Consider the following 144,179-nt stretch of genomic DNA (forward strand, 5'->3'; position numbering starts at 1 on the left):
AGATGTCATTCTGGGCCCTTTTGACAGGACAGGAGAAGGGTCTCACTTAGCATTTGATATTCATTCCCCTACAAATGCACTCAAGCGTGCCACAGTGCCACTTCCTGCAATCACCATTAAACTATTACACCATTTTGTGTAAATGGACGAGATTGAAGATGTTCCTTTAATTCCCTCAGTGAAACAGAACTTCTACAAACAGAAAAGTGAGCAATCAAAATATTTGGAATAAGAGCCACCTATCTGCATTGCCAAAGAAAAATTTTCAACTCCTCCTCTGCACCTTTAGAAGAACCGGAGGACTGACAAAAAACAAGCAGTAACAAAATATCCAAATTCCAGAACACTAGCAACATCTCTCTCAAAACATACTTAAATTACTAAATGGAAATTTCGCTGCCTGAGTGCCACCACCACAAGCAAGAGCATTTTCTGTATGAGGTTCAAATGCCAAATAAATCTGAGTAGAAAAGAAACGTGGACATTGTTTAAAAATACTTGACACTGATCTATAGACATTCTCAGGGATAATTCCTCAGGGAAGAAAAGAAAATATACCGAAAAATAAGACTTAAGTGCAATACTGAGCCAGATAGGGCATTCCTGAAACGTGCCTTCCCTTCTGTATTTTTCCTTGAGAAAAATCAATAGGTTAAGGTTACTTCACTACTGTTACATTGGCTGAGCAATAATGCAGGGAACACTACGGAAGCAGCAATAATAGGTATGGACCAGGTTTGCTTTCTCACACTTCACTTTTGTCACAGCAAATTGTGACATACAAGCAATCAACCAAAAGTCCCTACAGACCCTTCTGAAATCTGCCAAAACAGGTGAAAAAAACACATTCCAAAGCAAGTGTGCATCGAAGCCATGTGAAATTACTATCACCTCATGCCACCTGAATGACAAACGAGATGGGTGGAAGACACTTCTTATTGGTTCGGTGGATGGAAAACACAATTGTAGCAATCAGAGACAGAGCACTAGGAGATGGAAGGTCATTTGGTATGGAGACTTATACTTAAATCTTACACTTTACTTTCCTAAGGGAATGCATGTATCCATCCCAGCATGGAATCTGGATCAGACAGCCTTAGGGCTGCATCAAACCAGACTGAAGTACGCAGAGATTTTGCTTACATTTGTGTGCAACTTGCAAGATGGATGGGCCTGAAGAAGCCTCAGAAAGAGTTCTGTAGACAATGCTTCTTAATTACTGTGTACCTGTGCTTGCAAAAATGACTTCTAAAACGTATTAAGATCATTGTCTCCAACAGGGACCTCAAATCCCATCACTGCACAAACACATATTGCCATGGGACTAACTCCAATGGCAACTCACGGTATCATTAAACCATAAATAGAAATAAAAACCTATGACATTAAGACTGAGGCAAACTGGAAGTCATAGCCAATGTTAGATTTCTTGATTCTTATGAGAAGGCTGGATGAAAGTTTCTGAGAGCACAGATTTTGTATTTCTAGATAATATTGACATTGGATGGGAGCTAATTTTCTTCACAGCAGCTCACATGGTGAGTACCAAAACAGCACTGATAACTCACCAGTGTTCTGGCTATTGCTGAGCAATGGTTATACAGCACCAGGGCCTTTCCTGGTTTCTCATGCTACCGTGCCAGTGAGTAGGCTGGTGGTGCACAAGAATCTGTGAGGAGGCACAGCTGATCTCAGATGACCAAAGGATGTTCCATACCATGTAAACCTATGATCAGCTGTAAAAGCTGATGGAAGAAGGGGGAGGGGACCAACATTCAGAGCCAGGAGATTTATCTTCCCATGCAATCATTACAGGATGAGGCTTCCCTGTGCTGGAAACTGTTAAATATCTGCCCGTGAATGGGAAGTAGTGAATTAATTCCATATCTTGCTTTGCCTGTGTATCTTCACTTTTGCTTTATCTATTAAACTGTCTTTATCTCAACTCCTAAGTTTTCTCACTTTCACCCTTCACATTCTGTCCCCCATCCCATGGGGGCAGGGAGTGACCCAGCAGCTCTCTGGGGCCTGACTGCCTATGCAGGCTGAGTCACAACACAGGTGAGTATGTTTGTATAAGGGTTTAAGATCTACATGCAAGAGGGTTCTTGACATGTAGACAACACTGGTCAGATATAATATAGTCTTGGGAACACAAATGGTAAATTTTATACAGATGTGTAATGTGATATCTGACAACACTTGAATTAAAACAGCTTTCACTTGGAAGTGCTGTCACATGAAAGTGATGGGCACCTTGCTCATCTGCTTCTAGCAGTATTCCCTGTCACACAAAGCTGTAAGTATTTTCTTTTAGCTGTGAAATTTCTGCATTGTTAAATCTTAGTCATAAGCATGCACGTCACATGCTTGGGATTCAATTTTAAAGTGGCTGCTGAGATTTTGAAAGAGCAGTCTAAAAAGTCTAACTGTTCAGATACTTAACATTATTCTACCTTTGTATTTTTAACACCCCATCCTCCCCAGTATTTCTGCAGGTGCCAATCCACCCTCATACGTAAAACTTCCTAATAAAAAATGCACATACAACCTTGTCATTTTCCTTTTATGGCATTCTTTATGATTCTAATTTTTACTGAGCTGTACGGGCCAACTCAGTAAATACCCGCCTACCTGGAAGCCTGCAAGAACCATTGTACACACTAGGCACCCTCACAAAAAATGACGCCTTTCACTGCAGAGTTCAGTACAAGCACAGCAGTATGTCTTTGTGTACCATTATCAAAACATCAATCCTATTTAACAGCATTTGTTGTTGACATGTTCTGTCCTACACCTGCTTTTCCCCTCTACTACTCTCTTTCTCTTCCAAGTGCTCACTTCCTACTGGACTGTCTTCACACCCCACTTCAAGAATCAAAATCCTGTGCCTCAGGCAAAAAAAAAAAAAAGTACATTAACTTGAAGGCAGTAAAAGCATCAGGAACAGTATTTCCTATTAGTCATGCCACAGACCACATGAAGCAGCAAATGTGCAGTCCCACTTCTGGGAGGATAGTCAGGACTGACAGCATGGAAGAGTTTGGAGATCCTGCTTTGAATTCAGTGTTTTGCTTCTCTGAAGGTAGGCTTGACACTGTAGTGCTAGGCTTCACACACTGCAAGTAGGAATGCTGGCTATTTCCTGAGACAAAATTCATCATCAAGAAACTCCATGCTTCTGTTGTTGAAAAGTATTTTAGATGTCATACTTAAAATTGGATCTGTTGCATCTAGAAGAAACATCAGTCTATTCTACAATTATCTATCTTAAACACTGAAGCAACCAGCTAGGATATTTTAACCTCACTGAAGATACTAAATGCCTTCTTTACACAGTCAAAAAAACAATAACCAATTCAATAATTGCAATTAAACTTTAAAAATATTAATATATTTTAAAATAATAATATTTTTATCTTAACAATTTTTAAAATTATATTCTTAATTAGAACTAGTATCTAGCCAGAATTATAGTTTGGTTTATTGAATACACATCTGCTCTTAGTCTGCAATGATTCACCACTACCCCTGACACCAAACTACCAGTTAATCCAACCCAAGCACCTTGAACAGCTCCACATGGTCCTTTATTGTTATATGCAACTTCAAAAACATTGCTTGTTCATATCCCTCTGCACTTTTTTCTTCTGTAAGCCACTGAGAACTCACAGTCATCTGGCAGGACAAGCCATGCTTCTCTATGGAACTGTGAAGGACATCACAGGATTCCACAGAAAAGCCAATTAAACTCTCTCTTTGCTTCCACTCTGCATGACTTGAGCAGGAGCTGTCAGAAATAGATCTCTAATCCACAGAGGATGAAGCTGTAAGCGCATTCCCATGGGCCGTGCTGAACAGCTTGCTGGGCACAGGGGCTTCAAGTGCTACCTTTCTATCAGGAAACTTGCCTGCATTCTATTATGATTAGTAGAGATCAAATACAATTACTGCCTGTGAAGAAGTTCTTGTGGAGAACTATTGAAAACAATATTTAAGCCAGTGGGACCTAGCATTAAAAAGACCTAACATCAATTGGCAGTTGGCATCCGGGAATGAGCCAAGAAAGGATGAAATAGTTCCTGGCTTCAAGTAATTTGCTCTTGAGTTTGTCAAACTGCACTGAAAAAGCAAGATTAGCAATCATGTTCCCTCTTGAGTGAGTAGCAGGGGTGTTACACACCAAGCAGCACACTAGGATGGATTTAGAATTAAAATGAAAGCTATAAGCTTTCTTCTAGCACTAGGAAAGAGTTATTTACTAGAAGAATTAATTTGGCTGCAAGTTTTATTACCCAAACTACTTTTAAAAGTCATATTACCTTCTTGGCTTTGACACCACCTGGAAAAAAAATTTCACAATCTACTCATTTAAAGAGTGGGGGGGGAAAAAAAATCCCTTTATCAGATTTTACATGTACTTTGAGTCTCGAGTTACGGGCATTTCAGTAACCTTGAGCATCTTACTTGTGCTCCTCTAATCCCAGTCTATACTTATAGTAGCTAAATCAGATTTCTGAAAGTCATCCAAATGAGCCTCCACTCTTGACTTAGGTCATCAAAACACTCCGTTGCTTATGCACAGTCATGTCCTTTCCTTTTGGTGTTTTCATAAGCAAGCTACCTACAGGAATGTCCCTTTGGAGACTGAACAGCACAGGAATTTTACGCCTCAGTTACCAGGTGCAGTGTGCCACCGCTAAACTCCAGCTGATACCGTGTCTGTATGAAATCCTCCACAGTTTGCTCTGCTCTGCTTCAGGTAGTTCAGATATAAGTTTTGCTGATTCTTCATTTGCTTTTCCCGGAGCGCTGACCTACACAATGCAGACCAACCTTAGGAACAACTAGCGCCGTGCTGAAAAGCAATCCCCGCATCCTCCCCTGCCGTTCATTTCTTTTTACCTCACTCGTGTCTTTCACACACGGGGTCTTTACTAACTCTTGTTCAAAGATCCTTTAGCTGCCAAAAGAAGTGCGCAAAACCGCACTTTAGAAAGAAAAGCGTCCTTTACGCATGGGCTAAAGCCCAGCGAGCAGGCTGTGTCCGTGTGTGACAGCCAGCGGCAGCCGCGGCTCGGGGCGGGGGCGCGGCCGGGAGACGCTCCAGCCTGGGCTCCAGCGACTTCAGCAGGAAGGCAGCCGCGGGATAACGGGGCAGAGCTGGAGGTTCCGAGGAGTTCCAGGGACGTACTTCCCTGTCAGGGCTCTCCAGGTGCCCGCCCTCCCTCTCCCGGCCCTCGGGGCAGGGGCTCCGCGCCGCGCTGGGTACTCACTGCTTGTAGGGGTCGTGGAAGGGCAGGGCCAGCCAGTCCCCGTGCATGGCGCGCATGTAGCCCACCATCTCCTCGGCGCTGTGGTCGGAGGAGATGAAGACGACCTCGAAGGGGGCGGGGGGCTCCGTCTCCTCCAGCAGCTCCGTGTAAAAGTCGCAGAGGACGGGGGTGAAGTCGCGGCACGGCGAGCACCAGCCGGCGGAGAAATACAAGCCCACGACCTTGTTCTGCAAGGCCTCCTCGGGGTCCACGCTGCGGCCATCCTTGCTGACCAGGAGCCGCCCGCTGAACACATCCACCATGCTGGCACGGCCGGACCCGCGACGGGCACCGCGGCGGCTGCGAGACCGGGCGCGCTCCCCCCGGGCGCGCTCCCCCCCGGGCGCGCTCCCCCCCGGGCGCGCTCCCCCCCGGGCGCGCTCCCCTGCCCCAGCGGCACACCGGCACACCGACACCTCCCACGGGCCCGCCACCGCCCGGGCCCGCCCAGCGCGGCCCCGGAGGCGCGGCCCCTTTCCCCCGCTCCTCTGAGCGCCAAGTCGGGGTTCAGGGGACGTAAGTGCAGCCCGAAGATGTCGAACTTCCAATAAATTTAAGCAGTAATCGCGTGCGCCGGGCCCCGTCAGCTCGCCTTGGAGCTCACCGCCTCCCCCCTGAAGGTCTCATCACAAGGCTTGGTCAGTTTTGGCAATAAAATTTTTATAATCTGACGTCCAGCAGGTTTTTTTGTAGCTCGGGGAATTATCTGAATTCTGGATGTAAAAGGGGCTGTCTATTCTCTGTCCCAGCAGATAAGAGGAATTCTCATTTTATTCCAGTGCACTTATCATATGTTTGGGTTGAATAATACTTTTTTCCTCCAGCTGACATTGAGTTAGAAATTAATAAAAATTGTATTACAAATATGCAGTCTTTTTTCCTGCCTAAAGCAACCTGCAACAACGGAAATGAAAGATGGTTTGGTGGTAGGGGCATTAAATTACAGTTTAATTAAAGGATCACAACAGGGTGGTGATCAAACGTGGTACATTTTCTCCTTTCCATTAACTGCGCAAAACCCAATTAAAAGAGAATTTATCTTAAAAAAAATATCAATATTCCCGCAAAATAAATCTTAGTGTTTATAATGGATACTTCAAGTGTCTAATGAAGCTAGCTGAAGAATATTTCACTTTAAAACTGTGTCTACAAATGCATTCTAGGCTTTTATTCTTCAGTTGTATCCCTGTTTTAATCTTCAGCTTCTCAAAAATCTGTCAGTTTTACTTAGAGAAAAGATAAAAATGTGACAAATATATATTATGATTCAAATGCTGAACACTAGAATGGAATGGATGTTAATTACGATGAGTGCTTGGCTGGGTAAATTGCAACCAAGTTTATAGTGAAATTAAAGTCCATTTTTTACATCTTATCATCTTCTGACCATATAGCATGAACAGCGATGCTTCAAGTCAAGAATTCCCATTTGAGTTTGTATAGGAATAAACTGAGCACAGGTATTCTCCCCCACGTATATTTCTTCTTGAGGTCTTTTTGAAATGTGCTTTTCTTCCATTGACGTGACAAAAAATTTTTGTTTATCTCCGTTCTGTCCTGAGAGAAAAAGAACAAGGTATCATTTTAAATGTTTGAACATATGAGAGAAAGCTTGAAGATGAACCTCAGAAGTAACACATCAGTCTTGGGGATTTTTCAGCAGGCTCATCAAAATTGGGTGTAGGGTCACTTTGGATTGGGAGATGCATTCCTGCTATTTCTCTTACCCCTTTTGCCTTTTATTATGAAGATTTACTGCTAGTTAAAAGACTGCTTATTTCTTGTGCAAAAGTTCACACTTTAAAAGAAAATAGTTCAGTCATCATTATTTTCTAAGAGATTCTTTTACAATAATCTTTACACAGCATGTCTTTTTATTTATTTCCAAGTACATCTGGGCTAGTATGTTACTCCAAATCTGATATTCTACTGGAAAACCAAAAATAATTGCTTAGGTGTTTAAAAAGTGGCTTTTACTCAAATGCTGTATTTCTCCATTTTTCATGGAGAGTTAAGTTGCGTTGGTTTCAAACCCAGGTACTCATCTGTTTCCAATACAGGTCACATTTAAAACAACGCAGTCCTCCCATTTGTCACACCTCCTACCGATCCTTTCTCCAACTTTTGAGTGTTGTTTTGTGCAGTTCCCCACTTCAGAATTCCTCCTGATGTCAAAAGTAGAAGCTGTGAAGGTTGCCTGTTCTTAAAATAGCACAGGTGAGAAACTGGGCTCACCTGAGTCTTCGATTTGCGATGATGTCTGCCTTTGTGAGACCATTGTGAAACGGGATGGAGTCATAGCATTTGGAGCCTGTAGAGTTACCAAAAAATGGAAAAAAGTTTCCATACAAGTCCAGGCTAGCATAGTAGTACATTCTTGATACTCCTACCAATTTCTCCTTCCACCGGTGGTGAAAGTGTAGTTTCTCAGGTATTATGAGTGGAAGCAGTGACCCGAGGAACTTCCAACCTGTACAGGTTAGGAAGCTAGTTGGCCAGAAACAGGGCTGTGCCATGAGAAAAGAATGTACTGAGATTGTCTTTGAGGCCTCTAGGCACGGAGAAAAAAGTTCATAACTACATATACCTCCGTAGGGAGAAGAGTTGGATGTACACAACAGTGATATTAAACTTCTTGAAGCTATTTGAGGAAGAGCTACTAGGCATGAGGAACCAGTTACCTTCCCTCGGGAAGCTTAAGGTGGTCAACTCTGTAAAGATACCAAAGATTCACTGAAAATGCTTTATACCCTGGAAAATGTTGTCTTGCACCTGCCTTTGGTTTGACTACAGAGACATTTTTCCATGACGCTAGCATGGACCAACAAGAAATGTCTCACTTTATAATTCATACCAAAGACTAAGACCTGTTCCAGTTAGAAATGTCTTCTAGGACTGTTCTGTTAGAGCTGTTAACACTACGGTGATTTATTCCATCCCCAAATTTCCACTTGGACGGGAAAATAACGGAGCTTCTTTACACAAATCCTGTGCTCCTGTCTCAAAGTTGTGTGTTAGTTCTGATGTGACACTATCAGAAAAATCTGTACACAATTCTCATCCAGTGGAAGGCTTTGGGGAATTTCAGGACAAAATTAAATAAAAGCTACCACAAAAAATTTAATTTATGATTTTTTTTTCTAGAAAAGAGCTTTTTATAGTTGAATTTACTATACTATTTTAAGGTAACAGTATTTAGTCCTGTATTGAATCTAAGCCCAAGACTTTTAGTTTATTTGTTCTCACATTGCAAAGATTATCCTACTTTCCTTGTGAGTTTTGCTTTAATTAACACTGAAGTTAATTACATATCCAGATTTTGACACACAATTGAGAATTAAAAAAAAAAAAAAAAGAAAAAAAGAAGAGCCTGAATCATAAACTCATGCTTTCAGTGATATAGGGCAGCGTGCTGAGAAAGAGCTGTAGAAGAAATTAACTGGAAGTAAAAAATATTCAGACTTGCTGACTCCTAAATAATCAAAGAAAATATGGTATGTCCTCAAAGTGAAGTAATTCCATATACCTATGGTGGCAGAGCTAATGTCTCTGCAAGCTATACACAAGATAAAGTGTGACAAGGTTCTGAAAGTCTGTCTAAGTCTCTAAGGAACATACCCATTGCCCTCTCTTTCATGTACCTTCTTCATAGCCAGCACTGGTCTGAGTAATAAAGAATTTGATCCAATAAACCTTTGCAATAAAGGGTCTCTTGAAACTTGTGTTGTATACATTATGCTGGATTTTTAAGAGAAAAGGTTTAAAACCACCAAGTTTCAATCTGCTTATAACTCTTAAGCATGCTGTAGGAAATGCATGCCATCATAACACGGTTGATGTTGGCAGGCTGCATATCCATCCAGTGGGAAGCCATAAGGCAAAAGGTGACTAAATTCAATCAAAGGAGAGTGTGACCTGTATGAGGGCTTGTTGGCTCTGTGTTCAGTTCATCATTAGCACATCATCTACTTAATTATACCCTGATGGAAACATGTAAGTGACAAAACTAATCAAGATAAACTCTGGTTAGGCCATACCATATGCAGTGCAATCCCTGAAGAAGTCACATTAGCAACTGGCCTTGGTGAATCCCATTATGTGTGAATACTATCCAGATGGAAAATCAGACCCCAAAGGAGACATACAGAATACAGAATAAAGGAAACACATCAGTGAATTGAAGAGTTAAATTTGTAGCAATCATTGATAAAATTTTATAAAATTTCTTTTTTATTTTAAAATTCACTTTCATAATACATAAAAATGTGTTTTACAGGAGAGAGTTATAGTCTGAGTTATTGGTGAGAAAGCAGGCAAAGTTAGTTACCATAGTGTATACAGTGGAAAAAAGGAATAGCAAGTTTCTTGGTATCAACCCCACACATTAACCAATGAGCTGGGGAAGAAAGCCAGTTCACAAAGAATTACTGAGCCAAAAAAAAAAAATTTTACCATACACAACCTGCCAACTAAAGTAGTTATTCCATATTCATAGAATTCCTTAAAGCTGACACATTTGGAACACCTTTTCCTCAGCTGGGTTCAGGGTCAATATGACATGGTCAGCAGTGATACAGACATTTTGTGAATGTTCCATTGTGATTGTTCTTGGAGCTGCTTCCCCTACATAACCTCCAAACATGAAAGAAATAACAATATCTCTTCTCAAGCAGGACAATAAACCAAATAAGTAGCACACTTTTTTTTTAATTACTATTTTATTAATTTTCTTTAAACCTATTAGTGCCTATTGGAGTAGATATAAAGGGGATCTTACTTTTCCTCCAGAAGAGATACTGAAACGAAGCTTAGCATTCTTACCACAAAGACATCTACCATCATCAGGACTGAATGAGAGCTGTAGCAGCTACCAACCAAAATATTTTAGTACAGAAGATACTGTAAGGTATATCTCCTCTACTTTTTCTTTTTTTTTTCTTATTTTTTCTTTTTCTTTTCTTTTTAGAAGCAACAGATTGCTACCAATAAGAGGCAGTAATTATCAGAGAACACTGTGCTGGGTCCTGTGTGCAGTTTTGGATGCCACAATATAAAGAAGACATTAAGCTGTTAGAGAGCATCCAGAGGAGGGTAACAAGGATAATGAAGGGCCTTGAGGGGAAGCCGTATGGGGATCAACTGAGGCCACTTGGTCTGTTCAACCTGGAGAGACTGAGGGGAGACCACACTGCAGGAATGGTGTGAAGTTGTGTCAGGGAAGATTTAGGCTGGACGTTAAAAAAAGTTCCTTATCCCAGAGGGTGGTTGGATACTGGAACAGGCTCCCAGGGAAGCGGTCACAGCACCAGCCTGATGGAGTTCATGAAGCATTTGGACAATGCTCTCAGGCACAGGACAGGGTGTCCTGTGCAGGGCCAGGAAATAGACTCAATGATCCAAATCAGAATATTCTGCGGTTCTGCAATAAAAATTTTTAAGTAAATATTTGCAATATTAGCTCTGGGTCCCAGTTTAATAAGCATTATTGGTGTAAATAAATAGCACATATGGAAAGGGTGAAAGAATGCTCTTAAAAATATTTTAAGAATTTTTAAAAATGGATTTGAGAGTTTGCAAAGAATGTTTCTTCTTTTAACCAGGAAATGCTGCAACCTATTAACAGATTCCTACTGTGCATAAAGTCTGTTATAGAAATACAGGAACTATGGGTACATTCTTTCAATTTTATAGATTTTGAAATTAGCAAAGGTGTATGAACTTCTCCTTGCAGTACAAAATGCCTGATCTTTTGCATCTAACTTTATCCTGAGTAGTGTATCTCAAATTACCAAATGCTAGATAGCCTAAATATCATTGTTGCAACATTTCTGACTCCCAAACAGGTAAGCCAGGGAAGTAATGCAGTGTCATCTAATACAGCAGCAGCTGCATGGCAACAAGGAACAACTTTTACACCTGCAGAAATGGAAAAATACTGTGGTAAAATTCTGCTCTAGTTCACTGGAGTTCAGACACACTTCACTCTAGCCTTTTGGCAGTTTAGTGTAACAAAGCGGACATTTAGGGTTTTGGGGTGGGTTTTATTTGCCTGAAGAGACCTCTGACTAGATGCATTCCTTTCATGGTCACAGCCATCCAACACTAGATCCCTCATTTATGTGCCTTATGAGATGTGTAAAACTGCTTTTGAGTCTTCCTGCAGAATCTAGCTCAGTCCTCCTCAGTTGTTAGCTGCAGCCACCTAATTCTACTTTTTTTGTCAGACCTTTTGGTTGAAGAAAAACATCAGATTGACACAAGCACTCTGCTACAAGGAGGGACACCAGAATTTTAATAGCAGTTTCAGTTACATTAAGTAATTTGATAGCTGCATACAAAAGTAATTGGCATCTGCACAACCTCTTTATGGCAAAACTTGAATAAAGTCTTCAGTCCTGTAAGGGACAGCCTGCATCTACTCCTGCCCACCCTGTTAGCAGTCTCTCTTCTAGCTAGATTGACTGAATGATTTCATTAAACCATTTATTTCAGATGAGCATTTATTAGCACAAAAAAAGGACCAGGTCCTAAGGAAGCCAATGTAAGTTTTACAGTGCTGAAACTGCCATTAACCAAGCTGCCAATGCAGCTGTGCTGCAGCTGCTAGCAGGAGCTTCTAATAAGAGTTTTGGCAGAGTACATGGACCTCATTGCAGTCACTTTTCTCATGGGTTTGCGGAGAGCCTCCTAAGAATTTTCTGTCTAGCATGCTCCTTTCCATAAGAAATCCCTAGTTTTGCAGTTTGAATTAAGGAAATGTTATTTTAAAACTGTGATTCACTGTCATTTATTTATATTGTACATGTTTTATTTAGCCACTGTAAAATCCCAAAGACCTTTCCATTGCATAGACATATCCAGAATATATAACATTCTCTGGCCTGTAGTAGCATGTGCTCTGATTTTAAAATCCTTAGAAGCACAGAAATAATTGAGAAAGCAATGTCACTAAGTAGGCTGAAAACTCCACTACAAAACCCCCCAGAAAGTAGCCTAAGGAGGTAAGACCTGTTCCTTTGGTTGACCATGGGTTAAAAAAAACAGTGACTGTATTTTAGAGTTCTGAAATGACAGTTAACTTCAGAGAATGACAAATGTCAAAGACCTGTGTTTCACATGCTAGCTTCTCTGCCTCATGAACATTGACTTTCATGCAATTTTCATGGGCATCCCTGCCTATGGTGGGGGTTTGGAACTAGATGAACTTACAATCTCTTCCAGTCCAAGGCATTTTATGAGTCTATCATTTTCAGTTACATAGAAAACTATCCTGGGCAAGGAAAAGAGAAATCATACACAAGGTTGTTGAGTAGAATAAATCCTTATGCTATTGTGGTAGGTTAACCCTGCATGACTGTCAGAAGCCTACTCAGTTGCTCTCTTGGTCCCCCTCCTCAAGAGAACTGGTGGAGAAAAATGTTGAGAAAGCCCACCAGTTGAGATGAAGACACAAAGATTGTTTACTAAGTATCATTGAAGGTAGGACAGAATTAACCAAGGGAAAATGATTTTTTTTTTTCGGATTAAAAATAGGAGTAGGATGGTAATAAAGAAAGACCAAGCCAAAAATAACTTGCTCCCACCCCTCTTTTTCCTAAGCTCAACTTGGCTCCTGAATTTTCTACCTCCTCCTCCTCCTGCCCAGCTGGTGCAGGAAACTGGAAAGTAGGGTTTGTGATCTGTTCATCTCCAGATGAACAACTCCATCTCTGCTGCTCCTTCATGTAATCACAAAACTGAGCTGGAAGGGACCTCTGGAAATGATCCAGTCCAGACTGCAAAGGCCAGTCATCTAGAGCAGGTGAGACAGGAATGCATCCATGTGGGTTCAAAACTTCTCCAGAGAGGGACACTCCATGACATTCCTAGGCAACCTGTGGCAATGCTCTGCCATCTTCAACATAAACTTCCTCATGTTGAACTGGAAATTATAGAGTTTTAGTTGATGGCCATTGCTTCTTGTTCCTCCTCACACCTTCTCCACCTTTCACCTTCTCCAGTGTGGGTCAATTCCATGGGCTGCAGTTCTTCAGGAACAGATTGCACGAGTATTGGGTTCCTACTGGGCTGCAGAAAAACTGCTGCAGTGTGGGCTCCTTTCCACAGTGCCAGGGGCACTGCCTTGAGTTAGCTTCAGGACAGACTTTCCACAGACTGCAGCTTCCTTCAGGGCATGTCCATCTGCTGCAGCACAAGGTGACTACAAGTGTGGATCTCTGCTCTTCAGTGGTTCTCCACTGGCTGTGGGGGCACAGCTGCCTCAACATGGACTGGGCCACAGGCTTGTCAGAAATGGAAATATTATAGTTTGTGACATAAATATCTTCATGAATATATTTATATATTATTTATATATATATATAAAATATGTATTATATTTAAAAATTATTTATATATTACAGCACAACTGTATTACAAAGGCTGCAGAGAAGACCACAACACCCTGAGTGGGCCCTGAAGGAGGCCTCATGCTGCTCGCTGATGAAGGTAAGATAAAGCAACAATTCAGGGCTGGGGGAGAGGAATAAATCCACAGAGCAGAAGTTTAACAGCTTCAGAGCAGAGAGCACAGCCCCAGGGCTCTCAGCTGCCAGGCCCACACAGACCCTCACACCAAAGGCTGAGGGCAGAGAGGCTTTGGGTGCGTGGGGAAAAGGCTCTGGAGAGAGGCAGCGAGCGCCCATCCTCCGCTGCGCGGAGCAGCTCAGCTGCGGGGCCCTTCCCCCGGGAGAAGCCGCATCCACATCAGGGACACAGGGGTGCCACGGGTGCCAAAGGTTCCCAAAGGGGTCCCCAGACCCTGCAGCAGAGCACCGCAGAGCCATGCAGCAGATCACAGTGTTGAAAGGGACAGTGTCAAACTGGTCCCTGCAAGGGAGGCTCCTGGGCTCTCCCACCTGGCCCAAAGGTATATTCATCCATCAGATTCTAGAGTTTTTGGAGTGGTGTGGCAGTGCATGGTGTGGTGTGGCATTGGCAGCATGGCAGCTGTAGGGGACCCTCAAGAAGACCAGATGGAAAGGAGCAACAAGGTTATTGGGATCCCTGCAAGGGTGATATGTTTCTGCCTAACCCCCATCACTGTGTCCCGGTCCTCCCATGCACTCCCTTCCCTTCCCTTCCCTTCCCTTCCCTTCCCTTCCCTTCCCTTCCCTTCCCTTCCCTTCCCTTCCCTTCCCTTCCCTTCCCTTCCCTTCCCTTCCCTTCCCTTCCCTTCCCTTCCCTTCCCTTCCCTTCCCTTCCCTTCCCTTCCCTTCCCTTCCCTTCCCGCACCTTCCCGCACCTTCCCGCACCTTCCCGCACCTTCCCGCACCTTCCCGCACCTTCCCTTCCCTTCCCTTCCCGCACCTTCCCGCACCTTCCCGCACCTTCCCGCACCTTCCCTTCCCGCACCTTCCCTTCCCGCACCTTCCCTTCCCTTCCCGCACCTTCCCGCACCTTCCCTTCCCGCACCTTCCCTTCCCTTCCCTTCCCTTCCCTTCCCTTCCCTTCCCTTCCCTTCCCTTCCCTTCCCTTCCCTTCCCTTCCCTTCCCTTCCCTTCCCTTCCCTTCCCTTCCCTTCCCTTCCCGCACCTTCCCTTCCCGCACCTTCCCTTCCCTTCCCTTCCCGCACCTTCCCTTCCCTTCCCGCACCTTCCCTTCCCTTCCCGCACCTTCCCTTCCCTTCCCTTCCCTTCCCTTCCCTTCCCTTCCCTTCCCTTCCCTTCCCTTCCCTTCCCTTCCCTTCCCTTCCCTTCCCGCACCTTCCCGCACCTTCCCGCACCTTCCCGCACCTTCCCTTCCCTTCCCTTCCCTTCCCTTCCCGCACCTTCCCTTCCCTTCCCTTCCCTTCCCTTCCCTTCCCTTCCCGCACCTTCCCTTCCCTTCCCTTCCCTTCCCTTCCCTTCCCTTCCCTTCCCTTCCCTTCCCTTCCCTTCCCTTCCCTTCCCTTCCCTTCCCTTCCCTTCCCTTCCCTTCCCTTCCCTTCCCTTCCCTTCCCTTCCCTTCCCTTCCCTTCCCTTCCCTTCCCTTCCCTTCCCTTCCCGCACCTTCCCTTCCCGCACCTTCCCGCACCTTCCCGCACCTTCCCGCACCTTCCCTTCCCTTCCCTTCCCTTCCCTTCCCTTCCCTTCCCTTCCCTTCCCTTCCCTTCCCTTCCCTTCCCTTCCCTTCCCTTCCCTTCCCTTCCCTTCCCTTCCCTTCCCTTCCCTTCCCTTCCCTTCCCTTCCCTTCCCTTCCCTTCCCTTCCCTTCCCTTCCCGCACCTTCCCGCACCTTCCCTTCCCTTCCCTTCCCTTCCCTTCCCGCACCTTCCCGCACCTTCCCGCACCTTCCCGCACCTTCCCTTCCCGCACCTTCCCTTCCCTTCCCGCACCTTCCCTTCCCTTCCCTTCCCTTCCCTTCCCTTCCCTTCCCTTCCCTTCCCTTCCCTTCCCTTCCCTTCCCTTCCCTTCCCTTCCCTTCCCTTCCCTTCCCTTCCCTTCCCTTCCCTTCCCGCACCTTCCCGCACCTTCCCGCACCTTCCCTTCCCGCACCTTCCCTTCCCTTCCCTTCCCTTCCCTTCCCTTCCCGCACCTTCCCTTCCCGCACCTTCCCTTCCCTTCCCTTCCCTTCCCTTCCCTTCCCTTCCCTTCCCTTCCCTTCCCTTCCCTTCCCTTCCCTTCCCTTCCCTTCCCTTCCCTTCCCTTCCCTTCCCTTCCCTTCCCTTCCCTTCCCTTCCCTTCCCTTCCCTTCCCTTCCCTTCCCGCACCTTCCCTTCCCTTCCCTTCCCTTCCCTTCCCTTCCCTTCCCTTCCCTTCCCTTCCCTTCCCTTCCCTTCCCTTCCCTTCCCTTCCCTTCCCTTCCCTTCCCTTCCCTTCCCTTCCCTTCCCTTCCCTTCCCTTCCCTTCCCTTCCCTTCCCTTCCCTTCCCTTCCCGCACCTTCCCTTCCCTTCCCTTCCCTTCCCTTCCCTTCCCTTCCCTTCCCTTCCCTTCCCTTCCCTTCCCTTCCCTTCCCTTCCCTTCCCTTCCCTTCCCTTCCCGCACCTTCCCGCACCTTCCCGCACCTTCCCGCACCTTCCCGCACCTTCCCGCACCTTCCCGCACCTTCCCTTCCCGCACCTTCCCTTCCCTTCCCGCACCTTCCCTTCCCTTCCCGCACCTTCCCTTCCCTTCCCGCACCTTCCCTTCCCTTCCCTTCCCTTCCCTTCCCTTCCCTTCCCTTCCCTTCCCTTCCCTTCCCTTCCCTTCCCGCAACTTCCCGCACCTTCCCGCACCTTCCCGCACCTTCCCGCACCTTCCCGCACCTTCCCGCACCTTCCCTTCCCTTCCCTTCCCGCACCTTCCCGCACCTTCCCGCACCTTCCCGCACCTTCCCGCACCTTCCCTTCCCGCACCTTCCCTTCCCGCACCTTCCCTTCCCTTCCCGCACCTTCCCGCACCTTCCCTTCCCGCACCTTCCCTTCCCTTCCCTTCCCTTCCCTTCCCTTCCCTTCCCTTCCCTTCCCTTCCCTTCCCTTCCCTTCCCTTCCCTTCCCTTCCCTTCCCTTCCCTTCCCTTCCCTTCCCTTCCCTTCCCTTCCCTTCCCTTCCCTTCCCTTCCCTTCCCTTCCCTTCCCGCACCTTCCCTTCCCGCACCTTCCCTTCCCGCACCTTCCCTTCCCGCACCTTCCCTTCCCTTCCCGCACCTTCCCTTCCCGCACCTTCCCTTCCCGCACCTTCCCTTCCCTTCCCTTCCCGCACCTTCCCTTCCCTTCCCGCACCTTCCCTTCCCTTCCCTTCCCTTCCCTTCCCTTCCCTTCCCTTCCCTTCCCTTCCCTTCCCTTCCCGCACCTTCCCGCACCTTCCCGCACCTTCCCGCACCTTCCCTTCCCTTCCCTTCCCTTCCCGCACCTTCCCTTCCCTTCCCTTCCCTTCCCTTCCCTTCCCTTCCCTTCCCTTCCCTTCCCTTCCCTTCCCTTCCCTTCCCTTCCCTTCCCTTCCCTTCCCTTCCCTTCCCTTCCCTTCCCTTCCCTTCCCTTCCCTTCCCTTCCCTTCCCTTCCCTTCCCGCACCTTCCCGCACCTTCCCGCACCTTCCCTTCCCTTCCCTTCCCTTCCCTTCCCTTCCCTTCCCTTCCCTTCCCTTCCCTTCCCTTCCCTTCCCTTCCCGCACCTTCCCTTCCCGCACCTTCCCTTCCCTTCCCTTCCCTTCCCTTCCCTTCCCTTCCCTTCCCTTCCCTTCCCTTCCCTTCCCTTCCCTTCCCTTCCCTTCCCTTCCCTTCCCTTCCCGCACCTTCCCTTCCCGCACCTTCCCTTCCCGCACCTTCCCTTCCCGCACCTTCCCGCACCTTCCCTTCCCTTCCCTTCCCTTCCCTTCCCTTCCCTTCCCTTCCCTTCCCTTCCCTTCCCTTCCCTTCCCTTCCCTTCCCTTCCCTTCCCTTCCCTTCCCTTCCCGCACCTTCCCGCACCTTCCCGCACCTTCCCGCACCTTCCCGCACCTTCCCGCACCTTCCCTTCCCGCACCTTCCCTTCCCTTCCCTTCCCTTCCCTTCCCTTCCCTTCCCTTCCCTTCCCTTCCCTTCCCTTCCCTTCCCTTCCCTTCCCTTCCCTTCCCTTCCCTTCCCTTCCCTTCCCTTCCCTTCCCTTCCCTTCCCTTCCCTTCCCTTCCCTTCCCTTCCCTTCCCTTCCCGCACCTTCCCGCACCTTCCCTTCCCTTCCCGCACCTTCCCTTCCCTTCCCGCACCTTCCCTTCCCTTCCCGCACCTTCCCTTCCCGCACCTTCCCTTCCCGCACCTTCCCTTCCCGCACCTTCCCTTCCCGCACCTTCCCTTCCCTTCCCTTCCCTTCCCTTCCCTTCCCTTCCCTTCCCTTCCCTTCCCTTCCCTTCCCTTCCCTTCCCTTCCCTTCCCTTCCCTTCCCTTCCCTTCCCTTCCCTTCCCTTCCCTTCCCTTCCCTTCCCTTCCCGCACCTTCCCGCACCTTCCCTTCCCTTCCCGCACCTTCCCGCACCTTCCCTTCCCTTCCCTTCCCTTCCCGCACCTTCCCGCACCTTCCCGCACCTTCCCTTCCCTTCCCTTCCCGCACCTTCCCGCACCTTCCCTTCCCTTCCCGCACCTTCCCGCACCTTCCCGCACCTTCCCGCACCTTCCTGCACCTTCCCTGCCCTGGATCTTGAATAGAAGTAACAGACTTGGAGTCAGACAGGACTCCCCCAGTACCAGAGCATCAAGACAGAACTTTCCTTATGTTGTTAATCCTATTGGAAAGAGAGCATGAGAGCATGGGTCAGGACCAGCCTTAATCTGGTCCAGTCAGTAAAGGATTACTGCTTCAGAACTAAGTATTTATACCCTTACAGCTCTAGTCCAAAGGCCAGTAAAAAGCAGGTTCAGTGCAGGAACTTCCTACCTCAGTGTCATCCCAAAAGGCAGTTCAGGATTTCAGTCAGTTGGCCAGGTCACTTTCTCACTCCTTAGCATGCTTTTCTCTGGTGCTTACTCTGCACCTTTACTCTGCTATTCAAGAGTACTGACTAATCCCAGTAAAAAAATCCAAAACAAACTTTGAAATTGCATTTGTTATTTCCAAAATATTTTTAGTGATATAATCAGGTAGTTTACAGAAAAGGAGATGTCTGAAGAATTCAAATTTTTGCCTCTGGCAGCACAGTGCATACTTTGTTTTTCTATTAATTGACTCAAAAGGACACAGGTATCAGCATCACTTATCTTTGCAATCTTGAACCTACATTGAGTAGAAAAAAATGTTTATACTCCACAGAAGAGCATGAAAACAAAGCATGAAATGTATCACAGGCTTTCTGCAGTAAGGTTTTTAGCACTCTTCAGATATTTTCTTCCTTCCACACTCAAGTGTATTATTTAAAAATCTGAAGCAATTCAGATTTCCATTTCATGCTTTTGTATTATCTGGAGGAATGTAATTAGACAGTAACAATTAGTAGTAATTTTAGGTAGTTGTAGTTTTGTAATCTGCTAGAGTAGTATCCATTGAACTAAAAATTCAGAATTTGGAGAACATAGGTGTTACTTTGGGCCATTAACCTGCATAATTTGGTTATATTTTAAATATGACAGTTTTCATGTTTTAAACTAACTCTGTGGAAGCCAAAATGCTAAGAATCTTCTCCTACGTACTTGTGCTCATCTTGTAATATCAAGTTAAAGGCCAGGATAATGTCTGGATTTACAGCATTAGAAAGCACTATTTATTGTAATTTTCTTTTCTCCTCAGTAAAACTAAATAAATTGCAATTCTCATATATTAGGAGCATTCTCCTGTTTAATCTTCCTTACAGTTTTTTTGGAATGAAATCTTATTCTCAGTTCCCAGACAGTAGATGATCTTTATATTATTTATATATTATTTATATTATTTAGATTTTTTTTCCCTCCTACCATCAGAAGTTCTGAATCAGAGTAGTTAGCTTTTCTGCCTCGCTTTTTAAGAAAATTGCACTGTAATGCCCTTTTTTGTTTTTTGTCTACAAGCTACTGAGTAGACAGTATATTGAGCTGCACTACGAGAATTTTTCATCCGGCAGAATGACATCATTTTAAGGCATAAACCTGAATGAAATGAAAAATGCTGGAGAATATTGAGGATTCCCATCAAGATAGAGTTTCAAATCTCCATCATGAAATGTGTGGCATCATATCAAAAAGTTTATTGTATAAATTGCTACTGCCATTCTTCCAACACTTTAAGCATAACCTTTGAATCACTGTATCTTCTCTAGTGCTTCTGCTGTTAGTGCAGGTTTTCTTTGTTCTTACAGCTTAAAAAGTTAATGTTTTGTAATTCATTAAATTAAAGAAAATTTAAGTTAGACACCTGCCTCTGTAGGCTAAAATTAGCTAGGAATTAGCGAACAGTATTGCAAAATCAAATAAATTAGTGACAGCTTTTATCAAGTGGTAAAGGTCTTTATGAAGATAATTTAATCAGTCATTCCCCAGTCCATTTCAAAGCTGAATATATCGTATGTAGCTAGTTAGTGCCACAGGACTAAAATGCATGAGCCCAAAACTCAGATGAGTGCTGCTCTGACACTGAGCAATCTCCTATAAAAGAAAGAGAAAAATAGACCACTCTCTCCTAAGTGGCTGTTTACAGGGATTCACTTTGATCAACAAGAAAGTGTGTTTAAACTAGTATAAAGCTGTGTTGATTTTTGTTTTAATTAAAAAAAAAAAAAAAAAAAAAAGCACCTCTCATCTGTCAGATCTGGTTGGAACGTCCTTAGGAAGTAACAAGATTATGTAAAATAAAGAAAGTGTTAAGATGTCCGTGATCATTACTAAAGTCAGCTTTGAACAGATCAGTCTATACACCTGAGGAACAATAGCATCGAAACATTCAAAAAGGGCCTGTAAAAGTCAGACTCCATTGAATATAAACAAATTTAAGGATTAATTGCATTGCACCACATTAATTGTGGTGGGTGCAACCAGTGTCAAAACAGAGGTTTCTAAATTGTGAGGCTGTAAAACCATTCACACAAGTTGTGTACAAGTGAAGTCACACAAACCATAACTGATTTCAGATGAAAAATGTGCACGGATCTGTATGAACATCTATGTAGAATAGGGAAGTGTTGACACCACCTCACAGTGCTGAGACCTCAGCTGCTTTCTGTTGTACATAAGCAGGTGTACACTGTACATATACAGCTCTGCACCCTGTTTGGAAATCAGGAAACTCACAAGGCAGTGGGAAGAGCAGAGCTTGAAAAAATGCCTAGTAGCTTGGTAACTTCCCCAGGCTGCAAATCCTGATAGGAATTAAAATGCTAAGGTACTGATATTGGCAAAGAGGTTAAGTGATGTAACATGCAAAGACAGGAACTTAGAAAGAAAAACTAGTTAGACTGAAAAAAAAAAAAAAAAGCTTTAAAGTGTGCAAAATAGTAAAAATCTTTTATTATCCAGCACTTGACGATGAAAGAACATACCTATAATTTCCTTGATGTTTTCTTACTTCTCATTTTAGAGCCTAATGATCTTAAATTGCAGCAGCCCAACCTCCTCCCAGATATCCTTACTGAACTTCACCCTTTCCAGAAAATAAGAGAGTCCCCTGAAGTCATTAATGGCTCCACTGCTTACAGCATGAATATAAAGGTAAAAATTATGTCAAAGTAAGTAACCCACTGAGCAAAGAGCAGGTTTGGGGTTTTTTTCTCCCTAAAAAAAATGTCCACATGGACAAAGAGGAACCTGACATGTGAAAATACTGTACAGTAGCATTGAAGCAATAGCTCTGAGTAGAACCCCTACAACCATCTGAAATCTGAGGGACATTTACTGTCTACAAAGCACTGACATTTAAGCTACTTGAAAGTAACCAGCTCTCAGGGGCAAGTTCATTACTACAGTGATAGACAACTAAAGTATCTTGGCTTCTGTAAGGCTTTTTCTTGTCTCTATAAAGAGGAAGATGCCACCAAACTGAGGCTGGGTTTATTAGTGGTAATACAGAACAGATTCGGCATTAGTCACACTGTGTTACTGTATCTATTTTTAAATACAATTTAATAGCCTGGTCACAGAGATAAACATCTGCTTTTTGCAGGTGATAATGCTTGCTACAGCAATGTCTTAAGACTCTTTCTAATCACAGATGTACACAATATAAATCTTCACTGGGAGCAGTACCAGGGACAATAGGATACAATAAACTGGATGCCAATTACAGGAAGAGGCTTGGGTATGCATGCTGGCATACTCCATGTTCTTCAGTATACGACTAAATGAGCTTGGCGCCAAAAAGCGTGTTTTAGAATCACAGATTCATTTAGGTTGGAAGACGTACTTCAGATCACTGAGACCAACTGTTAACCTAACACTACAAAGTCCACCACTATACCACATCCTTTAAGTGCCATGCACCCTTTATTATCAGAAAAAAGGCAGTAATAAAGAAAATCTGTTCAACATGGAAAGCCTGCCTTAATAATTTAACCACATAAAGTCTTCACAACAACTTACAGGACTTTAGAAAATCCACAACATGGTGATGTTATCTTCTCTGCTCATCACCTCCAATTTGCATCAACTTTGTTTTTTATTACCAGTAAAATACACTTCATTAAATTTTAAACTGTTTTAATTCAAAGCAAATTAATGTATCACCAAAACACTGCCAAATGCTTCCCCACTGCCAAGATATTTTGTGTACTCTGGAAATAGAGACTGCTTAACAGACCCACACAGCCCCTGGAGGGGAGAGTTTTCTGTGTTTAGTTAAATACAATTTAACAGTATGCTTTTCCTTAGGCAAGTTCCATCTTACCAGCATTTATACTTATTTGAAAAAAAAGAATAAAATTTGGCTTTGCAAGCAAACGTATTTCATAGGGCAAGTATTACACCAGCATACATGGCTCAACATTAAAATAATAAATTGATACTGCTTCTTCATAACCTGAAATCACATTGCTATGTTTTGCTTGTGAGAACAAAGTTTACAGGCATAAGTTGCACATAAAGGGTTTATTTTAAATGTTTTAAGGATAGAGTTACATCATAATTATAAAAATTACTTACAGAATTAAGTAACAATTTAAAGTGTTTATACTTCTAAATGCAGAGAACAGGGAACTGTCTACATTGTTCAAAATAAAATAAAAATAAAGAAACCAAGCTCTAAAGATGAAGTCATTACCTAATTTAAAAATGCGAACACGAAGACCTCTGAACTATACACATACCAAGAACCATCCAAATTGCACTAATGATGTAAAATACAAAAAGCACAGCATTTTCAAGGAACCAGAAACTGTTTTTACCATAATTCTTTTCCTGACACAACTAGTAAATTCTATCTGAAGATAAAGCTCCTATGTTTAAACAATCCATTTAAAGAATGTTTCTACCTATTCCAACAAAAAGGGTTTTCCCCATCTTTACTCCAGCATAGTTTAGGGTTTGGCACTCAAAAGAAAGAAGAAGAATGGAGCGTTCTGCTATTCAACTGAAATTTTATTTTTTTCTTTAACAGAATACATGGTCCCTTCAAATGCTGTATGACATATACAACTGGAAAATTACCTTCCGTTGGCACTATGCTCGTCTCACCGGTGCATTTAATCCTACTAACAACCATTAAAACAGCACAATAAGCAAATTCACAAAAAACTGAACACAAAATAAAAACAGAACAAAACAAAAACCTAAACATTTTAACATGCAACTTTAGTTTGTTACATTGAATGTTCTAACCCTCTAAGCATGCAAAAAAGGATGGTCTGCATTTAAGTTGGTTTTTTTTGTTTTTTTTTCCCTTTTAAGTTTTACATGGCAGCCTGACATCACACACACGCACACACACAATATACAACAATACTACAGCAGGTAAATGTGAAAGGTGAATAACTTTTATACAAAGATCCATGGCTTGTGCCATCACAAGCCCTATGTGATTTTGGAAAGTAATGTTGAACCCCTATAACAAGGAACCAACATTTAGTTACCAGGGTAACGCAAGCACTGCATGCAGATCTGAAACATGAGCCTAAAACAAAGCCCAAAGCAGATGGGCAGGGAGTGGAATTAGTCTCAAGCCTCAAAACTGTGGTTTAAGCTATCCAAAAAAAAAGGAAAGAAAAAAAAAAAAAAAAAAAAAAAAAAAAAAGTGAATATACCCACACAACAGACAACAGGGACATTGAAAAACAACTGTGAAATTTACAGTTTGTAGATTATACCCTAATTGTCAGAATACATAGTGTATTCAATAGGCTTGCAGAAAACCCACAAATGCAAGCCTAATGCTAAAAGTGTTCCAGTAGACCTAAACCTCAGATTATTTCAAAACAAACCTCCTATTCCTTAGATATATAGCCTCAAGTTCAGTGTACTAGGTTATTCATGTATCTCGTGTGTAATTAATATACTCACTCATTCCTGTGCCACAAATATCGACTTGGGCTCATGGAGCCAGGCTCAGCTTTGAGATTTACATGCAGGACTCTTAAGAGTCAATAGAAAACACAACAGATCTGCAGGATGAAAACACTGTGTTGCAAATCTGCTCACTTTGTTCAAACACAAGAAACATTTACGACTCAGGTACTTACTGCATAAGGACTGCATCAAGAAGCTATTCACTGAAAGACAATAGCCTGCCTTTGGTTGCCCATGATGAAATACTGGACATAATGCAATATAGTAGCAATGGACAAAGAATTAAGGTATCATATTTATACGGAGAGTATTTATTACCATTCAACAGCATAATGAGGCACAAGCCTTAAGGCTAAAATATGAAATCAGGCAAAAAAATGGACAGAAAGGGGCTTAAACCACTGAGTCTTCAATATCAAGAATACCCACAACAGAGGTCATCTGCACCTCTGCCCTCTGATTAACAGCACCTCTCCTGCATTCTTCCACTAATGGCACACAGTTGGATATCAGGGTATTTGTTCCTTCCATCAACAGTGTTAACTGTCTTCACATTCTGTACTTCTGTGAAGCAGTTTTTTGAAACTTGCAGAGCTCTGCCTTATTGTAACATGACAACCTTGTTGCTGTGCTGGATTGTTGTTCCAATTCCATTATTTTTAAAAGCTGCCACACTTAAGAAACCCTAATTTTCATTTACAACTATCTTGCAAGATTATAACCATGAAAAAATTTTGCAGTTGTGGGCTGCTATTTACATCCACAATCTAATGCAGATGACTGAACCACTGAGACTGCCTATAGCTTCCATTAGATAGTACACCACTGGCATGCAGAACTCTAGTGTTCATAGAATGAAATTCATGTTAACAGCATACCTCAAAGCAAGTACAATGTACACCACAAAAGGCAACAACAGGTTTAAACTGTAGATTTGTCCAGACACTCCTTATGTGGAAAAGCCAGAAAACGAATAAACTGGGAAGATGCCTTCTCGAACCGAAATGATTAAAAGCAAACCAACACAAAGGAATGCAACAGACTGAGCAGAAGGCAACAAATGCTTCTCCTTCTCTACAGTTACATCTTCACTGTAAAAGGACACCCCCTCCCACTCCCCTGGTGTGAGATTGTATTTACCATGTAAAATATTAACTACTGTTAGGCTTCTAAGTCCACACACAAACATTCAGGTTGCTAGGTTTTGATATTAAATGAGAGACTACTGATGCCAATGCGTAGTCTAAAGTCTTCTGAAGTAGCATATATACTGTTAAAGTTGTGGCACCAAGCACTTGGGTTTTGCTAAGAAGTGTGTATAACAAAGAAAGAAGTACAACACTTAGGATTGAAGGCAGCCTTGTTGCACGTATTTTACTGGTTCCTACAACTTGTAAATGTGGGCCATTAACCTGCATATTCTAATTAAGTGGTTATACAGATTAAATGAAATTTTATAGTTTAAAGCCTTTTCACTGAAAGGTGCGTAATCCAAACACTTGGTATCCTACTGCCCTGTGACTAGTAAAAAATGCACAAGCATTTCCACGCACTGCAAGTTCTTAAAAAGCTAAATTTGAAATAAAGTGTAGAAACACAGCAGAATGATGATGTTACTTGGGTTAGGCACTCCTTGATACTGCACAAACTGTTTAAACCTTTCAGGAAAGTCACCGCTGTCCCAACCCTGAAAACAAGGACTGCCAGTATCCAAGAAATTAAATTTAATGTTACAAAAAAAGGCGTATCAAAATATCAAACTACACTTGCATGTGGCAGTTGAACAAGTGAGTGCAAGATTGAAGAAAAAGTCAAAATCTATGAAAAAATTTAGATTAATGATTACAATACTAGATCAACTTTACACAGCTTGAATTTGCAGCTGTTCTTTGCTTTTAACTCCCTCCTGCCCAAACATACTGACTTCCTTCAAGAAAAGGAGTTCTCCTACACAAAATGTGTCATGTTTGTATTACTCAGAACAAAACAGTTTTGCTGGCAGAGATTGTGGGTTCGCAGGGACATTTAAGCTTTCGTTAAACTGGAAAGCAGTCAAGTCTTTGTGTCTACAAATTTTACATTTAATAGTTCCACAAATTTGGCAAAAGTTCATGATGACGTCTAGGATGTCTTCACCAAATCGTAGACATAAATATGGAAATCATCATCAAACTTGATGAAATAGACAGATGGTTTGGCTTCAACTTGATGAATGACCATGCCAGTCCTTTTCGAGCCATCTTCTTTGGCATATTCCACTTGTTTGCCTACCAGGCTGTCCACAACTTCACCTGGTTCCCGTTCTGCAGGAGGTGAATCATCTGCAACATAAACCCAATATGCTTTAGTAGACATTAATAAAATCTTGCACAACAGAAGACAAGTGCAGAATCTTCTTTAAAACAGAAGTTGTAAACAGATTAATTAATTTCTTTCAGACAAGCACCTAACAATTGCCATGCTTGTAGAAAGTAGCTGAAGAAAAGATTTTCAAGTAATAATGTCTTTCATTTTATTAAGACAAAAATAGCACTTTGGTTGGTAAGAGAAGTAAATTTTTGAAAGGAAGGTGTATACACAAGTTGTAGAAAATGGCTGTAGGTAACTGAATTTAAGTCATGAGCAGAAAGAGGCATTGGACCTCCTTAGCAGAAAAGTAGCCTAACTTAACTTCCCTCTTCCCACACACATTATTCGAAGGTTCAATGTGTGCATTCAACTGCAACAAAAGCATCTTTTCTGAAACGGTAGTAGGTGTAAACTCCTTACTAAACGGGGCTTTTGATTCTGTATTTGAAGAGTGTTTTTGGTATGGTCTGATTGTATTATTCTCCTCTCTGCCACAACCTCACCAGCCAATACCTCTGCTAAATCTGGAAAATGAGAGGTGTGATTTGTAACATGCCAAGTGATTGTCTACAAGCCAATCACAGAACAAATATAGTAAAGGATGGAGATGTATGAAGAACTGGAAGCTAGCTCCATCTTCTTTCTCAGCTCCTCTTTGATTCCTAGTTCAGATAAACTTGTATTCCACTGAAAAATTTTCTGAAGCAATTATATCTGCTGTGGCTTTTATTCTGTAAATCGTAAGCTTTTAAATGAATAACTTGTTTAAAAGTTTGCATTAGAAATTCCTTACAGATTCTACCCATTTTATTTTTAGTTTTGAGAGCTGTGAAAGAACTCTCAGAAGAGGAAAAAAAAACCACAACAGGGAATGAATAGATTAGCTTTCATTTACATTTAAAAATTCTTCTGCAAACAGAAGTTTCTTTCTTGTGCTCCAGTTCCTCTATAAACGCATTGTCACACATAGTTATTATCCTCTTAATATGAGTTTTAGATGAAGAATCTTTATTGGCAAAGATGCAAGTTTCTACATTTTCACTTTCAAGTGTAGAGAAATCAAAAGATCCATCAATACATTTTCCCTTTACAAAAAGAAAAAAGGTTAAAACAAATTATCTATTATTTGGTCTCCTCACATGTACAGAACCTGTATTTGAAAAGGGACAGTACCTTAGAAATTTTATTTATGATATTATGGTAAGTTCTACCAAATTTACAGAAATATTTGCAAACATTCTAAAATCTGATATGAAAAATACTATTCCAAAATACTAACATCTAATTGTTGACTCAAAAACATGATTCAAAATATCTGGAAAGCATTCACATTCAGGGAAGGAAGTAAATACTGCAATGTGTTTAGAAAATCTGTAAGCAATAATCTCTTGGTGAGCACAGAGGGTAAAGTGCACTAAAAGCAAGTAAGATTTAAATGGAAAGAAAGCATATAAGCCTTTCCTACTCTCAAGGTGAAAGAAAGTAAAGCAAACTTAAAATACATTCCTAGTCCATTTTGGTGGTTAATACAAAGAACCAGCTATTTTAACATTCAAGTCTTAAGGACTTTGTTTCTTTAAGAAGAGGAAGGTCACTTTTTTTCCATTAACATCTGTGGTTCATTCTTTAAAAGCATCAGAGATACTGCTTTTTGCTAGGGGTGGAGGAGAGGACAACCTAAACAGAGATCATTAACACAAAGGGTATGCAAGTAAGAGCCACTTTTTTATTCTGCCAGTAGATCATTACCACTGGTGCATTTGAAAGAAGATGATCTCAAACTCCACAAATTACTAATTGGATAACTGTAGTGGTTGACTACATAGTACTTTGCATATGTATTAGTTACAATTAATTTTCTTTAAGTCTCAGATGGCTTCTGTCAGAAAGGGTTTTGTTTCACAGGAGAAGTAAATCCAAAGTATTCTTTAAAATCTCTTTTTTTGTACTGACTATCTAAATCTCTAGAACAATACTGATTCTGTGAAAATCCTAAATTAATAGAAGTCCTGAAGAAGAAGACAACTTCCCATGCAAAGTAAGAGGAAATAAGAGGATATCTTTTTCTTACTAGTGTGTTACAAAATGTGAGAGAAAATCAATTTTCAAAAAATAAGTACTTCTTTCCCACAAGCAAGTGGGAAAACAAGAAGTTTTTTCACAACAAAGACACACAGGTCTGTGAAATTCTTCTTATAATATTAGTTTTAGCCAAAATATTCATTCCCACAAGAACTGCTTCAGAGACACAAATCAAGAGCCAACTCCATAAGACATGATACTTCTGTAAGAAAACAGCAGTGGAAGACTTCTGGTTTGTCAAGTTTCCACTAAAAAACAGAAATAAACTCTTCCACAGTGGTATACCCATATTTTCAGCAGAATTATGAATAATTATGAAAAAGTATTACCCAGCATATGTCACTGCTAAGAAAACATAAATATTTTGGTAGTTAACACAGATGTTCTTTGTTACACTACCATATTTGTTAGCGGTGATACTTAAAAAAAAAAAAATTGGAATAGCAAATATGATGCTGGTTTATCAACTTTCTTGTTCATAAATAAACCACAGATAAATGTTTAACACAAAAAGCAGCCAGAAGAAAACAGTAATTGGCCTACTTACTTGAATCAGGCATAATGCGAAGGTCACCTTCTTTATAATCATCTAAGAGCTGGTACATGTACAAGACGGGATCTTTCTCATAGGTAATATAAAACCATGTGTTCATAATAGGAGCTCGAGCCAAAACCATCCCCCTCCATTCATCTTTCGAGCCATCCTCTGTCTCAAACATATGTTCCACAGCTTTACCAATCATTGTGTCTGCCAGGTGGGCATCACTAATTCGAGACGAAGCTGAAACGACAGCATTTCACAAATTCATTGAAAAGCATAGATATGTATCCTTGTAAAAAAACAATCTTTATGCTGATTAATACACAAATCTGATTGGCAGTTAGTAAATTCATACACAAAACAGTGTCTATCCCAGAGTTTTGTGCTGTAGAACTAAGAACTTCATAATGTTGTTAAAATAACCATGAATTGAAGCAATCATAATGCAAGCTAACGAGAGATCAGTTGAGCAGCAAAGACTCTGAACTTTAACTAGACACTGGACAGAGAGAGGTAGAAACAAAAGGCCTATCTCAGAGCAGTTATATAATGTTATTAATTTAGCTTTGAGGTTTGATTCCTCCTAACACCACCCTATAGACTCCTACCAATTTCTTCGTATTTAGGAGAAGAAACAGCCTTTTCTATTTACCAACTAGTGTTTACTTGAGTAGGTATCAAACTTGGTGGATTGAAAAACCTGCAGTTTAACAATCCAATTCTAATTCTGAAAAACAAAAAAACATTATTACTAATCTGGTTAATTCACTAAGACCATATCTTCCTGCCATAAATTCCTGTTGGTAGCACAACAAAAAATGTAACCTTATTACTGTTAGACACACAAGAGAGACAACATAGTCTAGATGGCTTAGAGTTGGAATTTTAACAGAAATATCAATATTAATCTAAGAGCTACACAATGTACTACATACTACTTAAAGACAGAAGACAGCAACTGCAGTCACTAGCATCGTCAAAATTTTGTGGAATAGAAAAAAATTTAAAGGATTTAGATTACCTGCCATGAGAGAAAAAACTAAATTGACCAGTAACATTTAAGTGGTCACAGGCTGTCTTGGGGGGAAGTATGGAGGGATTAGTGAAAAACATTTAGTGATAAATGTCAGTCAATACATATATTTGTTTAGCAGAAGAACCCAAAACACTTACCAACTCTGTCTGGAAGAACTTCAAGTGCTGAAACTCTTTCATCTTTGTGAAGTTCTAGTCCATACACACAATCAAATCCATCATACTTTATGAGATAGAGCGAGGGATTTACAGGAACTTGATCAAGAACTGTGCCCTTCCATTGTGTTACAGGTCCACTCCCTTCTTTCCATCCGTGCTGTATCCTGCAGCCTACAATATTTCTTCGTGGCTGAGATATAGGTTTGCTTGGTCCCACATTGTTTCTATGTTTTCTGTACACAGATACAAACATTAATATTAAACAAGTACATACATATTCAAAATTCTACTTTAAAAATAGCTATATGTTTTTACATGGCAATGTATTTTATAGCTTAGCACACCTTTTTCAAATTAGAGCATAAAGCTTATCACGCTTTATTGGAAAAAAGAAAAACACACTTAAAAGTAGTGACACATTTTTGACATGCTGTATAAAGTCAGTTTCCTAGCAGTAAATTCTAGTTTGCTTGAGCCAAAATAACCATTCTATTCCTTGCTACACTGAATGTCAAAAGTGAAACTCACCTCATCAAGTCTCAAAGCACACGGTTAGCTGGCAGTATTGCAACTTTACTACCTTGCTGCTCTCTACAGAACAGTAAACAACTCCTTCCCAGGAGGAAGACGTCAGTACAAGCACATTATATGGCTGACTGAAACTCTTTCAAAATGTTAATTTTCCCTAAAACAAACTTGTTTTCACCTAAAGAAAATTTAGGCTACTTCATTTACAGATAATTTTGACTCCAAGTAGTTTTAAAAGACACATGACAGCAACAACACTTCTGTATTTAATAAGGAAAATGAAAATTTGCATTTAATGTAAATGGCCATAGAAGGAATACTCCTTTATGCAGAAAACAGATCAAGTAATTTTTATGTCCTTCTGATATTTTCATGGAATATGGAATTGGCACAGAAATTCTTTCTGGTAAGTAACAGTTGCTATTTTGATGAACTGTAATGTAAGCTATTTGACAATTCCAAACCACCCAAAAGTGTTACACAAGTTGTTTTATCCAGCTATTAAAAACACAAATTGACAATTTTGAACACAAATGGAAGAAACTAACAGAGAATTATGACAATATACAAAACTCTTCTGGATATCGACTAGTTGTAAAATAAATTTTTGGGCTACTATTTGTAGTACACATCATTTCAATGGCAGTAGTATATGTACACAACTAGCTTAAAAGTAACATCTAAAAGACGATCAGTTGCAGAAGGCAATATTCTTCCTTAGATTAGAGATAGTGATCAAAGATAAAGGTCTCCGGGTATGATGAATGCTCTCATGGAAGTCTCTATATGATCAAAAAAATACAGATAATAATCATACCACTGAAATCTTGGAAGCAGTATTTCAGAATAATAGACTTGCAATATGATATTGGAATGTTCAATGCTGTATCATAACTGTAATCATAACTATTAAGAACAAAATACACAATTAACTTCAATACTTGTCCCAGCTCCAGATTTTAAATAACCATGAAGATCTTAGCAAGAGTGTTTTCAAATTTCACTTATGTTATCATTTGAGGTTTTCAAAGATCATACTGCAGTTTTGCATTCCTAACCTTGATAGCACAGATAAGTGGAACAGGCTGGAATTCCTGTAAAGAGAGACTCTCCCACTAAGCTGTTTGTAATTTTATGCAAAAAACTAGAATGCATTTTCAAAATCTAGTTCTGCACAAGAATATATATATGTTTCTAATTGTAGTAAGTGTCAGTAATAGCTCACTTTACAAAATAAGATCAGAGATCTGGTTCTCAGCACATAAAATTGAGTTTGTTTCCTATTCAATTTATTTAATTAGTGCTAATGGAACACTGCTTCATTCTGAAGGGAATAAAACCAAATAGAAATAAAAGAAGTTTAAACTGATGTTGCTTTGTCTAGTGTAAGCAGTATATGTTGCTCATAATTTCATCTTTGAAAAGGATTGCAAAGCTATTGATATTCAACCTCATTGTCAACTTTACTTTTTGCCTATAAAGCATAATGCACTTTAATTTGGAACAATTAGGCAAAAAGCTTTACATTCATTCTATGGAAGAAGACAACATAACTAAGTTCAAACAGGTAACTACATTTAAAATGCCTCATAGAGCAAAGAGCATTAGGAATTTAATTACAAGTCAAGTACCCGCTAAGTGTACTTGCAGTTCAAATTTTTGCTTTAAGGTTGCACTATTGAACAGCTGCTCACTTCTCATTTGAAGTGATTCATGCTGTAAGAAATTAGATCCTCAAACTAGTACATTATCAAGGAAAACCTACTTCTTGCATCTGAACATGGTAAGAAAACAAGCAAAAGATTTTAACTATTAAAAAGTAATTTATGATTGTACTTCCATGTAAGACAACCAAGTAACCAACTCTCCTTTCCTCAACATTGTGGCATTTTTGTAATAAAACAAGTTACACAAATAACCTTCTATGATACTCTGTGCAGAAGATCCAACACCATTTTTCTTTTTCATTAATTAACACAGTCTTTAAAATTTCCACAGACATTTGCTCTTGAATATTTGAAAACAATTAGACGTGTAAGACATGAAGCCAGGAAAACCAGAAAATATCAAGTCCTGCAAATAGTTCTTGACCCATCAGACACATCCTCACTGTAAACAGCCCTTCAATTCCCAAAAGTTTCTGATCCTCTTCTTTATCTTGCAGGCTGTAAGCTGTTAAGTAAAACCTAGTGCGAAAAAGTTTCATTATCTGAACCAGATACTTTGGAAGCATTCTAAATACTACACAGCCAGAAGGAAATCTGCCCAGATGTTAAAGCTGTGTTTATATGGTCCTTGCACAAACTTTAATTTGGCAACTGCTACCGGGGAAGCCAACATATTGCAGAACTGCAGTGGGTAGCAGAAAAATCAGCCATTACCAGAGGGTTGTGCTTAAAACACAAACCAGCTTTTGGAAAAACAGGAATGGCAATGCCCAGTAATCCATAAAGTTACCCATTTAGGTTTGGTTGTTGATTGATTTTATCCTGATCATGGCATCTCAGAAAAACACCACAAGGAAAAAAAAAAAAAAAAAAATAAATCCCAGAAGGATGAAAGAAAACCCTGTCTCTCAGATATGCAAAACAAGCACAACTGTGAAAAACTATAATGAAAACTATAAAACATTATAGAAGCAGTACAGCAGCAGCAGTCAACATGTTTTCAATCTTTCACAGTACAAAACAGAAAAGCTATTGAAAGTAGGATAGAACTCTTAATACAACTGTGATCTTATTAATGTCTATGATTAATAACAGAATGGCAATCAGAGAATTGCTATGAACTACTTTTCAAAATATTCAGATTGTGAGGCACATTAATTAAGACAGAAGTTTTAAAGTACATTCTGTACTCCCTCAAAAGTAAAAAAAATAATTCAGTTGTGAATTTCAGCTCTAGATGCTGAAGAAGCCGAGAGTATGTTACCTTAAAGTGGTATCAAAATTTCATAGTGTCTAAACTCATAGTTAAATTGCAATTATAACCTACACCTTGAAATCTCTGAATTGCAAACTACAAGAAATCTGGAGAGCCTATAAGAAAGGACTGTTTCATATGTGTGCCAGATCTTGCACTATCCTTATACACTAAGGGTGGAAAGAATGACATATGTGAGTTTACTGATTGATCTGATACCAGTGAGGTCAGCTTCATACTGGCAGAGACCACCACTACCCATTGACAGAGTACTTGGAAGAACTGTCCTATAACAACGGGAACCATCTCCAAAAGGCTCAACAGTTAACTAACATTTAAAGAGTTCAGAAGGCTCATCCATGCTCCTCATTCTATCACAACCTCAGTTACTGAGTCATGCCTTGTTCCTTCCTCTGCCACAAACCATCTGAAACAAACCTTTAAAATCACAATGGTCTTTGAGTGCCAGTAGGCTTCCTTTTCTTTAAATGGGGATGTAACTAAATAAATAGCTAAATATGTGACAAAGTATACAGTACTAACTCATGGTCTATCATATTGGCTCAGAGTAGTATCAGCATATAATATTTATGGCAAACTATAAATACAAACAATATTCTACTACTCTACCTCATTCTCAGACAAGTCAGTAAGCAGCACACAAGAAGTCATCTTAGCTTGGTACAAAAAAAACCCTAACTAAAGAATAAACAATTGAACTAGGCTAAATTAACATCAAACCAAGCTGGATACTTAAGTACCTCAAAATCATGTCACTCAGGATCAAAACTTCTTATGTCCCACAAAAGCCTTTATGCTAACAAATTTACAGCCTATTTAGTTATTTAAATAAGTGTATATTAACACAACAATAAAGACAAATCTAGCCACCCTCAAGTACAAAAGGCAACCCACCTCTGATAGTCTTCCCATCATACACTCCTTTCTCTGAGCGGTTGAAAGAGAACAAGAGAAATTAAATTTTAACCAACTCTACCTGCCCCTAGACAAATAAATGTTTCTCTTTGCCTTCTATGAAGGTAGACAAGAATGGATAATGATGAGCTGGTGGAAGGCATCAGAGTAGTTAAACATCAGGTGTTGTCTCTGGGAAACAGTTAACACTGTTAACAGTGATTAACTAGATTGTGGAAAATACACCTGCCAAACAAATTGCTTGTGACTGATACACACTGTATGACTTTACACTTACAAACAACTAGTAACAGTTTAAGTTTCCCACTTACCCTTTGATTTCTCTCACCAGATATGGTATCTTGCTGCATGACACTAACACCAATTATATCCAGAAGGTTACCTTTACTTTCACACAGCTACTCACCACCACTGTTCAGCTGCTACTATTTAAAATGTTGAAGATGGAAAAATACATGCCATGAAAATATAGCAAAAGCAGGTATCCTTCCTTCACATACTAATAGCAGCTTCCTTACAGAAGTATTTCAGTACATTCTTTATTTTTAAAAAATGAAAAATCTTTTCCAACACTACAGTTAGAGTGCATACATAATTACAAATATCTGAGATTCCTTCCCAACTAGGTTGTTAGTAAGCATGATTTGCAGTTTTTTGACCTGGTAACTGCTTGAACTCTGTGCCAGAGAACAGACATCCTACAGTAGACATGGCTAAATTCAGGCTTGAAAATCCTTCACTACAGATTGCAGAAAGAATTTCAAAATTATTTTCAAGAAAACTATAGCGTTAACAGTCAGAACAATGTTTAAAACTTTATCTGTGGGACTTTACTTCCTACTACCTTCTAGAAAGAATTTAAAGTCTGACTACACACATATACAGACTGAATATTATTCCACAATTTTCAAGAAGTGAGTGGAACAATACAGATATATTTCTAGAACAGTACTTCCAGTTACTGAGAGCTATTCTTTAGTAAATATATTAACAACTTACTTGTGGGATGTTCTTTTCTTCATCATGCTGGCAGACACTCCCGCATGACCTACAATATAAAATATGTTGGAATTACTGAAAAAAAAATTAAAAACTTAATTAAAAGCCTTCATATTAAATATCAAAATGTAAAGAATCCAAACAATTCATGCTATGACTGATAGCGACCTGCTAAAATGGGAAAAGGCTCTAGAGAGCTAGACATTTGCTACATGCACATGAAGCTGTGGTGGGCTGACCTTGGCTGGATGCCAGGTGCCTACCAAAGTTGCTCCCTCTCGTCTCTCATCCAGACAAGGGAGAGAAAATACAACACCAAAGGTTCCCGGGTCTAGAGAGGGACAGAGAGGCACCACCAATTACCATCACAGGCAAACCAGGCTTGACTCAGGGAATACTAGTTTATTACCAAGCAAGTGAGAGTTAAGATAACAAGAAATAAAGCCAAATCTTAAAAATACCTTCCTCCTAGCTCTCCCTTCTTCCTGGGCCTAACTTCACTCCCAGTTTTTTTCCACCTCCTCTCTCCCAGGTAGCACAAGGGGACAGGGAATGAAGGCGCAATCAGTTAATCACATGTTGTCTCTGCTGCTTCTTCCTCAAGGTTAGAATTAGTTCTCCCTCCTCAGGAGAAGGACTCCTCTCACTCTTTCCTCATTGCAGTGTGGGGTCCCTCCTACAGGAAACAGTCCTCCAAACTTCTCCAATGTGAACCTGTCTCAGGGGCTACAGTTCTTCACAAACAATTCCAGCATGGATCTCTTCCATAGTGTATCATCCTTCTGCAACAGGCTGCTACTGCAGTAGACCCCCACAGGGTCACAAGTCCTGCCAGCAGACATGCTCTAGCTTGAGCTCCTCTCTAACGGGGCCACAGGTTCTGCTAGGAAACCTGTTCCAGTGCGGACTTCCTGCAGGCTCACAGACTCCTTCAGTCACATCCACACACCCCAGTGTAGGGTCCTCCATGCACTGCAGCAGCACAGCTGCTTTACCATGACCCTCACCACAGGCTGCATGGAGACGCTCTGCTCCAGTGCCTGGAGGACCTCCTCCCTCTCCTTTTGCACTGACCTTGCTGTAGCTCATAGTAGTACATAGTTTCACTCTTTAGCAATTGCTGTGGTGCAGAATCTTTCTCCTGTTCTTAAATACAATGTCCCAATGGCACCATTACAGACAGGCTCAGCTTTGACCCGTGGCAGGTCCATCTTGGAGCCAGCTGTCACTGGCTTTCTTGGACACAGGAGAAGCTTCTAGCAGCCTCTCACAGAACTGCACCCTCCTGGTACATTGCCATGCAAACACAACACAAGAAGCTCAATGATGAATGTAAGCAGTGACCGACAGCAACTATTAAAATGAAAATTGAACTAAACACAACACAGGCGATAGTTGCAATGGTCAATCAACAACAACAGTGAATCAACAAGCTGTTTTAAGCTTTCATCCTTTGTGGGAAATGGAAAAATAGAAACTTCCACAGAGGCTGAAGGGTTCAATCTGCAGCCTTAGAAAGAGCTTGGGTTAATGTAATGATAAATGTACACAGACATTAGGTAGAAAAATCATAAATTTATGATCCTATAGTTGTAAGAAAGAATATGCCTTGAGTAAGTAAGAAATTAGGTAAAATAGTGAGAGGTTTACACTGTAATAATGTGACTTATAGGGCAGGCTGAGGATCTAGAAGCCACAACAGAGGTGTGTCTGGGGATGTGACCTATCCGTTTATTGGCTAAAAGACGGATGCAGTGCAGCAGAATTAAGCAAAGGTGCTAGGTCATTAAGTAGAAACAAGTTTTGTGCTAACTGTCTTTTGGACCAATATGTCCAATATTGCGGTGTGAGGAAGAAACCTTTGACTACCTTGAGCTATAGCTGACTTGTTGCTTCTCTCCAAAAATCACACCTTTGAGACTGATATCTTTTCTGGCTTACTTGAACAATAAATCATCTTAAATAGCATGGTGGTCCCATCCCTTGTTTTTCATCTCAACAATCCTCGAGTTAATAAAAAGAGATGCCAATACACATCATCCTGAGTTAGCCAGATAACACTACCTGTGCCTAACAGAGCACATTGAAAACTAAAAATAAACAAAGTTTAAATACAAGCAAAGATAGAACACTGCACTCAACCCAGTGATAATTTGGAATGAAAATGAAAACTTTAATAAGATTAAATGCGGAAAGGGGAAATCAGGCTTCTACTGGTTGTTAAAAAGCTAGTTATGAGCTTTTTAAGAATTTTTAAAGAATTTTTAAAGAATTCAGCAGAGGAAATACGCAAGAACAAAATGACAGAAAAACACTTTCAAAAGAACACTGTATGTAAAAGGTGATGTGCACAGGTAGAAAAATCAAAACTAGTTCTTAGAATGAAAACTGCAGCCTCAGATTACAGCCAGTGGCCACCTGCACAGGGATTACTAGGGCTGACTGAAATAGCCCCTGTTAAAGCAATGGCTGATGGTGACTATGAGACCAGAAGACACCTGGCTTGATCCCGATTCCCCCTGTCTTCCTCACTATACTGCTTTTGAATGGTATGGACTTAAAATTTCTTCATATTAGCTTGTTTTGGGCTGTTTTGGATTTTTTTGCTTCTTGTCTGCTCTATCTAAAACAATGGGATGAACCATGTGTAACTAACACCTCGTGTTTATGTACAAACATACCTAGAATTTTAACTAGGAATGCTTGAATTAACATTTACAGAGAAAAGATTTAATTTCTATATAGGCCCAAACAAACCAATTATTTTAAATTTACACTATGTGCATGTTCCAAGCATATCTGGAACTATACATTTTGAAGAGAATCACACAGGAGTCAAGCACTGACAGTACCAATAATCTTTAAAGTCTTCATAAATAATTCACTATTTTCAGTTTTGTATGAAAAATTTAAGAGGGCATACACAAAGTTACAGAAACATCAGAATTAATATAATTAATTAATAATTAAAATAATCTTATGTTTAGTGTATTCAAGCTTGCATCAGATCATCAGGAATCAGCATTTCCAACAGTAATGATATCTGAAATAGTCCTAATTTTTAAAACCTAGGCCTTGTCTGTCAATTAATGCAGTAAAGATTCTAGTTGCAATTTTTGACTGTTACAAAACAAAATAATTAAAGCTGAGTATTTTAAGAACTTAGCTGGAAAAACAAAAACCGCATTACAAAAAGTTTGATTAGAAACCCATGAGACTTTAGGACTTTATTACAACTTGTAAAAAAAGCTTCCTAAGCATAATTTCAGTTATGTCTCTGTAACTTGTGGCTGTGTGGTGTATTCTACTGTGGTGGTTGTGGCTGTGTTCTACCAATATATAATATAACACATTTTATTAAAAATATAGTTGTGTTTTATTAAAAAAAAAAAAGTAATTTCTTAAAATTCAAGAACTGCCCTTAGAAAATAAAGAAACTTCACCAGAAGTTCACCAGAAGATGAAACATATACTTTACATTTTATGTTTTCAGCTAATGAGAGAAAAGTAAGATTTTGGCTAAAGTAGCTCAAATAAAAACACAACAAGATAATAGAACGGTGCAGCCCAAGAATTTGATTTATGTTCACCTCTCAAGGACTCTGAAACCTGTGAGTAAGAAGGGAGGTATGGAGCATTTATCTTCTAAAGTCAAGAACAGAAACACTAGACTGACAGAAGGAAGATTAACTACAGCATTTGCAATAAATACAGAGGAAAAATTAGGTTGACCTCTGGGAATGGGATTTTGCAGTTTGCTAATTTCTCATTTTGGGATCTTCAAATTTTTGGTACGATTCAACTTTTGCACTGATGTAATGAGCTCTATACCAAATACAACACAAACAGTAAGTACTACTCATCATCTTAAGTCAGGCAGTATCTTAAGAGAGGTCCCAGTCTAACACATGAAGTAATGACATTAGGATGTTTAATAAAATATCAATAGCAAGTATTTGAAGATCCTAGGTTAAACACACCCTTATACCAACCAGATGCCGATTTGTCACAATTTGCCCTCCTAATCTGCGCCATTTGAATTTAGATAGATCTCAAGGAGATGTAAAATCCTTTTAAGGATGCATGAGGTTACACTATTCAATTCCTTGGCACCACAACTGTAGAAACAACAGAGTTGTGTAGTTTCTGTCCTCTACAGCAGCTCTGGACATGGGGACAGAATAGCATAGAATACTGATGTTTAATATATTTTCATAAGAAGGTCAAAATCAGAATTATCTGCCTCCTGAATCTTTCTTGGTCCCTAAGAATGGAGCAAGCTGGACATGACTCAGCCATGGGCACTCCCAGCACAGAGAGCCAAATGTGTCCTGAGCTGCATCCAAAGCAGCATGGGCGGCAGGAGAGGGAGGGGATTCTGTCCCTCTGCTCTGCTCAGACCCCACCTGGAACACCCTGCATCCAGCTCTGGGATCCTAGCACTGAACAGACTTGCTGGAATGAGGTCACAGAAAGGCCATGAAGATGACCTGATGGCAAGAGCACCTCCTGCATGAAGAAAGGTGAGAGTTGGGATTGTTTGGCCTGGAGAAGAGAAAGCTCTGAGGAGACCTTATTGCAGTCTTCCAGTATGTGAAAGGGGCTTATAAGAAAGATGGGGACAGACTTTTTAGCAGGACCTGTTACAACAGGACACAGGGTAACAATTTTAAAATGGAGAAGATTACAAGTAAGAAATAAGTTATTTTATATTGAGTGTGGTGAAATACTAGCACAGGTTGTCCAGAGGTGGTGGTTGCCCCATCCCTGGAAGTGTCTAAATCTAGGCTGTATGGGGCACAAAGCAACCTGATCTAGTTGAAGATGTCCCCACTAACTGCAGGAATTGGACAAGATGACCTTTAAAAGGTCCCTTTCACATCAAACTATTTTATTTTTTTATGACTAAGAGCACAGAAACATATTTTTTGTAATAGAAAGTGACCACAACCTCCAGCTTCCAGACGAGCAACAGAATAAAGTATTCAACTGTCATATGGTGTTTTGTCATACTTGTCATACTTGTGTTTTCTGAGGCTCATTAATTCTGCTCCTTACAGTAAACCCTTAAAATTCAACAGCAAAACTAGAAACAATTTCTGCTTATTTCTACTTTGCTCCAGAGAAAGATAAAGGGTGTCACAAGACTAAAAAAAATAATTGTTCGGGATGTTGGCTTCAAGGGAAATACACGTGTCATTTCAGCTGGGGCTACAGGAGAATACGAAGAAGGATGGGAGAAAGCTACTGGCAATGTTTTGCTATTGTGAATTGAATTGGTACCCTCCATGCAATCCACGAAAATCAGAAAGGCTCTTCAGAAAACAGCAACCATATTTTACTTCTCCAGATACCTCCTATGTTTACAATAAGCAGCAAAACCTAGATGTCTTTAATTTGTATTCTAAAATCATCTGTGGGAACAGCAGTAATTCCACTCTGTATCCGGAAACTATTTCAGAATTTCAGGGATTTAAGAAACCATTCAGTGTGCTGATTCACACCTAGTATTGCTCAACCTCAAGAGTTTGAAGAAGGGCCATCTTTTATGTGAAGTAGGTCAGAATAAAGACATAAACAAAATCCTAGCTCTGCAGAGAAGATCCCACCACAATTCTAAGCAATTCACATCCATAATCTCTTTTCTTAGTGCATAAAGACAACATTAAAACAATTTACAGTTGTCTTTACACAAGAAAAACTACAAATTCTCATATATGCGTTTAAAGTTTTCTTTACTAAGAGAAATTACTTCTGTGTTTTCAAAGCACCCAGCAAAGGCTTTACAATTGCTCCTGACCATCATGCAGTTTGGTAGGATTCTGTATCTCTGGGAGAACACTACCAAGAAAGACTCCTGAGGACAATGCCTTTTCACTTATACAGCAAGTGTAAGTGCCTTTCACTATAATGTGATCATTAGATTTAAAAGGGCCAATTGTGTTAATGCAGGGTAAGCACATCTTATTTTACAATCAATTATACTGGATATTAATTTTTTTTTTTAAAGGCTGTGTTTCTTCTGGATTTAGGATGGCAATACACTAATGAGAGAACAGGCAGGTGCACTGCCAAGAGCACCTGTCTGATTCATGGAAACTGTATCACAGAAAGGAACTCTGTATTTTGACAAACTCCTAGAGTCTGTAGCCATGTACTCTACTGTTGTGTAAAAATTAAAACATCCGCTTTTCCTTCTTTTCTCCACCTTCAATCCTACCCTTTGTTTCTCAAAAAGGAACTATGTACAAAGTACATTTCCCAGAGAGAGAAATTTCAAATGCATAGATATTGTAAATCACATGTACATCTTCCTTTACACCTACTTTACAACACATTAAAGCGCTTCCTTCCTAAGCAGGCAGACAAGATAACTGAAAATTGGCTTTTTCAAAGATGCTACCAACCTGTAGCACTGATCGATAAGTCTCTACAACAGGACAAAATCAGTCAGGTGAAAAATGTTTTGTTAATGCATTGAATTTTGCCCTGTATGAATACCTGACAGTAACATTAGTGTATCTCTACCTCCAGACTGTTTTTCAGTAACCCATTAATGATCCAAAAGTCTCCTAGAACCCAGCAGTTTTATTATTTTGCATTATTAATATATCAAATATAAAATACATAGACTATTTCTTTCACTGTATCTTTTTCTTTTATTATTTTTTCTTGATGATTAAGACTATATTACTGCTTTATTATCCAATCCCAAATGACAACAATTTCATAGGCAAGAGTTAAAATCCTAATTTCTATTTAAGAGTAGAAACTAACTTAGCTAACTGGAACTTAGCTATTCTGGAACATTATGTGCTGTTTGTAAATTTTCTTGGGAAGTGGCAATCACCATTAAAATTGGAAAACAATAAATAAGATATTTGTACCCATAAGGTTATAAAGCTCAGCAAATCTGATTTACAAGTTACCTCTTTAAGTACAACTTTTTTCTTTTTTACAGCTATTCTAGGTAACAGATTATTACCATCTTAAGGTAATAAGGTCCTTAAGAAGGTCCTTAAGAGGTAATAACCTTAAGAAGGTCCACCAGGTTCAGCCCTATGATAGGGGAATGGATTTTTCATTAGATCAAGTTGCTTAATATTCCTCTGAACATTAACCTTAAACATTTCCAATGAGGAGTCACTCACATTTGGGTAACCTATTTCTGTATTTCACCATAGTCATCATAAAAATATTTTCTGTATCGTAACTGTACTCTGTTTAAAACAACTACCCCATGTACTGTCACTGAATGCTTTGGCAAATAGCTTTCCTCTGTCTTTCTTGTAAGTCCCACTTAAAAACAAAAAGGTTGCACTCTCTGAAGCCTCCTCTTCTCCAGGCTTGTCTTGGTTTGGAAAGACAGTTGTCTGCTAAGGAAGGCAGGAACCTCCCTTAAAATGGAAAAATTTAAACCTCTCCCCCTCTGAATTATTATAATCTTGAAATTAAGGGCCTCTCAGGCAAAGATATGCGAATAGGAGTTACAGTTCTTTACTAGGAATATTAGAATAAAAATGCAATAGTACAAAAAAAAAACAAAAACCCTATCCACTGACAGAGTCAGAATACAACCTGACACCCTGTTGGGCACGGTGTTTGTAGCAGTCTAACTAAATGGTGGCTGCAGTCCTCCTGCAGTGACAATGTGGTTCTGTTGAAGCAATGATCCTGTAGAAGGGTGTAGTCTTCCTCTGAAGGCCTGGTGGTGGTGTAGATGGGTCCAGTCTTCCTCTGGGAATCCAGTGGAGAAAGGCTGACTGTGGTGTTGCAAATCTCAAATTATATCCAGGTAGGAATGCTTGGCTCCTTCCCCTGGCTGAAGCATCTCCCAATGGGATGATGTCATTTTATCAGTCCTGCAGTGAGACTCAATGGCCCATTAAGAGGAGATACCCCACTGGAGGGAGGATGGCTCATGGAAGAGATAAAGAACAATGCCACACCTGCTTTTAACAGATGGTAATAGAATAAATACTTTTGGTTACATCTTGCATTGCAACCCGAGACAAGGCTGAACAACCACAACTCTCAGCCTTTTCTCATAAGAGGCACTCCAGCCCTTTGGTCACTCATAGCCATCCTCTGGACCTACTCTCTTTCAGTTTGAAGCCATTTCCCCTTGTTCTGTCATTACATGAGTTTGTAAATAGCTCCTCTTCAACTTTTTTTTAAGTCCCCTTCTGGTACCACCAGGCCATAATTAGCTCATCCTGAAGCCTTCTCTCTCCAAGCTGAACAGCCACAGCTCCTGAAACCTGTCCTTGTGGGAGAGGTGCTCCAAGCCTCAGATTATCTTCACGGCTCTCCTCTGGACTCATTCCAACTGGTTGACATCATTCTTATATTAGGGGCCCCAGAGCTGGATTCAGTACCCAAGGCGGTGTCTCACTGGAGCGGACCAGAGAGGCAATAACACCTCACTCAACCTGCTGGTCATGCTGCCTTTGATGCAGCTCCAGACATGAGAGGCCATTGAAGCTTTGAGTATACCCTGATGGGTCGTCTTGAGCATCTCATTTTGAGCATCTCATTTGCCAACGCCCTCAAGTCCTTTTTATTAAGGCTGCTCTCAGACCATTCTCATCCAGGATGTATTTGTGCTTGGAATTGGCTCAACACAGATGCAAATGCCTGGCACTTGGCTTTGTTGAATGCCACAAGGCATGCAGAAACCCACCTCTCAGTCCTGTCCAGTTCCTCTGGATAGTATCCCTCCCCTCCAGCATGCTGACTTGCTGACTGCAACACACAGCTTGGTGTCATCAGCAAACCTGCTGAGAGTGCACCCAATCCTACCATCCCTACCACTGAATAAGATGTTGAACAATGCTGCCCTCAATACTGACACCTGTGGAGTTCTGCCCATCGCTATCTCCATTTCCTCACTGAACCAAGCATTCAAGACTTCCCACTGGATCTCTCCTTTGAAACCTGTAGCTGTAACTTGAAAGGTTACTGTATTACCTTTGGAATCAGTACACTGTTCAAGTAAGTCACAGCAAATCATAACACAGCCTCAGAATACAAGTTTGATAGTTTCCAAAGGGTTACTGAGAAATCCTCCAGTATGAGTTTCAGTTTTCAATGAATCAAACGTGTATTTGGAAGCATCCAAATGATCTATTGCTTAGAAATTTTGTAAGTTAACTGAGACTTCCCAATTACACTTCTCAGTTGGTTTTTTGGGAATTTCATAAAAGCTACAATTCAGAATGGCTGGTGATAAAAAATATGTTGCTTTCCCCACACAGGTCACAAATTAATAATTTTTGGCACAACACAAAATAGGAAGGTCAGATCTGTACTGCTAAATTTATGTTTGTCTTTTCAAGCCATGATCTAGAATAAAAGTAAATTTTCTTATAAAACAGGTATGACGGCATCTAAAATCATTAACATCTGCAGAAAATCATAAACATATTTTAAAAATCAATAAAGTAAGAACACTTTTATCCACTAAAAGCAAAGAAAACCATCCAGCAAGAACACCTCACCTGCATCAGCTCTGGACCGCTGACCTGGTGATTTTCCAAATGGGGTCTTCATTCATCTGTGTTTAAGTGAGCAGCAAAGCTGCTGGACTAGGGTGAAAATCCAGTTCTTTCGAACTTCCAGGATATCTTCTTTTTAGCCTCAGGATGAGACAATCACTTACTAATCCACCATTCAATCAAGAACTTGTCTTTCCTCAAATGTAGAAGATGCACTTTCAATTACAGTACTCTGAAAAACATAACAGGTGAAGTGTAAGCAGTTTGATTTTGAAACAAAAATATTCTATCTTAACCAAGTCTCATTTTAATGCTTGTTTTCACATTCAATAAGGATATTCCTTCATGTTCTGTTCTGAAAACTTTCAGCAACACAAGACATATACAGCCAAACAAGTACAAGGGCTACTACTTCTATCTCCTAATCACATTAAAGTCCCACACCACTGTGTGAATTACACAGAGAAAGGAAAGCTTCTTAAAAAACATTGAGCTTAACACAGGGAAGGAAGTATGACTACTAACTTAGAAGTGACTGTACTACCTTTACTGGGTTAAAGCACCAATCAGCTCTTTCCATTGGTAAGAAATAACATGTTCCCACTCACAGAGCAGAATAATTTTGCTTCAAAGAAATTTTAAAAAGTCTGTTGAAAAAAACGCAATACAAAAGGTTTTAAAAACACTGATTTCACTGCAATGGCTGCTTATGGCAGCAATTTGCTGAGTAGGTTGATAGCTCATATCAGATCTGATGATTCACTGATCTGTTTAAGTTTCTGGCAATTCTCTCCACCTAAGATCATCAAATTCCTGAAGCATTTAGTCATCACATTCCTCTAGATAAGGGAGGTAACTGAGGACAGCTTTTTAACACCTTTTTCAGGATTTAATTATAGACATTTTTGACCATGTGAAAAAAATCAAAGCATTACAGGTGAACTTATTTCAGAGTAACATTTTTGGGTCAGAAACATTTATGCATAAGAATTCACAACTTCAGTGTTGCCACAAATGAGATCAGGTCATTTCCTTAAGAAATGCCACTGCTAATGTGTGAGAGACAGGGCCCACAAAACTAAAAGACAATCTCTCCAAAACATACACCAAATCACCATCACCACCTCCACAAATTCACAAAATGTGAAATTCTTCAGATTTAGAAAATAATACACCCTTTTACAGTAAGCTGTTGAACTGTTATTCAAGGGAGTTATTTTGTAAATCTGTTATGCACTTCCCCCTCACAAGATTTCCAATTCATAGTAAAAATATGAAGTACTAAATATTTTGATTGCACTGCTTATGCAGTTACTTGTAGAAAAATAACTAGAACACCACAAAAGACATGGCTCTCTACCAGTTAAGTTTTTTTTGTAATACAATATCCCAAATCATTACTGTGCCCCAAATCTGAAATAATGCTTCAGAGACAAAAAAATCATTCACAATCCTTTTAAAGCCACAATTTATTTGCTAGCATTTAATAAAGTGCTTCACTATGCTCCCTGAACCCATGGATGGACACAAGGCTACTGAAGCTAAATTAAAATCCAGGTGTTTAAACTAATTTTCTAGAAACTAACCCAGTAACTGTTACCAAAGCCTGGTAGATGAAGGTGAAATTTGTGCTTTCCTAACACCAGGATTCTGAATTCAATTTATAATTCAGTTACATAGTGACAGTTCCGAAGATAAAAACAAGGAGGCATAACACCTGCTTTTCTGAAAACAAATTGATGAAATTTAAGAACACTTTGAAATTTTTAAGAATATGTAAGTCTTACTTATTTGATTAAAACTACATTAAACCCTGTAAAACTTGCAGTTCTTAAATGTGATAAATGACAAAATATCAGACTTCAGGTCAACATGCAAATATCTTTATCTCATAATATGGAAAATCATCGAGAAAAGAAAATTAACTTGTGAGAAATCAGGCAGTGATTCATGACAATTGAATAGCACCCACCTATGTATATGTGTCTGCAGGTAATGCAGACAGAGACCATGGGATTATTATAAAGAAAACTTTTAAGAATCAGACTATATAACAGTAAACTTCTAGCTAACAGTTTAACAATAAAATGTAATTACTTGCAAGTTGTTAAGATAAGCTTTAAACTACCTTGTAGTATAAATTTCAAACTATCCTTTGTAAAAGCTGTAACTTGTTTTTTTTTTTTTTGGATCAATTAAAAAGGGGAAGTAGGACTAACATGAACTGAGAGGCTCTACAAAGGTATTTTGAAACATGCTGACTCTGAGTTTTGTAAAAACTGAGGAAGAGGCCCTATGAAGACATTTTTTAGACATGCTAGCTGTAGGTTGTGAAATGACTGAAAGAAGGCTTGCAAAATGTATGCTATCAGAATATATATGCTTACTTAAAGAAACTGTATAACCCGAACTAATGGTAAGAAAAAATATATTTAAAAAGAATGGGAAGCTGGAGAGACATTGGAAGACCATTTCAGACCACCTCCCCAATAGATATTCAAAAACCACGACTGCTGATCATGAAGACAAGCAAGTAAAAAATAACTACAAATTTGAAGAAATGAAGTGCCTAGAACGGTATAAGAGACTACCATTCAAGACCTGAATTTGTGCATTGGTTGGGGCGGAGACCCCCACGCATCCAGTGCTGTCACTGCTCACCCTTCTATTGAACAAACGAATAACCTGGCTATATTGCTTGATGTATTAGCAAGTCTAGCTTTTAATTTATAATCTCATTTCATAAAATGAAAACTCTTTTACTGCAAGTCTTAAGAAATGCCATGTTAGGAAACACAAAGCCAAAACACACTTTGATGCACTCAGTTGCAACAAGCTGCTCTGTTAAAAATGAGCAGATAACCCCTTGGCTGGCTGTAAGTAAGATGACCTGTGAAACAAACAACTTTTTAGAGTCATTCTGTCTATAGTGGCAGTAAATCCAACACAAGTAGGTTTTTTTTGGATACAAACTGATATATCCAAAGTGAGTTATACTAGAATTTACAGAGTGCCAGTAACTTTCAGAAGCGAAATGCCACTGCCTACTTGTCAGACACCCATTTCCCCAACACCCAACAGCACAGGCCATGTTCAGTGAAGCTGCAGGTTTCACTTAAAAGACAGACATTGTTTTGACTAACGAGCTGCTACTAACCAGCCCAGGTGTCTTGCTCATCTCATTTCACAAGCCTTTCCATACAAAAGCATACTTTAGGAAAATACGTGGAAATTAGATGACTACTTTGTCTGATAGTAGTCTAATTATTGAGGAGTGCTTCAAAGACTATTAAGTGCTAGATTAAAAACACTAGCATTACAAAGTGTCAATCATACCAGTTCTATTTAAGAATACTGGAATAATACTATCAAAATAGACAGAAAGACATGACATAAGACAGAAAAAATGAAGTAATGAAGAATAGTTTTTGCAGTATAAAGAGAAATAACGGAAAAACCAACATCCACAGACTTCAGTTTTCACTATGAAATATTTTAACCTTCTCTATAAACTTGTTTACAAACACTAAAATGCTCATATGAGCTTTTAACTCCATGAAAATAAGTGTAACCACCTAAAATAATTCCCTAGTTTTAGTTAACATTCATGTCTGTATTTCCATAAAATTGCATACATTTCACTGCAACACATGACACAATGTTGTTTACAGCATTTTAGTTAAAGTTTCATGGCTCTGCTATCCACTGAAGAGGGATGTTAGTAGCACAAAATCAGTAGTGCTGACACCAAGCCCAAAATTTTAAGTACCTCACTCCTAACCAGCATAAAATTTTGCCATTATGAACACAGATGGAAGTATTTGCTGGGGAAATGCATTTGGAGTAGAGAAGTTTGAAAGGAGAGGAAGGGTAATAGCATGCATTGCTTGTATTAGGTTGATACAATTTCTGACGAAAGCGTCAGGCTTCCACCTTCTCAGGTCTGTTCCGGCTGTCAGAGCTACCAGTGATCAGGCCTTCTGGCACCACCTGGTGGGCTTCAACATTTTTACTTCACTATCTAAAACAGTTCTCGCTGAGAACTTCCACAGCATAGATGCTCAGGGGAGAACAATACTTCACAAAATGCTCTGGGGAAGGAGTTATTCCAAACCAAAATGGATCAACTAAATTCCTCGGTAAGTAATTGTGATGATTTCCATAAAGCACCTCAGAGCTACTGGTATATGTTTCAGATGACACAGTATAGTTTATTCCAGCACTAACAAGTTGTATGAAGAATGATATTGAGCATGTTAGTCTGTTATTCAGACTCCCTAATCCTTACTATATTTGCAGAAAGGATCATTCTATGCAAGTCTTCTGCACCTGACTCAACACCTAATGAGTGATATAGTGAATATCTCCTAAATAATGGGGGGAATAAAAATATGTCAGTTTTAGCTTCTTACTGTTGTGGGTTTTTTTTTTTTCATTCCCTAACAAAAAAATCCCAAACATTTTCCTGTGGTATAAGAATTCAGCAACTCAAATTCCAAATTTTTGAAATATCCTACTGGCTTAAGCAGCATATTAGTTATTAGGAACTTCTGTTATTCTATACTAGGATTTCGTGTAGGTAATAAGATTTGATGTCTGAGAAGAAAGTACAGTTACAGTACATGAAGTCTGAAGATAAAAGTGATTTGCAGCTGACAACCATGGAAACAACACATTTCAGAAACATGTTTATGAACTGGAAGACCCCGAATCAAGTACAACTAACTCTCCACTACGATGGCCTCTGCCATCATAGTTACCTCTACACAGAGAGGTGTTGTCTACAACTGTACAGAAACAAGCAGCACTGGTGTGAACTACACATAGGTTCCTGTATGGGGTTTTGACCAGGTCTAGGGAAAGACGACCCTGCCTGCCAGTGGCAGGGCCATTAGACTAGATGTTCTTTAAAGGCCCCTTCCAACACAAACCACTCTCATCACAGATATAAACTCACAAAATTGAAATTTAACTCCACATTGCAATGCCATAGTGACAAAGCTGCAGATTATTCAGCAGAAGATTAAAAGAATCTGAAATTCAAGCACACTGTCTTTGGTTGACAAGGTGTCTTTATAATTCAAGCACACTGCAATTTCTCAATATTTACTAAAATATTTTAGCATAAACAAATAGGCAGACTATTTACCTATATACTAATATTTACTATAATGAAAAACAACATAAAAAGGTCTGCTAGTAAGTTCTTGTGGTTGTAGGGAGAGGGTGGAACTCAGAACTGCATGGGCATGGCTTATATTGCTATTCTATAGCATCTATAACAGCACTGCAGAGCACAGCCTTGGGGGAAAGAAAAGGTGAGTACCCTGCAGAAATTACATCACTTTGTTTACCTCTTCCTCAGAGAGGTTGCTGGAATCAGCTGAGTGGACCCTGCCCCCTCTTGCCACTATCCTCTCCTGTCCCTCAGGAGAGTGTGGCTCTGGGTGGTGAACACAGCTGAGCCCAGCAGAGTGGTTAAAAGCCATGGTGCTACTGGGAACCAACCCTAGCAGAATGAAAAGGGCAAAAGTAGCAGCACTGGGGTGGGAAACAGCCATAGGAAACAAAGTAGTGGCATGGCACAATATGAATGACCTTGTCTGTCATTCTTTTCCATTGTCTCAGGCCTGCAGGACAGGGAGAGCCAACTATGGGGAGTGACTGCCATCTTGTCTTTGTCCCAGCTGCCACAGAGCACTACATGGAGATGGTGAACACCCATTTTTGTGTATAATGCACCTTCCCTTCTTGTATGCTTTTGTTATTAACATTGCTATTACTGTGCATTTTTTATTCTGTTCACTTTCACTAAACTGTGATCTCAAGCCATAGTCTCTGTCAGGAAGAAGGGAAGAGGCTTATTTGGAGTTTAATTTGTGGCTGGTGTCAAACCACTACATTCATTGGTACCCACTATGAGCCACAAAGGGATAGAGATAACTTTATCTAAGAATCTGTGTATTAGGTACAGAACTCCCTAGTTACAGATGCTCTATTTGTTCACAGAGGTGTGATATTTAACCCTGTATAGATTCCCTCCCATACATGCTCCTCCATGATGCTATTTTTTCAGAGTAGGGAGAACGACCAGGATTGCCTTGTTGCAGCATTGTGTGGTATCAGTTTATGACTTGGTAACATCAACAGCAATGAAAGTCATTTGGGATGTGTGTTCAGCGCTGTTCGCCAGTTCTGACCTTGGCTGGTACCTCGGAGTTCATTGATAATAGTACCCAGCCTATAGCAGGGCCAGAGGACAATGGTTTTTCCCAGTCTTTCACCCCTTTTTCCTCCTTTGGGCCTGCTACAACAGTTTTTGAGAATCTTGAATACCATTTGAATGTCAAAGAATGCATATTCTAATTGCTATGTCGGCCAAATTTCTTCAGTGCAGTCTAGAGTAAGTGAAGTCTACACAATGTTTTGAGTCAGGATAGAGAGACATCAGGGAAGTTGTTCAGAAAACTTCCCTGGAACCAAACAGTCATGAGTAGCATGGGATGGTGGAGAAAATGAGCCAGATTTTTAAGGAGTAAGCTGCTCCAGCGGTCTAGAAGCTCTCCCCTAAAAAATACAGGACCTAGATAAAGTGGCAAAATATTTGAAATATTTGAAACATTTTGAAAGAAAAATGCTGTGACAGCTCCAGAGAGGTGCAAAGTTATGCAACTTTCTAGACAGTGGCTACTACTTATTAGACACTGCTTGTTACTATACAGCACCCTCAGGGAGAGGAGAGTGAAGCAGAGCAACAGACAGCAAGGGCACTCAAACTGAACCACAGGAACAACCCATGCCAGTAGCAGCTGCCCCTGTTTAGAAGAAAAAATTCAAGAACTAATCAATTTGCACGGTGAGGGATGAAGAAGAAACAGGACCCTCAAAACCAGAGGAAGAGATAGGGCCAGACATAATCCTGATCTCTATCCATGGGTGAGCTCTGAGACACACAAAATGATTACAGCTGACAGCCTAGTGAGCCCTACTGATCTTGCTGCTTTGTGCTGGGATATCACAGTGAATGGTGCAACACTAGATGGCAATGAAGACAAGCAATTAGGATCCCTGTCCTGGAATGCAGGCATTGATCAAGGAATTTAAAACAGACCAGAAACTCTCAGCCTCTGGAAGTAACTTCTGTCAAGTCTGATGGAGAGGTATCTTTTCATGAATGAATCTTTAGTGCACCAACACAAATGGAGCACCATGGAGGCAAGGTATCCAGTATCTGATAGAATTAGCTGTGCTGGAGGTAATCTGTAAGAATTCAAATAATGAGCAGTCCCCTATAAATACAGATGACATCCAATATACACAAAACATGTGGTGAAGTTCCCACAGAGTGCACCAGTGTCACATGCCAACTCACTGGCAGTGAAGTCATAGAAGGAAGGAAAAAAAAAAGTGAACTGCTTGGCTACCAACTCCAGATATATGAGGAAACTATCTCCATCCCAATACAGGACTGCATATCCTCTGTAAAATGACTGTCCAAGTACTACCAAGAGTTTAAGAAGGAAGTGTCCTATGCCCTACCAGTACAAATTGAAGTTTCTGCTATTAGGCAGCACGTGCTCCCCAGCTAGAGAGAGAGGATACACACCACAATCTGTGATTCCACCTGCATGACCAAGAATACGTGAGGAAGTGGGATGGAAAACCCACCTCTGCTCTAGCACTACCTGTTTTAGAGGAAGGATAAGCACTACATGAAACTCTTTAATAATAAATGCTGCTCCAGTTTTCCTTGGGCAAGTTTTCAGAGAGATTAAAAAAGATCGTATTTCTGATCCTCCTGAAGGAACCTCCAGGTCCTATTTACAAGAAGTAACAAGTACCATGACCAGACCGAGACATGGCCTGCCTCTGAACAGGAGGGGGAAAGGAATATTCAGGTTTACTAGAATGTGGATCTGATGGCCAGGCACATTAGACCCATAAGAATATAAGGCTTTTTGGCACCAATACACCATGTACCCTGATGCCATCAAGCTGAAAACTGAAGTGAGCACAAGTGGAAATGAATGGCAAAAACAGTCCATCAGGAGACTGTGGCTCTTAATCCCTCAGGAGACTAAGCACAGTGGAGCCCAGAGGAGCTGAGTGGAGATGTCAAAAATAGTGTCACTGGTTCAAGAAGCAGCCATCAGGAATGGTGCAGTCTGACAAGGATGGTCTTGTTTTTGGGGGTTTGTCTGTCACTGTTTTCTGTTATCTTGGGCTTGCAGATAGGGAGAGAGAGCCAGCTGTGAGGAACACCTGCCACATTGTCTTCGTCTGGGGAAACCACATGGCACCGAGTGCAGGAACAGCCGCCATCTTGTCTTTATTACGGTGGCCAGGGCAAAGCTAAGTCATGGTGGTGAACACCTGTTTTTCTGAGTAAAGCCTTCTCATTTTCTATACATTTGTTATCAACATCACTGCTGTTACTGTTTTTTTTATTCCACTTCCATTTGCTTTCAGTAATTGTTATCTCAACCAATAGTGTCTGCCTTTGTCCCTCCTCTCTTACCAGAAGGGCAGGGCGAAGAAACAAGGCTCACTTGGAATATGATTTCCAGCTGGTGTTAAACCACCGCAGTTATGAAGACAAGAGTGATATCAGGAAAGCTGACATATATGGATGCTGAAAGCAGGCAGGGAGCACTGTATGAAACTAGGTCACACAAGGTTCTCACTCTGGCCTGAGTAAGCATAAGGAGGAATCTAAACAGTCCTTAGAGAAGGACAACAACCTTTGCATGTGTTGTTTAGATCCCTGTTGCAAGAAACAGTCAAGGGGTATTCCCCAATTGTCCAGTGATGGTAACGTGTTAGTGTAATGACCAATGAGAGTTTCACCTCTCGGACCTGTCTATAAAAGAAGATCTGGAATAACAAAACTTGCTCTCTTGTGCAACCCAGCTAAGAGAGTCAGCGTCATGCTTCGCCGTTCCTAATATAATGTGACAGACATAACTTAGGAATCCTAAAAAAAATTTAGTAACACTACAGTAGAACAGTAACTATTGACAGTAATTATGTTAAAGAATTATCCCAAAGGTTCAGAATTAGACGGGTAGCTTTAAAAAGGATACTACTCTTTCAGAAAGCTGCTATCTCAGGCCACAGTATGAGCCAGTTTCATTAAACATGTCATCTTTTAGCACACATCCTTATCATAGCTCTCTTAAAGTTAGAAACAGTGATCAAGGTGAAAGGTGGATTTATTTTATTTTAGTTTAATTTCATTAACTTTAAACATTAGTGCAGTCTTAAAAGATCACATGTAGATGGCAACCTGTGGATACTGCATTCAAAAGTTCTTACACGCATGAAAAAAAAAAAGATGAATGGAAAGAACAGTCAGAGAAAAATCCTGAAAGTGTAATTTCCATTATTTCCTATCAAGGCTTGTTTTTTACTTTCTGAGTTAGCAAAATGTACCAGTTAGAGAACCCAGTACAGTGCTGAACCCAAAAAGAACCCAGTGAGAACCCAGAAAGTGCTTTACTTGTATTACATTTCCTTCATGTCATATCATTAAAGCAGCCTGTCTCACACTAAATGCAATTCAGCATTTAAGATTTACCGTGGGTATAATTTGAAATAAACTCTGTAATTTGAAATAAACACTGACAGTTTCTATTTGAGCAACTTTGTAATGCAGCAGTAAAAGCTTCATTAGAGCTGGTACTATGAAGCAATACTTTAAACAAACTTACTTATCTTTTTTAATTTCAGAGACTTAATTAACACCTTTATAGGATCAGAGTATTACCTTGCAAGACTAATTTTCAGAGCTCCCTCACTGCAGTTCTAAACTGCAAAAAAGCACCTGTGAAGAGGTCAGGAGGGCACAGGATTCTCAGTCCCCATGTTAGAATGCAGCTAGTTCTGATTTAAAAAAAAAAAAAAGTGTTATAGGCAAAATGATAAAATGATGTTGCTTTCTCCAGGATTATAAATAATTTTTAGTGTCCACATGACCCTTACGTTTACATATATTTGCATGCACGTGTATTTTCAATACCTCCCATCATTGTGGGCGATTCAAGATACTAAAAATTAGTGTCTTCTTGTCTGCATTAGAGCACCATCCATCAATAGCATGAAAACCCAAAAAACCCAAGGAAACAGGACCTTTCACTGTCTGCTGAGAAACACCAAACATCCAAAACAAAACACAGAGTAATCACGTCAGACCTGTCATGCAGGACAACTGCTTAAAATTACAGGAAGAATCATTATATCAAATGTGATGGCAGGAGTGGATGTTCCTTGAAAAGCCCTGGATTCCTGGGAGAAGAATCAGAATTCTAAGCAAATTTCTATGCAAAGAAGGATAGGGTCTTTGTCTTAAAATAGTCACATGTAAATATGTATTTTAGTTTAAAATTACTAAAATCCATAGGTGAAAAAGTGAAAAAGTTCATGAAATGTGAGACTTTCCAAAAGTCCTCCAGCCCAAGATAAGAGTCAATAGACCTAACTAGTGCCGCACCACTGAAACTCATTATTCACATTCAGATTTAGGAGTCAAGGTCCTTCCAGATAGCAAGAAGTACTTTCCTAAAAGTTTAGGTATCTAGAATCCAATGCCTATCCTTCTGAAATATAGCAAGGAGTCACTTTCTAAAGTGTGTCTAAATCCTACTGCATACAAAAAAATTATTTCAGACTTTCTAGGCAATTATAAATTAGGATTTTGTCAACTTGATTCTCATCTGACTGGTTTGATATTTTATGCCACCCCTTTGGATATAGTAGGAATTTGGATATAGTAGGAATCCAACATGAATATGGAATTCTGCATCAAAAATACTACTGTTTTCACCTGCCTTTTGGGTACTCCTGAGAAAGAACATCTGGCTTGCTTCCTTTGTGGATGCTTTTGTGCGGAAGTTAACATTTTCAACATACTTGAACACAATTCAAAATAATAAGTACGTATGATTATGTAAAAGAACTACTTTTTAGCTTCAGAGTTACAAAGGCCCTTGCTGTACCAGCCTAGGGGTTTTTATTGTTGTTTTTTTATAATGGGGCAGGGTGGGAAAAAGGCCCTTACTACAAATTGCCTAAAGCATACTAGCAAACAAACCAGCAGTCAAAGCCTGATCCATTAGAGACCTGGAATTACCAGTTCCATGCACACAGGTAAGAATCTCAACATAACCTGTAAAAAGCTCCGTTATTAACTTGCCATTATCTGTCCATGTACTTGAAGAAATCACTATGTAGGAAGCTTTAATATGCAGTTATTGTAAGGAAACCCTACTCCAGAAGTTCACAGAAATTCTCATGAAAAGATTTCTTTATAAGGGCTCTTATGCAGCTCAAACCCATCTGGAAATTAAGCTCCTATTTGCCACTTCCTTTGCCCCAACTGATCCATTGAGAAAGGGACAAAAAGGCAGAGATTACGGATTGAGACAACAATTCACTAGAAAAACAGCAATGAGCTAAGGAACACCAACAGTAGTAGCAACAATACTAATAACAGCAGTGTATAAAAGAGGATTATCACATGCAAAAAATGCTTGTAGAAGTCCAACTGACACAGTGTTAGTGTGCCCAGACACACATAGATTCCTGAAACAAAGGAGAATATTGCAGACATTACCATAGCCACCATCTTCTTCCCTGAGACCGAAACAATGAAAAACAACGGCAGACAAATTTTCTTGGGCCCCCTAGTTTAGGAAGGATGCTGAGACACTTGAACACAACATTCTATTGCCCAGATGAGGGCAACAAGGCTGGTCAAGAGCTTGGAACACAAGGCCTATGAAGAATGGCTGAGGGAGCTGGGGGTGTTTAGCCTGGAGAAAAGGTAGCTCAGGGGTGACCTTATCACTCTTGACAACTTCCTGAAAGGTGGTTGTAGTTAGGTAGAGGTTGGTCTCCTCTCCCAGGCAATAACTGACAGAACAAGAGGACACAGTCTTAAGCTGTGCCAAGGGAAGTTTAGGTTAGACGTTAGAAAAAAATTATTCACAGAAAGAGTAATTAGGCACTGGAATTGTCTGCCAGGGAAGTGGTGGAGTTACCATCCCTGGGCATGCTTAAAAAAAGACTGGACACGTGGCACTCTGTGCCATGGTTTAGTTGATGAGGAGGTGTTAGGTCATAGGTTGGACTTCATTATCTTAAAAGGTCTTTTCCAACACAGTTCATTCTGTGATTCTACCTGAATCCATGCTCCTTACCCAGGCCTGAGACAAAAACAACAATGTACATATCCTCCAGCTGGACTGCCCACACACTACTCGGTTGGCTGCCTTGCTCTCCCGCAAAAACAGAACAAAATAATGGCCATTCTGCATCATGCTCCCTTTTTCTCCAATTTAAAGCCATGCCCTCTAGTGATGATGTGGGTAGTATAAAATAACCTTGCCCTGCCCACACAGCTGCAGGCTCCATCTCCATCCTGGCAACTGTGAAATTAACTCTGTCCAAGCCAAAAATCAGGACAAGTGTAAAATTAAGATCATTAAGGATGAAGAACTAAAGATCAAAAGTTTAAATGTGCCTTAACTGTTAACAAGGGAGGGAGTGAGGAAGAATACAGAGGAGTATTTCCCTGATTTGGGGTGATCATTCTTTGACTGGTGATATGTATGCGAGCAGCTGCTTCCCATACCCTTTGCTACAGTGGTAGTTTTTGTCCCGATGCCTTTACCAGGATGTACTAACCAGATCTCACCTCTGCCGGGCCTAGAATTACCACCTTCCTGTCAGCACTTCCTCCCTTCTGTCCCACACCTCAAGTTTCCACTGTGATGCCTTATCTTAAAGGCAAGTACTTTCTGTGATGAAGGTACTTGACAGTTTGAGACAGGAAACTATGCTCTTTAAGTCCTTGCACCACCCCATGGCTCTAATATTGTCCTTCAGGGACTTTGTTCCTCAGCTCATAGGTTAGCCACAAGGGTGAGGTACGAAACAATAGGAGAAAAGACAGAAGCAGTAACTTGAGCAACCAGACACTGTACAATAGCTATCCCAATCATTAAAAATGAAAATCCAATGGCAATCATCAAAAAAGGTCTCATTAGCCACTTCTCCTACCATCTGAGTCCCAAGGATTAAAGTTCTGACATATCCAGGAATTGGGGCTAACTCCTAGAGGACTGTCTTAGGCTTGGAGACAATTTCAGTGACTGGTAGCAATTTCTTTATTTCTGCCTTGGGTTTCTTCAATTGATGCCACTACATTGTGAACAGTGACACAACATGCAGTTTTATTAAGATTTAATATTCCACGTACCCCTTGTTCATTTAATAATAACAAATCTAAAGCCCTTTTTGACACTTTTTGGACTTGTAAGTTAAGGTCTCTGAACACATACCCGATTCAGTTACTGCAGGTATGTACCTTCACCATAAAAAGTTCTCATGCAAAACTCAAAAAACCTCTCATACAAAGGGTTCTCATGCAAACACATCCATCCATTGGGCCCATACACTATTGCTCCAGGGGACAGAGGAAGATGAAGAGAGGGTGTCCCATGTGTCCTTATTCACCCTGGGCTTGGTGGCAGGCATCCACAAGTCATTCTTCCAGGGCTACCACCTATACGTAAGTCCATGCTGCCACGTATCTATGGCAGCACAACCCCTTAACTTGGAGAGATCTGTGTTTGACCGGTGATAACTGTATGAGCAGTTGCTTCCTTTCATACACTTTGCTGCACTAGGAATCTTTGTCTGGATGCATTAATCAGGATGCACTAACCAGATTTTCCCTCCTCCAGGCCTAGAATTAGCATCTTTCCAGCTGCAACTTTTTGGCTATCTAAAGTTACTGCTGTGCAAGCTTATCTTATAGCAAGTTCATTCTGAACCTGGACAGGCAACTGTGCTCTTTAAGTCCTTCATCTGGCGTCAGAATCACTTTGTACGTTAAAAATTATCTAATGTTATGACTTTGGATTCTTTTAAGAAAGCATGGGTTGTTTGTTAAATGGAAGTAGAAACCCAATAGCATGTTTTTGATCAAGTAACACATAAAGAACCTTGCTTCACAACATGTATGTTAAAACTAAGAGCCAGTTTCTCCCTGATCTTATTTCAGCACACTCTGTGCTAAGAACACTGTAAATAAAACACAGCCCACAATCATAAATCAGATCTGAAAAAGGAACTGCTGTTGCCCAAGCTGTTGAAACTCCAAGATAGCAATGTTTTGATTTTAGATTTCTTATTTCAGAGCAATCAAAAAAAAAACTGATTCAAGCAGCAGTGTACAATACAGTGCATCCTGAAAACATACTAAAATACCTGAATCTGCTCTAAAGACTACATTTGAGGAAAATACAATTCAGAGATCAAATCCCTATAAAATCTCAAGCTTTTCCTGACAGACTCTGCTTGATAAATTAAAGCAGGCTTCTAAACTAATTTAACATTTTGAAGATTTGTTCTAGAGAACTCAAGGAAATTTTTCTGTTTCTCTAAATCGTGTAAATTATTAGCATTATTATTAGCAATTATGAAAGTATTAGCAACTTTCCTAGTAGGAACTTTTAAACTTGCCGTGATGCATTGCTATTTAATAAGAGTTCAACAACTACTAAAGGCAAAGTTGAGCAACTCTTAACACTTGCTTCATTCTAATTGCATACCTTTTTTATAAAAGCACAATACATTAATTCCACGTTCATTAGAGCTCTGCTCTCCTCACATTTCACAACATTTTGATTACAAGCATAATGACCATTTAAGAGAAGAGGTAAGCCTTAACAGGCACACAACAGCAATGGCTAGTGAGACCACATATGCACATTCAAATGCTTCTATCGAGGGTACCAGGTTAACAAGACTGTGCCATGGGCAGCACCTAGGCTTGGCCTGGCTGCCCACATTTACCATACAATGGGTTACCCTTCCAGACTGGCAGGGTCTCTTTAGCTCTCAAAACCACTTGTCACTCTATAGTTTCTAAAGCTATCTTCCAGTCTGTGGCAGATATACTGAAATACTTAGAATTTCAGTATATTTCAGAAATACTGAACTAAGTAAGCCAAGAATTCTCTCACTTCTTTTAAAATACCTTACTTCTCAAGCAGTGCCTTACACTCTTTCTGGTTTATCCCTCTCTCCTTTGATCTTTCTTGCTTTTAAATAATTCTACCATTGCTTCACAGAAAAAGTCCTTCAGTCATTTGACCATGACGAGTTCAATCAGTTGCTCAACTTTTTTTATGTAGTTCCTCATACCAACAATCTTGGGATCACTGCAGCATTTTTTTCTGTCCTAGATTGTTTGCAAAACCAACCAAAACTAACAGTACACACTTCTCCATGGTTTCCCTTTTCTCACTGTGGGCTACTTGTCACATATAAAACTACCACCTCTGAAAAACTTTATTTCAGCCAACATCAGAACCATTAAAAAACATAAAGCACATTGACAAACACAACCAATAAAGTCTCCGCGCTTGTCTTCAACAGCGCAACAAGTAACGCTATGAATTACAGTTGCAATCCTATCCAGGCCACACAATGCTGGATAGAAAACAAGAGGATTTATAAAGCTCTGTTGCAGTGGGTCTTTGATTAAGTATGCATGAACAAGAACTGTTAAATGTTTATTTCTTTTGAGTTGAAGAGGTCCATTAGCAGTTCACTGGGTTTTTTTTCCACATAAAACTATGTCCTTAACAAAGATATACTCTTCATACAAATCAGTTTCACATCTTTGATACAAAGTTTGACATGCTTAACCAAGAATAATAGTTTCTTTCTGCAGAAAAAAAAATCAGTTTTTCATAACTGTATTATAATAAAGAAACTTCAGAAATTTTGACTGAAGTTTTTTTATAAATTTTCTTTAAAGAATTTAAAGCACACATCCAGAGTAAGAGGTACTAATGGCAACCACAAGCAGTCTAAAGGAACTGCAAATAAGCAGTACTACAAAATTCTTAAATACCTTCTTAGAAACACTCCCCAAATACACTAATCTTACAAATTCAAAATGCAATAAAAGGAAGCCATTTCAATCCCTCAGTTTACACCATGTTTTGACCAGCTACACACCGCTCTTTTCACCATGTTGTTAGAAGACTGATGTTTAATTACATTTGAACCAATGGTCCCTTTCTGCCTTTCATCCAAATATGTCTGATATAAAATTAATTATGCCATCCAAATTAATAAAAGGGGTATAGCAAATATTCAGTTCATCAGCTAATAATGAAAAATCCCCACAGAATCATTATGGTCAGAAAAGACCCCCAAAATTAACTGTCCTTTGACAGAACACCATCCTGTTTGTCAACTAGACTCCAGCACTAAGTGCTACATCCAGTCATTTCTTTCACACTTCCCTGGGCAGCATGCGACTGTACTTTCAAAAATATAACTCAAACACTTAAACACAAAAATATAACACTCATCATAGTGAAGTACTGAATCAAACATATTTGTAAGAAAATTGATATCTGACAAGTCATGTCATACATCATTTTCAGTTATGTATTCAGAAATTTTAGCCAGTCAACAGCAACATGCAGGGTACGCATAGGTGCATACACTACAATTTCCTAAAGCCTAAAAGAAAAAATGTCTTTTAGGTATTATTTGAAGTATTACTTAAGCTGTTCTGCTTTTGTACTTTATATGAAAACAGTATTTTCCATTGCAGTACATGGAATGGAAAATACTCAGCTCAACAAAATAAAGCTCAACAGATTATATGCTTGATGTTATATTACTAGTCACAACTTTAAGAAAAGGACCTAGATGAATTTTTCAAATTTCCTTGCCATTTAAAGTAAATAATTTTACCAAAATCTGGAAATCAACTGAAATTATTAATATTGTTAAGAGACAAAATCCTACTGAACACTTCAGCATGTCTAACTTCACCAGCCTTTCTTTTGATGAGTTAACATGCATCGAAAAACAGTTGCGATTTTCATAACTATTCATCACCTTTCAGGAATACAGCTAATTAAAACTAATACTGAATTAGAATGCAATGCAAGCACATGTATCCGTGCAGTGTACAGCAGGAGGAAGAAATGCACACTGGTTAATTCAAGTGATCTCTTCGCCTGATGGCTTTAAAAAGTAGAAGTTTTTCTAAGCCTGGCAAAACTCATCAATTATAGCTGACCCCAAAATGCAATTATCGCATGTGAAAAATTACACACTTTGCATACATTAAGCAAGAGGCAGTCTGAAGATACACATAATTAGTAAGACAAACAATACTTCTAGAGAAAGAGCACAAAGTTATTTTGCTGTTAAAGCCAGCAGAATATTTAAAGATGATTATGAGCTTCAGATCTACAGGAAATCCATTCCCTTCCTATGTACACAGGGGATAGTTTCCCTTCTACAGGAAGCAATCATAAAAAATTCCTCTTTCTGACTTGCTTACTACTCATTGTTTTATTGAAATTTAGTTACATATCTATACTACGACTAACTACACAGGATTTTCTTTGCTGGTTTTTTGAAGCTAAAGAAGTTTCAGAGCAGAAACAATTGTCATTCTCATCGTTTTTTATTACCAAAAGTATCTTTTATCACAGTTAAACCAAAACCAAGACTTCTTCTACTCTGTAGAGCATGTAATCTGTGACAATACAATCTACTGATATTAGAAATGCTTCAGACATTTTCAGTATCATTTCAGAGGCCAAATATTCCAGCTCTGAATAATGCACTACAGGTTTGGCCAAATTTTCCAGCAACTCAGCATTTTCCTGATGGTTTTCTGTATTGTTAAGATCTGAAGATTTAGCAAATGTCCCTGCTCCAAAAGAAAGATGTGGTTGAAAAGAAACCTGACTTCTCTTTCTCTAATTTCCCAGAACACTGGCTATGAAATCACAACTTTCCTGACAAGTTGATGAATTTTATTTCCTCTATTACACCCTGTGCTAGGTTTGGCTAGGATAGTTAAAATTTTCTTCACAGTGGCTGGTATGGGGCTGTATTTTGGATTTCTGCTGAACACAGGGTTGATAATACAGCAATGGTTTCGTTATTGTTGAGCAAGCTTACACACAGCCAAGGCCTTTTATACTTTTTGTACTGCCATAATGTTGAGGAGACTAGGGGTATATGGGAGGCTGGGGTGGGACACAGCCAGGACACCTGACCCCAACTGACCAAAAGGATATTCCATACCCTGTGACATCATGCAAATGTATGATGTAAAGGTGGGAGGAAGAAGCAAGGCTTGGGGGACACTAGGAGTGATGTAATTTGTTTTCCCAAATAACCATCATGTGTGATGGGGCCCTGCTCCCCTGGGGAAGGCTGAACATCTACCTGTTTTATCAGAAACAGTAATAAATTCCTTGTTTTGCTTTTTTTGTTTGCATGGCATTTGCTTTCCCTATAAAACTGCCTTTCTCTCAACCCATGAGTTTTCTGGCTTTTACCTTTCCAGTTCTCTCCTTGACCCTGCTGGTGTGGGAGTGAGCAAGTGGCTGCATGGGAATTGGCTGCCAGCTGGGTTTAACCATACCACATGCTTTAACACTTAGTTCTACTAATGTGTAGGTAGTTCAGTGACCCAATACAGGAAAATAATCCTGGCCCTCAAAGCAAGATGAATTTATCACACCATAATAAATTTATCACTTCATAAGGTCCAGTTCTCTTCAACATCTTCATTGATGGCTTAAGAAAAATATTATACTGGCTTTTCTGGATAACAGTAGAGGGTAATTTTCACTTCAAGACCAGACAATAACCAAAAATAATCGCTGACAAATCTAATGGCCTTCTACAGTGTTGGTGGATGAAGGAAGAGTGACTAATGTCATCCACCTGGACTTCTGCAAAGTATTAGACACTATCCTGTACAACACCCTTGTCTCTAAAGTCATGAAAAGAGACATGATTTGACAGATCAGACAATTTAATGAGTAAGAAATTGGTTGGAAGGTTGCACTCACAAAAGTTGTGATCAACAGCTCAATATCCAAGTAGAGAGCAGTGACGAGTGGTGTCCTCAGGGGTCAATACTGGGACCTGAATTGCTAATCATCTTTGTCAGCAACACAGCTAGTGGGATCAAGTACACCCTCATCAAGTTTGCTGAAGATACCAAGCTGCGTGGTGCAGTCCACACAGTGAACGGAAGCGCTGCCATCCAGAGGGACCTAGACAGGCTTAAGAGGTGGGTCTGTGGGAAACTTACAAAGTTCAAGAGGACCAAGTGCAAGGTGCTCTACTAGGGTTGAGGGAATCTAAAGCACAAAAACAGACATTGGGGCAGACAATCCCAGAAAAGTAGCCACAGAAGAGAAAGACTTGGGGATGTTGGTGGATGAGAAGCAGATCAACATGACTCAGTAATGTGTGCAGTCCAGAAAACCAATTACATCCTGGGCTGCATGATGCAGTAGCATGACCAGCAAGTCCAGGAAGGTGGTACTGCCTCCCTAGTTCACTCTCAAGAGACCACACTGGAATAGTGCATCCAGATCTCTGGCCCCGAGCAGAGACAACAAGACAGACATGACCTGTTGGAACAAGTCCAGAGGAGGGCCACTAAGCTGCAGGGTCAGGTTGAGAGAGTTGGGTCGTCCCACCTGGAAAAGAGAAGCTTTGGGGCAACTTTACTGCAGCCTGCCAGTCGCTGAAGAGGACCTACAGGAAGGCTGGAGAAAGACTTATCAAGACAAGTACCAACAGGACAAGAGGGAGTGGCTTCAAAGTGAGACAGAATAAGTTTAGATCAGGAAGAAATCTTTACTCTGCAAGTGGTGAGGCACTGGAACAAGCTGCCCAGAAAAGTTGTGGATTCTCTGTCTTTGAAAGTGTTCAAGGCCAGGCTGTATGATGCTTTGAGCACCCTGGTCTAGTGAAATGTGTCTCTGCCCATGGCAGAGGGGTTGGAACAAAATGATCTTTAAGATCCCTTCAAATTCTGTGATTTTTAAGATCCATATAGCCTTATACCATAAAAAAACCTGCTATGCCAAAAATACCCTAATCAAACCCCCTCTAAACTAAACAAACTGAATTCAAGGTTTTATCCTCAGTCCAGTTCTCTTCAACATCTTCATTGAAGGCTTGGATGCATGACAAATGGATATTAAATAAGTTTGAGAAGGACACTAAATTAGGAGGAGATGTTGATTCCCTCAAGGACTGAGAGACAGTCAATATTTGTCAGTATCTTGACAAATTGGAGGAGGGTAATCACCAACCCTTATGAAGTTTAACAAGGGCAAGTGCTGACTTCTGCACCTGGGGCAACCCCGGACATGTGTACAGACTGAGGAACAGGAGACTGGACAGCAGCACTATGGAAAGGGACCTGGGGGCCCTGGTCAAAACAAAACTGAATGTAAGCCAGCAGTCTCTTGGCAGCCAGGAGGGCCAACCCTGTCCTGGTGTGTGTCAGGCACAGTATCGACAACCAGAAAAGGAAGAGGACTGTCCCACTCTGCTCTGCACTGCTCTGGTTCAGCCTCACCTGAAGCACTGTGTGTAGTTTTGGGTGCCGCAATATTAAAAAAAAGACATTAGGCTAATAGAGAACATCCAAAAGGAGCAACAAGGATGGTGAAGGGTTTGGAGGGGAAGCTTTATGACAAGTGGCTGAGGTCACTAGGTCTGCTCAGCTTGGAGGAGACTGAGACTCATTGCAGTCTATAATTTCCTCATGAGGCGAAGTGGAGGAGAATGTACCAACCTCTTCACTCTCATGACCAGTGACAGACCTTGAGCAAACGGTACGAAGCTCAGTCAGGGGAGGCTTAGGATGGATACCAGGTTTTTTACCCAGAGGGTGGCTGGGCACTGGAACAGACTCCCTAGAGAAGGGATCACAGCACCAAGTCTGTCTAGTTCAGTAAGCATTTGGACAACTCTCTCTCTGGGGCACACACGCTGTGTGATTCTTAGGGATGGTCCTATGGAGGATCAGGAGTTGGATGTGATGATTCTGATGGATCCCTTCCAGCTCAGCATATTCTAGAGTTCTGTGATTTAGTTTTATCAGCATTTTCTTTTGTTTAAAAAACAAGTTACCAACTTAAACCAAAACAACAGTTTTCCTAAATTATTTCTACCTTATTAATCTAGAGCTTTTCCAACTACTCTTGTGTTACTCTGTACAGTGAAAGTTTCAAAGACACATAGTAAGGCCTTTTCCCCCTTCCTGCAACATGCATAATAAGATATAACCTTAGAGAATTAGGCCTTGAAAGTCATCAAAATTATCATCTCTTTCTGTTGTTTACTTGATGGTAGGTTAAATTTAATATAGCTAGAGGAAATTTCCAATTCTTGTATTTTCTATTTACCATTTATCTAGATTTTCTATTTTTATTTTTAAAATACACTGCCTAAAATTATTCTCTGTAAGCATGCTTTAATTTAATATTTCATATTATTAATGGAACTTTCATGAACGCTAACCCAAGGACATACTAAGAGTAGTTTTTTAGAACTCAGGAGATCATGCAAAAAGTCATTAGGTATAAGCACCTTCTACAGCTCAAGAAACTCATCTTCCTAACAAAAACTACCTCTGAGCACACACCTGCAATTTATTACTTATATTTACAGCTCCCATAGTATAGGTTAAATTAAGACATGTTTTCATCTGAAGAAATTCAGCTGACCGGTGAAAACAATGTTTTTTCTGAAAAAACACTCTCACAATACTTCACTATTATTTAAATCTGCTAAGATATTAAGGGTTTTGTCTACAGTTACAGATCCTTATGGAGCAAAAATAATTTTTTTTTTAAAGCACAATGAATAAATGATGAAGTAACAACAAATTTCCAGACAGACAATCTGGTATACACAAGCACCTATAAACTCACTACATTTTACAAGTATATCTCATTACTCATCATCAACACAGAAAAATTACCTCAATGACGTTCAACAACAATGATTTCTCCATTTTGCCTTCACAAATTTTAATAGCAGTGATAGAGTGGACACCTCTCAACCCTGAGGCAATCAGCAGTAAAATGTGCCTTGTCACTTCTAATAAGCAAAACAATCCAAGATGGGGGATAATTCACTATAGTTTTTAAAATCCATTTCCTGAAGTGCAGTAAAAGGATAACCAGTTCTACTAAACTTACATTAGCATCAAATAAAGTGAGAAATCCCCTATAAATAATTAGAGACTAATTTTCATCATTCTAACCCATTAGTGGCAGATATTTCTGCTTGGAAAATCACCCTTTAGCAGAAAATTCTGTAAATAATCAGACATACTATTTAATTGTCCACAGCTCCACAACTTTTTGACCTGCACCCTTATTTAACTATTAGGAATAGAAGTCACTAGACTGAAAGCAACATAAAAATCATATTTATACTTGGTTTCATGTAGTACAAAACCAGCAAATTTTTACCAGTTCTCTGAACTCAGGAACTTGCTTAGCATCTCTAACACCTGTATGTACATGATACACTGAGTGATTTTTGCAACAGCACTGAAAGTGCAGATGTACATAATCATGTTATCATCCCCCTCTCCTAGCAAATAAACAAACCAAAGACCAGTTGGTCTTTCCACTTGTGGATTTTAGAAAACGTACACAGAAGGACAAAGGGAATGACTTCACTTTCATGAGAATAAAGGTGTACTTTAGTCATGCTTTATCTATTTTTTGTTCTATTTTTTCCATAAAAAAGGCACTAGTGAAACTATTGGAACATCCAGCCCAGTATTGTTGTGTGGGAATTAGTCCACCTCTGTCCAGAGGTTTTAAAAATTCTCAGTCTTCCTGTAAAGAAGGCAGTTGCAACTGCAAGGGATAATCATTTTGGCCCATCTCAATAGTTCACAGATCAAGGTTTCTTCCATTATCTGGGGCTTTGACTCAACTGGAAAGAGATTGGGAACTTCTGATCAAAATGTCTAAATTTTATTTATGTGCTGCTCTATATGGTCCTGAAATTCTTCAAAGAAAGAAAAAGGGACAGAAAACATCTACGCAATGACATTACTAAAGGCATCATACATCAGTGGTTGTTTACATCCAAAAAGCACTAATTTTTAAATGCCAAACCTCAAGTCATATAGCTTGATTACAAGTAAGAAGTGGCATTAACACTTCATATGAAGTCACTAAGCCAGACATCAGCTGTTGATTGCAATTAAAAATAGGCACAGAGTTTTACCTGAAAAGGAACTGCTAGTTATCAACATGCACAGCTGAAATTAAAAAAAACAACAAAAAAACAACCCACTGACAAAACCAGTGATAAAGAAAGATAAGATTAATGAGGAAAAAGAAAATGGCATACAAATGCCAGATCCAGAATGCAGAAACAAAATAAAAAAGGTCAATTAACTAAAGTTTCCAAGTTTGCTCTCACACTAAATACAATCATGTTTCTGAAATTCATACAAACTTCCAGGGTAAAGGAACGGTGCAGGACTGCCACTTAAAGCATCCATAAATAAATAACCCAGAAAACAGAGGAAAATGAAGTTCTCCAGAAATTCATCTCAGAAAACCTTGCAGGCTTAGTCTGGCTTTATTATAAGCTATCACAAGTGAAGCTGTGCAAAAGTAGAGCTTTTTACTAAAATTAAACTGATTAAAATGTAATCATTTCTTATTTGATCTGCTTCCCACATAGGCAGTATTACAACCAGATTAAATATTTGGCTAAGGACTCACTGACATTTTTACATGTGTTGGCCCTTTCAAGAACTCCTTGCTTCTCTTGGTTCAAAAAATAAATTCAAAAAATTGAACACAAAATAGCAAAAAAAAAAATAATTCTTAAATCCAGTATTAAAAACACACATTTTGGCTGTTCTACTAAATAGGAATGAAGCTAATGAAGGGGTAAGAGAACTGACTTCTCCAAAATGAGCTTACAAGAGCTTCCTTAAAAAAAGACAATCAAAAATTTAGTAAATTAAATATGCACGTCAACATAAACTTTCAAGTTCCACACTAAATCATGTAGTGGTTTTTAAATAAGTAAGTTCCTAGTCTATTTTCTAATGGCTAAGAACAAGTGTATCTGTTTTCCTATACATACAGATGGCAGAGCCGAACTAATTTTGAAAACAAAACCATTTTCCCACTACTGCAACCTTAGGCACACCTTAGTACAAGAACAATAAAGACACATATAGTGTATTTTAAGACTTTTCTTACAGCTCTTGTCTACTCTCAAGCAGCATGGACAAGCACAACATCTTTTATTAATGAATGATTTGCTTATGCTAAGAGAAGACAGGGCTCGGTTTCAGTGTTACTCTGTCCTTCTCCCATGGAATCATCATTGGCTACCAAAGTTTTGCCAAACAGCTTTAAAAACAGTGACAACATTTACAATATACTTAGTAACATGAAGATATTATTTGTTTTCACTATATTTCTTCAATTCTTCCTGTGACTTTGCACAATATACCAAGAATGTGAAGCACAATAATTTCTTTTTAAAGCATCCTCTTACAGGCAATGCAAAAATACTTGATTTAACCTCATGTATGTTCTAACATACAGCCTGGCCATCTGATACTAACACGGTCCTCCATGCCTAAGGTAATCTTATAAGATAATGCTTTTTTAAGAAAAATGTAAAGAAAATATCTATCTAGTACTTATTCAAAGTCAGGATAACCTCCCTTGGATCACTTTATCCAAAGGCAAATTTTAACCTGCTCCTAATTGTTCAGTCTACTGCAAATAAATCTGCATTTAACCACAGGGTAAGAACCTGCACAGACAGCAGAAAAAGAAGTTGCCACAGGCTTGTGTAAGCACCCAAAGCAGCACTCATTTGCATCATGGCAAATATGTACCAGATTAGCTTCTCAGTTGATGATCACAGGGCAAGAACACATTTCTACAAAGCCAGGTTGTGAAGTGGGGTTATTCTGCCTGGAAAACAGCAGCCTTTCAGTACCTGAAGAGGACCCACAAGAAGGCTTGAGGAAGACTTTTTACCAGGTCAAGTAGCAACAAGACATGAAAGAGTGGCTCCAAAGTAAGAGAGAATAGGTTTAGGTTAGGTATCAGGAAGAAATTCTTTACTGTGCTGGTGAGGCACTGGAGCAGGCTGCCTAGAAAAACTGTGGATGTCTCCTCTCTTCTGGAAGTGTTCTGAAATCTGGCTGAATGAGCTTTTGAGCATCCTGGTCTAGTGGAAGGTGTCTCTGCCCATGGCAGGAGAGTTGTAACTAGGTGATCTTAAAGGTCCATTCCAAACCAAACCACTCTGTGGTTCCAGAACTTTCCTTCCTGGTAGGCAACTATCCCCCCTCTACGTTGAATAAAAAAAAAAAAAAAAAAAAAAAAACAGCCAAAACCTATGCACAAAATTAACAGCTGTCCAGGATATGACAGCAGCACTGCACAATCACTGTGCTTGCTATGACTCTACAGTATACACAAGTGAACTTCAGGCTTTACAATTATTTTGTTCTTAGTCATGCCCTTACAGACAGAAGTACCCCAGTAGTTTTTTACAACTCTAACCAAGTTTAATCGATTTGGAAACATTTACAACTGATCTCTGGAATTCATAAAATCCAGATCCATAAAATCCATAAAAATCTGGATCCATAAAAATGGAGGAAAATATCTATTGAAAAAAGCAAGGCACTCTTCCCTCTGCTTGGGTCTCCTCAAGGAGTATACTTAGGTCAGCCTTTGTCGGAAGACTAGGTTTAACTTCTGTTGTGCTAGTCAGAGAAGGATTGCTCCAAAGACAAAAGGACCACTCCACATTCTGGAAGAGCAAGCCTAGGGCAAAGATTCCTACCCTTGCTGTTAGAAAGTAATGGAGTGGTAAGTTAGTACACTAACAAGTCTGTCAAGTTGAGTAATCATGGCAAATCAAACTCTTGCGTTTACAACTCTTGAGAAGGCTGGTTGATTTTTCAAAGTGTCATTTTAAGTGCATAATAACCACTTTTCAACAAATCCAGCAGTGCTGCTACAAACACCTTCAAACATGGAGGGAACATAAGCAGCATATAGTTTTTAGGGGCAGGGGGACAATCTCCGTTAGATGGACAACTTGCAAGCTTTTTAGTCTGTGCATCACAAGTATCAAATTGTTCTTTGATCTGTTTTTGAGCATCCTGAGAATATGTCACTGCAAAACTAAATTAAACCTAGGCATAATAATAAAAAATCATAAACCAAATGTAGTAATTTGTGACACAAATACTTGTGCAAATAAAATACTTGTGCAACACAGCAACTACCAACTTTTAATGCAAACAAAGCACATAAACATTAAAAATTCTTATAAGAACAAGCTATTATTCACAGAATTAATTAGAAACTCAAAATTTTAATTTAATTTAATTTATGAACCCCAACTTAAGTAACTGGTGAGGATATGACATGTAAGTAGTAAATCAGCACTTAAAAAGAAACAAAAAAAGCAGGGCCACAAAAATGGATAAGAAACTAGAAAACAGTTACCTACATTAGCTTTCTATACAACCAAAACTATGTCAAGATTTGCCACAAGATCATATATTCATAGATTTAAGACACATGTATCCAAACTTCTCCCACAACCAACATCACAGTAGCTACAACCGTAACAGAGAGTTTTTAATAAATTAAATATTAACTTGGATTTCCACTGGACACAAACACTGATTGCCCCTTTTTTAATAAAAATACAGCTTGCTTTCTTAAATCAGCAGACAGCAGGAAGAGGAATTAGAGTGAAAATGTTGATAAACTTTGACCTCTTCTAGTCAGAAGAAAGTGAACAAATTCTTTAGGAATTACTGCAATGAAGGAGCAAACAACACCATTTTTGCAAACTGAAGCATGATCACACTGATAGATACTAAACTCACATTCCAAGTGCAAGAAAATTTCTTACTACACACCTTTTAAAAAAAAGCTTATAGATATAGTCAGACAATTCAAATCAATAGCATTTTTCATCCTAGCTTTGCAATGACCAACGGAAAAAACCCCAAAAGAAATAAATCTGAAAAAAGTATTCAGAGAAAATCATCTCTTGGGTTTAATCTACAGTTTGAAATACCTGATCAGCCAATCCTAAACTGGCTGAACTAGACTGAATTCAGTCCTCTGCGAGACTGAATTTGTCTTACCTATTTTCTTCTCGTTCAGTCATTTTAGCTTATATTAAATCAGTTCTCAAATGCATTCATGTAACTGTCTACAATGGAATCATAAACCACTTAAATGAAAACACTTGCTGTTAAGAATGGTAGACTCTTGCCATGGCTACTAATGAAAAATGAGATGTTAGTTTTTCCAAATCAACTACAGAATATTCAGTCACTGTCTAGAAATCTTGGCCTAAAGAGATTATCACATTTAAATGGTGAATAGCTGCAATAGATGTCGAAGTTGCAATCTGCATAACATCAAGTCACTGAAAAAAAAATTCAGCAATGCATTACATAAGCTCTAATTGCAGCTAACTACACGTTTCTGTAAGTCTGGAGGGTCAGTGAAAGAAAAACTTCCTTTAAAAAAAGAAAAATCAGCTGTAGAAAATTTATATCAGATATTTGCAATATTAAATTAAATATTGCAGTATGCAACAACGACAATGGTACCTTATTAAACCACCAATCATACAGTCTTCTCCAAGATGAGAACCATCAGCATTTTGACATGACATGGTATCTTCTTTGCTCAAATACAGTTCTTTCACATTTTTGGTGGAAAAACACAACACATCCTGCGTAAGTGTGTGTGTGTGTGTGTGTGTGTGTGTGTGTGTGTGTGTGTGTGTGTATGTGTGGTGCTAAGGAGCAAGACAACAGAGAAGAAAGTTCAACTATGAAACAAGTGACTTTCCCTAAAAGCTGCTGAGACATGGGAAAACACCAATCCCCGTATCACTAGTGTTTCTTAAAAAGCACAGAAGGAAAATGCACAAAATATCAGTTCTTATTTTAGTATGGTATCTGCATACTCATGAAACTAATTAGTAGATCTGAAGTATTTAAGCAGAAAACAAACTATTTCAAGTTACTCTGGAAGTTATTTACTGGACTCTGAAAAACTAAACTTTAAGACAACATCTGCATGTGTTTGAGTATAGCTTACTTAAAACACTACGTTGTCCTCATTCTCCAGTTGCACAAAGGTAGCAAAATGATGGCAAGAAGGAAGTCAAGGCTTCCAGAATGACAATCATCTTGGAATTACTTGTGCTGTACCATACTATGTCTGACCCACAGTAAACTGCTTTCCTTTCTTCAGCTTTGGTGGTAAGTTGTATTCAAAACACTGCTCTGAAACGACTCCCCTGTGCATGCAGCACAAATGGAAATGCAATGAGAAAGTAAATTAATTATGATAGAACTTGGAGGTTGAACTTCCAGCAGCAGAAACAGGCAAATGGAATATTTTTTTCTTTCTTTTTTTTTGCTTTATAATCTCATTTTCTCTCTGTATAGTTTTGTATCTGATCTGAACTAGATTCACCAACAAACATTAAGTGTATTTCCTGAGATTCTGCATCAACCTAAGTATTGGTAATAACAATCCTCCCCCAAAAAAACATATCCCTCTTTGCTTTTGAAAATGTACATGCTTATCTGCAGGGAGGACTAAACTATCTTGTGGTTCTTGAAACAAAGTTGAGTCTACTCAGTTGGGCAGGAGAAAAGAGCAAATACAGAAACTGAAGAAGAGAAAAAGTGATGCTATCTTCCAGCGAACAGGTTCTTAGGACGCAGGGTATCATTCCCCATAAAACCAGGTGAGGCTTTCTACAAGTCTGTCCTGGAGATAATAAAAGTACACACTACAACAAATACAGCTTTCCCTTTTTTGCGCCACCCCCACCCAAACATAAACTCTCCTAGAAATGTGATTAGAGCCTAAGTACAATCAGAACCTGTGACGTTTATTCACACCATCACTTTTCCTTCTTCAATTAACTTAAACCTAAGAGCGAAAGAAAAAACCTGCCCCAAAGAAATTAATTAAATTCAGTTCTTCAAGTCTCCAGCCCAAAACTATCTGTAATGCAATGACTATTTCACTGCTGGTCAGCCACTACGTTTACAGCATTTGAAAATGTACTTTTCACCCACTGTTAATATACTTAGCGGCATGAAGCAACATTAACCTGTCTGATCTCTTTCCATACAAGCCACAGGTGTGAACAGTATAAGCACAGTGCTGGGGTTTAAGATTCTGCCTTTTGTTTCCTTCTCTCAGGGAATCTTCTCCCATATGTGTTGCTAGGAGACAATAACGACCGGGTACTTACGAGAGATAAGAAAAGTGGCCGCAGCTCAGGGAGGGGTCCAGCTAGCTACTCTCTCTGAGGTTTCTCTGGGAAGGGCAGAAACGCTGTGAGAATTGTGCTGCAAAAAGGGGCTGGGGCAGCTCCTAGCTCTTTTGCACTTGGCTTTGGAGGAGGATGGTCGGAGCTGCTGCTTGGGGGAGGGATTTCACTGCCGCCGCCGGAGCCCAGCCCGGTCCTGCTTCTTCTGCCGGGGGATGAACCTCTACTCGTGAGCAGCCACTGAACTGGGACCTTATTAACACCTACCTCACTAAAAGAGGGACTTTTCACCATCTGCCTCAGGAGAAAACCCTCAGGATCCAAATCCCTTTTCCCCGCACAGGGAGCCTTTTCCCTGCCCTTCTCAGAGCACGGCTGCTGCTTCCCCGCCCCCGCCGTAATTTTTTTTACCCCTGCTCCGAGTTTTCGCTACATTGTAGCTCTGCAGCCCCTGCCTGCCAGAACGCCTCGTGGTTCCAGCTACAGATGTGAAGTTTCTGATGCATCTCATCCACCACTCCGGGACTTTGCTTATCCCTGCCTGCCCAGATTGCTTCTCCGAGGTACCTGCTAGAGCTCCTTTTGCCATACAGAGTGGCGCCAGGATCGGCTGCCCCCCGGGGTTCCTACAGGAGCTCCTTTCTCCATCCCCGCCGCCATGAGGGCGTGAGGGAGCCGCGCCACAGCGCCCCCTGCAGGCGCGGGGAATCACCGCCCCGCCCGGCCCGCCGGGAGCCACCAGCGCCCCCTGCCGGCTGCGAGCGGAACCGCCCCGACGGGGAAAGCGCCCCAGGAGCGGGCAGAGCTGCGCTGGGCTCTGCTCCCGTTTGCTGTGTCGGCACTGTTGTCATTTGTTAACCTTGTTACACACACTAGTAAAGAACTCCTACTCCGTTTCTCTTATCTTTCCCTGAAAGCCCCTTAAATTCAAAACTAACAATTCTGAGGGAATGGTGTCATATTTCGCATTCCAAGGGAGGCTCATGCCCTCTTTAGCAGACAGGCACGTGTCTTTCAAACCAAGACACAGAGGTGTAACTGAAGGCAGGAGCGAAACTCCCCCCAACTCGAACAGACAGGAAAGTCTGCCTGGCCTCTCATCTTATCTGGTACCTAACAGTATGTATGCTTTACTGACAAAATGGAGGTGCAGAAGACAGATGTAATTCACCCGAGATTACTCCTGCAGTCTAGGAACTGAAGATCTCCGCCTATTCACTCCTCCCTTCAGAACTAGGGAGAGATGACCCAGAGGCCAGCTGCTCTGCCTATCAACACAAAACTGTAAGAATATGCAACAGTCTGTGGTCTCCAAGTAAACTGGAAGTGTATGCAGGTGTCCACCTGCATATCCCTTAACCTTAAAAACACTCAAAAACAGATTTCTGCCAAGTCACATGGCAGACAGAATCTACCGCTGCTTTTGAAGGCATACCTGTCAGACTACGGATTTTGGCCTATCATCTCTCACAAAACCTCAGCACCACAATATCTCATTTGTAGTTCCACCGGCACCTGAACAACCCAGTTAATGGGTTCATAGGCCATCTTTCACCAATAAGACAAAAAACTTCTGAAGGCGATTTCTGAAGAAAAAAGTAATTACATCCATTCAACAAAGTGGCAGAGGCAACAGGAATGTTTTGAGAAAGAAGTAAATTGATCTCTAACTTGTTTGCCCCTATTCTAGCTTCACTGAGGTTTAGCTCCTTGCCTACAACACACATGGTTATTAAGCATGACAGGCAAGCAATTGTCCAGAATCAGTCAATTCTTTTCGAAGTACAATTTTATGAGTTACCCAAACTCCATATTTGAAGTATTATTTTTACTGATTTTTATCATTCCTAGAAAACTGAAGAAAGACAGTCTAATCTCCTTTTAAGTGCACAACTAAAACCAGAAATAAGTTACAGACATGCAGCAGAATACATATAATACTACCAGCCCACGGCAGGGCTTAACCTTTCTTTACAAGAAGAGCCCAAGACACAGCTCTAGACTTCAGTAAACATTGTGTTTGCCATGGTATCTCGAAAAACTTATGCATAAAATTTTACAGAACTTTTGCTGGAGAACTGATTTAGATCACAGTTTTTCTTGTGCTACTCAGCTCACAAAACATTAAATCTAGAAAGGTGAAAATTCCCCTATTCAAAAATTTCAACTGAAATCACAAGATAATATGGACTTACTGGACTTGAGCTGCCTTGGCTCTGCACAACTAGCAATGACTTCCACGTATGAAACATAAACACTAAATTAGGAAAAACTGGAACAGTTCTGAAAGACATAATTATTTGATTTTAATAAATCAAATAGACCAAAAGTCTGACATGACTTTCTGTCATTATCCACCTAGGGTAAGAAATCATAATCTAGCAAAGCTGTCTTTTACATTTAAATCGAATTTAAAGAAGTTCATGGGAAAAGAAGTTGGGCAGTTGGGTTTTGCTTGTTTTGTTATTGTTTATGGGTTTTTTTCAGTCTATGTTGGTGACATATTACAGACCTTAGCATGGTGGTACAGACCAACTAGAACAGCTTTCTATACCACAAAGTAGTAACTAACTGATAGAGCTCCATTTTGTTCAAAATACCATATGGAACAGAAGGTCTTAAGTTCAGCACGCATTCTGTGAAAATCAAGTATTTACTAAATCACTGGAATCCACAGAATTGCTTTTGAAATAAGCACCTTCACTCATCAGTATTTGCAGGTGCAGAACATGAATCCTGTATTGGAGTATTCCACAATAACATTAAAAAAACCCACAAAAAATCTCCAACCAACAAAAAAAACCCCAAACCAAACCCAGTCAAAGAGCTAATCAAGTTTTAGGGATTTTTAAGCCTTATCAAAAAGACTATAAATTCATCAAAATATTTCAAAACATCTCAACCAAAGAGCAATAACTGCAAAAATTGTAATATGATTAGGTAACAGTTACAGCTAGACACCAGAGGTAATCATGTGGAACCATTACAGTAGTGAAGTTTCCAAGTCAGCCATTCAGGATTTCATATAAAATAGATTTACAGCAGCTTCACAACACACATTACAGGAAAGAAATAAAAAAAATATAACCTGCATTTGTAGAACCATCCTCTACAACCTGAAAGCCAAATCCATTCACCTCCTGAACTCTGTGTGTGTTCAGCAAATTCACATTTTATAACAGAAAGTTAACTTCAGTTGCCGCATGGTGAAAGCAGTTAGTTGAAATTATATTTCACCATTGTTTGAAATGGATCAGTGATGAGGCCCCTTTGTCTCTAGAATCAACTGTTCATAGGTAAATACAAACCAGTTAATTGCACTGTTTTAAGGATCTCAGTATATATTTGCGTCAGAGATGTAGATGGAAGCAAGTCTACGCATTCATAAAGCAAAGTCAGATTCCCCATTCTTTTAAGGCAGGTGACACGATGACATCTAGATAGCATCTGGACAGCGAGACACATGTTGATTGATATACAGGAGATACTTAGAAGAAGCATCAGTGTCAAGAAAGATCAGCATTCACCCTTCCATCTTAAAATCACTGACCTCTGGAGAGCAGTAAGAAAAGGAACACAAGAAAAACAACAAACCAAAACATTCTCTCACACACTTCACGAGAAACTAGCTACCTAACCACACAACAGGAAATAACTTTCTGTAAGAGCTCTTTCAGTTCAGCTTCAATGAACCGCTTTCGAAGATGGTTTTCTAAACCAGTTTGTTGAATTAGTTTTAGTCACCTATGAAAATACATTCTCATGCTATGCCATCAAGAAATCAAGCTTGATCTCTATTACCTGGTGAAAAAAAGGGAAAGGAGACAAGAAAAACAAAATGGAAGGAATGTGCAGCAAAAGGCTTCATTTTTTGGAAAAGAAAAAAAAAAGGTTAAAAAATGGTGTTTTGCTTCAGTAAATAGAATCCTTCTAAAAATATTTGTCAAACATTAAGCAAATCATGCATTACATTAACACACAGCTCTTGCATCAGCTAGAGGTGTACAGATCTGAACATGTCAAAGAGTGCAGCCTGGCAACAGCAAGGAAAGATACTGGATAAGAAGAGGATGAAAGAATACTCAAACTGAGAAAATATGAAGTATTGAATAAGAATGTACTAAATGTTTACCACCTTTAGGCCTGTATATTACTTGGTAATTTCATAAATATTTAGAACTACACTGAGTCATGATTTACTTGATTAAAGATCTATTGAAAAGCAAACCCGGTTTAAAAAAAAAATAATTTCTAACTTCTTCTAGCAAGCTGATAACTGAGACTGCATTTCTTGCAGTCTTCTTTCTCTTCAGTCTCATTTGCCAAACAGTTTCTAAAAAGGAAGTTTTACTAGTCTCAGGTTTTTAATTTGGTAGAATACAGCCCAGCATAACTCATAATGGCAAAAATACTGGAGTATCTTCACTAAGTGAAGACGCAGAAGATTTGGTAAGTTCTTCAAATATATTTGCTCCTTTTGGGATATGAAGGCCTACAATACCGATTTTTGACTAAATCAACACAGAAAGAAAAATCTTCGGAGCGTCACAAAAAAGAATACACTGCCAAGCTAAAGTAAAGATTGCTATCTATAGACAAGAGACTTCACAAAGATGATGAAACAGAGTAAAATTTTACAGAATAAAATTTAGCTCTAGCAACAAAACTGCAATGTAACAGACTTAAACGTGACTACTTTTAAGTGATCCATTATTTCAACAGAAGTGTTATGCATGTCTAATTTTTATTTTATTTTGCTCTTCAGCCAACGAATTGCCTTAATTATCTGAAGGCCTATTCTGAGGGAGGAACTGCGTACTTCAAACTTAGTAGGTGATCATAATTTCAAAATGTGGTAGTTATCCCAATAAATGAAAAATTAACTACAACTGGTAAAACCATTCTAGTTTAGGCAATATTGCCTTCAGACTGAAAAATGCCAAAAAAATTAACTACACGCTGCATTAATCTACTGATGCGTAAGGCTACAGACTTTTGGTCTGACTTTTCCATCTAGAAGTAACACAGTTGCCTTAGAAGCCATGACGTAAAATGCATTCCAAAATGATACTGTAACTTGGATTACTTCTTTTAAGTTTTATGTCGTTGTAAACTCCTTCTATATATTATTTGCTCCATAATCAATGCTTGCTAATCAATGCTTATTAATGGGGATGGAAAAATCAGCAGAAAGAAGTATTCATATACAATAGTTAATTCGCATATTTCTATCTCAGTAAAAGCTGCAAGATTATGCCATTCCAATGCTTCTTCACTAAAAGCTTCTAATTCAAGCCAGACAAAATACGACATAGCTAGGACATTTGTTACTTAAGAGCAGTAGTCATAAACTATTGCTATCCATGTGTATAAATAAAGACCATATCTAAGTATGATCCTTGAAAAACTAAACACTTACTTCGAATTACAGTAAGAAAGCAAATATGAAGTATCACGTCTTCACATCTTTAGTATTCACCCTTAATTTACAAGCTAGAAATAAAACCGTTTAATGGCAGATCACTTTAGATACACTTGAACTACCTTCAAGTGTTTTGGTTTTACGTCACAAGCAGCAAAAAAATAAGCCATATTTATCAAAGCCGGAAGGGGGTGCTCTGAATAACTGAGGTGGAGGGTACTGAACTAAGCATTTGCCTTGCACTAGTAAAGAGGTCAAAAGCATGCTGTCTTGTTTTCATTTGGGAGCTCACTTAACATGCCTTTTTTACAAAAAAACAAACAAATAAGCAAGCAACAAAAAAAAATACAAACAAAAAAAAACCAACCAAAAAAACCATCAGAAAAACCCACAACAAAATAAAAAATCTGAAAGCACTCCTTTTAGGAAAAAGGAAATGCTTCGGTTTGTACTATTGTCATCACAAGGGCAAATTAATCTGTGACAGAAAGCTAGCAACACGAAGACCTGACAAGTGTAAATTCCGGTTTTGTATTCCATGCTTTGAAAGCTGTCTAAGATACTAACAAGGAGATACAGGAAACGCAAAAAAGCCAAAACGTCTGTGCTACGGGTTTTACCCGCACAATGTCTATTCTGACATAACTAGTACAGATCTTTTTAATGTGATTTTCCAGAGTTGACCCCTTATACCGAATTATGTCCTGAAATGAAAGAAAAGGCCCTAGTTCATTCTGCCAAGTGTAACACAGTATTTCATCTCTGCCAGCACTTTGGTGCATCAGCCTCCCCCCACCCAACACGAGAAAAAGATACGCACATTCCAATCAAGCCTCTCTCAGCGGGGCTCACCCAGTTCCCCCCTCCTTCCCTCCCTTCCTCCCTCGCCCCAGGCCTTGCCAGGTTCCCAAATCACCTCTTATTTTAGGTTTCATTTTGTTGTTAACAGCAAAACGAAAGGAGAAAGCTTCCAAAGCGAGGATCCTTACCCTTGAAATCCCGCCATGCCCGCAAATAAGGAGGGTGAATTGTTTTTCCTTTTTTTTTTTTTTTTTTTTTTTTTGGATGGGCGATGAAGGGGGAGGGGGGAAGAAACAAAAGCCTACACGGAGGAGCGGCTAAGCAGCGGAGACTGAGGGAGAAGGCGGAGACCCTGGTGGAGGAGCAGGGCGAGCGTCAGCCATGTTGTGTGTGTGTGTGTGTTGGTCCAGTATTTACAAACCTGCAGCTGCAGCAGCGCTTGAAGCCTGGGAGAGAGAGGGGAACGCAGGGAGGGAGAGGGAAGGGAGGAGGGAGGAAAGGAGCGAGGGAGGAGGGGAAAGCGGCACAGCAGACAAAGGATCGCAGCAGCGCAGAGCGAGCGGGGCACACACACACCGCGCCGGCGCTGTCTCCCGCGGCCCCGGCTCCCCCGCCGCCCTCACGCCCCCCTCGTCCCGCTTTCCCGCCTCCACCTCCCCCGGGAAAGGCTTATCCGCCAGCAGCCCCTCGGCGGGCCCCAGCCCGCACACAATAGCTCCGCAGCGGGGAAAAGGGGAGGGCACCGCTCCCCTACGGGTGGATGCGGCGCGGGGCCGTGCCGGGGGAGGGCGGCAGAGCCCCGGAGCCCGGAAGGGCGGGGGGGGTTGCCAAGCAGCCGGGGAGCTTGCGGGGGAAGGGAGAGCAGAGACGACACCTCCAGACCGGAGCCCCCGCGGCCCCGATGCCGCCCGCGGCTTCCGGGCGGGGAGGGCGGGGGATCCACGATGTGAGAACCCCGAGAGAGACGAGGCGCGGCCGGGCTGGGAGCGCCGGTCCCCCCACAGCGACTCCCTCCGGCTCTGCCCGGTACTGGGCCGGGCCAGGCCAAGGGCGGCGCGACGGGCTGCGCTCCCCCCGTCCCCTCCCTCGCCCCGGTCGCTCACCTGCCGGCGGGGCGGGCGCCCGGGGGTGCCAGGGCTGCCGCTCAGCCCCTCCCGGCCGGGCCGCTCAGCTTCTCTGCGGCGGCGGCAGCAGCGGCGGCGGGCACGGCCGCTCTCCTCGTCTCGCTTGTCCCCCTCCGCCGCCGCTGCCTCCAGCTCGCCTCTGCCACATTTGGATCCCCCTCTCCCTACACGAGCTCCGCCGCCAGGATAGAGGCCTCCTCACCTTCCTGCCAAATAGTGAGCCGCCCGCATCGCGCCGTTCAAAACACAGGGCCGGGGCCCGCCCTCCTCCCCCGCGCTGGCCCCCCCTGCCGGCGCGCAGGCGCACTGCGCCGCCCCGACTGCGGCGGGCGCCGGGGCAGCCCCACCCCGCCATGGGCCGGCGGCGCTGCCTTTGGAGAGCTGCTGAGGCACGGCGTGTTCCTGGCGTGTTCCTGGCGTGCCCGAGGTCATCCTGGGCCCTCTGCGTGTGCACAGAGTCACCCAACCATCTCTGAATGTCCTGTGCTGGGAGGGACCCACAAGGATCATCGAGTCCAACTCCCAGCCCTGCACAGGACATCCCCAGGAGTGGCACCGTGTGCCCAAGAACATTGTCCAAATGCTTCTTGAATTCTGTCGGGTTTGGTGCTGAAGAAGGTCGAGGGTGTAGTGCAGATGTCAGAAGGCCGACTAGCACTTCACCTGAGTAGGGAAAGTATTTGTAAAGAATACAACAAACAAACAAAACCAAAAAGAATGAACAACCGTATTTTGTATGAAATTGTCTTCTCATTTCAGGAGAGATAACATTACTGGGAGAAAGAAGGAATAGTTCCTTCAAAGTTTAAAGAGTTCCCTGAAAATATGTTGATCTATGCAATAAGAGCATGAAAAAATGGTGAGGAAGCCTTCCAAAGTCTGTGGTGAACAAAAGCAGTAGTTAAAATTTCTTACCCTCTCTTAAAGGGCTGTCCCTGGCAGGCTGAGAGACAGTACTTCAGGGAGCAGTAATGGAAAACCTGCAAGTAATCAAGACTTGGTCAGGAATCGACAGTCCATAGGTAGGAGTCATCTTTTCAACTGTTAGCATTAGATGCCAGGACATCTAGGAGAAATGTAGTAGGTTTCTTAATCCTAATGGGGAGTATTTTCTAATTCATGAAGCATGAATGATCTAGATGGAGTGGGACACAATGAAGAAATTTTTTACCAGAAGATTTCAGGTGAAACAGTATCTAAGGCATTAATTAGAGTGGAACAAAAAATCATCTGGAAATGTATTGATGAACATATGATAAAATGACAATACAGTGTCATCAAATCCTAGTCCATCACTTTGGTAAATCATTAAAGCATAGACCTCTAACATCCATTTATACTGTCATGCTGACAACAAAATGGGAAACATCATTAAGGTTGTTACCTTCCGACAAATCTGTTTAATAATGAAAACGGGTGAACAGCTGATCTGCCATAAGAAATCAAACTGGTACCTTTTTCTGAAGCAAGGCTTGGCAAGAAATTAAGTCAGCTTGGGAAGGAAAGATTAGGTTCAAAGAATGGACATGTGGGATTTCTTAGTTCAGCAGTAGCAAATGCATAGGGTAATATCCAAATCCCTAACTCACACTTACAGATCGCATCATTCATGAATTCTATGCCTGCAACAGAAAAGAAAATACAGGTATGTGAAGGTGCAGACATACATAACTTTTCTTAAAATTCTTATTTGCAGAACAGAAGAATCATATTTTCTGTTTTTCCATTGTTGTTTTCACATTTCTTAAATTTCATCAAAGGAACTGTATCCCCAGTAATTCCTATGATAAAAGAGTCCTGAGATTCTGAGAGATTATTCATTTGCAATTTAAGGAAAGAAATTTCTGAGAGAGAGAAACAATGAAGTAGGTGACAAAGATTGAGGTAAAGATGAGGTTACGGGTTAATAGTGCTGTTCAATCCAAGAAGCATTGTGAAATCCACAACCAGCTTTTTATATATCACTGAGATATTACAAGACAGTTGTTGAGATAAGCAATCATTGGTTAAATTTTCCTGAAATTAAAATAGACATAGAGTCATAGAAGGGTGTGGCTTGGAAGGGACCTTCAGAAGCCATGTAGTCCAATGCTCCTGCAATGAACAGGGACATCTTCAGCTAGGTCAGGTTGCTCAAAGCCCCTTCCAATCTGACCATGAATGTTTCCAGGGATCAGAAATCTACCACCTCTCTGGGCAACCTGTGCCAGTGTTTCACCACCCTCATTGTAAAAAATTGCTTCCTACCATCTCTAAATCTCCACTCATTTAGTGTATAATCATTGTTCCTTGTTCAGCTGTTTTAGATACAGCTAAAAAGGTCTGTCCCTGTCTTTCTTACAACCTTTGCTTAAGTACTCAAAGGCCACAGTATGGCCTCCCTAAGTGCCTTCTTTTCCTCAGGCATCCCAAATCTTTCAGCCTTCCTTCACAACAGAGGTGCTTCATCCTTGATAATTTCTGTGTCTCTCCTCTCTACTCACTCCAACAGATAAATGTCATTCATGTACTGGGCACCCAGAGCTGGATGCAGGGTTCCAGGTGGGGTCTCAGCAGAACAGAGCAGAGGGACAGAATCCCCTCCCTCCCCTGCTGCCCATGCTGCTTTGGATGCAGCCCAGGACACGTTTGGCTCTCTGGGCTGGGAGTGCCCATGGCTGGGTCATGTCCAGCCTCTCACCCAGCAGCTCCCCCAAATCCTTCTCCCCAGAGCTGCTTTTGATCTGTTCATCCCCCAGCCTAGATTGATACTGGGGGTTGCATGGTACAGCACCTGAAACTTGGTCTTGTTAAACCTCATGATATTTGCATGGGCCTGCTTGTTGAGCTTGTCCAGGTACTCAAGGATGGTATCTTATCCCTTAGTTATGTCAGTTGCACCACTCAGCTTGATGGTGTCTGCAGATATGCTGAGAGTACACTTGATCTCACTTTCTGTGACATTGATGAAGACATTGTGATAAATATATCATTGGATAAAAATTCGTGAAGGAGAATAAAGAATTATATGTTATATTTGTAATACTGTAAAGATACAAAATGTAAAATAATCCAGAGATTCCTTCCCGAGTTGGGCAGTAACGATCAATGGCACGCTTATCAGTACGAAATAAAGAGCAGGACACAGGCAATCAAACCAGACAATAAGAGTAGCCCAGTCGAGATATCCATCTCCTCCGCACCCAAACTGGACACTCCATTCAGGGAGATGTAATCAGAAGACTCTCAGAGCCATTCGCATGTGAAAGGACTCTGCTTGGCCGACCATTGACTCAGCTGATGGACCCGGGAAGTCTATTCACCCACACATCTAGACTCTTTGTTGGACTGTGCCCATCCCGGGTTTTGCCTCAGGATACAAAAATCCTTATAAAAACCCGTGACCGCAATCCCTTCTTTGTGGATTTGGGAAATCGGTACCTCTGGGTGCAGACCCCTGTCCACCCAGCGCTGCGCTGATCTATTTATTGTGGTTTTTCTCTCGTTGCTTGTGATTGAAATTATTTTATAATAAATCACTTTTTATATTAACCCTATTTTGCCATTGCATTTATAACAACATTAAACAGTACTCACTCCCCTGCAGATTCTTGAGGGATACCACTTGTCACCAGTCTCCATCTGGACACTGGGCTGCTGAACACTATTCTTTGGATGCCAGCAGAGTCAATTCTTCATCTGCTGAACAGTCCACCCATCAAATCCTGCACGACTGTTCAGCGAGAATATGGAGATTTGAAAAAATGGTGTGGGGCATACTCCATAATGGGAGGATATTAAGTTACAGCTTTGGAGTACTGGCTGCAGTGTTATTTTTCTGAAAGGATTTAATGGTACTAGGATATATTTGTTCTTTTGAGCTGTCATTGACTGTAGGATACTCTGCCTAAGTGGGGGTAAAGCAGCTCAAACCTTACCCTATTTGTAAAAGTTATGAGTAATGGTTAGAGAAGGGGTTCATGCTGCTTTTGGTTTTGAAGAGCGCTGAAACCAGCCTGAGTCTTTAATCCCAAAACTAAACATTCTGAGGATGTGAAAAACTGTTCTGACAGCAACTGACATTACTGAGGAGGCTGCAGACAAAGATCCTGATAAAAAAAACAGCGAGTGATTATGCTGTAATCAATTTAAAGATGCTGAGCTAAAGGCTGCTGAACTGACACAGCTGGCCTAGAATGTATTTGACAGTCAAAGTCTTTATACTATAAAAGCCTAGTCCCTCTTCTTACAGCAGGGACTTGCAACACAGTCCTTCTAGGAGTGCATGTGGAGGTTCCTTCCTTAGGTGACGATCCCCCTCAGGGTTATCTTGCCTGTGGTCATTGGTATGGATAAGTAACATCAATCTCCATTTAATAATTATCAAGCTAGCTTCAAAATTATTGATTTAACAAACAGTGCGCTCTCTGACTGAAGTTTTTTAGTCTCATCACTATAATCAATAAAAGCAACTTATTTACTTTGTTCATATAAATGTATTTGGTTTGCCGTCCTTAATCTTCAGGACGAAGTCATATAAAGGTTCAGTCGCACCTGTGCAGTCCTTTAGACATGATTATTGATTAGTGACTTTAATTAATTAATTAATTAATTAATGATTATTGATCCTGTGACTAGGATTGTGAATCCAGATGCATCTAGACTCTTAGAAGTACCTCTTAGAAGCAGTTTAGAAAGCAAGGGGGTCTTTTCTGAGCCCTCTGTCACAATGGGAAAGTTTCTCTGTTAAATTTGGTCTGAAGCTTCCATTCAGACCACAATATATAAGAACCAATTCCAGACCTCCCACCCTTTTTCAATTCAGATGTTTCTAAGTACCCAGGAAGCCAGACCAAAATGTGCATTGCCAAATAACTCCAGTTAACATGCCCACCTAGAAGCCTTCACATTGTACCACAGGGCTTGATTCTCAGTTTATGGGCCCCAGAATGGGATAAATGGGATGTAGCTGCTTTTTGAACGAAATAATGTTTGAGTCCAACAAGGTCTTGTTCGTGAAGTCATCAGACCACATGTGAAATCAACAAAGTAATTTCTGTGGTCCCAGGTGCAAGAACTGCATTCAGTCCTGCACACACTGCTGACATTGTAGTTTTGCTATGGTGTTGGAGGGGGAAGAAACAATTTAAAAGGAAAACTGTAACTACTGTTAATCCTGAGCTGTGTCAGGGTTGTTGTAGTTGTTTTCTTCTCTGGGGAACAATGGGAGAGCCATTGCCTTGGAAAACCCTCATAGAAAAGGATCCTCAGTGCTATCAACCCATTCCTTGCTCCACCATCTGAGGTGTGATGATCCCTGAGGCATGGGAGATCACTTGATTGAGAAGCTCTTGGAACTTACTGCCCATCAAGGCCATTTGTTCTTCCTTCTGAATTGCTAAGGGTTCCTGCCTGACTGTAGGCATGACAGTGCAAATTGAATTGTGTAACCCTTGCAGCTTTGGATCTGACCTTCATCTTCAGCCAGACTGTGAATCTGTGGATTCCTTGGCACAAGCTTGGTGCTCTTTTGTCCATTCAGGTTTTCTGAGGAATTGGTGGTGGTCATGTCTATACAGAGAAGCTCAAGACTGTGCAGCTACCTGACAAGTAATTAGCCTTTCATGTGGCTAGGCAAAGTGTTTGTGACAAATACAGGCCTTCAGATGCTGACAAAAGCAAATCCAGATACTCATTTTTGTACTAATAGTCTGCATTATGGAAGAGACACAATGGTATTTCTTCAAATGCAGTAGTTCCTTCTGAACTATTCTTTTAAAATTGTTATCTTCTTGTCATCTATGAACCAGGGAAACACAAAAGAGGGTGGGAGAACACTTGAAAATTCCCTGCTAAAAAAAACACAGTTTACAAGCTGTTTACACAGCCTTGATGGCCTTGGTGAACTGTTGTTTTTGCTCCTAGCTTTTTGGTTCCATTAGGCTGGAAAAACCTTCTATTTGAGCTTGTGAATATAATATCACATAATGTGACTTTTTTTGTTACAACATAAGACAAAGAAACTTTAATTCCTGGTGACCCATAAAACACTCTTCATTTAGCTTCCTTACAAGTACCTTAAGACTTATGAAGAGTTCAATTTGAGGCCATCATATTGTGAACTCAAAAAGAAGCTTAATCCAGTTATTGGTATCCTGTTTTTTTACAAAGCGTTGTTCAAAAACTTCTTAGGATTTTGTAATGCTCTAAATGCTGCCTAGTTTCTCTGGGAACAGAATGACTGAAAACTCCCACAAGCTTTGAATGCTGTTGGGATGCTCTGGGTAGAAACCAGGTTCCCTCCAGTTCCAGAAACATTTAGTTCTCCAACGTCCTCCTAGCCTATGAAGAATCAGCTTCAAGTCCTGAATAAACAGATTGAATGTTGACTTGATGGTAGAATCAAGGACTCTTTGAATCCAAATGGGAAAACCTTTGCTTATTGTGAATTTGAGAGGGGAATGGCACCTTGTCTCTGAGCATGGTTTTCAATCCACATTCTTAAATACTGGGATCATTCAGCTTGTTGTTTTAATATTATTTAAGGGACTAAGGGGACTTAATTGCTGTATTAAAAGGTAGCTATAATTGACTCTCTGGTAAATTTGTCTATATCCAAGCAAGCTGTTATGAAACTGATACAGAAGTTATTTAAAATTAAAGGAAACAGAGGGCTCCTTGTGTGTACTGAATTACATAATTGCAACATTTGTGTAATATCATGTCTACAGGAACCAAATACCTGTCTTTTAACAATTTAAGTAAAACAACCATAAGGTTCAAATATTGGTGATTGATATTAAAACTTGTATTTTTTTAAAATTAATCTCTGCATACATCAGAACATGGTGAATAAAGCTCAGCCTAAAGAGATTCTCCAACTACTGCAGAACTGAAGCTCAGGATCTATCAGAGGTTTCTATTGTGTGCTAACAGAGAGAGTGACTTTCTGATCAATGTGTTTAATTTCTGGGACTGGCTTACAATGAATCTGCTTAGAATTGAAATAAAAGTATTTATATTATTATAATTTTATTTCATATTTTAATAAATTTATAGTTTTATTTTATTTATTCATTTATTTTATTATTTTATTATTTTTATAATATGAAATTTACATATAAAAAGTAAAAAAAGAGAAATGTTTAAGATAAACTAAATCAGAACTTCAGTTTGAAAGAAAATTCAAAAACTGACTGATATTTTAGAGTTAGGGAAGCAGCTAAATTCATTCTTTTTCTTATAGCTCAGTCTCAATTAATGATTACATTTTTCTTACTATTAGCAAAAGTCTTCATTTTTACTGGTGTAGTTACATCCCTTTTATAAGTGAATGAACTGTTACTGTCAAGAAATGATAAACTAGTGAAAGGGAAAGAGTCTAATAAATGTGTTTGGAGAGAAGAATCGCAGATATTAACTGACATTCTTTTAAATCAGGTAAATATTTCTGTCACATGAGATGAGACCCTGCTTCACAGACTTACTTTGGTCACAGCAAGAGAGAATGCCAAATGGATCATACTGCTTTTGCAGAAATGTAAACCCTTCTCCTTTCACTGTTTTATCTTCCCTCCTCACATTCACACACACATATATGAAATAAGAAGTTGTCAGCCTTTTGCAGGACAAAGTATAGCATTTTTTCCTCTTTATAATTTCTATATAGGTAGAATAAATAAATCCCAATGACAAAAGAGGAACATACTTACTCCAAAATACACCTTTTCTTCATGATTTCCATTATATGGGCTTTGAAACACGAGCAGTTTGATGAACAACCTATTTTGCAAATATATGACAATCATTCTGATAATTTTTGCTTTAGAGGAGGTACACAAACACTTGAGATACATGTGGTCTATGTGTAATGTTCTTTAAAGACCAGGTTCCAGGGGAACCACACAGTAATATTGAAAAAGTACACAGAAGGAAGAAAAAGAAAGAAAACCACTGTGACAATTCTTGGGAAAAAAGGCATGTTATCCAAGTTATTAATAGCTTTCAAAGAAGATTGGAAGACTGTTCTTTCAAAGATTTGGTACTGAAAAAAGAAGAAAAATTATGAAATATTGATCTATTTTTAAGAAAGGGAAATGTATTTCTATGCAAGATAGAAATATGATTTAGGTAATCTTGTATGATTTTCCTGCCAGTAGTGTTGGATTGATTAGGACTTAAAAGGTATTTTCAAGTTGCATTATGAGAATAATACCTCATTCTCTTTCAATTTTTCTTAGTATTATGTAACTTGTATTTTGTATTTATTATTTTAATTTGTTCATTCACTTTTTATGTGTACTATCTTCGTTACTTTTTTTTTATTTTTATTTTTTTTTACTTTAATTACAGCCATGTCATTTCCAGTTCAGATGTATTTGCTAATTCTTATGCATGGATTGTATAAAAAGGAAAGTAGGCTTTACTCTGTTCTGTATTCATACTGAAGATACTGTACAAAACTTGGTAGGATGAAGAGTTTAATGGTCTCAGCTGTGATGGTCTATGGATACAAATTAGTCTGTTTTTGCAGTGATACTTATCCAGTAAGCTTAGAGTAGTATTATAAACACGAAAAGAAATAACAACCTAGCGGACTACTAGGTGCACGTAGACATAACACATCCACCTTCATAAAACCTGCAACAAGCTAAAACATATGCTTACATAAAAGTCTCAATTACCTTATACTCAATTGCACTTGCAACAGAACCTGAAAAGAAATTAACAAAATAAGAGTAATACAAGGAAAAAGTAGTTTGTGAGGCTCAGCATGGCGAGAAAAAATTAAGGAAAACCTATGTAGGATTAGTACAATATGAAGTCAAAACTCATACAGTTATTTTATACCTCTCTGCTTTGAAAATTCCATAAGAATTCATAAAATATAGTCAAAGCAGGAACTTCATTTCCCCACAGCACTGGGAGACTCATTTGGGTCAGGTTTCCTGGAGACCATACAGCAAACGGAACCAAATTGCACCAGAGCAATGGATAGAAGGCTTATCCACAGAACTTCATAGCTATTTCAATAGGTATCTTCCAGCACAGAAATATCAAAATATAATAATTCTATATATGCACTTAGCAGAACGTGATCCACTCCATTCCATCCATCATATGTCTTCATGGAAACAATGTGGTGTTGCACTGGACAAATACTGCTCATACTCATTGAACCAGTTGATAAATGGCAGAGACATCCATTTACTACTAGTAGTATTTTCACAAAATAACTGTCCTTTGTGCTTTAATATTCTCCTTCTGGGGAGATTAAAAAAAATATCTTCTAAACCACACTTGGGAGCAAACATTCATACAAGGGGACTGAAAGTTCCTAAGTGAATTTAATAAAAATACTGGATTTTGACAGATTATCATAGAATTACTTTGGTTGGAAAAGTCCTTTAAGATCAGATCTAGGCACTAGCCTAGCACAACCAAGTCCCCCATTAACTGCATCTCTCTGTGTCACACCTACATGTCTTCTAAATGCATCTAATGATAGTGACTCAACCACTTCCCTGGGCAGCCTGTTCCAGAGCCTGAGAGCCCTTCTAGTGAAGAAATTGTTCCTAATATGTTTCTTTCTATATGAGTAATCTAAAAGTTCACTTCAAATACTCCCTACTAGCACTTACTTTCCTCTATCACTTGCTATTGTTTGCTACACTCTAGGTGCAGCACATTGCTTTTTCTCAAGTTTTTTATGTTGATGTGTACAGTTCAGTTAAATTCAGTGTGCATGTTCTTAGCACAATATGTGCAATTTTTGTTTGGTTGCTTAAAAGATCTTTATCTGGTTTGATTTCTTGTGTCAGCCTGGCCTGCTCCTATGACAGCCCAGCCCTCTGCCACCTCCGGGCTGTGTCAGAGTGACATGGCAATGGAATGAAAGGGCAGGCCCAATGGAGTAACTTGAAACAAAAGTATCTTTCATAAATGGTAAAAACGACAAACAAGATAATCTGTTATTATATATCAGTGGTATGAGGATACTCCAGAAAGCCAGCCCAGCTTGGATACAAAGTGTATAAAGGGTAGGTTGGGGGCAGAATCTGAAGGTGAGGGTCCAATGAGGAACAAAGGTTAGGAATATTTAAATTACTGCAGCAATTCTTAAGCAATAACAGCAAGAGGAACAGAGAACTTTCCAACACCAATCCTTATAAAACTTTTTTTATATACTGGGACCCAGGGGGCAACACTGGTGGAGTTCTGCTCACTCTGCGTTGAGTGAAGGTTTACAGACTGGACTCCAATGGTTTTAAATTGATGCTTGTGGTCTGATTGACCCCCATAATTTCTCCCACAACTTCCTCTTGCACTGGTAGATGCAGTAAAAGAAATTTGTACATAAGTTAGTGGTACTGTGAATGAACATTTTTGTGAGCACAAGTGCCGAGATAGAGATTCTTAAGACTTTCCTGTGCTTCTGTGCCAGACTAAACCAAACTATGGTGTATGCTGACTGTTCATATAATGAAATTTTGTAGTCTAGTCTAAAAATAATTGGTATCAATATGTTTATTTAATAATATAGGAGCAGTCAGCCTGAGCACTCTTCTGTTTTCTAGAGCCAGAGTGTAGCAGTCAGACTACATGTATTTCTAGTACACAGTTAATTTGTAAATCTGGTGAAGATTTAAGGGAGTTCATTAACTTACAGAGATTCTCAGCACCTTAATTTTAAATATTTTCCTTCTTTCTTAACTTGAAAGGAAACCATCAAAATGATGGTTAACATCTGGAACTAACATCTAGGTTAATTCCAGAAAGCAGATAGTTAATGATCACCAAAATCTCCAAGTCATAGTATTTAGTAATCATTATAATTGCAGAACAGTTTGTTTCTTCCAGTTTTGGTTTTGGTTTTTTTTCCTGTAGCTTACCGGTGCTTTTAAACATCTTGAATATATCTATGTACTATATACATTAAAAATCAAAATCCACATGAACATCTCACAGGTGAGTAGATCTCTCTAAAATGCATTTTCTCTCAGCCTTCCATGAATATGCGATTTTATAATATGCTGAACAATGACTGACAAGATTTCACTCTGTTGTTTCAGATCTAACATATGAATTTATGATCTCAGAACATAACCCTTGGTACCAGAGTTAATTAGTTTACTCTTTATACTATTTTCTATACCCTGCAGAATCTATAATGCAGATGGTTACAAAGCAATCCATCATGTGTTAAACTAGCACAAAGGATTGTCATTCAAATATTTCATCATGGAAAACATATTCTTGTCTAACCAGAGTTATATTTTCACCTTTTTTAAGTTCTGCTTTGGCTCTCATTCACAGTGATGAAAAAAAATATACAATATGAAATCGTGCAATCGTTGGGAAGAATAAACAATATGCCATGGAAATTAATATTAAAAAATGTAAGAAAGTTGCTTCAAAGTGTTCTGGTTTGAGGTGCTAAGGAATCAAATGGATCTGAAATAAGCTAGCCAGCCTACCAGCAAAGATACTGCAGAAAAAAAAATTGTTCAGAAAAATACTGAGGTAAAGTTTTCCTGTATGGGGCATAAAACAGAGAGCACAATGATGAAACTGATAAAGGAGCCTAGTATCTTAGGCCATGGGAGAGACAGACACAGATAACTACTCCCTGGGGTAAAAGTGACCAACAGATATATTGTAAAACTTTGTAATGATTAGCGGGTGACTGATGTAATGAAGAATGTGTAACCAATGGGAAATTGTTACCAAAAACAGACTCCTATATTAGTGCCATACAAGTAAAACCCTATATATACACTTGTATACTCGATAAAATTGGCTCTGATCTCGACTTGGATGTCTCTGTCTCTCAATTGCCAGTATTCCTGGTTTTGATCTGGAGTGCATTTGCTTTAATTAAGAAAGAAGAATAATTTATAAGCTCCTGCTGTTTGGAGATGTTCAGAGTTAACTCTCAAAAAAGCTTGTGTTTCAACAAAGTCTTAATTGTTTGCAGAAATCATCAATCTTTGCAACAGGATAGTGTCTAAATATCTTGGGGTTTAAGACATTATTTTAATGTACTGTAACAGGTTGGAGGAAGGTGATCCTTGGAGTTATTTACCTGTGGTTCCAAAGAATCCAAAGATACCATTTTTGTTCACATAGGGAGAAAAGAAATCTTTGTTACTTGTGTAGACAGCTTATAAATCAGAGAAAACAAGTAACATGGATTGTCCAATAGGAACATCATCATGCAAACTGTTTGGGAGGTGGAGGTGGCAGCTGGGGATTTAGATTGCAGCTTCATATGTATCAGTGGGGCTGAAGCGATTGCTACCTCTGTCTTCATGTTCACTGACAGACAGCACAGACAGTACATAGAATAGAAATTTTCTGCTCCTCTTGCAGTTGCTAAAGAGAGCTTAAAGAGTAACTGGCAAAAGAGATAAAGGAATTTTAAAGTAGACACAGATGCTAAACATAGCTGCAACCAGTGGATAAACAGATCATGAGGAGTGTAGTGGCTTTTGTAGCAAGGAGGCTTGATACTCTTATGTACCTTGCCCTTTGCATCATCATCTGAGTCCTGTAAAGACATGTGGCAGCACCTGATGCTTGACAGATGACACGGCTCATGGACATATACTTCCTGAGTGTGCTTGTGAGTGCATGAATATGACAGTGTGGGTGAAATTGATTTTATTGTAAAATAAATAAACCTTTTCTTCTTATAAGGTCTCATCTTGAGCTTTGCTGCCAGGGTTGCAATATTATTTCAAATATAGAGATCTATGTAGGAAAGGGAATGTTGAAAAAGGAAAGAATAAAAGAGGAAATGAGACTGCAAACAGATAAACTACAGCCTCTTATGAGAGTATCTTTTACTTCACTTGACTGGAACACAGCTCCCTTAAGGCTTCTCCATTACGTCTGAATTGCAGTGAAAGTGCAGTTGAAACACAAATGCACATTCTAGTGTGATAATTAATTAAACTTGTCTGACCAACAGTGGTGCTGTGTAAAATGGCGGTGCTGAATGAATGAAAGGGACATTGAGGTTAAAGCTTCTCATTTCACCACACAGAGGCAGGTCCCATAATCTATCTCCAAGATACCTATTTACTTAGATAAGGTCTGTGAAGATTATTGATGCTATTCTATGCCTATTGCAGTGTAACCACCTTCTTGAAAATTTGCTTTGGCTGTTCATAATGGAAATGGAAAAATGGAAGAACAGTTGAAGTCACTTTTAGCAGGTAAGGTAAATTCAACATGATTTTCAGGGAACCCGTTGTTTTCCTTCAAAATGGGGTCTTTTTTGCCATATGCATGTGCTTTGTTTTAATTATGTGATATCTAAACCTGTGCTTGTATGCAGTTTCTTCAAGGTGATTTGGTGTGTTGTAGTTTTAACTGCCCAAATACTTCTCAGAGATACACAATGAAAGGTCAAGAGATGGTAGTCATAACTTAGAGCAGTGAAAATTCTGACTCATTATAAACAACAGCTTGTTTCTGTTAAAGGGATCAGACCCTGGAATGAGGGGCCCAGAAACTGTGGAATTTCTATCTTCAGAGATTTTCAAAACTGGACAAGTCCATGAGCAGCCCTGTCTAAATCTGGAGTTAGCTCTGCTTTGAGTGCTTCAGACGTCCCCTCACATGTAATTTTCTCTATGAACATGTTAAGAATTTCTCTACGATCCTGTTAAGAAAATTCTAGTCCCTTAATGTCTCCATTCTGCTCCAGGGCTGAGCATCCTTCTCTGTGGAAGCAATTCTGACCTTTCTTAAACAACTTCTGAAAACTGTTCATATAAATGCTTGACACAGAAACATGATTTTCCTATAAATAAGAAATATCAGGGAAGTGCCACCCTACAATTTTCTAATAAAGTCAAAACAGTACTAATATTAAAAAAAAAACACAGTGTAAAAGGACAAATATTGTTCAGAGGTATTTCAGATCATTAAGCTAGTGTCTCCCATAAATTCAAATCATACATAACTTTTGCTCTGTAGACAGCTGTTCCTTTCTTCTGCATCCTTCTAGGAAAGTGTTCACACCAACAAACTCTAGGAGCAAGGAGGATGAGGCATTGAACTTTAGGCAACCAGATTAGTTGAAGAGAAAATACGTCTTGCCTTCTGTACCAACTCTTCAATTACGAGTGCAGGAACCAGTTTCATCCTTCTGCTCTGAGCTGCATTAAACCAAAGGCTTGGGTGTACCTCAACTTATCAAGGAGCATGAGATACAGAGGAAAATAAGAAGTAACACAATTAAATATACAGACATTTTAAAAGATACAGTACTAATGCAGTTAATTTGCATATGTTAAGTAATTATCTTGTTACTGGTAGCATATAATTTCAAGTTGCTGCACAAGCTTATTGAAGACACAATATCTAAATTAGAGTTTGTAATTATCTGTGAATTTCATCCAGAACGTGTTATTAACCATTTCAGACTATAAGGAATATCGGCAATGGAGAGAGACGGTGACAACTGAGTGGTGATCAAAATCCAATTTTACTGTGGGCTTCATGAGCTTATATACCATGCTAGGAAGGTTAGTAATTTTTTACTAGAATTATTGGGTTAAACATCATGCATACATACAAACTTAATCATTTTGAAACATCTCTTCTACTTGATACAATCTTCTCTGTCACCAGATTGATCCAATCTTCTTGCAATCTTCAAAGGTCTGTTTATTTTTTGCCAGTCCTGATTATCTCTTATGCTAATCAGGTCCAAACTACTTTCTGACTTTGCCATATCTCCCCCTTCCTTTTCTACCAAAAATATTCCCTTAATGCCCTTATTAATTCATTTCTGCACACATTGAAACAAGCAAAGTATCATGATTAATAAAATTATTATCAACACATGCATACCTATCCTAAAAAAATCCTTTAGCCAAGGGTGTCAAACCCCAGCCACTAAACATGTTATCTAGTCAAGATCCAGATTCTATTCTTAATTTACACACCCTATCCTTTAGTTGCTGTATGCTTCTATGAATAGACTCAGAATTATCTGTGAGATTCATACAACACATTCCATCAAAGTCTTTACACCCATGACCTTGTGCTAGAAACAAGAAATCTCTTGCTGCTCTATTTTGCAAAGTAGGGTGCCTTACACTGTCAAGATCTATTAATAAGTTTGATAAGGCAGAGCTGGTGGCATTCCTCTATTTTGCAAGCCAACAAGCTACTTTATTTAATTGACTTAAAGCCTTTTTTTGCAGCCAGTCCTGGCAAAAGCAAAGAGGCCCAATTCACCTCAGTTCACAAAGACAATTTATCATCAGTGTATTCATGTAAACTGCTTTGTTCTGCCGGGATATTTGTGCTGTAAAATCATGGATGCATTAGGTGTCAGCTCAGTCAATCATCCCAGACTGCAGGGACCCCCTTTTATGTGTGAAGGGATAGCAGTCCAGGCCTGACCTCCACAAACCAAAAATAGTCCTGAGGGCAGCTGCAGGGGGGCATTGCTAGATTTAGAAAGACTTCCAGAAGTCCAGTTACACCAAAAGGTTTGATTCTTGTACACAGGGTGATAGGGAGAAACATCTCAAGCTTTAGATTGATTCCTTTCTGTGTATTTAAAATTAACACAAAATCCATTTTCACAGAACCCAGGAGCTCTTATTCTTGGGGCTCCAAGGGTGCTTCAGGAAGGTAGGGAATCCATTGACCTCATGCAGCAACGGGATTTGAGCTCTGTGCAATGCTTCTGGTATTTTTGGTGTTGGCCAATCATCTAATGGCAAGTCTACTAGAAAGGCTGAAAATGGATTTTCTGGGAATGCAGTAGCTAAGCATAGGTTATCTTATTTTGTTAAATTAGGTAGAGTTATCCAAACATTTGTTTTGGATTGGTCAACAGGCTAAGCTCTGCTAGTAAAAGCAAGCAATTCTAATAAGCTTAAGTATAGCATTCGATTAATTCCATGCTTTTTTCTTAACTGTGTAGCGGCAAACACTTCTCTTTGTATTTTAGTTTCCAAGCATATCTTTTAGCACACTCCCTTTTTGTCTTTTCCCAAGCTCATTCAGGGACTAGCCAAATATAAGGCACTAAGCTGTTTTGTTTGCACTCTACTTTGCAAATATAGCTATTTTTGGATTCCCTCAAAACTTCTCTCCTAAGAATAGGGAGTCTTTTCCTCGTGGCCTACTACAACTAAAAATTCAATGGCTTTATACCTTATTTGTAACTCCACATCATAACGTGATCCACACCATGTCTTTGCCAAAAGGGCTCTGCGATACCACCGATTTCCACGCTTTCTATACTGACATAGAACCCCGGGTTCGTTTGCAGGTGGGATAAAAGATGTTCGTCATGAACTGTGGTCTCGGTGTGGCGCCTCCTCCTCCTCTGAGGTCTTGGTAATGTCCTGGCCTCTGTCATTTGCTTGTAGAGGTTCTCGGAATGATTTCACATTTCGGGCAGGGATCCAGCGTGGTCCTCTCTCTAAAGAGGTCCGAGCAAAGCATCTGCCCCACAGAACATGGGGAACGGACAGTACAAAAGGGCTAAGTATAGCGATTTGGCCCTCAGGTTCTGTAATTTGCACTAAGTGTTGGCTCTGCAGGCTTCAGATATTCCCACCCACACCGAGAACATCTGAGGCACAGCTGTTGATGGCCCATCAGTGGGCCATCGGCTTTTTGAGATAACAGTCACATCAGCTCCAGAATCGATGAGTCTTTGTTAGAGTCACTTTGCATTGGCATGTAATATGTTGTGTCCACAAAATTTGCGGGACCCATGCGGAACAAAACCTGCCTCCCTTCAGTTCAGCTGTCGGGATGCAGACAGGGGTGTCTTTAAGGGCTTTCTTTTTCATCCCTAAGCAGTTATGCGCATCTGAAGAGCGGATCTTTTTCGAGACCAGGGTGCAAAGGATGCAGCTCCTCGGCACGGCCAGGGTCAGTGTCCGCCGCATAAGCAGTAAGCCTTCAAGCCTTCGGTGGCTCTGGGATCTCTGGCGGTGGGGCTGGAGGGGGTGACCGGGCTCTATCCCTGGTGCTTGTCGGGGGATGGGAGCGGGATCTGGGCAGGTTTCGGTCTGGCACACTTCCCGAGGCCGTCTCAGAGGTAGCCTCACAAGCAGCCTCACCGCCCCCCTCTCTGTTAATCGTGTCCATGACCGCCCTCCAAGCAGGGAGCATTCGCAGCTCTGGCTCATGGCCAGGGAGGGTGCCCAGGTCCTAGAGCTCAACGCCGACCTTGTCCCAGAAGCGGAGGGTGAAAAGAGAAGAAGGGGTGGCATCGGGAAACATGCGTGACGCCCACGGTAAAAGTCGTGGTTTAGGATGGGGGAGCCATGCTTACCTAAAAGAGTGAGCACGGTTTCATAGACGTCTCTCTCCTTGGGCACCTTCTGTCCCACCTATGGTTCAGTTCCCCCGGCTGGCCTGTCACATCGCGGCTGATGGGGTGATGGTGGGCCCAGCTGCGGTTCTTTCACCGCCACCATCAGTTCCGAGGGTGCTCCCACTGCCGCCAGGTAGGCTGTCCTTTTCCTCATACGGCAGGCACCGATCATCGCTGATGGAGAGAGACCGGGACAACTGAGTGGTGACCAGAATGCGATTTTACTGTGGGTTTCATAAGCTTGTATACCATGCTAGGAAGGTTAGTAATTTTTTACTACAATGATTGGTTAAACATCATACAAACGTACAAACTTACTCATTTTGAAACATCTCTTCTACTTGATTCAATCTTCTTCTCTGTCACCAGACTGATCCAATCTTCTTGCAATCTTCAAAGCTCTATTTGTTTTTTGCCAAGGCATCCTGATTATGAAGTCTGTAATGCTAATCAGGTCCAAAGTACTTTCTGACTGCCATAATGGAATTGTATTTTCCTCAAATCCTTGACTTCAAAAGCATCACAGTCCTGTGATAAACAGGTTTTAGTAAATGCATGAAGTCAGACAATTGTCATGTAGGCCTGAATAATTTCGGATTTTCATTATGTACCTGTTGCCATCAGTGCAGATAGGTTTAGATTTATTTAAGGTACTTCTATAGTGCTGAAGCAGCCCATTTTGAAAATCTGAGGCAAAAATAATTTTCCTTTTACTCTACTTTAACCAAGTGGGTCAGATGGTTTGTGAATGGATGCATTCTATGGATGTCATTATTTTTGATTAAAGTTCCAGGCTGTGGATGCGGGGAGGGAGGGGGATATTGTATCTTTGTTTATTTGTGTGTTGTTTTCTGTTCCTGCTATTACCAGATTACTTTGAGGAAAACAGAAAGGAAATATGTTGTGACTTGCAGTAAGTGGATTTTTCTGTAGTGTAAGAAGCTGAAGTTACTTGGCAAATTTCAGAAAGCATGGATAATGGGCTTGTTTAAATCATTCTTGAAGTGATTCAAAATCTTGTATCTGTTCAATTCCAGTTTATATTATCTGATGATCAAAGGAGGGTTCATTGCCATTAATCTAATTGTGAGATACTATTAAATGTTGATTATTGTTCATTTGTTCAACAATATGTTGATTGTTCACTTCCCAGTTAGAGTCATTATAAATATTATATGTTTGTGCATCAGAAATAAAATTAAAAACTAACATTTCTTTATAATATCTTAAGTTATTTTTTTAAAAAAAATTAACAATTTCTAACTGATTCTTGGACATAGGATGAGACCTAGAGCAGAAAGCTAAATAAACAAGGTTTTACCAGAAACATTTCCTTGTGGGACTTCTGAGGAACAGTATATAAAGATTCATTAATAGCCAAGAAAACATATGAAAGTCACATATAACAGCAATAGACAATCACTACATACAATGTGAAATAAATATGTAAATTCAATACTGAAAATTTTACTGTTAAGGTAGGGAATTTATCTTGGAATCTCTTCTAGTCTGAATTATTCTATGGTTCTGTGACAGTGAGTCAGCCTATTGGGGAGATAATTTCACTGGGTATCTTTAAATTGCAATACTAAATTCTAGAGAAAACTTGAGGCTCTTGCAGATGAATACCTCTGACGAACAGAGTTTAGTGACAGAGAAATATCATCCCAATACGTGTGTTCTGCATATTATTTACATACAAGTATCAAAACTTTAATATGTATGTGGACATTATTAATAGCAAATTAATAATCTGTGTGAAGCAAAGTTGGTTTTTTTCTCTTTTAAGCTATCTGCTGACTCCTGCTTTCAGAAAACCTTTGCTTATTTCTCAGATACTCTCCCAGTGTCTTCTGGTCCTCTTATTTCTAATTAGCCTAGAAAAGACAAACTATAGCTATACAATATAAAGCTTTGCCGAACTTTTCAGCACATTGGAAATAGATATATTAACTAGCATGAACTGATACATTTATTAGTATATAATATTTCTATCATAGATATGTAATTTCCATGTACATAACTAATATACTAATACCTGTGTAATAAGCTCAGGTGACTTAGTAGGTAGTTTAAGCATTCTAGAAGTCAAAGTTATAGCAGGAGAGGTTCAAAAAGGTGGAGTGATAGGTCCTGCCCTTGGGTCACAACAGCTCCAGGCAGTGCTACTGGCTGTGGTCAGAGTGGTTGGAAAGCAGCTCAGTGGAAAAGGACCTGGGGGTGCAGGTCAACAGTGGCTGAACATGAGCCAGCTGTGCCCAGGTGGCCAGGAAGGCCAATGGCATCCTGGCCTGTATCAGCAACAGTGGCCAAGAAGACCCAGGGCAGTGATTGTCCCCCTGAACTTGGCACTGATGAGACCACACCTTAAGTTGTGTGTTCAGTTGGGCCCCTGACTACAAGAAAGACATTGAGGGGCTGCAGCATGTTCAGAGAAGGGCAGTAGAGCTAATGAAGGGTCTGAAGCACAAGTCCTGTGAGGAGCAGCTGAGGCAGCTGAGGGTGTTTATCCTGGAGGAAAGGAGACTCATGCATGATCTTTCTGCTTTCTGAAAGGAGGCTGTAATTCAGTGGGGGTTGGTCTCTTCTGCCAGGTAACAAGTAACAAAACAGGAGGAAATGGCCTCAAGTTGTGCCAGGGAATATTTAGACTGGATATTTGGAAAAATTTCTTCACTGAGAGTAATCAAGCACTGGTACAGGCTGCCCAGGAAAATGGTTGTCACCGTCTCTGGAGGTATTTAAAAGACATGTAGATGTGGCAGTTAAGGATGTGCTTTTGTAGTGAACTTGTTAGTGTCACATTGGTGGCTGAACTGAATGATCTTAAAGATCTTTTCTGACCTAAATGCTTCTATGACTCTAAATTATAGATGAGAGATCGTATCTTTGATAACAGCTTTAAAAACAAAAGCTTCAAATACACCTCTATCTCTTAAACTTACCTTCATTTACATGTCATTTGTAATCTATACTATGTAGTAAATAGGGTACTTTATGAGTTAACAATAGTATCCAATCCCTTCAATTAGTAGCAGATCAGTACTTCATCTTACAAAAATTTTTTAAAAAGTAGGTGTTGGCATGGGATAGCATCATTATTTGTGTTATGTAAGAGTACGCATTGCAAACACATCCTTATTGTCTCATTGCTTCCCGGAACGAAACACAGAAGTATCTGGCCAGGTTTATTGGATTTTTTACCGCAGTAGTAAGAAGATGTACTATTTCCGTGGCTGACATATTGAACTTCTACCCCCTTTTCAAACGAATGTAAGTTTTATATCAATGTGTCTTTTAATAATTAATAATTTTCGATCTACAAGCTGAATAATGTGTCAAACAAATTCATATGTTGCAGGAAAGTAATCTTCTTACCCCTAGAATAGAGAGCTACTCTTATAATTGTACTAATGAGAAACAATTTTGTCAGTTCACAGTTATTCTTTGTGCCTATTTTTTAAAAGTGTAATAACTGTAGAGATAATTGTAGAGTTGCACTGTTATTGAATTACAGAGAGTTAATTGCTTGAATCAATCATCAAGACTCAAGTAAGGAACAGCCTATCTATAATATGGAGAGATCTGAGAAGTTCAGTTTATTTGAAAAACAAGGTCTCAATTACTACTACTACTTGATTCCATTTTTGTATTCAGCAGTTGTTCGATGATAACATGAAAAAGAACAGTTAAAATTTCAGTAAATTATTCAGTGAATATGCAACGAGAAGGACTGGAAAGGTGTTTGCATTCAACTCATACTCCATTTTCTCAGGAAGGGCCTAAAGGCCTGGAAAGGGCTTACACAACAACGAAAGTTTGTGACCACAGCTTCTACACTCAAGATGTCCACAGACTATTGGTAAATTCAATAAATATGGCAAGTCTACAGGCTGTCACTTTGCTAGGCAGTCAAAAATTAATCTGAACTTGAAAGAAAATTAAAAAAAAAAAACAAATGGCAAATATCCTTTTCACATCTTTCATTCTCAGAAGATGCTTCAGGACTGGTTCAAATTAAGTTGAAGCAGTGCTGTTGCTAACTGGTCCTGCCTTTTTTTACCCTTTTGATGTGCACTCCTACTGATTAGCCTGTGTTGGATCTAGTGACAGCAAAGTGGTGTGGTGAGTGGGAGCTGCCTTTCCACTGAAAATATATCTGTACAAAATACAAAATGGGATTTTTTATTTGGGTCAGCATACTGGCAAGGGTGGGGAGGAGATAAAAAGAAAAACAAATGGTTGGACTGCTCCTTCTGACAGCAGCTGTGTAGCTGGTTCATTTAACTCCAAAACTGCACAAAGAGAAGAATGAAATAAAGATCTTTTCAGTCAATATTTTGAATAAATATATATTCACCAATGTGTCTTCTATTACAGTATGCTGAATTTAAAGAAGAAAAAAAATATTTGTGTCCCAGAGCAAATATTCTTACCAGTATAGAGTGCTGCAAAAAACCATATAAGTAACTTGACCTAATTATGATCAGTCCACTCTGGATAAGAAGCCTGAGAGATGAATCAAGGTGGTGAATAATGAGACTTATGTTTTTCTTGTATTGGATTAGCCTTGTTTATCTGTAAAGAATTGTTATTAGCTCTTAGACATTTAACCTAATTTGAAAACTGATTTGCACAATTTGCAAATTCCAAGTTCCAAGATGTAGACATATCTAAAATATAGTTGCTTCAGACAAGATTCTAAGGAATTACATCTATCTGAATACAAAAATACCTGGTTTTGATGTTTTCAACAGTTGTACTAGGAAAAAACATAATATAAAGGAAAAGTACACAATTTTTGAATATTTATTTGCTTGGTTATTTAATTTACCTAGCACATCAATCCAGCATGGTATAATCTAATCTAAATGCTATTATAATTTTGTAATTGTACCTAGGTCAACATACACATATTTCAAAAACAATAAATTAAGACCCCACATACCAAACTATTGGGTCTCACATAAAGGGTATGGGATTTCAGAAGGAAATGAGACCCCTCGAGTTCCAGCTGGCCTTCAGAGATCAGAGGGCCTGGGTCTGGCCTGATTATAACCAATTTAGCACTGCAAGTTAGGTCGAGTTCAAAAGAATTTGAAGCATGGGTGCAGTTTACCAGTCCATCACTATAGGTCTGGTTGCACTCAAAAAATTGATGTGCACAATCCAGATTCATAATAATAAGGTTTATTGAAGCAACAGAAGAGCATGCTGAGGATTGCCAGTGATAAAAGCACTGAGAACACTGAGTGTTACTATACACATCTGAAATTATCATAAGAGATATTCTAATAGTGATGTGTATATATATATATATATGAAAATTAATATTCTCAGGTGTGGTACAATACAATACAATATAATAAAGCTCACCTAAGGGCATCCCTTCAGGAGAGGAGAAAGAGGAGACACACAATCTTTCAATTGCTGCCGAGCAGACAGAGGTACTTTTCCCCTCGGCTGATATTTTCCTGCTCCAGAGGTTTTCTTCCCCTCCACACGTTTTCCCAAGTCCAGCCTTTTCTGCCCTGAAGCCCACCTTTTGTACTATAAATTTTGGCCTATCCCAATGGGATGGAACAATCACATCTTTTGGGTGAGGTTTGATGGCCTTGGTCATACATGCATTGTACAGCTCATGTTCTTCATTTGCATCGCAAAGGATGTTTAAGTTAATCTGTTAATGGGGCCTAATGAGAGCCTCAGTTACTTTTAGTCAGGATTAATAGCTGACAAAAGAGGTAGAACAAACACTTTGGTCCACCTTCACATACTGAGATTGCAGCAAAGGCTGACTGACCCTCTTCAGGGAATCTTTGTGCTTATCCTTATCTCCTTAATGAACCAGGGCTTTTCTTTCCTGGTGAAGGGAGTGTGACAATTAGCTGGTACAGGAGTGTGGTATTTTTCCGTGCCTCACTGAAACAACATAGGGCAGGAGGCTCCACTCCAGAGATCATTCTATTGTTAAGCTTAGCTTGAGCCAGATGTTCAAGATAAGCAAATGGCCCAGCTCAGGTTTTCCTCAACCAGCCTCACCAATTCTTCACCTGTCTTAAAGCAATACTGTACAATTCTGATTATTTACCACACTGGGGAACAGATTTTATAACCGCACCAGAAATCTATCAAGATAGTCGGATTTTCATTTACTGCAGAACTCATGTTTATATTTTGTCTGTTCAAATTAATTAGTGCTAAAAGCAAATGATTCAAAAACTTGCAGATAAACCATCCTATCTTGAAACATGTCAGGATTGCTTCTGGTGTGTAATTACTTTAATGGCCCAGAAAATAAATAACAGTTCAGGTGATGTGATAAGCAAAGTATCAAATCTCTTGCTCCTTTATCCTAATAGCACTGTGCTGTACTCAACATGGAACATTTTCGTAAAACATTAGTATTAAGAGTTACAAATACAATGTCTTTTCCAAGTACTGCAAAAAAAGGATAAATGAGAACAAGTGGTAATACACTGTACTTTGTCTTGTATGACTGCCAGAGGCCCTCTCTGCTGCTCTCTCACTCCTCAACCAGACAGCAGGAGGAAATAAGAGGGAAAAGCTCATTGTCTGAGATAAAGGCAGTTTAACTAGAAAACAAAAAGCTGCACATGGAAACAAAGCAGAAAAGAGGAATTGTTCACTACTTCCCATTATCAGGCAGATGTCTGTCCATTGCCTTGGAAGCTAGGCCTCAGCTTATGTAGGGTTGCTTGGGAAGACCAGCACCATAACACCCTCTGGTTCTCCTTTTCCACAGTTTGATTGCTGAGTGAGAGGAGTCTAACTTCCATAATCTGGAGACTGTTGTCCCTGAAATTCTTGCCCCTCTGCAGCTTTCCCTCCTTCGGTGGTAGTTGAAGGCTGTTAGAGAGACAACCTTGGTGCTGCTCAAGCACTGATCAGCACAGTTCTTACCTCAAAAGCAAAGCTTAGCACTATAAAGGCTGCTCTGAGAAAAACAGCTCCATCTCAGCCAGACATTGTACATACATACTCTTCCTTTTCCTTCTGTCCTACATTTTAAGTGTCTACATAGACAAAGTTTGATTTGAAATATATATATATATATATATATATATATATATATATATATATATATATTATTCGGTGTGTATTTGTGTAGTATATTTGTATATTTGTGTAGTGTATTTGAAAAATTACGTATTTTGAATAGTGCATAAATACTGTTTACAGATGTGCAAAATTTGAAGTCTTTGGTGTTACTGAGAAATGTGTAACATCAAATGTAAGATGAAAATTCCAGCTTTATGAAATAAGTTAACTCATAGTTAACTTAGTTAACTTTCATAATTTAACTTATGAAATAAGTTAAATAAGTACAGACAACCCAGAACTCTCAACTTCACCGTCCCTTTTCCAGCTAAAAGAACAATTTTTCTCAAACAATTAAACTACTTGCCATGTAATTTTATTCTGGATAGGATAGGTTTATGTCAGCAAGTTACTTATGTATCAGTATTGAGAAATTAACTTTGTAGTAAAATTTGAATTTAGTAAAAGGACTGACAGAAAAAATGATAAACAAATTATATAATTTCCAGTGTCAAACAATAAAATGTCCCTGAAATCCTAACTGATTCTATGAACATAATAGACTGTTAGTCAAGGCTAAAACTTGTCATTTTTTTCCTCTATTGTTATATCAGACTTTCTCTCCTACATTATTATTAATGTATTCAGCTTTCCATGAAAATGGCTACCTACACCTGAAGATCAATTTGCAAAATTCAGCTATTCATATTGCACACTCTTTGTGCCACCTTCTGCTTTTCCTGTCAAACATTTGTAAACAAAGTTTTGCTTTATTCCATTTCCACCACTTGAGAAACCAAGTGCGAAATCTAGCAAAAGCTACAGACATAGCTAGGTGTAGCTTAGGGTGATGGACACATTTGTGTTTTAATGCTTAAGTAGACCTATGAATGCAAATTCCTTCCTGATTGGTCTCACACAGGGCCAAAAGGGCCAAGTGCTACTGTGGAAGAAACAAGTGAGAAATCAAGATGTAGTTTGCTTAGATGGCAGCAGATGAGGTATTATTTGGGGAGTCATTAAAGACTCAGATGTAGGTAAACACAGAAATAACTTGATTAAGAAGGTGGTGCTAGTTACAGCATAATGTTTTTTCCCAGACAAATTTTCTGCAGTTTAGTGAAAAACATTTAGAAAAATAGAGAACAAAAAAATTGAATGTTGTAACACAACAGAAAAGTTATCCAAGTGATTTAAACTACCAACAAAGTGATACTGAAGTGTATTTTAGACCATTCTGAAATGGCATGAATGAAGTAGTAAAGGGTAGCTCTAGGGAGATCAGGTTTTAGGTGACTGTCAAGCAGATTTCCATTGGTAATCACTGGAGAGAGCCTCTCTATCACTGAAATTTTCAGAGGGGCTTTTGTTTGTCTAACTCTTTGACTGCTTTCACCATGATTCAGGCAAAAATATCTACAGATATTGAGGCTTGACAGCAAAAAGTATCGGTGAACTTCATGGTGAAGCTTTTCTGGAATGTTTTATTTTACATAACTGAAATAATTGTCCTTGTTAGGAATGGATACAATAGTGGTCCCAAATGCCAGATAAAATTAGATTTTATATATACATACACATATATTTATATTTGTTTATTTATATATATGTGTGTCTATATCTATGCTGGAAACCAGCTAGCTGTTTAAAAAAAAGGAGGGCCTAGTATAAAAATGAAATCCTTGTAAGTTTTTGCACAAACATCAGAAAACAGAAGAACCCAAATATACAACTTCTGTTATAAATTGGAAGAGAAGCAATATTTACCACTTGAAGCCAGATTTGTTGTGAAAAAACATACAGCAAAAGGACCAAACTATCAATCCTCTATTCAAATATTATTCTTAGGGTGTAGTCATTAAATCTGGAAAGCCATCAGAGACACAGGGAGATACAGATTAATATATGTATATGCTGATCTAAATTACCTGCTCTTTGATCCAATGACATCTTTCTCGTTTAAAAATATTAGAACCTTAAAATATTCCTATTTGTTTCACAGGTCCTACAGCTGTTCTGCCTTTTCTGTGGTATATACATGCTGTTGAGCAGAACAACTCTATCAATGCTTTTGTGATGTTCTTTATCTCTAATTACAGCCTTGCCCATTCTTTTTCATGAGAAGAGTTTGAGTATACCTTGTCACTAACTCCAAAGTGATCAAAGTATGTCTAGGGATTGTGGAGAAATTGAAAAGACCTAACAAGAAGCATCCTTATAAATGAAAGTAAGGCACAGGATTTAGGTGGAAGTTGCTGAGAATATTTTGCATGAAATATGCTGAAAGTAGTAGACACACATTTCACATTGTTGTGAGAAATCAAGATGTTTCAGGTGCTTTTGAATATCAACCAAGGAGCACAAAGGACAACTGCAGCTCATGTCTTCTATTTTAAAGCTGGGAAAATAATATTCAGATTTTTTTTTTTTTTATAAGCAAGTACTCACGGCTGCATGCTAATTCAAATACAAGCTTTCATAAAATACGTATATATATATAGCATGAAAACAACACAGAAAGAAGATACAATGTAATACTATTAAAAGGAAGAAAGTAGTCAACCAGATTTACTGAGTAAAATCCTGGCTCGGTGTTAGATTTGGGAATTTTGCCTAAGATTTTAATGAGTTGAAAGTTTCACTATTTGCATTCTATGATAGAAGAGAAAGGGAAATAAGATTAAATTTAAAGAAAGAAAGGATACTCATACACATATTCAGCTCACATGTAAATTCTGATGGCTGTGATTTAATGTATATTAAATAACAATTTATTAATATAATATATTAATTACAATACTAATTATAAAATCACATAATAATATAATACTGTAATAATATATTTTATTTATTATTTTTATATTACACATAATAATTATAGTGCATATATAATGAATTATTAAATTAATTAGAATATTAAATATGTATTACAATTTATCAAACTAATTCAAAAATTAATGAAGCTGTAGATTTATGTGTATTTTATCTTATTTTATACCCATATTTAGGCGATAAAACCAAGGCAAACTTGGGTTGATGACTTTCTGTGGCAACAGTTTGTTTCAAGCGTGGTATGAGAGTCTGGAGATTGAACAAGGATTAATATTGAAAGGAAATGTAGCAGGAATTCTGATAATCACCCTTTGTATTCAAGAATGCTTTTGGTAAGGAATACATGTGCAGATGTGAATAGAATATCATAGTGAGTAATTTTTGTCTAAGTGGATGGATTTTTGTGCTTGAGTATGCTTCTATCAAGCCCTGGAAAATTATTCATTTAAATAATCTGCCCATTTTCAGACATTTTTTCAATGTGAATAGAGTCCCTGGACATGATTCACAAATGGCTACTAGTTTACTAGCTGCAGGATGATGACAGCATGAGCAGAACACACAAATTTTCTTCCTAGCAATACTGTTCCTTCTCTAAGAGTTTATTTTCCTTAATCTGCTATTGTTTTGACAATATGCCATTATCCTTCAACATAAAAACTTCAGAGAAAGAGTGATTTATTTGTATCCACAATGATTCAGTGGTCCTTAAAAAAGGACACTTTCATCTTTGGCAAAGAAAAAGAAAATGATTTAGCTTAGAATTTAGCTAGAACAACAACAGCAACCCCCCAACTTCAACCCCAAGAGTTCCTAATGAGCTAGGAAGTATTAGGAAGAAAAGGAGACCTCATCCACTGCCTTGTCAGGAAAGGAGACCAAAGAGGTGGAAGCCAAGGTATCCATATGTGAGGCCTGTAAAAGAGGAAAGGGAGGCACCAGCTCCATTTTGGCCAGCTTCCTGAGCAGTACCACAGACCCCCCCAAGCAGAAACACTACAATGAGTGTGTGTTGTTGCGAGTGAGTTACTTGCTTTCTCCTTGTTCTCATGAGTTAATAGAGCGTGCTTCCCCCTTGGCAGAGCTAGACAGCATTCTCATATCACACCTTGCCTTTTTTTGGACCTTCTAGCAATGATTTCAGGTGCTGGACTAGTAATGGAGGGCAGCTTAGTATTCCACCAATATAAGTATGATTTCCACTCTTTTCTTCCCAAGATCATGCCATGGACATAGTTCGCATCACTGAAGTAGCCTTCACATAGCTTTACAATGATGATTGCATTTTACTTAAAACATTAGGAGCGGTCAAACATAGATTACTGGTAAACTGAAGAGTCCCCTGCTCTGACTCAAGCTCCTTCCTGAATGTGCTGTGGAGAGACACCTGAGATCAGCAGACTATCCTCATTCTGCTTGGCATCTACAGCAACACCCAGCTGTGTGCCTGGGGTGACTTCATCCACATCACTGCTTGATGTGATGGTTGGTTGACTTGGTTCCTTTGTGATCTTTTGCTTCTAAACCAATACTCCTGGCTGAAGGACAGCCAGCAGACTTCTTCTAGGAGAGGACCATGAGGATTCATGATTCTTCATTGTTAGACTGGTTCTTAGCTCCCTTGAGCACCAGCACAACTGGAAACAAAGCATCAACAAAACAAACAAACAAGCAACATGCAAACAAACTAACAAACAAGAATACTCGAGGAAAATAAAAGCCTTGGGGATAAAAATGAAGGGAAGCCAAGTGGAGCATATATACACAGTACGTTCATGATCTCATAAAAAATGAATGAGTATCTTTTTAAAAAGTTATCATATTCCAGAAATCATTGCAATAAATCTGGGTAATAAGTCATTAGCATATAAGGAACTGTCCAAACTCAGGAGAAGTCTGTTTAAATATTTCTTTTCTGTCTACATTTATAAGAAGGTCTTAGTAGCAGTAATCATTTGTTAGCTGGATAATTATTTCATATGTTTCATGTTTTAGTTACATGGGAAAACCTAAAGAGATGTAAAAATTGCGTATTAAACATGCCTGATCCTTAGCTCCAAAAGTTTATTTTTGTCTTGAAAAAATACATAGATTTGTTAATTTTTAATTTCCAATTTACATATTTTTCTCATCTATTTAATTTATAAAGTATCAATGACTTTTACAAGTTAAGGAACAGCAGTGTTTGGAAAATAGCTCAGAGACCACTTTGAACTATCAAGAAAATACCTGATTTTTGTGAGGCATGAGATTATCACAGTGATAAAGCTCAAATACTGAAATAGGGTGCTGGAGAAAAGCAGAATAGAAGTGAGAAGGACAGAAAAAGTTGTTCCAGTAACTTACTGTTCTGAGTTGCTGGGTACAGAAACATTTAGCGGAGAACACTGCAAGGAAAAGCGAGTGTGTAGCGTTAGTCATCATCACACCTCTGTGGAAGAGCCTCTTTCCACACAGAAGCAGTAAAGGCTGGGTCTCATTACAGCAACTGTGGGAAAAATTGCAATCTTGAAAGGTAAAGTTACAAGTGAATATAATGGCAACAGGCACCCAGCAGACTTGAGGAGCGTATCTAATAGAAAAGTGTTCTCATTAGACAGAGGCAAAGTTACTTCTGCAGAACAGTTATTTCTCCACTTCCTACGCGTCTTCAGTGTGCAAATTTAATGACTCTTCAAAATGAGTCATGCAAATATGAGGAAATAGAGCATCACTTTTGCAAGAGCATGGAATAAACATTCAGCAGCAAATGCTTTTGCAGGAATGCTGGAGTCCTGTGAGCAAAAGAAATCCCCGAGAGGAGGATGAGTGTGAATTCATGGGGATGCTACTGACTCTCACAGCTGTGCCTCTTTTGTCTTGGAGGTGAAGGTGTAATGAGATACAGTGCCTGTCAGCACAGGGAAGTTCATGCTGAAGCCACTGTTTTAATGGGATATAAAATTAAACATTGGAACAAATACGAGACAACACACATCTGAAGACATAATGACTCATTTCAAGGTTAGATGCAGGACTCACTATGTGGAGCCTGTGGCTTGCTTGATTCAGTGAGTCAGCCTAATTGCTGATTAATTAATTCTGATATTTTAAGTGAATGTACTGTTGCTCTTTGGCACATGAAAACAAAAGCAAAACAAAACTAAAACAGAACAAAAACAAAGAAAAAACCCAAACAAACGAAAAAAAGAAACAAGAAACTCCTCAGAAAAGCCAGGAAAGAAAACACAGCCATAGAGGAGTCTGCAGAAAAATTGTTTGCTAAAAATACGTAAATCAAGGACCTGAATCCTGTCTGTATGCACTCTGCTGCTCTGGTATACATTGGTGAGCTACAGAAAGAGAGCTATAAACCAAGTAGAGACCACCAGGGAAGCTGAGATTCCAAAGATAGTGCATCATTGCTGTACCTCCCAGTGGCTTGTTTGTTTGGTTGGTTTGTTCCGAGGTTGGTTGATTCATGGGCCATACTGAGCCTTGCATCTTGACCACAGCTGAGATGGCTGTCACTGTGACCCAAGGAAGGGGTTTTTATGGAGAAGACACAGGCCACCCTAGTTTGCAAGTGTCTCCAGAACAAATGCATTGAAATTAGAGGAAATACAGAATTTTTGGCTCTAAACAGAAAATTTTAATCAGATCCTGGAAAACTGGGTTTTCGATGGAAACAAGATTCCCGTGAAGTTATTACAATGAACCCCAAAATATCAGTTGGGGGTTCTCAAACTACATAGCTCCACTTTGTACTAACTCCCTCTTATGGGATATGTCCCAAACTGACATATCTTAAGAAAGAGCTATCAAGTAGGGTCATCTGGAGGATTTTAAGATGTCTGAGAAAAGGAAGGTTGAAGACTTCTGGAGAGGATGTTTTGTTTCATGATCGTTTTCTGCAGGGGGATGGGGGGAGATGACAGGCCAACATAATCCCACTTAATTCCTGAGAATTCTTCCCTGATTAGTCACACTCCAACCCAGGGAAGGGTCTCCTGCTTTTCCCTTTGTGAAACAAAGGGAGATCATGACTGTTACCTGAAAAGTGATAGCAGTGTATGCTCCTGTGCAAATGCACATACATTCCTTCTCTTTATCTTCTAATTCATGGATTAAATGTGACTGTAAGAATCAGCTTGGACAGAAGTAAAAAAGAGCTAAATACAGCTGACAACTACTGATACATAAGTAATATATGAGTATTATAGCAGTTTGTCATATAGTTGAAGGATTAAAGAGAATTTCAAAATTATACATGACAAAATTTCACACTTAAATATACAAAATTAAACCAATATAACGTCTTCAGCAAGTACCAAGTCCTGTACCCTATAGTCAATGAAAGAAACCTCATTTAAATTATTAGCATCATTTTAGTGATCTAAGTTAAACAAAACCAAATTTTCTGCTCCCTCAAATCAGTTTAATTAATCCTGTGAGAACTAAATTAGTCTTTATGTTGATTGTGTTAAGGCCCCTTGTTAACTGGCAGAATCATAATCTCATTATATGTCTCAGTGTTCATAAGAAATACAGAAATAAGATTTCCAAATACAGTTCTGAATGCAGGAAAAAACCTCCCTATCTACTTCAAAAATACAATAGTTTTTATAAAAATATAGTTTTTTATAAAAACTAGAAACAAACCCTATAGTCTTTTACATCCTATGCTTCAACAATTTTTCTCTTTACTTTTTTAAAAGAGGGAATGGTTTGTCCTTTTTTTCTTTCAAAAATGAAAATAGTTTAAAATAGAAAAAAAAAACCCAACCCAACCCCCCCCCCAAAAAAAAAACCCCAAACAAAAAAATGTAGCTGCTTTTTTTTTTTTTCTGCTTAGAAGAATTGTATCTTAGAAGAATTGTATCTGATGACTGGATGTGTGGATTTTATTTGAAACTGCAGTTAATCAGGAGCTCTGACTCAAGTTTCTGTCACTGTCCTAACAGAAGGAAAGCTGGGTCATTGAGATTCTTTATTATGGCAGAGTCTTATCTGGCTGAAGGACTAATAAACTTTTTCTGCTGCTTCTGCTGTTTTCAATCATTGCTTTCACAAAAAATTTTTGAAAATTAGTTTTTAAAATGTTAATAAAAACTTAATTTTTGTTATAGATACATAGTATAATATTGGCTTTTACAAATATTAAGATGAATGTTACGTGTATAATATTAAAATCACTTTGTTGTATAGATATAGTTTTTATTTCTACTGTTAGCCAAAATTAGACATAGTGGAAATAGCTGATGTAGTATGCTTGAACTGTCTGCTTGGCTGAGACAACATCCACTGAAAATATGATGACCCCACTGATGACGTGCCAGTTATCAACACCTAGCATCTGTGGAGAGAATGGACCAAGGCCCAGGCTGAAGGTGGTAATGAAGATAGACACACCCTCTGCTCTAAAACAGGGGGACTCAAGGAGTGGCCATGCAAAACAGTTCTTGGAAAAGTTTGGATATGCATAATTGTTTATGAATATGCAACAGGCTGATGCAATGGAAATGGTATAAAGAGGCTGTTTCCAAAACAGCAGGTGTGCTCTTGGCTGAATGTCAAGCACCTGGCCCTTTTAAACCTTTGCTTTATTGTCTTTGTCTCCTATTGTCTTTTTTATTAAGTCCTTTAAAATTTACCAGGAAAGTGAACGTTGTTTTTCACAATTTGAATAAGCCAGTGGGTCCAAAATTTGTGGTAACGAGATAGACAGATGGGCTTGTAAAAAAGTATACAGACTAATTAATTAGTATGGTTTCCATAGATAATCATAAAAAAATCACCTCAGGTGATTTCTTTTTTGGCTATGAAAAAATAATTCAGCCGAAAACCCCTCATTCCTTCGAGAAATACTCTTCTGGAAAAAGGAATCAGCTAGCTCTTGCTGTAACCTTCAGACTTGATGTGGGGACAAAACTGACAAGAGAAATGAGCTGATGCATGGTATTTGAATGTTGTGAAATTATAATTACTCAATTATGTTCAAATGTGTTTCTTAGTATTGGAGGTCTTTGAGAAACAATGGATCTTTGACTGAGAAACAGGAGATTACTTGATAAAATTAATGCTACTCTCACCTCTCAGTTCAAAGGATTTGTCACTTGCATTTTTTGTGTCTTATCACATGAAGCAGCTTTCTCAGATTTTTTTTAAGAAGCTCTTGGTGTGTAGGCAGAAACATAGAAACATGTTTAAATGTTTCTATTGTGTCTATGTTTCTAAATGTGTGGTTTATCAGTCTGGTGTCTTTTCTGAAACAGTACTGTTTGCAACAGTGATAAACATGAGACTAGATTTAAGGGGGCTTAAATTGGAAAGAGCCCAGACACATCCTTTTTTTTCAAAACTGACAGTTTTTAAAGAAGTGTTAGTCTTCCAGGATTTAAATTTGAAAACCTGTAAGAAGCTTATAGGACCATAGAATCACAGAGAATCTCTATTTAGAATGGACCCATAAAGCTCATTAAATCCCTGTTCTCCGCAGGATGATCCAAGACTAGATCATAAATGCAGCTTCCATTTCTTGAGGTTTTACTGCTGCTCACCGGAGAGGGGAGATCAGCACAGCCCCTGCACTGCCCACCTCAAGGAAGTTGTAGATGGTGATGGGACCACCCCTCAGCCTTCTCTTCTCCAGATTAATCAAACCAAGTGACCTCAGCTGCTCCTAGTAAATCTTGCCCTTGAGACCTCCCACCACCTTGGTAATTCTCCTCTGCGCTCCTTAGTAGCTTAATGTTCTTCTCACGTTGTGGCACCCAGAACTGCCCCCAGCACTGGAGGTGAGGCTGCCCCAGCTCAGAGCAGAACAGGACAATCCCTTCCCTTCCCCAGCTGGTGATGCTGTGCCTGATGACCCCCAGGACAGGGTTGTCCCTCCTGGCTGCCAGGGCACTGCTGGCTCAGACTGGATTTGCCATCAGCCCAACATCTCCCACTCCCATCTCTTTCTGCAGGGCTGCCCTCCAGGGTCCAGTCCCCTAATTTGTATGTATAAACAGGATTACCTAGCCCCAGGGAGAGAATCTGGCACTAGCTCCTGTTAAATTTCAAATGGTTGGTGATTGCCCAACTCTCCAGGTCTCTCTGTACAAACTCTCGGCCCTGGAGGGAGTCCGTGGCTCCTCCTATTTTAGTATCACTGACAAACTTAAGTATGTACATTTGCCTTCTGCATCCAGGCTATTTATAAAAACACTGAAAACACTGACCCTATTATTGAGCCCTGTAGAACCCTGCTGGTGCCTGAGCACCAGCCTGTTGTAACCCCATTTACTAAAACTTTGTGAATCTGGCCTGCCATAATGAAATTACACAACTAATTGTCTAATTAACAATTAGTTAGCAGCAATTGAGTTAACAGCAATTTAATAACAAAAAAAAGAAATAATACAATTTAGTGAATTGAATAGCAATTTGATATAAAAGGAATACAATTTAGTAAAAGAGTGCAATTTAGTGAATATATTCATATATATATATATATATATATATTCATAATTTACCAGTAATTAAGTTTGATTAAAGCATAAGCAAAACCAATTGGGTAAGGAGAGGGCTTCTCACCCTACCTCACCTACAAAACAAAGTAATTCAAACTAAACTTATATATTATATGTTTATACATATTCATTAATGTTTCCTGTAAGTTTCCTCCCACTTTCAATTCTTAAATTTTATGTCACTATTCTTCATGGCACATGCCTCACTTGTTGTTAGGGGGTCTTCAGTCTCCTTTTGGTGTTCTTTGGGTGAAGGCTTACCCTCGTTGTCCTCTGGATAGCCTTACAGCTGCATGTGTGTGCCAAGTGTTATGTTATGTAAGTAAGCATTGAGTTCCACTAATTAGTCTTACATTTCGTAATTTCAGTCCCTATGCCTAAAGTCATTCCAACTTTGTCCATCTCAAGGTCGATTCTGTCTTGAGACATTACTTATCTTAAAACTACATTCTGTATCCTATCTTTAACATGTAACATTTGTAAAGGGATCTATCTGCCTTGTAACACTAATTCCCTTTATTGCTTTATAATAATAACTTTGTAAATAGTTACAGTTTAGCTAGCACGAATCATCTCCATTTATCGCATGGCCTGTCAGCCATTTGTTCACCTGGTGTATTGTGGACTTGCCTAGTTAGTTATCCCACAGTTTATGATGTGAGATGGATGCCAACCATAATGGCCTCTGCAGGAAAGCGGTCACAGCACCAGCCTGAAAAAGTTCAAGGAGTGTTTGGGCAATGCTGTCAGGCACACGATGCTGTTACAAATGACGTATCTTTTTTTAATATAACTTTAGTCAGGGCTTTGTTTGCCTTTGACTGGGAGGAGGGGAATTGAAGTTTCTCTTCAAAAGACTCCATTCACCCAGCCTGGGCGAGGTCTGACAAATTTGAAATTGTCTACTACAGACTGGGAGTAGCCAGAAGATACACAGGAGAGAAGTGAACATTAGAGAGAACATTATCCCCTGGGACAGTCACTTGGTCTGGGAGAAGACAGATAAGAGAACCAAAGAATGGTGCCAAATTAGCATGGAAGCAGAAAGGATCAATAACCAATAGAAGATTGAATACTAAGAATTGTGTAGTTTGGAACAATTAATGAGAATTTCTTTGGGTTTTGTATGTATAAATTTGTGAAAAATCAGGTAAAAGAACCCTGTGTAATGCAATGATTTTCTGCACAAGCTGGGCATGTGTGGATGAAATAATTTCTATTGTGCATCTTGACCAGATTAACATCTTGACTAGAATAAAGTAATGCCTAAATTCTCTAATACTGAAGAGATGTTGTTGGAGAGTTTATGTTCTTCTCACTATTTCGGTGACAGTGTGACTCTTGGGGTTGTCCTGTGCAGGGCCAGGAGCTGAACTTGATGATCCTGGTGTGTTTTGTGGTTCTGTGATGATGTTTAATGCTTTGGTCTCAGTAAAAAATACAGAAGGCCATATCACATGCAGGTGATAAACAAGACATACAAAATTACATGCTCTACCTACTATGAAATGTGCAACAAAGCAGTTACCAAGAGCTTTGAGTTTCAAGATAAGATGCTGGCTATACAGACAAATAGATAAACAAATAAGACAGACTTTCATGTTTGGAAGTCAATTCTAGTGATGGAACCTCTGAAGCTAGTTGTTCTTCTATACATCCTAATAGTATAAAGGAAATTTAAAGGAAATCTGAAGGTTGAAGGAATATCATGTTACTGATAGATGGTATGAAACTACTTTCAGTAAAATACTTAGGATTTAAATGTCTTAGTAATCACAGAGAGGAGTCAAGGTGCTGTTAAAATAAACATGCATAGTGGGAACTCAACTGAATACAACTTGTATTTTAAAATAAATGGAAATTGAATGCTACAGCTTTGGGTAGCCTTGAGGCATGAGGAAGAGCTTCAACAGAGCAAAATTATGCTCTTGATCATCTTGATGATCAAGATGAAAATCACCTTGATGCTAAAGGTCCCAAATTATAAGTTAGAGTGTAAGTGCCTGAGAACATTTCTCAAGTAAATTTTATATTAAAGGATTCATAATCCTTGGGAGTTAAATTCATATGGAAATCAGCGAACAGTTCTTTGGCCTTTGCTGATTTTTGAGTGCAAGAAAGCCAAATCTTTAATAGGAAATAATTTTTTGCAAAAGCAGAAGGCTGTTGCTTCCCATAAAATAGAATTACATGAAAAAGAATATAATTAGTATTTGCATGCCTTGAACCTAGCCATAAACACATCCAAACAGGGTAAATTATAGCAATACGTCGGCATTTTCTAGCACTGTAATACTGCTAATGACATAACTGGTACCAGCCTGTAAGTGTCTTGTAATGCCATGAAGTTGAACATAAACAATACTAAGCTACAAAGAGACTTGCAATAGAGTTGCAGAGCCAAGGTGCACCTGAACAGTAGTTCAGGTAGAAAATCTGGGAATGAACATCTGGACACCAAACACAGGAAATACAGAAAAATTCTGTAGAATAAAGAGGAAACATGCCTGATGAGACCTATCTTCCAAAATCAGATAAACAATCCTGGGTGAAGATTAGACTCCTCAACTTTTTATTATTGTGCTGGAAGGATCAAGGAGCACAACACCACCAAAGGTGTTAAAATAAAAATGAAGCATGTTGTCAACTTTTGATTTCAGCTTCTCTCCTCCTCATCAAAGGGCTTTCAAGCCTGAGCAGCTGAACCTTGATTACTAACACATTGGAGAACTGTGGTCATCAGTGCTACAGCATGACATCAATTCTCCATTTACAGCTGCTTTCAGACAAGATTATTAAGAACTAATTTTAAAAATGCAGTGGTATTGATGGAGAACAAATAAAAGCTAGCCATTGGCAAAGTGTATTTTTAATCTGTGTAGGTATAGCATAGTTTTATTATGAAGACTAAAACTAGCCTGATTTATAGGAAGGAAGGCAGGAAGGCAGGAAGGAAGGCAGGAAGGCAGGCAGGAAGGCAGGAAGACAGACAGGAAGGCAGGAAGGAAGGGAAAATTTAAAAGAAAGCTAAAAGCTGGAAGAGTATCATATAGCTGGGTAGACTATATGCAACCATTTGGGTAAAAGATATTGATTTTAAATATCAGATGAACTCAGTTGCTATGCAGTTACATTGATTTTTATTATTTTTGCCTTAATAAGTCATGAATATCCCTCTGATGAATGCTATTGCAAGGGTTATTATTCTCATCATTACTAGAGAAATTAAGAAACATGCTATTACTTTTACATAGAGAGTTAAAGTCCTTAGTTATTCTGATAGTTTTCTAGAACTTTTCTGGAGTAACTTTGGTGGCTCCTGGTGGTGTCAGTGCCTGAAGCCAGAAGAGTTGATCTATGTTGGGTTTTCATGGCAAGGTGCTGGCAGCAGGGAGCTTCAGGAGTGGTCTTTGTGAGAAAAGAGCAGGACCTGCCAAGGTGTTGGGACAGAGCAAGCACCAGCTGGCTCCAAAACAGACCCACAGCTGCCCAAAGCTGATATCATCAGCAACACTGGTGTTTGGTACCTCTGTGATGTCATGCTTATTGTAGAGTTAAAAATGATACTCAGCAGCTCAGTGAGAGAAGATAGAGAAAAATGTGAGACTCTGCCAATACCTAAAGAAAAGGACTGTGGTGGTGCAGGTTCTTCCACTGCAGCTCCCTGAGGAGCATGCTGGAGCAGATATTCATGCTGCAGACCTTGGAGGACACCTGTCATGGTTCTGCAGGTGCTTCCTCACTTCCCTCTCCCCTACACCACTCTCTGTTGCATGGAGGGGAAAACGAGGAGCACACTAAAATTCATGAGTTCAGATTAAAACGTTTTAATAATTGAAACAAAATTTAATTATGCCCAGACTGTCCCCCAGAAGCAATCAGCACCTCCAGCCAATACCCCCCATATACTGGGCATGGTGTTCTATGGTATGGAATATCCCTTTCATCAGTCTTGGACCCACCTTGGAGAAGTTTGTGAAGGACTGTACTCCTTGGAAGGGACCACTTCTTGTAGCAAGAAAGTAGCATGATGAGCAAGAAGTGGCAGAGATAAATTGTCATGAGCAGAGCACAGCTTCTTTTATTCTCTACATGGCTATTTTTTTTTAATTTTTTTTTTTTTTTTTTTTTTTTGTGTGTGTAGGAGTAAAGGAGCCAGGAATGAAGGAATGGAGATGAGCCCCCAAAGAAGAGGAAGGTGAGGGGAACATGGTTGTAGTCTTGTTTTTATTCCTTGTTACCCTACTCCTAATTGGCAATACATTAGATTAATTTTCCACAAATTGGTTAAGTTTTGGCCATGCTGGTAATTGGTGACTGACCTCCCTGAGGTTATGTCAATCTGTGGTCTTTTTCTTGATATGTTCACCTGTCCTGTTGAGTAGGGGGAGTGGGAGACAGCTGGGTGGGAGGCTGGCAGTCAAGGTCAGCCTCTCACATTGTCTCACATTGCCTAATTCTGTCATTCTCACTAGCACCAGTGGAATCACAGCACTTCCAGCACAATTAGAAACCAACTACAATGCAGGTTAGGCATGTTAGAAGTACAAGTTTTCTATAGAAAACAGAAGTAGCCTAGCTATGAGTGTACTCATTTGCTGAGAAGAAAATAATTTGTATCTGCAAATTAATTTTTAAAAGCTTGCACTACTATGAAAGTAGCTATTGCAACACACAATTCTAGTAAAAATGTGCTGTTGTACCTACCTTAGTATAGTTAATTGAGGTTAGGTCCAACTATTGAGACATACTGATAATTCACATGGTAGGTACTAAGAGTACTCTTAGCTACAAGATTCAAAATACCAAACCTCCCCCTCTCCCCTCCAATTCCTAATTAATTTTTCTATTATAAAACCCCACTTTTTCATACCCATGATCAGATGCTTTAAGTCATCTTGTATGCTTGCCCTGGAATCAGAAAGCTTACAAAAAACAGTGAGAAAGGAGCTGAAGCAAGGCTGTGTGTTTGTTAATTTCTGATTCATCAGGCTGACCAAACCCACACAACAAGGAAGAAGAAATTATCAATGTGATGACCATACAGACCTGAAGCAAAACTTAGTGGTCACCAGTCCAGATTTGGGAGGAGCCCTACACATCTTCTAGCCTCCAGTATTCATCTACTGTTGTACTTTGTCCGAGGGAACAACAACAATAATAATTAAAAACACACCACCTTACAAAGGGTAATTAAAATTTAAAGTTACCTTTATATATTGGCTAAACAAGTGTCTGAAAATAACACTCATCTGAAACTTTTCCTATTTGAGCCTATGATAACTTTTAAAATTACTATGGTCTGACTCATACTTGGGAGGGCAGCCTCCTGGCCTGCTCAGTCCAAAAATGAATATAGTTTTATGCAGACAAAGAGCAATATTTTATTAAAAACCCATGTTTGTTGGAAAAAACCCAAACCTGTAATAAGGTTTTCTATACTATTATCTCACTACTTACACTGCTTTTATAGAGCAATTTGTAATTGTAAGCAGTTCCTTAAATAGCTAATTAGTTACCATGCTGCTAGGATTATATTTTACTGTTTTGTAATCAGTTGCTGACAAGACACTTGAACTCTTTTTACCATCTCAGAGTAAGGTATAACCCTTTTCCTGAAGGGAACTAAATAATTTACTTTTCCTGCAGCAAGATAACATTTGCAATCTTAATTTAAATATCTATTATATGATTTCTTTGAACTGTAGTCCTCTCCTCTTCTGCGTTTTGTTTCTGCCTTGTTGAACACAGCACAGTCTGAGGACAGATAAAATCTGAATTCCAAAGGCAGCCAGCCAGAAGAAAAAGACACTCTTGGAGGTTAGCTCTTCCTGTTCCCAGTTTACTCTATCATTGCCCAGGAAAATCCTTGCTATCCTGTGCTGACATCCATTGCTTAAAAAGTTCAGGAACTCCTTTCTGCTTGCAACAAAGTGAAATGGAGTTTTTCCCTGGCTTAGAGAAAACTGTTGTTTTGGTTGCAACAAACTGCAAAGTATAAAGAACTTTGTGAACATTTTCCTTGAAAATGGTTGTTTTTGCTTTAAGAATTTGTAAGCACTTTATCTGTCTTATTTAAGGATACTGTTTATTGATTTTTCTCATTATTCCTGCTGACCAGATGGTGGGGGTATCAGAAAAAAGCTTTTAATTCTCAAAGGGGAGCTGTTACATTGCAATTATGCCTTCAGAGAAGAGGGCATACAGATATAGTCCCCTTAAGTCATTGTGATCCTCAGACTATTAGGTATACTTTAATTCTTTACTATGCCCAACACAGAAGATTTTTATTCTATTTTTGCATAACTACCATGGTTAAGTATGAAATTATATATTGTATTGTATTGCATTGCATTGCATTGTGTTATATTATGTTAGTGTGCAAATAAATACTAGCGTAAAATACACATATTAAAAACTTGAACAATTAAAATATTTAATTCATAAACAGGATTTCCCCCTTCATGACAGATAACAAACACATAATGTAATAAATAACTTCTCCATTACAAACATTGGAAACTCTCTACTAAAATATATTTTTAATTAATAGGGGTACACTGGACACCATTTATTTTCAAGGCCAGATTTAAAACAGTAGTGAGTTGGTTTGACAGCTGATGGTATAAAGCAACCTATTTATATCCAAAAGGGAGACATAGCTTAATGCAGAGGAACAGGTGACTGAAATGCCTGTCCTTATGAATTTGAGTGTCAAAAAACTAAGAGGCCCTGCAACAGAATACCACTTCTTCTCCACAAAAGAAACAGAAATTATTCACCTGTTACCAAAATATTGCAACATAATTTATATCTGGACCCCTCTGTGTGAAGCTATAATTATGTCCTTTGCCTTTCCAAAATCTCTCCATTGCAGGCAATTGCTATGAATTTTAATTTTATGATGATTCAGCTCAAATACCCACCTGTTTTGTTGTATATGAGATCCTTTCCTATGCTAACCCTGCAACACAAAATCATGGAACTAACATACAAGTAGCAACCAACAGTCACATATTTCACAGGGCAGATAGGCAGTTTTTCCCCTCTGTTTTTTAAATCTCAAAGAGGGCAAAGAGATTAATTTTCAAGGATATGACGACAAATACTGAGTGAAAAGGAAAAATGTGCTAAATATGGTGATGTGGAAATTTAATTAAAATATTGTTCCATAGTGGAAAAGCAGCCATCTGAGCAACCTGCTGAGATTAAATCCCTATTCACCATATTTGAACCTAGACTTCCACCACGGTCTTCTAGCTGGGTCTCTGTACCAGTACATCAGAGCTGGGTTGTTCTTTTGGCTCTGGATTGTTGCTGATCTTGGTCACATGAGGAGAGTTTCAGCAGACAGTTCACACTCCCTTAAACTCTTGCATAATAAAAAGCAGTTGCTGAACATGCTGCTGAATACTCTGCTGCTCTTCTTCTGGCCTCTCCTCAGCATGGAGAACCTCCTCCTGCAGGGAAACTGGTTGTGAAGCTTTAGATGAAGCAATCAGATAGAGCAATTAACATGGAGAATTATTTATAACTCACTACCCAGTCATCTTCCACCCTATCCTTACAAGTTCCAGCTACCTATCTGGTAAGCTGAAGCACATGCAGAGTGTGCCCTGCACTGCAACAAAACCAAAGAAAAAGCTTCAAAAATACCCAGAGACAGAACTTCACAAAATTAACCTACACAGTCAAGTGGCAGAGTTGTAATGTTGAGCATGCCCTGTGCAAAGAAACACAAAAGAATGGATACTTCAGTTCTGGTTTTGCAGGAGAACAGTCTTTCCTCATGTACTTTTGAGAGACAGAAAATTTTTACCTTAGGGTGATTAGTTTACTTTAGTGTGATTACCAGGACTCACAGTGGATTTACCAGGAGCTGAGAAGATTGCAGTCCTTTTCTTTCCCTACCAGTGTTGCACAGTGTTCCAGGTTGCATACTATAACGGGACAATAAATGTACAGATAATTCGTTTTCTGTCCAGCCCCACTCAACCACCCAGGTACATTCAGGCTTGCCAAGAAAAAGCCCTTCCTCATCTTCAGAAGCAGATAGCTCACCATCACGAGATAGCTGTGTTTACAGGATGGGAATAATCCTGTCTCCTGTCACCAGAAAGTACAGGCACTTGTCAGGCCAAACACAACCAGGTCTTTACTGTCTCCTAGGGGAGGGTTGTCACTTCCCACTGTTGAAAGACTGAATGAGGGAGGCTGGGAAGAATTCAAGACCGTAGGCATGTGGTTGTTTGTCCTATACACTGTTTTTATAATTCAGGACAGGGCAGTTAACCTAAAGACTCTCTTTGTTTATGCTGGAATATGAGTTTGTAATTGCGACTCTCCTTGCAATTTAAGATGTCAGCCAGTGTATTTTGTCCTTGTTTTCTGTTGAATCACAGATCCAGTAAATCAGTCACATCTGAAGAAACTCAGAAGGAGACTTATTCATGGATCAGCATGACGTCTTGGTGATGGGAATGGTGCTGTCTCAGTTTAAGTTCCTGTGTGTAAACCCACTGCCAAAGAGAGGATGCTCCTTCAGAATGCACTTGACTCTCAGGAAGCTTTTTTCTTTCACCAGATGCCTCTCATGCCAAAACCCAAAGGGCTGAAGAAGGTTTTGCAGGAATCTATAGGTGGGTGGTGTGGCATCCGAGACCCATCAGGGAGTGGTGAAGGACAGCAGCTATGATGGCACTGCCAACCCTCTCCTCTAGCCCAAGTTCTGCTTCTGTTTGAAAAAAAGACCCAGAGCCATGTCTTCATTTGCTGATTTTGTGAGAAGGGGAACCACCCAAGTCTCATCTTGAACTGCCTTTCCTCATTATAAATGCAGAAGGCTGTGTCTGCCTTTTCTGTGATAAAAGAAAGGAGTCTTAATAATGATACAGAAGCCTCACTTCACGTGGACCAATTCAAATATTTTGAATATAGGCAACCAATAAAGTGATAGAAGAAAAAGGGGGTTCTTATCTTTCTACAAAACAAACTTGTTTTTGGTTCAGTTCCTAGTGTGGGAGTTTCATAATAATGAATTAGGCCTCAAGTAAAGCTATGTTGAAAAAAAATGTGCTTAGTATTTATGCAACTGTTCCATTCCTCCATGTCCACAAAACATAGCTAAGAAGTTGAATAAAAACCCAAGTGTAATATTTGAAAACAATTAAAACTGTTACTCAGAACAAGCAGTCAGTAAATTGTTCTAACAGTTCCCTGGAGTATTTAGATAATAGAGGCTGTGTATCATGTTGGTATGCAGTGTTCAAGAAAAAAAGAAAATTGTTTTACAGTAAGAACTGTGTTCAAAACACATATGAAAAGGATTCAAGTGGAATGTGCAGTCATACCCACAGCTGTACAACCTCATTTGGAAAAAGTTTACCCTTAGTTTATGGATTTTGCTCTCTTTTTTTCTTGTCATTCTTCAACTTGGCTTTGAGCCAGCTTTGTTTCAGATTTTTTTTTTTCTTTCTGAGGATCCTGTGCAGTTCATGTTTTAAAAATAAAAGATTGCAAAAATTAATAAACAGCTTAGTATCTATTTAGTTTAATAGTTCTGCCCATGATTTAGCAGATGAAAACATAGTCCATGTCTGAGAAATGTCACTTTTCTGATGAAATGTCTTGGAAGCAGATTCCCATTTGAGTTGATGTCTTTCACTACATTGTATTCCACTTACTTTTCTGTTTAGTAGGCAGCAAGAAACGCTGTTAAGTGTAGGCATTTCCTATTTGAATATCTGGTCCTAAGTATCCCAGTCCACATTAATTTGACTAAGCTTTTCTTGTGTGGTGTATGGTAATAGTGAATGTTTGTACCTGAAGAGATGAATTTCTGAGGGAAATTGAAAACCTCTTTCTTCTGTTGCTGCACTGAATGTCTTTTGATATCCCAAGAAAGAGACATAAACACATTTCAGATCATTGGCAGGGGGTTCCCAGAAGAGATCCAATGCAAGTCTGAAGCTGCACAAGTAAGGGTTATTTTTATAAATGTGGTTTGAAAATTGAACTCCAGCATTGATGAGTGTGTAGCTAATGGCCTAACAACATTGCTTGAACGAAATTGTTCACAAATTAATAGAAAAACTGCGAATGTGAATTAAGAAACTGCAAAACTAGCAGGTTAGGATATGGGAAAAGTGGTTAGAAATTGTACAGCAGTGTATGTGTACAAAAAAGCCCACAAGAAGGGTATAGAGCCATGGAAATGATACCATTTTACTTGCTGAGGTTAAGTTAATGAACAATACAGACAGAATCTGTAAATGGTATCATATCACAAGTATATGATTATTGATATTATATTTGCTTTAAATATAGACCAAGTTCTAAAAATATTAATTTTAATATTTATTGAAATCTCTGCATCAGAGCTGTTTACATACTTTGCTGAAGTCCATATTTACCCTGAAAGTTACTCAATTCGCTATTCTGAAATAGCTGTTTATTTATGATAAGACTATTACAAGGATTTGTTTGCAGTTTTTACAATTAATTTTTTTTCCTGACTACTTGGAGGCAGTTTGGAGTCTTAGATATGTGTTGAGGGATTAATCATCAAGCAATTATAGAAAGTGGCATCTTAGAAAAAGTATGTAACTTGCTATATTCACTAAGATAAACCTCCAAGCTGAAAAGGTCAGGAACAGACCTGAATCAACTAAAGAATCAACTAACCATAAGCAGTCAAAGAATTTAAGTAAAACTAGATTAAATTTCTAATTGGATATTCTCTTCTAGTAGTGGAATGAGCTTTGAGCTTGTCCACGTAAGCAGGTCCTCTACTGCTTATTCTTATAAATCTTAAGGACTTAATACAGCTAAGAAGAGCTAAGCTGAATCTGACCGTGATTCATGTACAAATACTGTTAAATTGTTGGATATTTATTGTGACTCTGCAGCTAGTGAAAGATCATTTTTTTCTTGCTTCTTCTTACAAAGTCTGTATGCATTCTCAGTTGGCATTTATTGGTGGAGTCATTCAGGCAAAAGTATGGAGGCCCATCTTTTACTTGGCTGTCGTTGCTTAAAAGAAGAATAGAGAAGAAACATGTAAGAACTCTAGAAAAGAGGTTAAACAACTGAACTCAAAATAATGAAGGAAAAAGGACTGGCTTTTAAGTTTGCATATTTGTTGGACAAAATTTTCTGTACAAAAGCTTGGTTGATTCTAATGCTGATATTTGATTCCAGCTATTGTTGGAATAAGTGAGTAAGTGATTAAGAGAATAAGTGCTGGGAAATACAGTATTTCACTGGAGTGGTGAAATATTGAATGTATCTGGCAGTGCATTATTAGAACCAAGGTAATTAGGAGAGGACAAATTTAAAATAAATAAATTTTAAACTGCTTCCATAAACAGCAGAAATCTCTCAGTGGAAATTCAGGCCATCTATTCTCAAGAGCTGAAACAACTCATTTGAACAACACTAATAAAACATAACAAAGCCTTTAACAGGAAGTCTCTTCAGCCCTGACTCAAAAACTGTTTGCAAAAGGAATATGTGCTTTATCAACTAATTTTACAATGATTATTTATTTAATATTCCTGCTCAATTCACACAATTATTTTATATCAAAAACTTATCTATAATTCAGATGAAGACTCTTCCAAAAAGGGCTGAACCAGTCCATTCACTTCAGTTGCTGCTCAGTTAATAGTTTAAGCTGATGTAAGCCAGTCCTGTCAGAAGAATCAGTCCCACTCATAGTTACCCACGACTTGCACCCACTCCCTCATTCCAGCACAGCTGTCTGTGTGACTTTAAGGTTAGCTAAATAAGGAACTTGTGCAGATCAAAAATAACATTTTTACTCATTTCTTTCAGTCACATATTTCCATGATTGACTTCACTGCATGGCTACACAAATTCTTGTGCAGGAGGAACGAGCAGGACTCCTCTTGGCATTGAGAAACAACTGTGGCCATCCAAGCTTTAACAGTTTTCTCGGATCGCTCTGCTGAAGGTTTCCCAGCGTACACATATTCAGAGTAGAGGTTGCAAAATGAGAAAAAGAATGTGTTTCTGCTGTTCAAAATGAAATCTGGACTCCTACCTAACTCACTGTCATGATCAATTTAAGACAATCCTCCATAGTTTCCACAGAAGCCTATATTCTTCCCTCTGTGGAGGGATTTAATTTCAAGATAAGGGGTGGAGTAGCCATTGGACAAGTAGGATTTTTTTAGCTTCTATGTCTTTTTAATCAGTGCTTTAGATGCAGGAAAGCAGAAATAAGAATGGAAAGACCATTCTTGTAGAAAACAGCTACTACACAACAGCTGCTCTGAGATGTTTTTGAATATAGATGGGCCATTGAACATGGTAACAAAGACAAAACCCCAATGTCTTTAAGGAATGAAATGGATCCCAAAAAAGGAAGAGAGAAGAAAGACCTGCTGAAATACAGTGCAGGGACTTTGTACACTAGGTTTGGAGCCACAAATAATTGTGTGTGAAATTTACAGCTGTGGTGAGGCAGGTTAAAAAAAATTCATCCTAACAGACACTGGTGGAAAGAGAAGAAGCTATTGAGATCAGGAGTATTGTCAGGCTATTTTTTATGCTAAAGTGAAATTTAAAAGGATTCCATGTGGTTAGACCCAAGCAAAATCTTTAGTGTTCTCCAAGAGAACACAATGAAAGGAAAAGACCAAACAAAGAGAAGAATTGGGAAATCATACCCCCAGGATGAGAAAACCTTACCACATGTTGCTGATATTCCTGTAGAAGAAAATAACTCCTTTCACTGTAGGCACCTCTGAATGTCTTTATAACAATATGAAAACCACTACAATGACAATGCCACTAATAAAAAAGATAATGTGGAAGAGATGAAAAGTGAAAGAGACATTGTCAAGGCAAATAAAATTCTGGGTGCATTAGTCTTGTTCAAAACACAGGAGTGTACAGTTAATTTGTTACTGCCTTAGTGTTTTTAATGAACTGCACAGGCAGTCTGTAGGAAAGCCATCTAGATCATTAAGATTCGCAAGATTTTTTTTGAGGGAGAATTATTTTGCTGACCAGGTTATTACTTCAATATCAGTAGCAAGCAGCAGCTCAACTCTGAGTCAGAAAGAAAGTGGCTATTATACAAAAAGAGCCTTGCTTTTTAAGGTTATCTTCACAAAGATTTTTCCTTCCCCTGCTCCCACACCCAAATTTTAGTCAGCTTAGTACTGAATGAAAGAGTTTCTGCAGGAGACAGAAGATCTCAGGCCTAAACATTGTAATGTTATATGGAAGGCCAGGCTCACCAATAAGAAGGTTGCATTTAACTATCTGCAATGAAAAAATGGTATAAAGCATTATTTGAATGCCTGGGGTTGGCCCAGAAAGGACATGGAGGAGAAAATTGCTATGAAATAGCGAAAGATTGAGCAGCGAGAGCCGAGAAAGTGATGTAGTTGAAACTCAAATGCACAGTGACTATTTATCATAGCACCAGAAAAGATGAAATTTTCAGAGCATGAAAATGGCAACTGAGTTATCTCTATTTATTTGAGAGACAGGGAAATTCATAAATACTTTACTTGATAAGATGGAATTAATATTTGTGGGATTTCTTTCAGTACCACCTAGTCTTCAGAAATGTTGATGATACTCAAGGCCCACAATGTAAATAGCACTTAAAACATAGTTCTAAAACTTTTAGCAGTAAAGGAAAAGCATTTTTAGAAGGCTACAGAATCAATGGTTTATATAATAATAATAATAAAATATATATATATATTCTTTAATAAAGATCAGTACATACAGAGACAACTCTATTACCTCCAAGTTGCTACCACAGAATAAAAATCTGCTGAAAAGAGGTTGTATATTATAGAAAGAAACCCAGAAACTTAATTTTTCAGAACGTCAGGTTGCCTTGGAACTGGGTAACCAAGGGACATAACAGCTAGTTAAGTCATGTATTACATATTACAATGTTTGTTAGGGTTAGAAAAAATCCTCAGCATGCTGTGGGAAAGTGTTGCTACGTTTTCCATCTTGTCTTTTGCAGAAGTAAATTCATATGCAGAGCAAGGGATCATTTCACCTCATTCAACAAAATGTGCAGCACAGAGCAGGTGTTCACGTTCTAAGGAAAAATCAAAGAAAACAAACTCTGACACAATAGAACTGACAGAAAAGTTCTCAAAGGAGTTTGCTAATGCAAAATTTTCTGTAAAAGGGTATTTAGGTATGCACAGGATAAATTATATATATGTTCAAGTTCAGTTGATTTATTCCTATTCCTTTGTGTGTACTGACTATTTATTCTTGAAGACTCATGACAGATTCTTATATGCCACCTCAAGACTCTGGATCAAGAGGCATGTTGTAAATTTGTCATTGCATTATAATTAATTTTTTTGAAATAAAAACTTACACAGTATCCATGTGCAATGTATTTATTTATCTGTTTATTCATTTATTTATTTCATCTGGGAAAATGAGGAGTGCAGTCCATGTAAACTTAATTCTCAATCGATTTTATTAATTCTTTACCTATCGTATTTCTTTTTTTTATCCCAGAGGGGTAGTTTCCATGTATAAGAGTTGAAGAGAAAAACTGCATCCAGATGTCTGTTGCCCAAGAAACTTCCTTCATGTAGCCCTTTTTTAAAGGCAGCATTTTCAATTTGTGAGGTAATGCAGAAAACACACTGGAGGCACATAAATATACTGAATCACACCAGGAAGATCATTCCATCATACAGGGAGCGCGGTAAGTACGGAAAAAGGAATGTGTGGCCATACAATTCACCTGGTAGCATATGATGGTATGTCCAAAATTATCATATCCCAAAAGTTTTCTTCAGTCAGTGACCAGGAGGGGAAACTGTAGAAGTGAGCGTCACACACCATGGGAGATTCCCGTTCACCTCTAAATGGCAATGAGCCAAAGAGTAAATGCCACAATTCTGTGAGTATGGAACCATGGTTCATTACATCAGCCTTGCCTGGAAACCTACCTGCTGCTCTTTTCTCATTAATTTTCAAGCTCTGTTTTCCTATTGAAAAGTAATAGTGGGTTGAAACGGTTTTGGGTTTCTTTCTAAAAATTAAAAAAAAAAAAAACAAACCCAGAATATTTCTTCTATTGGAGTTTTGTAAGTCCTAATGCAAAGATGCTAATGTTTTTAATTTTCTATAACAAAAAACATACTATCATTTGAAGTGGCTATTTTCAGAAACCTGACATGGGATATCAGTGTTTCTAGTGGGGAGCAGCATATAATAGGATAAGACATCTGAAACATGCTCAGGTTACAGCCTGTTCTAAGTTTTTGAGAATGCAGGAACCATAACACACTTCTTTTCTTCCTAAGAAGTGGGCACGTACAGAAGAGGTGCAATAGCAACACCTTTTCGTAGTACCAAGGGTGTACCTGAAAAAGACTCAAGCAGCATAGCCTGAGCTGGTTGTCAAATTGTAATTCAAGGTGAATATTAGAGACCATGATGATACATAGCACATCCTCATCTGATGAATTTATTCATTCTTAACAAATTTATAAGTGTTATGTTTAGTTGCGTACAAGTAAAATGTGATCTATAGAGGTGAATTTTCCAAAATAGAGACTCAGATTTCTCAGGAGTTTTCCAAACACCTGTTAAGGAGACTTCTCAGTCTGACTATTCATGATACGCTGGCAGTCACACTCCAACCACCAGAGACTGCCACTGCTGGGACCGAAGCCGCTTCACAGCAGGTGGCTCCAGTGACACACTGGGAACATTGCTTGGGTCCCTGCTCTCCTCACTCTCAGTCAGAGGAGGATTCCCAGGGCAGAGTCTCAGACGTCTCATTCCACAGAACAATTTATTCACAGCGCACTAACACAGAAACAGCCTGAGCTGCTGCCTCTGAGGAGGATCCCAAGCAAAGGAACCCCTGGGTTTTATACCCTCACTCTCCAAGTGAGCTCAAGTCTCACTCTTCCTCCTCAGTCCACAGCTCCTGCTGTGTCTCCCAGTGTCCAGTCAGCTGGTTGGCAGCACTGGCCATCCTGCCCTTTGTTATCCAAAGGGTTGTCACTTCACAGCTCCCCTTCCCCCTAGCTGGCCAGCACCAGACTTCCTGCCCTTTGTTGTGCAAAGTCTCGGCAGTTCACAGCCTCTTGTCTGAGTTCCCACCCAGGGCTCAATCTGCATCTCAATCTTGCAAACCAAGCTACCTGCACCAGATGAATCCCTCCTGCCAGAGTTCTTTTCTTCTGTGGTTCCAGGCATCTCAGAGTCTCCTGACACCACATCAACCAAGACTGCTAGGATTAACTTCTAAAACCATGGCCCATACTGGAGTTTGGATGCAGACAAAAGTCTGTCAAATAAAGTAAATTCCACAAAGTAAAAAAGAAAAGTAAGTTGTGACTTACTTTTCCTTTTTTTAGGAAAAAAACCCCATGGAATAAGTTGTCTGGAGAGTCCATACCTTCAGGAACAAAGAAGATGCTTCTATGTGGGACAACTATCTTTGGACAGAATGAAGCTCACTCTTCCACTTAATTGCCAGCACTGTTTAGCAAAAGTTGTGATGTGGTAGAGCACAGGGCATCCCAGCTCTCAGTCCAGTCCCTCAGTCTGAGGAATATTCCTTCTATTGAAGGAGCAATCGCATTCTCTTCCCTCGTGATATAAATCTCCTTGAGATGAGTCAGGCCAAATCTGTCCTTTGTCAGGACTTCTAGGGAATTCCTTCAGCACTTCTTCAACCTCTGTCACAGCAGCCGTGACTAGAACTGGGCAGATTTGTCTGTGTAGAAAAACATTAGTAAACACAGCCTGAGCTACCACAGAAGATGAGAAATAATTTAATTACTATGAGCTCCTCCTTATCTCTACTATGGTATGTCAATTGCAATCCAAACCTTCTTGTCCACTGTTTAGATAACCCATTTTTACCCTTTGGTGACAAGTGGAGGCAGGTTTGATTGCAGCACTGACCTGTGTTGGTCATTATTCCACAATAGCCACTCACACCAGACCCTGTACCTTATTCAAATAAATTACTTTCAGGTTTTTTCACCCCATCTCACTACATAGGCACTTTACTTTCTCTGTTCCCAAAAGAGATTGATTGTAACCTGGATTTTCGTTGTTTATTGTCATATGCGTTGGTATAATTCATGTTTTATTGTACACATATAAGATCAAGTATAAAAGCATGTTTTATGTAAAAAACACAAGCAACTTGAGATTGCAAAAGCAGCTGCTGAAAACCCAGGAATTTGCAAGAGAACGACCCAGCAATTAAGAAAACACCAAGAAGAGGTGGGTCCACCCAAGCAAGATGAGCCTACTAAAGACCCAGCAATTAAGGCCTGATACTCATCTAGTCAAAATCCTCAGGACCATACATCTCAATGTCCAATTCGAGAAAAACTACTCAAACTAGTCTTCCACTCTAGAAAAACTAATCAACAGACCAGCAGCAGAAACATGAATATGTAACAACACATAAAGGAATAAAAACCTGAAGCTGCATAGCCTCAGGCTGAAAAATCTGTATAAAACTCAGCTCTCCAAAAGACAGTTTGTGAACCTGGGGGAGCCAGTGGGACAGAGACTGGTTCTGAGTTCACCCAGCGCCAATCCCGGGCTTGACGCTGACTTCGATTGTGGCTGTTCCAAAATTCGATTTTACAAATTTTTCAGTAAAATCCTTATTGATAAAATTTGGCTGATTTAATCTATAACATTTATTTTACAATTTTTTTATTAAATTCCAGTGTCTCAAATAGAATAGGCATCTACTACTGGTCCTGGAGTCAGGGTTGCAACTCTGCTCAAGGTCAGACTTAAATCATCTGCAGCCTTCCCTAAAGGGGATGTGTGACGTGCCCCCGCCCAGGGAGGCAAAGATTCAGTTTCAGATAAGCTTTGTTAAAGTGAGAGGCATGGCTGTAAAGCCCAGCTAGCGTGAATTCTGAACTTCTGCCTCAGGGCTGGGCCCTGTGAGCCCTGGAAGAGTTGTCCCATCCCAGACCCTTGTGGGGTGTCAGCCCAGGGAGTTCTGATTGGGTTTGAGCCCCTGGGCTTCCTCCCTTGCTGTGTTCCTGACCTTGAACTCCACCCTGGTTCTGTCCCTCAAAACCCATCACCCTGCCTCTGTTCGGGGCTCTCTGTCTCTGGGTCTGGGTTTGTTCCCCTGCTGAATAAATGGTTTCCCGAGCAGGAGCCCGTCTCGTTGGTATCCCATGATGGTTCCTGGCAACTATAGCTTCTCTGGACGTGTTCCTGTGGCTGTGGAACTCAACAGGAATGACTCTTCATTTGAACTATTAATAGCAATAAAATAATGCACTCATTCTACTAATAGCTCATAGAGAATTTTTTAGTAATTTCAAGGCATGGAAGATGAATTAATTTCTTTACTGAACAATATTTTTATTTAATACTTGAGTGCCTCTTATATATTTAACTAAGTAAATTATGTACTTGGTAGTTTACCTGTTCATTACTGGATAATCTGGAAAATCTCTCCAAGCAAGTAACTGAAGGAACGTGTGACCCATTAAAATTGTTCCCTCTGGCAAATAGTTTACATAGTAATTATACTGTAGCAGAATTTTTGAAATTATATTCCCAGATATACCTACTAAGCCTAAAAATTCAGATTTTCTAGAGACACCATAATTTTTAAAATTTTTATTATTTTATTAATATTGTTATTTTTTATTTTTTTTTATTAGGTCATATTATATTGACCTAAATGGTTTTTACCAAATAAGGAGTTTATTAGTTCACAATTTGAAAGTTGTTGCTCAGATATCTGTGTATTTGACAATAGTGATGGAAAAATGCCACATGCTCCAGTTTTGCTGTCCTTTGCTATCCAGTAAAAAAAAACTCTTCTGAAGCTGAGTGAATGCTTTGTAGGACCAGGATCTTAACCAGCAAAACATGAAATTTTCTTAAAGAAAAGTAATCTAAATGTCACCCTTGTTTCATGGAGAATGGAGACTACCTATGTTTTAACCCAGTCAAAAGCTTGTATTAGCACTGCTGGGAAAGCGTGACTCTGGGAAGGATATCAAAATGTGTCTATTCCACACTTTGTAAACAAGTTTATGCTAAAACAGAGTCCCAGCTCAATGCTGGGTTCAGCCTAAGTACATTTACTGTCTTAGAATGGGCCTTCCTTTTCTTGTTATTGGTTCTGGATTAATCAGGTACTGATTTATCTATCCAGCACACGGATTCAGATGTAGGTACGGAGATATTTCAAGCTTTCCATCTTTTCCAGCTTTCTTAAGTCATTCCCCTCTCCAGGGACATTTACAGAGTAACTTCCATATTTATTGATACCAATTTTGACATGTGGCACTTTCTGTGACAAAAAGAACGTTCTTTTCCCTTGCAGCACTAGCCCCTTCCCTGCTGACCATAGATGCATGTCTGTGGGACTTCAGCCTGCTTCTCATTCAGCTTTGTTGTGTAAAGTCTGAGAAGAGAGGAGTGGGAGAACTGGTGTCTTAGCCACAGAGCTTTGCCAGCCTCAGGCCCGCCTAGCAGATATCTATCTATCTGGGAGCAAATACAGATATATCAACTGCCTCTGAGTCACCTCTGCAGCTGCTACTGAACAGCATAGATGGGCATCAGCCACTAATAGTTCAAGTCCTGTGGCAGTCAAGTTGCCAGAGGGTAGGGATGCAGAAAAGGAGCAGCCATTACTGCAGGACACCTCTGGCTCTCAATAAATATATTGTAAAGAAGAATCACCCTCCCCTCCCATCCTCTCTGAGTGGCATGCAAGTTCTGAGGCAGGAGTGTTTCTTCTGTGATTATTTCTCTGTCAGGCAGAGACATCTATATAAAACATGGACTTAAAAAACAAAAGATAAAACCCAGCTCTGAAAATATAAACAAACAGGAAAGCTTATCTGTGAAGAAGCCATTTTGCATTTGCCCAGAGGCGTAAGACGCAAATCATGCCCAGTAGATTCAGGACATATGTCTTTCTTCCTTGCAGCAAACCTGAGGGTTAATGTCAGAGAGAATGAAATAGATACTTCACCTCTTCCTGATTTACTTTCAGGTAAACACGCACTTCCTCAGTGGATCTAACAAACCTATAGGGCTGCTAAGAGAAAGACATAGAGAACCTAGCTTTGCTGATAAGGAATTGAGACACTTATTGTACTGCAGGTAGGAGTCCATCCTGGTGTGCAGTGGTGATTCTGTTAATCTGTGGTTTTGTTTGGAGGTTTTGGAAGGAGTAAACCTCCTCAAAAACACACCCACTCACCCCCGCACACGCATTCTGCAACTGGACATATTTCAAAGAAAGAGAACATTTTCTGTGGGAAATGAATGCTGATTTCCCTTCATTTCTTCTGGAAATCTGCTTTAGTGAATGGAAGCCCAACTGTTCATATCAACAGAATAATTTGCTATATGTAGGTAAAAATGAATAAAGCCATTAGCCTAGCATTGATGCTCGTCTACAGGACTTCAGCCTGCTTATTTTCAACAAATTAGGAATTTGAGAACCTGAGCATACAATATTGAATACTATTTTATTTCTTATTACACCAAATTCAGTGTCCCTGATTTGTATTTTATATCACCATTGTATCCTTAATCACTAACACCAGTAAATATTACCATTGGGTCAAACCTTGCTTACTTCACCTAACTACTCACATTGCATCCGAAGGGGCCCCAGCCAGAAAAGCAAGATTCATTAATGATATTTTAAGTTCCCAAGTATTGAAAACTTTTGAAATTTGAAAACTGACTGTCCCTGAAGATTGAACATACTTTCAAATGACAGAACTTTGTATGAAGCAATATAAATTTGTTGTATTAATATATCTGGATACATAAAAATATCCAGATTTATATTATTAATAATTAAGAGAAAACAATTATTCTGCTTTAAAAATGAAGAAAAAAACCAGGCCAGTTTAAATTTTAACTATGTGATAACACCTTAAAAACATTTTAGTGGACCCAGGAGTGGAACATCAGCTTCCTTTCACTTGCCTGATTTAATATTCCAGCTGGAGAAACAGTGTTTTGCTATATGATTCCTGTTCATAGAATTCACCTGGGACCTCTGAGGAGGTTTTTGGCTAAAGTCACCAATTTGGCTGCTACATCTAAGTCTGGCAGGACAAATAAATGTACTGCTGCCATATTAAGTCTGCCATATTAACACACTGAAAAGTTAGTTTGTCCTAATACACAATTGGAATTGTCATAACATATGAATAACTGAGAAACAACTTTACTACAGACAGAGATCTCTAGAGCAGAAAAATAGAGACCTTCAATCTGGTAAATTTTGTAAAAATGTACATTGAAGACATTGTAAATGTTTTAGCTCTGTGTAAGTGTGTAACACCTAAGAACACAGCTAAGTTAAAGTTCTTACATCTGTGAGTGTTTTGCTGAGCTTTTATTTGGAAGTTGAACATTGTGTAAATGAAGCATAATGAATGTGTTTTTATAACAGATATTACATCACCATTCTGCTTGTAGTTTGTAGTTCCCTCTGTTTGCGTTGAACAAAATCCTGCTATTCACTTCAATGCTATTTTACCTCTAGAAAACACACATGATCCATTTGTGCACTCACATTGACTTCAGTTACAAAGGAAAATATTTACTCTCTTGATCTGGATAAGAGCTAGTTTTCAGTTATTTTCCATCTCTTTTGAATGCCTCCTATTTACTTGACATGATAGAATTAACCCTACTCTTTAAAATCTCAATACATATTGGATGGTTTTAAGCAAGCTTCTTTTGTATATGAAGGATTAACAAAGATTAGTTGAGTTTACCTGCTCCATGTGCCTCAGTTCAACCTCTTGCTTCAAAAACCTAGTTCTAAAAAGAAGAGAGAGAGTAATGAAATCACTCTTGATCCAAACATTTTGTTGCTGCCCTCTCTGCACTCGTTCAGATTGACAGCTTGCCCGTATAGAAGGCTAACAGTCTTCTCTCCAGCTGCAGGAATAAACACAACCTTGATGGGATTTACACCTCTTTGAGTCTCAGAATGCATCAAATATGAGATTGGACTTGATCCCTGACCTCAGAAAGATATATGAAAATGCACTGTAAGAGGAAAAGCAGAGGAAACCACGTGGGATTGAAGAGATGTTACCAGGAAATGGATCATGCATACCTTAAGACCCATCCTCTCCTGAGTTGCAGGGTTCTTAAAATAGGGTTGTCTCGGGTTGCAGTGCAAGATATAGCCAAAAGTATGTATCTATTACCATCTGTTAAAAGCAGGTGTGGCACTGTTCTTTATCTCTTCCATGAGCCATCCTCCCTCCAGTGGGGTATCTCCTCTTAATGGGCCATTGAGTCTCACTGCAGGACTGATAAAATGACATCATCCCATTGGGAGATGCTTCAGCCAGGGGAAGGAGCCAAGCATTCCTACCTGGATATAATTTGAGATTTGCAACACCACAGTCAGCCTTTCTCCACTGGATTCCCAGAGGAAGACTGGACCCATCTACACCACCAAAAAAACTAGTAGGGAAAACTACACCCTGGGGCTTTTTTTTCTTTGTTTTTTTTGGGGTTGTTGGTTTTTGGGGTTTTTTTTTTGTGCTATTGCATTTTGATTTTAACTTTCCTAGTAAAGAACTGTTACTTCTATTCCCATATCTTTGCCTGAGAGGCCCTTGACTTCAATATTATAATAATTCAGGGATGGGTGGGTTACATTTATACCTTTCAGGGGAGTTTTCTGCCTTCCTTAGCAGACACCTCTCTTTTCAGACCGAGACAAAGTTTTATCCATCTCTAAAGATAAAAAGACCATAGTAAGAAACATCCTTCAGTACAAGGATACACTGATGTCCCGGTATCCTTCCCAAGAAAATAGATCTGCCACCAAAATGGGAGAGCTGGTCACATCACTGGAAAAACTCTGTTACCTCTGGATAGCAGAGCACAAGTCTACTGGCTGACAGAGCTTTGTGACAAGAGAAAGCTGAATTACAGCCTGTTCAGAGGCAAGTGGTGATCAGTTGTAAGTGGCCCAGAGCTCAGAGTTTCAGCTCACACAGTACAGATGTACTTGCTAATGTTATTGCCGAGTCTGAAGCAGAACTGTGGAGCGCAAGCCAGTAAAATGGCCTATAAAAGCAGGGGGCAAGGGCAGCTGGAGCATGTTTCTGTGCTGGTATCTAAGGAGTGGCATATTGTGATAACATTCCATTAAAGTCAAGAAAATTGCTCACTCCTTAAAATGCATTTTCAGGCTAGAAGTACAATAGATTCCTGAGGTGTTGCTGATTAAAGTCTGTAATTGACCTTAGAGAGGGAAATGTACTGTAGAAAGGGAGATGTACTGTTATGATCCATCCAACCTTCTGTGGATGAGACACAGAACTTACTCTCTAAGATATTGTAGTGCTCTTTAAAGTAAGTGAGAATCATTTCACCATTGCAAGTGAGCCAAAGCCACTAATCATGTGTGTATGTTTCTGGGTGTTTACAGACAAAAATATTAATAATATATGCAACCTGGGCATTGTTTCAGTGTAGAGAGAGTGGTGTTTGAAGGCTGGTGACATTTGCATTAAATATATGCTGTGATGTGTTGATCAGTGATAGTCAACGTCTGGCGGAGTGAGCAGAAACTGATTTATTAATGCTGTATTTGCAGTGAAAGTCTACTTGTACAGCCTTGGAGCTTAGCAATAGAAGAAGATTTGAAAACAAAGAGATCCCAGTGACCACAGCTTGATCTTTAAAAAAAATCTAGTGATTTTAAAGGTTAATACTATACAGGCATTTTAATAGCTCTTTTTTGATTTTTCCTGTATTTGGAGATAAACAGGTTTTTCTCAGCACAATACTACAAGATGAACTAATTTTTGCTATTTTTCCTTTACTGGAACTACTTGATTATTTGAAAATAATTGTGTCTTGCTAAATTGCTGTGTTACTATTCTGAAAGGCGAAATCAATCCTGCTGTACTACAGTGAATTTTCTGTATGCAGGAAGGATCTGCTCCCCAAAAATAATCACTGTAGTCAGTAAGACCACATGCCATGGCTCTTGTAGGCCAGAACACAGCAGAACACTCTCAAATGTAAACACTGAATTTAAACTTAGCAGTGTTCTTAAGCCTCACACAATTATAATAGGGCCAAAATTCATGTTTACGAAGTCTACCAAATTGAAGCAGGGTTGTCAATAGGCTTTAGGCTGCCTGGAGCACTGAAAAGACATGGCTTTTTAAAGCAAGAGAAAACAACAGCCAGAAGACAAAGCATTCCAACCTCACAACATTTCTGTATGCTGCTCAACAGGCTAGAGTAGGTAGAAAATTCTTCATTTATCCCTGGCTGACTGAACCTCAGGCATAGCCAGAGTTTCTGTGGTGTCACTGCTTTAACACAGGGTCAGTGCCCCCACTAGTTTAAATTTGGGTTGGTTTATATCATTAGTAGTGGTGATCTACTCTTGTTAGGCCCAAAACTAATGTAGTTTTGAACAGGATGTGGCAAAGATGACAGAATGTTTGAGACCCTGATACATTTGATGTAGTACCTCTCATACTTGGCAGTTTTGAAGTAATCCTCTCTTTGTCCTCATTTTACAACCTCTTCAGGCTCTCACTGGAAGACCGGGCACAAATATGAACAACAGCTGCTTTTCACCAGACTTAGATATTGTTATACTGCCAGTTTTAGTGTTCTGCACAGAAACTGGGATATTCTCAAGGTTCCCTTGACTTAGGGTGGAGTATGTCAAGGCAAAGCCACTTGACAAGCTTTCTAGGTTTCCTACACAATCTTTGTTTGGAGGATCTGCCAAGTTTTACTGAGAGATTCAGTGGTGTTTCTTTCAGATCTTTAAAAATGTCAAATATGGAGGCAGAACTCAAAGCTTCTGTTGTCTTCTACAGTAGGTCTTGTGGCAAGACAAGCATTTTGATGGATTTGTAGAGAGAAAAAAATGGGCAAAGGTGTATTTGCTGTTCTTTTATTGTTACAGAGAGCTGGAACATTGCTAAGTTTTCTTCCTGGACAAGAAATTGAAACCTACAGTTGTTTCTGTCTTTTTTTCTGGAAGATACCAAATGAGAAAGCATTAGAAGACCCTCATAGATTTTTTTTTTTCCCTAATCAAGAATTAAGGACAACTTTATTATCCTCATGCATGTAATTTGTATCAGTAAATAATGTTGGCTTGTTCAAGCATTCAGCTCAGCCTATGAATATTCTGCACTTTCACAAGGAAATCTGTATAAATGCCTTGGGTTCTATCTCCTGATTTTCCTTCTCCCCCCCCCCCCCCCCCCCCGCCCCCCCCCCCCTTTATGGTTGCTGTGTTTTTTAATAATGTGGTTCAAGAACATTCTCTCAAGATGTGTTCTAGAGTTCTTTACTTTCTATCTAAGGGCATCCACTTCTGGCTTGAATTACAGCCTCAAGTCAGAGGCTAAGTTGGTCTTTTCCCACCTAGTGCAAATGGTAGAAAATGAATGAATTCTGAAGAGAAAAGAAATGCTGGGCGAAAGAGGAAAGAATTTAGTTTTAGATGAGAGCAGGGAGAAAAACCAAGATCTCAACTAGTTCAACTTTAATTTAGGAATTTACTAGCTGTCCATCAGAGGGATGCATAACTATCATCCATTAAATTATTGTTCTTTCTTCTTTTGCTTTGCCAAACATTTAAAGGTGGGAAATTGAATTAAAGTGAGAGCATATGTCAGGAGTACCTAATAAAATCAGCATATTTTGAGTACCTAATTAAAAAAAAAGTGAGATAGAGTTTGTTGATAACTTCTATATTCATTGTACCCTGCTGATAAACTTCAAAGTTTTAGGATGAAATGCATATAAAAATTACTCAAGGCCTACAGTTGCTACAGCCTTAGAACAGAGAGAAGAGTTATTAAAACTGATATAATGTATATTCCATCCAGGAAGTATAAATGGAGGTGTGGAAGGTGTCTCCAGTCTCTCTACCTCATGTCCCATTTGGTCATACAGTATTCTTGTAGTCAACGTGAAGGTTTAAAGTAGTTTTAGATGGAAAGGGGCACATTCAGTCCTTTGTATGTTCAGAGCAGTGAAACACTAAAGTAAAAACTCAGTAACAAATGGATGTCAGTTCCAAGGAAAGTGATAACCAAACATCTAAGGAAAAGTGATCAGAGTTCACAGGTAGACTGGAAAAAAAAGAACCTATACCAGGTTTAGCATTCTCTGGACAGTACAAGGCATCAAGCATGCAGAGCAACTAAAGGTTAAACAGTACAAGAAAAGACCTCTTAAGATTGAGTGCTGGAAAAATGCGTAGAGGTGCCCTGGTAAAATATTCTTGTAATCTTAGAACAGAACCAGAGATGGGTGGAAAAGATAACAGATTACTGAATACCATTATTAAAAATCTCTTCCACAAGATAGACATTACAAATAGACATTGCTGGGATCTGGAGAGAAGATCAAACACAGCCTAGGCATTGCAGACCCTTCCAAGTGCTCAGTTTCTGTCTGCAGATGTAAAAGATGGAATGTTTGCAACCTGACAGCAAAATTTCCGAAGTGGTGATAATGCCACTAAATCAAAAGCCTGGTTATTGTTACATCTTAGGTTTGAAACTAACTCCTAAATGAAGGATAACAAATTGCTAGTGCTGTTTGGAGGTTCTTTGATATGGTTCCAGGCAGATGCAGAGAGGAGTACAGCCTTGTTTTGCTGCCTGAGTGGATGTTTATCTAGGATACTTCTGAGGGGTGTGTCATTCTAGTCAGTAATTAAAAAACATGGTTTCTGACTAATTCATCATTGTGATTTTACTCATCTAGATTCAGATTTCTTATATAATTCCCTGGTGCTTAACTGAATCTTTGGACCAATCAATCTCCAAACAGACAGGATATAAAATAGGCATGTCCCCACACACAGATCAACATCTTATGCAAAGTCTAATAGAAACAATTTCTTGTAGCATCATAAAAATTTTCCTTTTGCTTATGGAGGAAAAAAAAGATAAAAAGTGTGTGAAATAATGAAGGAATTCACCAGTTATTACCTTTTATTATGGACATAAGGCAAATGATTAAATCTACAGTGAACTCTTTAAGTAAATCTCAATTACTAGGGAACTCCCTGGGTTCTAATATACCAGTCTAATGTCCCAAGTAAATTTCAGTATATCCTTAAAAAACCTAGATGTTTCCCATATTTCTCATGTTCTAGTGAAAGAAGAAGAAACCTCTAGCTCTTGAGAAGTGAGGAGCATTTGGAACTGCAGCTAAAAATAGCATTCCATTTTGGCACATGGATTACCTGATGACAGCAGCATGTCTATATTTTCAGAGGAACACACCTGCCAGTCAGCACTCTCAGAAACACCTCTGCAGGGTGATTGGGGATGTGGTGAAAGAAGAAATAACAAAATGAACAAATGAGCAAATCATGGCCTCTTTTCTTCTGATGTGAACTTAGTGCTTGCAACACTGCACTCTTGGAAATTAATCTCTCACTTATACAGCCCTGAAAAGTAGTGAAATTCAAAAAATATCTATGTTGTGTTGCTTGGGGCCCTCACCTTAGTGCTGGGACTGTCCCACTATATGGATGAAAACAGTCTTAAGTTCTTCTGTTATCTCTTCTGGATGTCCTATAATGATGCTGATTTTAGGAACTCCCTAAAAACAAACAAAGAGTCT

At 39.4% G+C, this 144,179-nt stretch overlaps 2 protein-coding genes and 1 long non-coding RNA gene across 12 annotated transcripts in view; all 3 read right to left on the reverse strand.

The window, feature by feature from the left end:
- NXNL2 (nucleoredoxin like 2) overlaps positions 1-5,598 on the reverse strand; it is a 6,463-nt gene extending 865 nt beyond the window's left edge. Inside the window, exon 1 of the mRNA XM_086868075.1 lies at positions 5,277-5,598. Within this exon, the coding sequence (XP_086724201.1) occupies positions 5,277-5,578 (302 nt within the window). The 5' untranslated portion in view covers positions 5,579-5,598. The remainder of the gene's footprint in view (positions 1-5,276) is intronic.
- Positions 5,599-22,748: 17,150 nt separating this feature from the next.
- Positions 22,749-85,307, reverse strand: SPIN1 (spindlin 1). 10 transcript variants are annotated; one of them, XM_086867142.1, is made up of 7 exons: positions 81,533-81,658; positions 76,631-76,718; positions 45,228-45,456; positions 35,728-35,776; positions 30,322-30,575; positions 29,155-29,388; positions 22,749-26,497 (listed from the first exon to the last, which is right to left on the reverse strand). In XM_086867142.1, the coding sequence occupies exons 3-7, from the start codon at positions 45,277-45,279 to the stop codon at positions 26,298-26,300; spliced, it is 789 nt and encodes a 262-aa protein (XP_086723268.1). In that variant the 5' UTR covers positions 45,280-45,456; positions 76,631-76,718; positions 81,533-81,658; the 3' UTR covers positions 22,749-26,297. The 10 variants fall into 10 exon arrangements, with proteins under 10 accessions (XP_086723268.1, XP_086723267.1, XP_086723266.1 ...); XM_086867141.1 differs by lacking the exons at positions 76,631-76,718; positions 81,533-81,658 and adding an exon at positions 81,985-85,307; XM_086867140.1 differs by lacking the exons at positions 76,631-76,718; positions 81,533-81,658 and adding an exon at positions 81,762-82,074.
- A 47,667-nt stretch (positions 85,308-132,974) lies between these two features.
- LOC147648379 (uncharacterized) overlaps positions 132,975-144,179 on the reverse strand; it is a 12,281-nt gene continuing 1,076 nt past the window's right edge. Inside the window, exons 2-4 of the long non-coding RNA XR_015280060.1 lie at positions 144,059-144,158; positions 138,308-138,353; positions 132,975-133,269 (exon numbers count right to left, since the gene is read on the reverse strand). This is a non-coding gene — a long non-coding RNA (uncharacterized LOC147648379). The remainder of the gene's footprint in view (positions 133,270-138,307; positions 138,354-144,058; positions 144,159-144,179) is intronic.

Source organism: Cyanistes caeruleus, chromosome Z (genome assembly GCF_971803275.1).
Source record: "Cyanistes caeruleus chromosome Z, bCyaCae1.hap1.1, whole genome shotgun sequence".
Lineage (NCBI taxonomy): Eukaryota > Metazoa > Chordata > Aves > Passeriformes > Paridae > Cyanistes > Cyanistes caeruleus.

What these genes read in the sequence shown, in the direction of transcription:
- SPIN1 (XM_086867141.1), bottom strand. Translation starts at nt 45,279, where the DNA reads ATGAAGACCCCATTTGGAAAATCACCAGGTCAGCGGTCCAGAGCTGAT. An exon ending in AGTTCTTCCAGACAGAGTTG is followed by an intron (nt 29,389 to 30,321) that starts GTAAGTGTTTTG and finishes CTGTCGTTTCAG; the next exon opens with CTTCGTCTCGAATTAGTGAT. An exon ending in TCGCATTATGCCTGATTCAA is followed by an intron (nt 26,498 to 29,154) that starts GTAAGTAGGCCA and finishes TTTATGTTGCAG; the next exon opens with ATGATTCACCTCCTGCAGAA.